Here is a 126,972-nt window from a genome sequence, read left to right on the forward strand (position 1 = left end):
AACCTAACTCTGATCCAAAATCTTAAGATATTAGGTCTCGAATCCTTACTTTAATATTAACTGCTCTTCCTCCATCTTCCGAATCAATATGGGACATAATTTTTTATTCATGAATCTAACAAATGTTGTTCTTGTTTCCAACAAGAAAGAAAAGATGTCCCCTATGATGTTCCTCACTTTGTGAGAAAAAAAGAAAAGATATACGACAATCTTCTTTTGCTTGGTTTCCTATTCCGACTAACTACTCTTTAAAAACAAAGTCCAAATCCTAATAATCCAACAAACTGTTTTCAAAGAGTCCTAAAAGATAGTCTAGACTAGTATTCTCACAAAAGTAGAAGTCTATTCATTCGGTGAAAAATCTGACTTTCATGACTTTAATTTAAGATTGGAGGTCACGTGCCAAATTTTGAACTTCCCGAATATGCAATCACACAAAAATCCAATTAAAAATCACATCTTTAATTCCTTTTTGTTCGAATTCCTACAACCAACACCAATTATAAAATATGAGTAGAATCTACAAATTAATGCAATATTTTGTCAAAATCAAGGGGAAAACAATCGTACATTTAATAACAAAAATGCAACCTATCAAATACATTGGAGATTCATAATGTAATATTTCTTATTTTTTCATATAATGTATAGCCATAGACCTTTCAAATCCTTTAGAACTATTGTTCACATGACATATCTAGTGATTTATTTTTTGCTATTAGTGCAGATCTCATAAGAATTGAAAACAAAAAAGTTCTCTGTAATATACCTAATATACAAAAAAGCTCCCTGTGGTGCAAAAAATTCTCCCGTGGTTTCAAAATATACAAAATGACACCTCATATTTTGAACTAAATTGTAAACTAACAGAATTCGTTAAACTTAACGAAATCCAGTAAATTTAATGGAAAATTTAACGAAAACATGAGGTCTCGGATTTTAAACTTAACGGATTTTGTTAAGTTCCGTTAAGTTTAATAGATTCCATTAAATTTAACAAATTTTATTAGTTTACAAGTTAATTCAAAACATGAGGTGTCATTTTGTATATTTTGAAACCACGGTGGCCTTTCGGTGTATAAGATATACCATATGGGGTTTTTTTTTAATTTTAACCCATCTCATAAATGTAATTATGATTTTTATTAAAAAAAAAGTGTGCTTAACTTCCCAAGTTTGGATTCTCGTAATTCAAACTAACTAGTTGACTTAATTGGTCCAAAATTTATTGTTGAAATTAATTGCTGACGGTGATCACATTTCTTTAGAATCCTCAACTTTTTCTATTTAAATGAAGAAGTCCAGACACTTTTCACTGCATTCTTGGTTCATCTTTTTTTTTTTAAAGGAATACCATCCCTTAATATATTAAAAATCGAGAAAAAAAATACATCAAATTAGAGGGGGGCCAAACCTGACCTCTGTTAAAGAAAAAGAAACATGTAATGATGGAAAATAAACACACATATAAAGGAATTGTAAAGACATAACAGATCAATCCAAAGAAATCATCCACACGAGGGTGCTCCACATTTGTGTGACTGCGAGTGAGCATTGGAATTTAGTTTGAGATCTTGACGTGTTTGCATTGTTTTACCTTTTTTTGAAAGCTGTTTCCTCGCTTTCTTTGAAAACACTTGGGTAAATTGCTGTTGTACTAGATTCTGGTCTTGATCTTTGTGTTTGTCGTGTTGTGAATCGACTTCTTCTTCTTCTTTTTTGTCGTTATTGCATGTTATACTTGAACGAAAAAAACTAATTTGATGTGGTCGGGGAAGTGTACCATGTAATTTTTCCCATTTAACCTCTTCGAACACATCTTTGAAAGCTGGCACTGGATTTTGAGACACCGTGGTTTTCGTTTCTGTTCTTGTACTTGTAATTGGAACCACAAGGAGTGGTAAGGCAATGACGGGGTCAGTGGTGTCGACCTTTTGATGATTATCGTCTCCCAAATTCTGCTTCTCAAAAGCTTGGGACCCATCACTTTTATTCCAATTAGAATTTTCAGCATTTTGATTTCTAATTGAAGTATTGTCGGCCATTTGCTGCTGACCATCTCCCAATATTTGCTCCACTAGAATATGGGACTCCTCACAATCATTTCCAGCAATGTGATCGCATGGTCCCTCCCTTTGGTCATGAACAACGAACTTTGCTTTTCCATGCTTGACAGCTTTTTCGTTGCAGCTTTGCCCTGGCACAGCAGCCCCCTCTATGGGCTCCATCATGCCTGGGCCTGCTACCACGTTCAGCTCCACCAGCGCCAATTCTCCCGTATTAGCAGTCCCTTCCAGCACTTCCTCTGGTTCGCCAATCACGCGGTCAGCCATAGCGTGAAGAATGGCATCAGCAGCAGCCTCTATCCCCTTCTCCACAAGCACAACCGTAGACCCTCCAAGCTGGTTCAGTAAGCACGATGCATCTTCCACAGCAGTAGTAGGGGTGTCAACGTGCAGTGACCCCTCGGAATGGCTCTTACCCGAATTCTGTGTCGCACCAGATTTCATCCCATCTCCTTCACTCACCCCCCTTCGCTCCTCATCCTCTGTACGCTGCGTGTTAACTGGTGAGGAGCGAACCTTTGCGCCCATCACCCCTGTGACCAGATCCTCCTGCGTCTTGTGCAAGCGTAAATCAGGGTGCTTCACACGGCAATGATTCTCGCCATGCCCTTGACGATAGCAGTGGCTGCAATAATTAGGGAGGTTCTCAGGGATAAGAACCTGCCAAAAACCATCCCCATCTCCCATATCGACCCACACCCTCGACGGAATCGATTTGAGCAGATCCACCTCAACACATACCCGTGCCACATTCGGTCGCGAAAACGAAGACGTAGCCGCATCCACGAATAGCTGCGTACCCAAGCAGGAGACAAGATGAAATAGACATGGCTTAGCAAATAAGTGAATTGGGAGTTTGGGCAATCTAAACCAGACGGGAACAAGGGAAGACTCTCTGTTCACATGGAACTTAGATGTCCACTTAAAAACCCTCATGGGGGATCCATTCACGTACCACAAACTTCGTCCCCAAACGCGAAGGAAATCCGCTTCACACTGAAATTTCAGCAACACATGCCTAGCATCTAACAATCCCACAGTCGCCGTATCCTTCAAATCAAGAGTCGACAAGAATTTCCTCAGGTCAGGCAGTAGCGGCCGCCCCTTAGAGAACTTCCCAACCAAAGTGTAGCGGAATGGAGCAGCAACCACTGCTATGTCAGCCGCACTGAAGACCACCGCAGGCTCTCCACGGTGTGTTGTCATCCTCGCTTGAACTTGCACTACCTCGGACGTCGGTTGTGGCTCAAACAACGCAGAGAAGGCCTTCTTCCTAAAAGGGGAGGAAGAGGCCGACAGCCCCCCACCCGGAGGAGGGGGGCAGTCTCGGCTGCCATGGTTAATTAGATTTGCCAATGGTTCATGAGCAAGAGAGAGAGAGATGTGGTTCTCATTCTTGGTTCATCAGCGTTTGGTTGGACAATTTTCTCTTCTACCTTGTACTGGTAAAGTACTCTCTTGTACACATCTTTTGCATAGATGACTAACGTTTGTCTAACGATTATCTAAATATTAAGTAGTAATGGCTTCCTTTAGTCGATTTTGCTTGTTTGCCTGGCTTTTGTGGGGAAACTTAGGAGTCCAAGGCGATGACTCGGCGATCGTTGGTGTATGCAAAAAGATGGACATTTATTATTATATGTGCTATGACTGCCTAAAGAGCAACCCACAAGAACCAGATTTTGGTGCCAAATCCATAATCTGCACTACGGATGCATATGTTATCCTCCGAAAATCAAGTTTCGATTTTTCGTTGAATTCTACTGGCCGCTTTCGGGAGATGGCCAAATTGTGCGTGGATCAATTTGACATAACTTTGGGTTACTGTAAAGCCGCGTTTAAAGCATGGAGATTGAAGCGAAAACCAGCCACCTTAGCATTTCTTCACAGCAGCTTGGATTATTACCTCAAGTGCGTTGATCACGTCTTCGAACCCGTTCCAGTTGAATATGTCGTACAATTAAATACTGCTAAAGCTTTCAATGAGGTGGCAATTGAAATTGTCTCTCTACCATGATCGTAGTTTTGATCCAAATATTGGGTAGCTAATGTAAAATATATCATCTTGATCTTCATGGACTGCAGTTGATGGGTATTTTTCTTAATATATACTTGCTTACCATTTTCATTCACTTTATGTTTATCCATGCTTCACAAAATAAATTATATATTGATTTTAATGTTATGAAGTTAATTTCATAGTCAGCCATCCTTTTGAAGCATAGATAATTTTTACGAGTAATACCTTGTCTTTTTTCATTTATCTTTGTGCGCTATGAGAAATGATGCCATTGTCAGACACAATGAACAGGCTTTTCTTTGGGGAAGATAAGGACTGCCAGATCCTTATGTTCCTAAGTTCGGATTCTAGTAATTCAAACTATTAATTGACTCAATTGCTTCAAAGTTTATCGTTGGCATTAATTGCTGACGGTGATCATATATCTCTAGATTCCTCAACTCTTTCCATTTAAATGAAGAAATGCATACATTTTTCGTTGCGATTCTGGGTCCATCAGCATTTGGTTAGACAGTATTTAATCTCTTCTACATTTTATTGTTAAATCACTCTCTTTACGCTGCTAGTTCATAGACCGTCAAAAGTATACTTCTTTCATCTAGTATGTGATTAAAAATTTTGCTCTTTTATTGTTCAATTGCTTTTTGGCATATGATGATCTTGTTTAAACAACTTATTAGCCTTGTGCAAATACTTTCATGATTCATACTATATTCTTCAAATCATTATCAATTTATCTTGTTGCACCAAATTTTAATGGAAGCACTTCAATAAAAATCTATCATGTAATATAGTTTCTAAGGTTCATATGCATAATAGCTAATGATCAAGTGGTCATTTTTTTCAATCACATTATACCAATATGTTTTATAAGATCCAAAATTTGACAATGGTTTGTCAATATAGTTCGACCTATCAAGCCCCTTGGAATAGCTTTTACTTAAGATCGATTACCTGTAAGCTTAAATTAGATAGTATCTCAATTAAAGAGTGATGCACCACTATTATAGTCAATTTTGTACAATCCCTTTTATTTTGGTACTTTCTGCATTCTACCTGTTTTAAAATTTTGGTAATCCTCCTCATGACTTGTTAACTGTTGTGGATTGCTGAAGAAGGGAATTGGTCCCTGATTCGAGTCTCGCTGCCAGCAAATTGCAGGGGTGGGGGAATTAGTCTGCGGGTCCACTCCCTACGGGACACCTAAAAAAAAAAAACTGTTGCGGGTATGGGATGAGAAATGAGTTGAATGATATAGAAAAAGGGAGTGTAAGTAAGAGATCTCAATTTCGAGATCTCCCACTTACACAAAAAATAAAGGAAAAAAAACTGTTGTGGATATTGCAACATCAAAATTGAGTTCAAGAAAATATATATTTGGTTGCGGAAATAAGGTTAAAAGATTTTACTAAACATATTACTCTACTCAATGTCTGTTTGAAAATTGCATTTATCATTTTTTTTATAGTACATGCCTAACATATGTCCAACGATCATCTTAATTTAATCAGGAATGTAGCAAAGCCACGTGGCTTCCTTTGGTCGATTTTTCTTGTTTGCCTGGCTCTTGTGGATCAATTTCGGAGTTGAAGGCGATGAATCGGCGATCATTGATGTATGCAAGAAGACAGGCCGTAATTTTGACTTTTGCTGTCATTGCCTGAAGGGGAAGCAACAAAGCGACGAACCAGACTTTGCTGCCAAATCCATAATCTGGACTACTGACGCATTTGCCATCGTCCGAAAATCATCTCTCGATTTTTCGTTAAATTCTCCTGGCAACTTTCAGAAAATGGCGAAGCGAAAGTTTTGTTTGGACTGAATCGAACTATCTTTGGGTTACTTTGAAGTCGCAGTTAAAGCATGGAGATTGAAGTGAAAATCAGGCGCCATAGAATTTCTCAACAACAGTTATGATTATTTGCGCAAGTGCATTGAACCGAGCGGGACAGATTAACCGTTCTTGAACAGTGTAAAAATTTTTTTAAACATATTGTAACTCTATGTAAACTTTCTGTACATCCTTACAACCGATGTATGATATTTTGTTACAATTCATATGGGTTCCATATATAATCCATGTAACCATTTGATTAATGCGCTAGAGTTCACTTTACATGTACCATAAGATAGATGAAAGCAAAATGTATCGTTTCATGACTCAGTACCCTGTGTACACCAAACGCTAGTAGCTGTGAATAAAACGACCCTGGCTATTGTGCTGCGTTCCTGACAATTTCTCCCCCTTAAACAAAGCTTGTCCTCAAGCTTGGAAGTCCGGAAATTGTTTGTCGATGAAGTCCTTGTCCTCCCATGATGATTCTGATTCGGGCAGCTGATCCCACTTGACTAGGTACTGGATGACTACTTGGGAGTTACGCATGGTAGCCCTGCTCTTCAATATCTTCTCAGGTTGAAGCAAGCATTGATCAGACGAGTCCCATGCAGGTAGCACGGGGTCAGTGCTCTGAGCGCTCCCAATCTTCTTCTTTAACAGAGAAACATGAAATACGGAATGGATCCTAGCTCCCACAGGCAACTGCAACTTGTAAGCCACTGCTCCCACCTTAGCAATAATCTGGAACGGACCATAATATTTTGCTGTGAGTTTTAAGCTCTTCCGAATAGCCACTGTTTGTTGCCTATAGGGTTGCAGTTTGAGAAACACCCAATCTCCCACTTGAAGTGTTCGTTCAGTCCTGTGCCTATCAGCAAAGCTCTTCATGCGACTTTGTGCCTTTGCCAAATTCTCCTTAATGAGAGATATGACCTTGAGCCTATCCTGTACCATGTTGACTGCTGCTGGTATAAAACTATCATGGAAGGGTCCCAAAGGGATGTGGCTGGGCTTATATCCATATAACGCCTCAAATGGAGAGATTTGCAGACTGGTGTGAAAATTGGTGTTGTACCAAAGCTCAGCTGTAGGTAGCCAGTTGCTCCAATGCGAGGGATGTTCACTGCACATGCATCTAAGGTAGTTTTCCAAACATTGATTTACTCGCTCACTTTGACCATCAGATTGAGGATGATATGATGAGCTGTAGTGTAAGCCAACCCCCAGCAGCTGGAACAACTCCTGCCAAAATTTGCTCACAAAAATCCTGTCTCTATCAGAAATGACAGATTCGGGTAAACCATGTAGCCTATACACCTGGTCTAAGAAGACTTGAGCTATCTGTTGTGCAGAGAAGGGATGTGTGAGACGTATGAAGTGACTGAACTTCGTCAAGCGATCAACCACTACCAAAATAGTATCAAAACCATGAGATACGGGCAGCTGTTCAATGAAGTCCATTGATATGTGTGACCAAGCCTGCTGTGGAACTGGAATAGGCTGTAGAAGTCCAGGATAGGGAACATTCTCATGTTTGCTCCTTTGGCACACATCACAAGACCTGACAAATGTGACAACATCCTGCTTGATTCCAGGCCAGTAAAACAGAGATTGTATCCTGCGCAGGCACCCCCTCTGGCCAGAATGTCCACCCACTGCTGAATCATGCAAGGCCTTGATCACCTTGCTGCGAATATTGTTGGTAGTTCCCACGTATAATTTGTCCTTAAATTTAAGCATCCCTTGATCAAGTTTAAAGTCTGTGACTGCATTGGGATCCAACAGGAGCTGAGTTATTTTCTGCTGAGCTTCATCATCTCCTTCATAGCTTCCCACCAACTCCTGCATCCACGCTGGCTGCATAGTGGAGATTGCACACACAGCTTGGCCTGCTGCAATGTCCTCATAGGGTCCTTCAAACCTCCTCCTTGATAGAGCATCTGCCACCCCATTGTCAGCTCCTTTCTTGTACTGAAGTTCATAGTCCAACCCCAATAACTTGGTGAGCCATTTGTGTTGTAGTGGATGGGTAAGCTTCTGCTCCAGCAAGTGCTTGAGGGCCTGGTGGTCCGTCTTGATGACAAAATGGTGACCTACCAAGTAATGCTTTCATTTGGTTACGGCTAGCACCAATGCAAATAACTCCTTCTCATACACTGATAACCCCAAGTTCTGGGTAGACAAAACTTTGCTGAGGAATGCTATAGGGTGACCCTGTTGCATCAGTACTGCTCCAATCCCCACTCCACAAGCATCCGTCTCTATTGTAAAAGGAATATCAAAATCTGGCATACTCAGTACTGGAGCCGTAGTCATGGCTCTCTTGAGGTCCTCAAAAGCCATCTGCGCATGGTGGTTCCACCCAAAGTTCTCCTTTTTCAACAGCTGAGTCAAAGGTTTGCAGATCACGCCATATCCCTTTATGAACCTTCTGTAGTATCCAGTCAGCCCCAAGAAGCCCCTAAGTTCCTTAACTGAGTTGGGGGTAGGCCACGACAGGATACACTCCACCTTGTCTGGATCCATGCTGACCCCAAACTCAGAAATCACATGTCTCAAGTACTCCATAGATGTCTGAGCAAAGGAACATTTGGACTTCTTGCAATACAACTGATTATCAGCTAGGACCTGGAGTACAATTTTCAGGTGCTGTGCATGTGACTCTAGGGTGGGACTGTAGACCAGTATATCGTCAAAAAAAACTAGCACAAACTTCCGCAGGAATGGCTGAAAGATGCGGTTCATCAAGGCTTGAAATGTGGCTGGGGCGTTCGTGAGGCCAAAAGGCATCACCAGAAACTCAAAGTGTCCATGGTGTGTTTGAAATGCAGTCTTATGGGTGTCTGCCAACTTGACCCTCAACTGATGGTACCCTGCTCTGAGGTCCAACTTAGACATAAACTTAGTGCCATGCAACTCATCTAATAACTCATCAATGTTGGGAATGGGAAACCTATCCTTAACAGTCACTTCATTTAGTTTTCTATAGTCCACACACAGTCTCCAAGTGTTATCTTTTTTTTTCACTAACAAGAAAGGGGAAGCAAAAGGACTGGTACTGTTTTTAACAATTCCATTCGTAAGCATTTCTGCCACCTGTTTTTCAATTTCTGCTTTATGTGAGTGAGGGTACCTGTAAGGTTTGAGTTTAAATGGCTCTGCTCCTGGTTTGAGGATGATTTGGTGATCCAGATTTCTTTCAGGAGGTAATCCTGTGGGGGTAGCAAAAATTTGAGGGAATTGCTGCAGGACCTGTTCTACCAACTCTGGAATGTCTCCTTTAAGGTCTTTAGTGGAGTTTGTCTGCAGGTGTGCACAACTCTTCTTCTTCTCCTGTATAAAAGATCGAAGGTCCCTTCCCCTTACAAGCTCCATTGTAGGCTGATTGATGAACCCTTGGAGGTGGAGTAGCTCCCCTCTGTTGCTGAGTGAAATGTTGAGGGCGTGGAAATCAAAAGTGATTGGGCTGAATTGACACATCCAGTCCACTCCCAAAATAATGTCCCAACTCCCCAGCTCCATTACTTTCATATCGAACTGGAATTGATATTCTTGTATTCTCCAACCCACTTTAGGACATGCTGCCCCACTGGTTATGTCTGTTCCATTAGCTAGGGTCACAGTGAAGGGGTTCACAGCTTGAAATGGTAACTGCAATAAGGTAACAATCCTGTGGTTGATGAAGCTGTCTGAACTCCCAGTGTGTACTAAAATTTTAACTGGCAAACCCCCTATACTGCCTATCAACATAATCGATTTCCTCTGGATGGCCCCAGACAGGGCATTTAACGTCACCTCTGCCATCTCTCCAACTCTGCCCGTGAATTCATCCTGCTCCCCTACTGCATCCTCAAAGTCAGTATCATCTCCCTCCTCCACACTTAGGCAATTCAAGCCTTTTGGTCTACACTGGTGTCCTAATCCAAACTTTTCTCCACATCTGTAACACAGGCCATTCTTGCGTCTGTACTGTAACTCCTCTGCTGACAGTCTTCCCACTTCCTTATGTGCAACTTCAGTTTTTTTGGCATTGGGAGTAATTGCAGGTAGCCTGTAGGAACTCGGCATGTTGTGTCCACCCGTTTGACCTTTGTACATCCCATACCTAGGTTCTAGAGCAATTTTGCCAGAAACTTTGGTCTGCTTACATTGTATCTCTAATGCATATTCTTGCAGCTCGGCCACTTCAAATGCTTTGGACAATGCTTGTGGTTTGAACATCTTCACCATAGGTTTAATCTCCTCTTTCAATCCACTGATAAAACTGGAAATGAAGTAGGATTCATCCAGTTTGGGGTTCCTAGTAAGCATTAAAGTTTTTAGTTCTTCAAATTTCTCCTCATACTCCTCCACCGTCCCTACTTGTTGTAGTTTGTTAAATTCCTCTACTATGTCAATAGACCCCTTCCCAGAGAACCTCTCGCATAGCAACTCACTAAATTTCTCCCAATTCAGTCCAGGATTCACTAATTTCACCCCCTGGAACCAGTTGTCAGCTTTGCCTTCTAAGAACATTTCTACTACATCCATCCTTTGGCAGGCAGGGATCTGATAATTCAAGAAGTAGCCATTCCCTAGGGTTCCCAGCTGAGTACATTGGCAATTCTAATCGAGGCAAATTAGGAGTGAACATTCTACCTCTGAACTCCTGCTGATGTCCGGCGGTGTCTGCCTGAGTGGATAGCCGGTGGTGCGATGGCGGCGTGGGCAGAAGAGGCTCACTAGACCCTCCTTCATTCTCTTGGACTCCCTTGTCCTTCAACATCACCTTCATCAGTGCGTTAAACTTCTGTTCCAGCTTGCCAAACTTCTGGTCCAAACTCCCCACTACTGCTTCCATGCGCGAGTTACTCTTCTCCAGCTCCTCCTGGAGCTTATGCTGTGTCTCATTCTGCCCTGCGGTATGCAGAGCGGCCATGGATTCGGCCAATTCTTGGAGTCTGATCTCCTGCTTCTTAAGCTGGTCTTCCATCACTCGGTACCGTGTGTTCTCCGCCATTACAGTCCTTCTTCTTCAGCAGCCAAGGATCGGCTGCTCTGATACCAACTGTCAGGCTCTGAACTAGCACCGCCACAGTGGTGCCCCAAGGGTGATCGGATAGTAGCAGAGGAAAGAGAGAGAAGAGGGAAAATTAGGGAGAGAGAGAAAGGATTAACAGAAAGAGAAAGAATTGGGATTTGGATTATTCAGACAAAAATGATCTTAACTACTCTGTTACAATCACGTGGGGTATTTATACAGTTATGCCCCCAACCAACTCAGTGAATGTTAACTAACTCTTAGTGAAACGGTATCGTTTCATGACTCAGTACCCTGTGTACACCAAATGCTAGTAGCTGTGAATAAAACGACCCTGGCTATTGTGCTGCGTTCCTGACAGATTGAAGTGAAAATCAGACGCCATAGAATTTCTCAACAACAGTTATGATTATTTGCGCAAGTGCATTGAACCGAGCGGGACAGATTAACCGTTCTTGAACAGTGTAAAATTTTTTTTAAACATATTGTAACTCTATGTAAACTTTCTGTACATCCTTACAACCGATGTATGATATTTTGTTACAATTCATATGGGTTCCATATATAATCCATGTAACCATTTGATTAATGCGCTAGAGTTCACTTTACATGTACCATAAGATAGATGAAAGCAAAATGTATATAAAATTGCTGTATGCACATTCTAAATTAACCTACAATTAATTGAATAAAATCGCAATGAAATTGGAATTGGCAGAGATCAGCATGACTTTGTGAACTGCATGGGATAGGATTTTGGTAGCAAAAAAAAAAAATTTTTTTTGGTATCTGGCCTTAAAATTGCCTATTGATCATCCTATTTTCTGTCCTTTGTAAATCTAGGCCAGCCAAATATGCACTACTCGGCATCAAACAAAAACAGCTGAAGAAACGTAGAGTTTCATATGGTATCTCAATTGACAAAGTGCCAATGAAGAGCCACCAACATTCATTACAAACTCTCTTTACATGAATCAATTCAAGGAATGAAAATGATGACAGGAACTGGATTTAGCGTTCTAGTTTGCAATGATAAATTCCAACCCACCCTTCAATTTAACACGAGTCAAATCATGTTTTATTCGCATACTCCTTCAGCAGATCTTGGTGTCGGCCCTCACTGCTATTACCAAAATTCACATAATAAGCTTAGAATAGACCTTCAAAATGGTCTGACTTTGATCCCCCCAAAAAAAATTTTTTTTTTGGTGGAAGGCAATTCCTCGGCCATCATCTAGAAAACAATGCGATAAGCTACTTTAATTCTTTCAAGAAAATTTTCATCTAGATTCGAAACTCTTTTTTTTAGATCACGGAATTGAACACTTAAAAATTTTATGCTGGTTGGACATTTGAGGTTCATGAGTCTCACAACTCTTCGAGATGATCATATATTCCAAATGAAGAATTCGGACGCAGAGCTGCTTGTTGAACCTGTCTAATGAATGCGGGCAAGTACATCTGAGTTAGAGAATAATTCTCCTGCTAAGAATATACTTGTTTTTAGAATCTGACAAAGAATACAACTATGTCATAAAAATTCTCTTTTGTTGTCAAGGATCTCATTATATTATCTATCCATTTTGGGAGAAAGTCTACATAACCGGCCTCACCACCAGCTCGAGGGAAGCTGTGCCCTTAGTTCTCATCTCTATATACATTTCATGGTTCTCAATTAAGCCTAGCAGCTGCTTCAATGGAATCTTTACATCACAATGAAAAAGAAATGTACAGAAGGAATGTTTATATAATTCGAGCATTGCTGCTGATTCTTGAACCGTAATGGTCGTCGCATCTACAGTAGATTGTAACCCCATACCATTTGTGCTAACACTTTTATTTTTTTGTTCCATGTTTGTGAAAAGAAGATATCAATAGTTACAATGACTCCAGGGCCATGAAAGGCCGATAATTAAGCAAAGAAAAAGAATTACAAAAAAGCACTAGCGTGGTGAAAGAATAAGTTTCTTTTCTAGGTGAAACATGTGTGCAAGAACTTAACCCTCTTTCCTTATTTCTTAATTATTTTTAATATCTTTAAATGATTTTGCCAATCCAGCTATGAAAATGATAATGCTTTTGAATTGATTATCATAAAAGTTAATTTCCCGTATTATTGATAGATAACTAACTATATAGGAATCACAAGCCAAAGAGACGTTGGTCTAAATGAATAAGGTGGGAGGGCCTTAGACCCCATAAATTAGAGGTTCTAAATTTAAATCACTCGAGGGGAAAGAAATTTGCTGTCTATTTGCTATCAAATCTTGATATATCACTAATTTATTTGGACCCCAACTTCATTTTTTTTTTTTTTGCAACAATTATGAGAAAACTACAAAAAAAAAAAAATAGTGTTCAGTCTTTTTCAATTAAATTACTCGAAATGAAACAAATAATTTGTTGCATGCGTATAAGGTGAACATTTTGCTTCATATATTCACGTGATTCATATGGAACTCTGTAGTTATAAAAACTAATGCATAATCCGACCATGTTTCACTTCATCTATCAATGCTGCTGGCAAGAAATATATTTGATATTGCATATTTTACTACCCCATTAACTATTGCTTGTGCTGAAGATTGCAGTCTCGTGAATAACACCCTACCACCACATATTATTGGATTGTGACAATTCATTCGCATTATACACAATTGGACAGAGTCAATGAAGGAGCTGGTCTTTGGTATATCCAAGTTTCTGCGTATAAGTAGATGCAATTATACAAACGGAAAATCATTGATATTCGTGATTGCATGTGTATTTGCTACAAATAATTACTGAATAGTAAGAATTAATGACGCTCTGAGTTATTTGTCCGGCCTGGTAAGTAGTAGTAATAGGATCCAATAAAATTGGAGACAGATCTCCTTCCACGAGCCAGAATCAGTTGCATCTTCAATCCCACAAAACATAAGGGGAGGTGAGATCCGATGACACGAAGGCTCGTATCAGAATAAAATATCACCACAGAATCAAACATTCATTTTTGTTCCTCATTTGATGTTACATAAGGTGCCAATTGCTCGATCGAAATGGCAAAAATGCTTCTTCTTTTTTTTTTTCCCTGGAACTGTCATCTAATGATCTAGACAACAGCCGAAGGTTGTTATCCAAAGGTTGGCCAAATTCTTTGATCTAGACATCAGCCACCTAACCCTACAACTGTTTCTTCTCGTCCTTTTTTTTTTAATCCCCCCCCCCCCCCCCAAAACACCCAAAAAAACCCACAAAATTGGCAACACCATCCAGTGAGGGTGCTAGCCCCAAATTTTATGCGCTCCCTTCCGATGTCTCAATATTAATTATCCTGTGTAGAGTTATACAAGACAGTGTAATAATTAATAAAAACAAATATAAATAAACCGCTAACATAACAAGTACTATATAAAACTAGGATTAATCTTTCCTACACTGACACTGACAGTGCATACACTATCAATGTGCATTGGATGAATGATAACTATGCAAAATTTAAATTTGAAATTCAACTTTTGCACACATGTCATGAATCAAGCGGTGATAGTATATACACTTTCAGTGTATACAAGATTTACTCTATAAACCAACGTGTATTATTTACCTGCAAAATCTAGCACAATTTCAACATTTTATCAAATTTTGTCTCAAACTTGACTCTCCACCGCACAAAATTGAAATGGAGAGATGTTGGCATTGAATTGTCCCCTACGGTTGTCTAGAAGAATCGTTGAAAAACGCATCCCACTTTTTAATGGTGAATTTTGGTATCTGCTTTTATTAAATTGACGGCCTAGAGTTAGAGTACAAGACATTTTTCTTGGTAAATCCACTTGAAAAACAATTTCTAGAGAATATTATTTCAAAGAAGTTCTTTCAGAAAATTACCACAACACCGCCTACGTGACCCTCCTACGTGGCTATAGTATATGTGCATTGTCCATTCCATATTCGCCCTTGCAGGAATAATGGAAAGGGCACTTACCTTCTCATGTTACTATCTTTCTGTCTTTCTTTTCTTTTTTTTTTTTTTGCTTTTTGTAATCTAGAAATAGAGTACAAAACTTTTGACTAAGCAACGATTCGCCTCTACACTCTCTACTGTAGATCTTTAATTAAAAGGGCAAATTTCACTTTACCCCCTTGTGGTTTAGCGTTTTTTTACATAACCCCTCTATGGTTTCAAAAGCTATACATAACCCCCTTATGGTTTGGATTAAAGTGTCAAAGTAACGAAAATAGTCACTCGTAACGGCGTCATCTAAAATGTCAAAAATACCCTTATGTGAGGATGAAATTTATGTATTAACCAAGGGGGGTTATGTGTATATTTTGAAAATCATAAGGGGGTTATATGGTAAAGTATTAAACCATAAGGGGGTTATATGGTAAAATATAAAAATCATAGGGGGTTAATGTGTCATGTATTTATAAGGGTAATTTCGACATTTTTAGAAGTTCCGTTACGAGGGACTATTTCCGTTACTTTGACACTTTAATCCAAACCATGAGGGGGTTATGTATAGCTTTTGAAACCATAGGGGGGTTATGTAAAAAAATGGTAAACCACAGGGGGGTAAAATATAATTTACCCTAATTAAAATCTTGTAGATCCCACATAAATAAAAAAATTAAGTTGGCTAAGTTGTATGCATATTCTTGTTATTGTATGGCAGCTGGCTATCTAGGATTGCACATTAAATGTTGACAAAATTGTCTTAACTTTTGAAACGAACAAAATTGATAGAATATTAACATAACAGTTACCATTCTTATCATCCATAATATTTTACTTTGCCCATATATTTGACTCCAACTCGTGCTTAAAATATAAGTAGATAGATTCAGAAGAAACCGTGTCACCCATCACCAGACCTGCACTCTTTCTTATTGCTCATCTTTCACATGTTATATACTATTACAAAAACGTTGTTATATGTTTTTTTCATATCATTTTACTGTGTGAATATTCACGTAGTACACTAGTCGGAACCCGATGCTTTATTCTTGCTCCTTCCTTTAAATGGATCACTGTCCGCTTCAGATTTCCCATAGTTCACACCAAAGCCATAAAAAGGCACACATACACAAACAGAAGAGTTCTGAGTTTTATACTGAAAGTGTTATGAGAATGCAGATGGAGGGAGGAAAAAGGTATGCTTTACTACTTGCAGCAACGGACTCAGACTATGTGAAGAAACTTTACGGAGGATATTTCAATGTTTTTGTTGATGCATTAGGCGATGAAGGGGAGAGATGGGACTTATTTCGCGTCGTCGAGGGGCATTTTCCAGAAATGGATGAGCTTGAAAATTATGAAGCATTTGTTGTCAGTGGAAGCCCTTATGATGCTTATGGCAATGAGCATTGGATTCTCAAGCTTTGCTTACTCTTGCAAACTCTTTTTGCCATGCAGAAGAAAGTTCTTGGTATATGCTTTGGCCACCAAGTAAGTAATTCTAAAATCGTTCATCGTTATGTTTTCATTACTTCAAGATCATTCTTCGTGTATATGTATCACGTATCATGCTTTGGAGCTTGGAGCATGATTTAACTCATTCTGTCGTTCGTGTTATAGGTCTTGTGCAGAGCACTGGGAGGAAAAGTTGGGAAAGCCTACACTGGATGGGATATTGGAGTTAGAAAAATTAGAATCCTAAAGGAATTCTTGCCTTGTAACTTCCTTGAGTTAGATGAAATCCCACCAACCCTTTCAATCATTGAGTGCCATCAAGATGAGGTCTCTCTCTCTCTCTCTGTATCCGTAGGTGCCTCTGTGTGTGGATTTGTGCGTGTTTTTTTGTCACATTTCATGAAATTGACAGGTGTGGGATGTCCCTGTTGGGGCTGAAGTAATTGCATGTTCCGATAAAACTCGAGTGGAGATGTTTGCATTTGGGAACCACATTCTGGGAATCCAAGGGCATCCAGAGTATACCAAAGATATTCTCAACAATTTAATCGATCGTCTGCTGTCTAATGACTGTATAGAGGTAGAAATCGATCACCCAAAGTTTTTTATTTCTCAGTCAGTGTAACATCATTTTTTGTACTTTGTTACACAAGTATTTAGCATTCTTATGAAAATTCTTCTTATCAAAATTTATACAGAGAGGGTTTGGTGAAGATGTGAAGACACAGTTATTGATGGCGGATCCAGATAGGAAGTACTGGGAAAAAATCTGCCAACGCTTTCTCAAAGGCAGATAGAATTTTTCGAGAGTGGAATGTAATTTTTATTCCTGGCACAACAAAATCTTGTATCACAGTACCTAATTGAAGAACGGTGGAACCAAGTCGAATGCATAGATAATGTGCTTCCTTTGATGTTATAAGCGCGTATTTTAACTCAGTTTCTCTAATCCTCTAAACTTCATCATTCATGATATTTTGCCGCAATTAAATTCAAGGCCGAGGAATGAAATTTAATTGGCTCGACAAATTGAATAACATGGATTGTTTTCAAGACTCAACGTAGTTAACAATAGAGACATCTCTTTTCTCTCCCTTTTCTGTAGAACTCTTTCAGACAAGATCTTCTTCATCTTTCCTATGGGAGAGAGACCAAATCTGATCTTTCTCCATGGGAGGAAGTACTCTTTATAGTTTTTAGTTTCTCTTATTTGAATAAATCCTCTCTTAGAATTCTAATGAGAGATTCTTCTCTTCTCAAAACTCCTAGTGAGAGTTCCTTTTCTCTAAGTTGTTCTAATGAGAGTTTTATTCTCTTTTAAGTTTTCCCTTATGAGAGTTTTTTAGGTTTTTATCTTCATGAAATTTGAGATTTTGTAAATTTAGAATCTAGTTTCTCAAATATACAATTTCTCAATTATTGTCAAATCTAAATTTCTCTTTGGCCTTGAATCAGTTTTAATTAGATTTGATTATTAGCAGACATGCACTGATGTATAGGAGTACAGTGATTCATTCAGATGGAAGATATATAGAACAATCAATGTTATCTTTCTTTGTATTATTTTCTTAGATCTGTTATATCTATTGATTTCAAATCTATATGTATCTATGTCATATTTGTTTGATATATTTTCTGCCAGTAGTGCAGATTTGTTTTAATGAAATTATCTTTTCTATATACTCGATATTAAACAGAATAGTCACTCAACCTATGATTCTCTGGACTATGCAATAAGATTATAGGCAACTTCACTCACTACTAATTGATTTTGAAATTAAAGTCCAAGCTATTAAATACTTGATTCTGTGAACTGACAATTGAAATTTAGCCCTGTGGATTGTTGCAAAAGATTTTTGTGCCTCTGATATCTAATGGAACATTTTCTTAGGGGTAGAAGTGATTGAATCTTAGCCACCACCTAGTGGCGCAAACAGGGAATGGGCAGCTCCATGGCAGGGAGAACAACCTGCATTTGTGGATCTTGATTCCCAGCATGTCCAGCTTTAGCCACTAGTTAAGTTTATCCTAATTCCCATCGATATGGCCGACGAAATGCAACGTTTGTACCTTGCATGAGAAGAGAGGAATCATATTCTTTGACAAGCACAATATCTCGGGCAAAAGAACTTTGTCTTATTAATTAAACATCAAATTCTGTACAGAAAAGGAAAGCCGTTTTGGTTCTCAATATTTGGTGTCTATATGGTTTTAGTCCCTAAAGTATCAACAAAAACAAATCTTATTCTCAATATTTAGCACTTAGTACAATTTTAGTCCTTAGAGTTTTGACAAAAACAAATCTGATCCCCAAATTTTCTAATTTGAAAAAGATTAAGACAATTGGCAAATGTTTTTCAATTACTAACGCAATCAGTCACGTGTTTGTTAAATTAATTTTTTTTTTTTAAATAATGGCTAAGTTTGAAGAATAACAATAACACACGTAATGGCACGTGAGTAACTAATTAATCAAGAAATAGAATTTTTTTTTTTTTTTGTAGAACTATATACAAAAATTGAATGTTAGGTTTTTTGGCTTGGGGTGGTAGGGATAGACAAAGATAGTGGGTTCTTGATCATGAATTGATTGCTTGATTTCAATTTTGTAATTTAACAAATTTTTCTTAACTAATTAATTAGTTAGCACCTGAGATCTTATTGTTTGAAGTTAGCTATTATTTTGCTTCTTTATTTTTAAATTCATTTCAATCGATACATGACTGCATGTGACTGAATTATGTCTGTGAAAAAAATTCATGCGATGTCTTAAATCTGCTTCAAATTGGATATATATATATTTCTTGCCAATAGTTTAGGAACCAAAATTTTACTAGAGAAAATTATTACGGGCCATTACTGGTTAAGCACCAACTGCTGTTTGGATAACATTAACCAAGCCAAATGAACTAAGAAATCCACTAACAATATTATAGAGGCAGAGAAAGAATTGACACGTTATTACCTAGAAAACTAAAATGAGTAAAGACTTAGAAAATAAAATTTTTTTGGCGTCAATAGCTTTGGCATGTTGCAAATTTCATTGGTTGTGGATTTTGATTCGGAAGAGATGATTTGCATTTTCTTGCTTAAAAGAAAATTTTCTACCGTGATAACTACAGATGTAATCGAGCCGAGTAGAGCTCGAGTACTCGAGCTCGACTCGACTCACATATCCCTAGGCTCGAGCTCGATCGAGTCGAAAAAATTGATACTCGAAACTCGACTCGATGTACTCGCTCTAAGCTCGAAACTCGACTCGATAAGGCTCGATAACAAAGGGTATTTTGTAAATTCCATATAACTTATACCTATAATGGTCATTTTATAATTATAATACATATATTATTTAAATTATAAATATATTATTTAAATAACCCCGGCTCGACGAGTAGCTCGACGAGCCTCGAATCGGGGATTTTTGACTCGAAACTCGACTCGATTTTCATTCGAGCTACTCGAAACTCGGCTCGAACTCGGTCAACCCAAGTTCGAGCCAAGTCGTTGACCAAGCTACTCGCGAGTAGCTCGCGAGTAGCTTGGCTCGCGTACACCCCTAGTGACAACATTTGCTGGAAAGAGAACTAATTAATTAATTAGCTAGCTAGCCTAATTAAATATCACGTGCTAACTTGGATTTACTACAAATTAACTTGATGATAAGTAAATTAATACTTAACATCAGAAAGACAACAACAACTGAACAAATTAACATTCTTCAACTACATATATAGTCACTGTTGGAAACAGGAAGAAATTAATTATGAATCTCTCCATGGGAATTCATCCTTTTTGTGCTTTGGATACGGTACTGGCTAGGATGTTGAATCATTCTCTCCTTGATTTTTGATTGAAATACACCACAGAAAGCACCAGTTCTTGTTCATTATCATCTGCCTGCAAGATGACAAGAACATGGTATTAGCAAAATTTTCCCTATTCACCCAAAAAAAAAAATTTCTTACTATATATGACTCTCTTAGTAATAGGATATAAATTTCTCAAATTTGACATAATCCATCTTTACATTATTCATATATACGAGAAAATACAATTTTCAATATCACTATGTCTCTTGGAAATGTTGCAATTCTATGAGATTATAGTTTTCAAAATTCAATTATGAGCTAGCAAAAGTTTATGGTTAATTTTTGGGGAAGAAAAAATATAATTCAATTCAGAGTGACATCAGAGCCTGATATATATATATATATATATATATATATATATATATATATATATATATATATATATATATATGTATGTATGTATGTATAGACACACACACACACACACTCAACACACATAATTCAAGTAAGTAGGAAAAATATGGAATAAAAACTATCAATTAACAGAGCAACTAAGAATTAATGTACCGTGGGGGCAAGTTCTTCGGGATGATGTGCAGAAAAGTCTGCTTCACCAATGATACCAGCTGGATAAATTTCATGGCCAGAATGTCTAACAGCAAGATAATAACGTATGAGTTCTCGAGGATTTGGTCGGAACGTTATTCCCACAGGAAGGTTTCGCTTCCATGCATGGCCATCTTGTTCGTGATGGTCGTTGTCATGGAAAACTATAGGCAGTGATGGTTGACTTGAAGTTGAAGAAGCTGCCATGCTGAGCTCAATTTGCTGGTATTATTAGTAATCTAATTGTAATGAATAAGTTAGTCTGGTAAACGGTCAATTATGCTTGAGGGTAAAAAGGGCTTTAAATAATACTGTAGTTAATTTGTATCCTAATTGCAATCCGGATTTGGTAAGTTAAATTGTTTAAGGACTGGAATTAGATGTTCAAGAGGAAAGGAACAAAAATTTAGGATTAACGTTGTCCAGCTGTCAAGTGGAAATTGACTGGGGCCTCAAGCAGTTGATTGTAATGGTTAATTGGGCCGTGCCCGATGCTGACTTTTTGACCGCGGTTTTAGATACGTGTGCATGTATAGATTTTTGAATATTTTGAAGTATATAATTTAAAATTTTTGATAAAATTTTTAAAGTTACTGTAGATAAAGTTTTTAAAAAACTTGTAGCTGACAAACTTGCCAAAAACTTGGATCCCAAACAAGGGGTGCTGAAATACACTTCAGGACTTAATTTTTGGAAAAGTAAATTAGAAAATATATATATATATATATATATAAATGCAAAGGAAAACAATAATTGTTTGTGTTTGTATAAACATCATAGAATTTAGATATGTTAACAAGTACCAATTGTTCATTAAAAAAACTCTCTCACACACACCCATTACTTGTTAGAATTTAGGTATGTGCAATCTATATATGTATATGTATATGTATAGTTTCCATCTCATAGGTTGTTAGATTTTTGAATAAACGATTATGTTTCACATTAGTTCGAGAGATGGAGAAAAAGCACTTAATATGTAAACAAGGGTTCAAAACATAATAGTTTAAGTTTTTTGGTCAGAGTTGAGTTCTTGATTTATATATTGAATTCTTTGATGAGTTCTCTAATAAAAGTGTTTCTCCCTAACAAGTGGTGTCAGAATTTGGTTGCAAGTGGATTGTTCACAAGTATTTGGATCCCAACAAGTAGTATTAGAGTTTCAAGTTGCGAGACTGGATTATTCATGGGCAAGTAAATTATTTTTAGAGTTGGACGGGTGAAAATTTTCTTCTTTGTGGTGAATCGAAATGCTAAGGAATTTGGTTAGTATTGGATTAGGTGCGCCATGGATTTGATAAAGAGTTAGGAGTTTCATATTGCGAAACTAGGCTACTGATGGGCAAGCGAATTTTTTTTTAGAGTTGAACAAGAGAAAATTCTCTTTTTGACGGTGAATCGAAATGCTAAGGAGTTTGGTTGGTATTAGACCAAGTGCACTGCAGGTTTGACAGGGAGTCTAATTGGTGTTAGATCAAAGAGGCAAGAGTTGACAGGGGTCTAGAATTCAATTTGGATGTTGAAGAAAAGTAAGTCTATGATTAGAAGAAAATGTGATCTTAAGTATTAAAGTGGGTTTGCATTGAATTTTAAAGTGGATTCGGAGAAAAACTTATAAATTTGGGTTTTAATGTGAGGGATAAACGGGATATTTGTTAGATTCATAAGTAAAGAATTATGTCTCACATTGGTTTGATTCGAGAGATGGAGAAAGAGCGCTTATATAAGTAAGGGTTCGAAACTTAATATGTTAAGTTTTTTTTATTAAAGTTGAATTCCTGATTTATATATTGGATTTTTTGATGGACTCTCTAAAAATCTTTAATGATTCACAAGTACTTGAATCCCAACATAGGTAGGGGGCACCATTAAAATGTACTTTAGGAGTTAATTTTTGGAAAGTTAAAATTAATTAGAAAAATGTGTAAATGCAAGGAAAAATAATAATCACTAGTGTATATACACGTAATAGAATTTAGATGTGTTAACACAAGTGTCCAATGTCTATTGCCCACCCATTAGAAAAACTCACACACACATACACGTACAACCGAACGGTGCTAGACATCTATACTTATCCTTGTGAATTTTGATAACCGAGCGAACGGTGTGTGCATATTTTTCATGCGAGACACAGACCTCGAGAGCGCAGATGTGGTGACTCCAGTGTTTATTTTTAGCCACTTTGTAAAACTGGCAACTTGAAGATTTTAGTCAGAAAAGTATCGTATAAGTTGTTTTGTTCCCAGGCTGGTCTAAAAGAAACCACTGGTTAAAAAGTTGTCCACTCGATGGATTTGATTTTGATCATGTATTGGAAAAAAGATAGAACATATCAAAGATCCTCTTGATTCAAAGAAAAAAAAAAAGTTTAACTGCACGTAATGTTGCTATCAGAGAGCGTCAAAGGCTTTTCAAAGAATTTCTAAAAGAACAAAGCTTCACTATTTTATGTATCGTCTGTGAATCTTTCTAAAGTGGGACTAGCAAATAAATCACTGTTACAATGAGCAGATCCACCAGGGGCGTTGCGTTGAAAAAGCAAAAGAAAATGGCGCATCCCACAACATAAATAAGGTTGTGGAATGTTGAGATTTAGTGGAAAAGAATTGTATTTTCTTCGTTTAACTGAACAATATGATGACAAAGATATACATACACCAATAGTGGCCCTATAGGGAAATGGGCAGTGTTAATCATACTTTACGATGGCTAAACAAGACGTGGCTGTTCTCTTGCGTTTGGAACCCCAGCAAAAGTCCACTTTGCAAATCTTTTTTTTGGTCCCCAGATAGCCTTGGCAGTTTGAAGCTCCACAGTGGCACCTAACCTCTGGCCCGAATTGTATGAATCTGAGAAGCATATGCATAAGTTTTTACAATGCTAAGCAGCAGAGCATAAGTGGTTAGCTGATTCTCCAAGATAAAATCATTCCTACCAAAGAATGGCTACAGGGAATTAGCCCTGACACTTGCACCAACTAGCAAAACCTTTTCTTGAAGATGCTTTATTTGAGATGGTGTAGAGCACTAGACTAGAGTGTAAATTAAATTGAAAGGAGAACTAGTAATTGCAGAAGAAAGTCTCACTGCAAATTGAGTAACACAAAATGAAAGGACTTTTTAAGTAAATGAAATTCCCTGCAAATTGGGTAAAGAAACTGCATTAAGACTCATCCCCAAACTGAGTTAAACAGCAAGGAGAAGTCCCTGGTAAACGGAAAACTCCAGATTCCAGCTATATCCAATATCTGTCTCATTGAGGCATACCCTCCATATCAATTTTCTCTATGTTAGGAGCAGTAGTAGCAATTTTTGCATCAGCCAATTTTATTAATAGCCAAATCAGCGGCCTTTGAAGATTTTCCTTAACAGACAAAATCAAAAATATAATCATACCAACGAAGTCATACCGATAATCATAGGTAAGCGGTTCTCCAACTTCAATAGTTCGAGAAGCAAAGACACCAACACGAGTCTCCCCTTCAACCTGCCTTCAGCAAATGCATCAATTTTAAAGTCAGCACACACACATCATAATAAGACAATTTCCGTATAAAGACCAAAAAGAGTTCTTCACTGCACTTTTAGTGATGAGAATCAGGTTAATCAACAAAATGTCCATAGGATCATCGGGTCCAGCACCATATGACTTAATTCCCAAAAAGGGTGCTGTCATTTCATCGAAGCACTTGATTTAATACTTGACACAGAAAATGGTTAATAAATGTTAGATCCCAAGCATTTCAGCCATTGTTTCAACGGAGAGTATAATGGACACAAAAGGTTCCAACTGTGTTCATCTTTTTGCTTCAAGCTTGGTTCCTCGCAATTATAAGACTATCAAATTTTCCAGCATATGTCCAACTAAACAAGCTAAAAATTGTGAGAGGCAAGTAAACTGACTACAAGGATAAGCAAGCCGTTAGATTCCCATTGTCAGACAACCTAAAAAGGCTCATTGTGTTTTCTTAGAAAGAGTAAAATTAATACAAAATAATTAGGTGATTTAGATCAACTTACAAACTCGTAGCATCTGAAAACGATCAATATGAATAATCTGAAAAGTATAACCAAAAAAATTAGAAGTTCATTTCACTTACCATTTTTCTAATTTACAATTTGGATTGCAGCTATGGTTCAGAAAACGAGAAGAATTTCCCTTAAATGTTGCATCAATTGTAAAGTCCTTCCGAATTTCACACATGTAGAAGTTCTTGACTTCTTTGAACTTCATCTCCCATAGTCTTTGCTCGCATAAAGCATCATTTATAACTGTAACATGTTAAATGTGTATCAATTTTAGAAATGATATGCGAATCTTCCTGATAGTCTAGATGAGGATTCAAAGTTCTGTGGACAGTCATAGAAAAATAAAATACCAACTGTTCTGCACTTTCAAAAGCATAAGTATGTTTGCAATATGATAAACCATTAGTAGCTACATTACAACTCAAATACCATTAAAAAGAGGAAGGCTAGTACTGCTTGCTATTGTATTATGTAGAATGCTGCAGTTCTTTTGTCTGGAGTTATATTACAGAGAAACAAATGGAATTCCCTGTGAAGAATGTTAAACTCATTTAGTGAGGACCCTTGGAAAGCTACACCTACCTCCTTTTTGCCTGAATGTTCGAGGGCCAATTCTCTGAAATATTTGCCTGAAGATAAAGGGCCAATTTCAGCCCAGTGTGGAATTTCAAAAGTTAAGGGTGAGAGTTGCCAGTGTGCATTTGACACTCTAGTTAGGGTACAAAATAGGGTTCCTAGAAACTGTTTCTGTATGGTTAGCCAGGATCAACATCTGGCAACTAAGTCTATACAAGTACTGGGGGATCTCGCACCACTCATCTTTCTTATTTCACCAATGGGAGGGACCTTAGGATCTTTACACCAAGTATTCTTCATCTGGGCTTCTTCTGTTCATCTCCTCATAAACAGTCAAGCCACCATGGTTTTTATCTAGACAAATATCTTTTGTAGATAGAGTTCAATAGATATTGATACTTTGCAACCATTCCAATTTTGGAGGACTAGTGAGAATGTTCAGCTGCTAGCACATAGCTTCTGCGGCTTGACTAGTTAAAATGTTCATGCCTTCTCAAATTCTATCAATGCTCAAATGTTAACAGGCCAATGACTACCAAGTTCTGAGGTAGGATCATTATGTCTTTTTCTTCTGGGAAGTCAACATTATTCGGAAACAGCCAGATGCACTAAGCGAAACAAATTATCCTCGGAAAATGAGGCAGCAGATAAGATGATAGACATTTTAATAGCACTACTTTCAGAACTATAAAGGATTATGGTACAAAAGAATATGCTTAGCTACAAAATTCTACAGCTTTAAGATGCACAAGTCTAAGAAGCCTTAAGAAGGACAGCAGAAGTCTACCTTAAGGTATAATGAAGATGACATAGACACCGAAGGAGAGATTGGTACCATAATTACTCTAAAAACTTACAACATTATTTGTCAGTCAACTAGCCTTTTTCCTAGAAAGAGATAGAAGAATCGTGATGAAGATAGCAGTTTAGAAAGCTTCGGTACTCAAAAAACCAAGCAAATTACCTTCCCCAACATATTCAATTATAAAGTCATCTTTGTTAATTGCTTCAGCAGCTACAACACCCCAACCACAAAGTGCAGTCTAACATGGAACAACAAATATTGTATTAATTGGAGAAGAGTTGAAACAAGAAAACACAATTGAGCTGTTAAGGAAGTAATATAAGTGCATCAAGAGTCAAAAGATAAATTTCACCTTGACAATACTGATCTTTTTCTCTTTTCTGAATGGCCTGTTGGTGCACATATCAGAACAACGACAAGCCTTTGAGCAGCTGATGGACTGAACCCTGTTGCGTTGCAAGTTTATGGAATTAACATATCAGGCACATGCCAGAATGTAGAAACTAAAACAGATACGTTATTTAAAAGTGTGTCTATTAAGTAAGACAACTGCTCATGAGGAGCATTGGTATGATCAGTAGTTCACACACTACATCGATAAATCCAGAAAAGGTCAACTAGACCAATTGAAATGAACTTCTGTTGCCATTTTATAAATGATCATAATTTGATCCATCAGTTCTATTTTAAGGAGTTCATGCTATATAAATTAGGCAAACTACTACCCTCATTCATGTGTTTCTAAGAAGTTTTGGGTAATCCAACATTTTATGGCAGCAAATTATTGCATTTTGAAATTGGAAAAGGATTTGACCTCCTGAAGTTGCCCTTTAATTAATTTTTTCTTCTAAGATGACCCTCAGGTCTTTCTGGTACATAATCTTCATGCAATTTGTTTCCAAAAATTACTCACCGGTAATAGGTATTATGTATTTAGGGGCTCATAATCTAACAAAATCAGGCACACAACAAAATATTGAGGATTTTCAAAAACATGATTTCTGTCCTAGACACAATACACTAATGCTTTCAGAGATATCTATTGCTGACAATGAATTTCAAAGCATATTTCACTTGAAGACCTGCTAGTATTTCTCTAAGATGATCAAGCCAGATCGAAATTTTCACCAGATAAATGAAATTTTAAAATACCAAAGTCATATTATAGCATCACTGCTGGCTTTATAAAGCATCTGAAACCATATAAGTTAAGTCCAAGATAAGCACAATGAAGTACATTTTCTTATCAATTTTCCTTTTTCTGCTTTCCTAGTCATCTTTGCTATGAACATATCCTTCACATATTCTGTGCTAGATCCTTTCTTGCCAAAAGAGAGTCAAATCGTATGTGCAATTGGAAAACAGTCTCCTACTCTGCATGAAACTTATACAAATATATCGTTGTGCCTTAAGAACCTGCCAAAGTATGTTTCAAATGATACACCAATAATGTTAAAGCTCAATTTGCTTGACTAGTTGGTCTTAAGTGAGGCTTAGCCCTGAGAACATTGATGCTAGTTATGTTTTAAATTCACTTCAATTTCAAATAGGTTGCCAAGTCTAGTAATTTTTCAGTTAAGATGTCTAGTTCAGCTTAACCTAGCCAACTCGAGATGATCTCCAAGAAATCCAGTTGACTTTGTTGATCATATTCTATCCTAGATTTTGCCAGCAAGTAGACACAGACACACAGGAGCATTGTAGTTATATCATAGAACACAAAGTTGCTTTTGACTGAAGACAAGGTAGCATTTTACAGCTCATACTATCAATTCATAACTACTTTATGATGCTAGATAACTCATATTTGGAGTCAAATTGAAACCAAATGCAATCAGCTGAGAAAATACAGTACCTACAGACACAATCCTCGGCACACTCAGTAGAACAGCAATTCGTGCATCCGATGTCAACATCAGCATTGTCTCTCTTTTTCTTAACAAGGTACATATCTACTTAGTTAAGTTCATACAACCAGGATTAGTACAAAAGAGAAACACAAATCTCTTTCATCAACAGCACAGCCAAAATGGCCAAAACACTCAACTGTAAAAAGTTCATTAGCCAAGCAACAACAAAATCTTTGCATGCATAGGATACTTCGCCTGATGTGGACATAAGAGGGTGGCTCCAATTTATGCTCTATCGTATCTTTCCAACTTATGTCAATCTTGAACTCCTCTTCACGGTATGGTATAGGTAATTGACAGAATACCTCCTGACATGTTTAAAGGCAAAATAACGTATTAGATGATCTATATTATTAAAACATTCCCTGAAGTTGTTCTCATTTGATGAACAACAAAGAAAGATAATCTAAAAGTCTAACCTCCATGTTATTCGCTGGAACTCTTTGCTGTTTATAAAAAAGATACGTAAGTCCAGTCAGCCAGCCTAATCCATCAAAAATAAGAATCAAGCTATAACAGAAACATAAATTCTGCAAAAGTTAGCAAAAAAGGATAAATAATTTTGATGGCATAGTCCATTTCAATGTGAAAACCAGAAATTTGCTTGTTAAATGGTAAAAAGAAGTTGTAATGAATAGGAAACTGTACAAAGGAAGCAACATCTCAACATACATCCAGTTAGATGCAGAAGTGCCTCACCCAGAAAGTATGATAAATTGTTCTGGCAAAATTTTGAAAGAAATTGCTAAAAGGGGGAAAATCATTAAAAAAAAAAAAGTAGAGAAAAGAAAGATGACTAAAAGATCAACCTGTCTGTTAAAATACAGGAAGACCGAGAATCGATTTTTTTTCCTTGAGTCAAGGGGCAAAAATGTTGTCCAAGACATGAGCCTCAAAATCTTACAAGCAACAGCTTGCAATGAGTGCACTGTCTAGTTCCTATGAAAAAGGAAAAAATTCCTTTTCACCGTCCAAGAAACAAATGAATACAAAAGTGAGCATGCAGTATTAGTAAAGAAATGTAAATGAAGTGAATTTTCTCATCGTCACTCAAACATCTGTACATGAACAAACATCAAAAAAGTACCTTTATGACAATTAAGTTTAACCAAGAATCATTTCTTTCTCTCCTCATCCAGATAGGAAATTTTCCATTGATATACCTACATAGCTGCCACATTCTTGGAAATGACTGGACCCAGGTTCCAACAAATTTTTTGGTTTTCCAGCTAACTTCCAACATGGGCATGCCAAGAGGACATTTATTCGGTTTAAACCTTCTTCAGATGATGATATGCCCTTTACAACAACCTCTCTTTTTATTTACGACCATCTTTCCCATCAGTAATGAAAGCAAGAATACTTTTATCTTGTCAAATTTTAGATTGGACACCTAGATGCATGTTCTATATATTTCTGTCATATAAATAACACCCAAGGGTAATCACACAGAAGGAAAGATCCATTTTGGCTCCCTCATGGTTATTTTAGAGCTTCCACGGTGTTAAATATAAATGCTTTCAAAATTACAGCCATTACTGCTGAAGATCAAAGACAGTGACTCAAAAGAAATTTCTGAAGGTCTTCAATTTTTTCCTGCGAATCAGAGATTTACATAATGACTTCATGTTACATAGAAGGTGGCACCTTGCAAGTTGCATTTCACTCTAGTAAATAGACCACAACAGACTAAGAAATGACACCAGGCAACAGATGGAGAATACAAGAAAAGGGAAACCATATTGAAGAAGGAAGAATTGACCTCGCTGTCACTGTGCCAATCATTAGGATGTCTCCAACAAATCATTTGACCCTCTTGACTAGGATGATAGATTATATCCTTTGGAAATGCCGCACACTTCAGGTGTGAAGCCATATGACATCTTGTACAGCGTAACAAGTGGATTTTATCTTTGCATAGGAAACAAGCCTATTCCAGCGAAGAATGGCAAAAATATAACCAATGCTGCAGCATCAATAACTTAAACAAAGAGAAAGAAAACTTATCTTCTCAAAGAGGGAGTTCATTGCTGTAAAAGCAGACATGACAATTATATGAAACTATAACAAGATACCAATCCTGTTTGAAACTACAGAAAAAGTTAACAGGGAGATTTCAGCAAAGAACTCCATGAAGTACTAAAACATGGAAACATCTTATGTCAATTCATAATCAATGTCCATCCTTTCTCAGGACTCTATGCAATTACTACTAAAATCCAATCACTCTACACACTGCAAAAGTTTATGACCATGCTTATAGCATCTTTCATCCCACAAAAGATGCAACATTGGGAAATGACATCAAAGATCCAGAGCAAAACTAGCTAAAGCTTGAATTCCATGACTAGGTTTTTGTCAAACAAGAATAAGAAACTGGAGCATGAAGATGCTTTATATGAAGTCCAGTGGAATGGAAGAGATCAATTTAACTGAGAAAAACATATCAATGAGCAACTTCAAATATTGGGGAAATAGGAATGAGTAATCAGCAATAGACAACGAGCATAAACAGGACTGGTAACAGTCACAAAAGCATTCCAATTATAGAAGCTTCAGCTGAAGGAGAAACTTACATGCTGAGGGCACTTGAATGGTTTTAAGGATGAGAACCGAAGCCTTTCTATGGCACACTTTAAATGATATACCTCCTGACAACTACGAACAGAGCATAATATCTCCTCCTCCGGGAACACACAGCTTTTGCAAACACGACATTCAACCTGAGACGAATGATCAGGAAAATACTAAATTTATCCAGAACAATAAATTGTTTACTGGAAAAAAAATACAAATAATAGCCATCTATGGTATTGCCAAACTAGGAAATGATCACAGAAACCGAGATTCTTGATTGCAGTTTATACAATACTGAATCTAATGCTAGTGACAGGATGAGAATTTCAAGACAAATGAAAGTAATCTTAGTTCCTCTATGCTGCTTGATGAGACTTAAATCTGCCTGTATACCATATGTTATGCAACCTTCTTGAAAAAACATTCAGATCAGAGTAGGTTAATTGTTATGCTACCGTATTCCACATCAGCATAAAGTCACCATTCCAAGTTGAAGCCTTGAGTTTATATTCTCTCTCGACAACGGCAATCTAGATACCTGTAATTTTTTCTAGGAAGTGCTTGAGCATGGTTGGGATATTTTATGAAGTGGAAAAAAATGTGAGAGAGAGAAAAAATACCATCAAAGTTTCCCTTACATTTCTTTTTTCCAGAATAGTCATCCTCAATAATTGTCAAAATTGAGTTAATGTTTTGTGGAACTTCCACGATGGAAACTTCATCAGCAAAGAGCCAAGATAACTACTTTCACTGCAGCAATCAATCAATAGAAGTTTATTCTTGTAATCTCAACCAAAAAGCGTTGAGGCAAATCAAAGGTGCTCAGTACATAAGGTGGGGAAAGAAACTGATTCATCCAATTCGGATAAAGGCAAGGAACAATTATACACCACAAACAAGAAACTCTTTTAAAAGGGAAGACCATGCAGCTAAAAAAATTTATGTTGTCAACCTCTATTTGCAATTCATCCCTCGACAAGCATGAACTTATGGAGCTAGCATGTCAGTTACAAAACATGGAAGACAGAATTTCCATGTGTTTTATCTGAATTCCAACTCAGGACCAGGCACCATGAAGCCAGATTCAAGACTTAGCTGTCACTGTACATCACCGCAATCTGGTTTATAAAGTCAGTTACATATGACGACATTGCTCATAATTTCAACTTAACACTTCAAACAAGTAACCAGAATATGCCACACCCACTCTCCCAGATAACAAAACCCTTTTATTTCGAGAACCAAAAAAGTGAGAAACAAACTCACTGACAATATAACCCTTCAACTCAGCTCACATAGAACAATAACGTCAAAAGTCTCGAGATTTAGCAACTATTTAACTAACATTTCGAAAAGCGTTGCGCAAACAATTAATAAAGTCATCCCTTTCGATCAATACCACAAAGTACCACCAAGAATACTTCCAAACTAAAAACTGCTACAAAAATTAACCAAATTTAAAGAGCAATTACCATTCTTGGAGCATGAACAAGAAAGGGCAAGTAGCATCTATGCTCAGAAGCCCCAGAATCAATCCTCCTCTGAACCCAATCTTTCACATGCTCTATCAAGCTCTTATTCCCACCCATTTCAGCACCTGAGCAGATCCTCATAGCACTAATCCCATCGCTGCCACTTCCATTGCTAGGATTTTCCAACTCTCCCTGCTCTCTTACCTCGCCCTTCTTCTTGCTGACTTCCCACAGGGAATTGGGGTTCAGGATTTTCAAATTGAGGAGATTCTCAGCTCCATTCGTGATGGATTTAATGGGATTGGAGCTGGGAACAATGGGTAGTAAAGCTGGTGAGGAAAATATGGATGGTGGGTCTAAATCAGGCATTGTTTCCGGGTAGAAAAAAATGGGTTATCTTGGCAGTGGAGAGAGATTTCGGAATTTAGCTTAGGCGGTAAGGTGGGATGGGTGGGGTGGGTAGGGCGGAGGGGGGCGGGGGGTAGGGGTTTTGGTAGAGGAGACACTGTTGTGGGAGTTTTGGGCGGGAAAGATGAATTTTTGTTACTTCCTTTTTGGGGGGAAAAGGAATTGTACAGAACTTCCAGAAGGAATACTACTTTTATTTGTACTTTTATTTATACTACAAAACTAGTGCATATTATTTCGGATTCTTGAATGTATATGCATGAAACCAGCAGCCTTTGACAACCACTACTACTGACTTAAAGTTATAAAGTTGGATGGAAAGTCAAAAATCTAAATTTTACTTTTCATTATTTTACTATTATAAATGACTTTTTCTAATTTTATATCGGTGCGTAGTATACTCGTCTGATTGAATAATACTGTTTTACTATTATAAATGACTTTTTCTAATTTTATATCGGTGCGTAGTGTACTCGTCTGATTGGATAATACTGTAGTTCCGTCACCGTCAATTTTCAATTGATCAAACTGCACTTTTTTTTTTCCTGCATAAAATTGTTTGTCTTTTTACTTCTTCAAGGAATCCTTCAAACAATCACAACCAATTATGAGATTTAAAGTACAACTAAAAGAGATTAAATTCGCACAAAGAGATCAAATCACTTGCTAAAATCGATCGTTTCATGCATGAATAGACGACAAATACTCTGCCAAACAAACTAGTGAAACTCGACAAGCAAACAAACTTCAACTAGATAATATATCCATTGTTAAATGTAAACTTAATATTTTTAAAAAAAAAAAAAAAAAAAACCTATTTCCTAACCCTAATTCTATAACAGATAGAAAATCCCTCCCAGGAGGTCAGTCGACGACTAAACTGAAAGAATTGTGCATTCTGCCGGAGATTGTGATACCATTGAGGCTGTATCAGCACTCCAAAACCGAAGCCTTATATCTTCACAAGACAAGTTGATGGTCTTTGTCCATTGCTTCTTGTTTTCCCCTTTAGATGATTTATCCTCAACGCTAAGAGAACCCCATATACCTACGTTGATTACAAAGGTTTGTTTCGACCCTCTATCATCCATTATGGAATCGGCTACCCATCCATCAACAGAAAACGTTGGAAAAGCCACCTCCAGCATCCTCTCCCTCCCGGGCGCTTCGCGAAAAGGCTTCACCATTGTCGATGAAAAAATTCTTCCATTGTGTGCAAGATAAACCTGCATGAACCCGTAGTTGAATGCCAGGTTTCTCGAGGGGTTTGCGGCAAGGAGAGAAACGTTCCAATTGGCATTGATTTGAGCATTGGTGACAATAAAATTAGACATGGAGGCAGAGTGAATTTCAAAACTAGGAACTTCAAGATTGTTAACATAATTATCTTTACCGTCTTCAACGTAAAGAACTGTTAGACAGATGATTACACAATAAAAAACGAGGAGGAGCCAGCAACCACAAACTGCAACGACTAGCTCAGGAGTTTGCGGTGAATATTGGTTCACTTTACCGTTATCGTCAGCTGGGATGTCTTGGCTGTCACAACCCAGGACGTCGATAGTAATCATACTATGCTCCCATCTCCTGTCGCTGTCTGAATTTTGATGATCATCGGACTCGCGGGGCAATCTTCTATTTGCTATTTTAGCCATATTTAATGTAAGCAAAATAAATGGTACGGAAAAGAAGAACAAAGAATGATTTCTGCTACGTAGAAACGGAAATCATATGGTAACACCTATTTATACAGTGGCGTTTCCAAAATCCAAAGCAGACGTAGGCTTGGATGCCAACTCTATTTTAATAGGAATTTGAGGTTCTATAGGTATCCGGTTGTGGGTTGCTTCCAGGAAAAAGAAACATCCTCACTTTTTGCTCAATTTCCCATCAATTTTCAAGTATTTGTGTCGTACGTCATGGCTAAAAGTTCCGTTTATTTGTATCGAATTATGTAGCTCAAACTCCAAATATTGATGACCAAATCAAACAAAATCAAATTGTTGTTTTGACAAAAAAAGAATAATAAAATCAAATTATTGATAGAAAAATGTTGCTACTACTAAATCCCATCTGTCTGATAAAGAATTTTATTTCCCTCAAAAAAAAAATTAGAGTATAGACATTGTCCACAACTCTCATCAGTGAAAATATGTTTGGCACCATGACATGCATTGTCTATAGTATGTGCACAGTTTTCCAAAACAGATAAATACCATATGCTAAAGCTTGATTTGTGAGTTGCAATTGCAAATATCATAGCTGCTTTATTCATCCCTATCTATCTTAAATCACTGCTAGATTTCCTGAGTAGAGTTAAGGTACTTCTCCGATAGTAGTTCTTTAGATTCAAGCAAATAAACAGTTTCAACATTAAATTTAGAATAAAGGGATATTTCTTAAAAGTTAAACTGTAAAGTAATTAAAAACACACCTGACATTGTATTAGAGAAATTTGTCTTATAAAAAGGCCAAAAAAATAAATAAACCATTAAAATGAGAAAAGGAAAATTTTTGAGGGGTGGACCGCCTAGTGAGATCATTGGATTGGATCGCATCAATTACGTTGTACATTTTAAGGCCCTGGATTGGCTGAGCTGGATTCAGGATCACCATCATATTTGATATCACATCTTCCCATCAACAATGGACATGCTAAGCTGATCAGATCAAGTCCATCTGTGGCGTCATTTGTCGAAGGAGGCCGGTATCCCTGATCCGGAGTAGGGATGACAATGGGGGCGGCACCCGCCCCGCGGGGGTACAAATGAGGCGGGAGATGGGGCGGGCTGGGGGCAAAATATTTACCCCCGCCTTAAAACGGGGTGGGGGATGGGGCAACATACACCCACCCCATCCCTCACCTCGTCCTCCGCATAAAAAAAATATATATATATATATATAAATATATAAAAGTAACAAAATCCCTAACTGTTCAAGGTATTTTTAATTAGTGTTTGGGAATTCTTCTTCTCTCCTGTTAGTTCTAAAAAATGCTTGGACATACGAGGAGAGTTTTGCTTTTCGTATAGGCTTGCTTCTAATTTTTTTTGCTTCATGTACTAGGCTTTTGTGTGCATAAATGTCTAAGTTGTTCAATCCTTTTAGATAGCCATGAATATAACTTATTATGGTGGGGGGCATCTTTAGCTAATTAGTTTAAGAGACCTGTGAATGCTATTACTTAATGGGAAAAGTTCTATGTTATTGTAAAGCTATGCTGTGGTTTTGGATATGAATATCTGGCATCTTATGTACTAATACTCGTTTTACGGCAATTAAATGGTTTAAGATTTTAGTATTATATATATAAAAAAAAAGATAGCCATGGATTTATGTATAATGCTGAAATAACTCTAAATGATATATTTCGGTCAGGAGATGGGTTGGTAATTGAAAAGTCAAATATACATAGAGGGCCAATCAAGCGCAACCTAATAAAAAATTCAGTAAATTATTGTAAATGAACATTTTATGATAAATTAATTTCGTTTCTCGCGGAGAACCGCGAGGGACCACAGGGGAAATGGGGCGGGGGCGGGGACGGGGCGGGGGACGGGGGGCAAGGGATGGGGAATGGGGCGGGGGACGGGAGGAGTTATTTGACAATGGGACGGGGGATGGGGGAAGGAACCCCCGCCCCACCCCCGCCCCATTGCCATCCCTAATCCGGAGCCCTCCCATGAGACTTATTAACTTACGTTATGTGTCTCTAAGGATGACAACATGGTTTGGCGTAGGAAATTTCATAATGAAAATTAGATTTATTCCAATAGTTATTAAACCCGACCTGGCAGAAAGACGGTCGATGGGTCATTGGTTGAATCATTAAGTATTAATTTAATGTTTGTAAATATAAATAGTAATCTTAATACACATAAAACATCTAATAAAGTACTTTTAGATATTAATTATTGTACTTAAAAAGATATATAATGAATATATATAGATATTAATAGAACATTTAATTTCAATTTATCATGGTTTTACATAAATAAATAATATAGTCAAATATAAAACAAAAACGTGTCACTTATTTTAAAAAATATAGCATTATTTTTATTATTTTATTTTTGTTTTAAAACAAAATAGTTTTCTAACAACTAAAAAATTGTCAATTTGAAAGTTAAAATGATGAATTGCATAATAAAAAAGTAAACAAGTTTATTAAAAAAATTTTAGTTATCAAACAAAAACTAAGAAAGTGATAAAATCCTATGTATATTTAAATGAAGATCCAATATGCAAATCTTATCAAAAGCATATATATACTTTGTCTAAAAAACAAAGACCCATAATTGGACAAAAAAATGGATGAATTGAAAAACTAGTGCAAGTTCCTGGTTGAACCACCGAGTCAAATGAGTTTTATTGGGTTTAACTAAATCAATTCTTCATCTAGTCAAATTAAAGACTCAGCTCGGCTTGATGTTCGAGCCACCCAACTGATCGATTTTACTATCGGTCGGGTCGAGTTTAAAAAGTATGTTCCAAACTACTTTTAGAAGGAGCCTCGTGACCATTTTGAAAGAGACCAAAGTGGGAAACTTGGCTGCTTCCCTAATTTTTTCTGTTTACCAACTAATCTGTGAAAAAAATTCTTCCCACAATAAAACCAATGCCACTTCAACAAAAATATTAAGGTCTTGTTTGGATTGCAATTTTTCATTCCAAAATTTTTAAGTTTTTCGTAAATATATTTTTCAATCAATTAATTATTTCACATATATCAAATCACTAAACTCCGAAAAAATAGCATTCCACATGAGTTCTTAATGTCTTAGGATTTACAATTGTATTGGGCCAGTTTACATCATTGTAGCAATTTTAGTCCACTAGAATGCAAGCTTTCAAACTTATAGACCTGTCAACGAGTTGAGTTGGGCCAAAATTGAAAATTTCAGACCTGAACCTGTTATAATGTACTAGTTCCTAACCCAACCTGTTTACCAAACGGGTCTTGTGCTTAGGGTCCTGGAACAGGGTCTAACGGGTCCTGGATCGGATCTGGATCTACAGAAAAAATAAGGCCCAACAAAAATAAGGTCTGAGAGAGATGTGCGGGTGGAGCAAGAGAGAAGAGAGAGAGAGATGTGTAGGTGGGTGGATTGTAAGTTTAGGGTTTGTTAATTTGGTAATTAAAAGAATTCTTATTATATTTAGAAATATTTATATTTAATAAATATTTATGTATTGTCCGGGTCTGAATCGAATATGAGTCAGAATCCTATATTTCATGTCTGGCCCGCTTTTTATTAGAGTAAACAGGTACGGGTTTAGATTCGGGTAATATAATTATTTTTAACCTATACTTGGAAAAAACTTTCGGGTCCGGGTTCAAATCCGGACCATTGACAGCCTACAAACTTAGTCCAAGAGGCTAAGTAAAGTAAATGAGTTAGACTTTCAATCTGTAATACCATGTTTTGCAGCAAGTTCACATAATAAGACGGCCAAAAATATGCCTACCGCCCTTATGATCATTTGGATGAGTTATCTACAGCACTCATCCTTTCACAAATCAAGAACTTTGCATTGATAAAGGGGTTTCAACAGTGAACTCTGTGCAATATTAACTAAGGCTGTGAACTTTGCATTGATAGAGGGGTTTCAACAGTGAACTCTGTGCAATATTAACTAAGGCTGAAAATGAGGCTTAACGAGTCGGATAAAAGTATGTTTAGAATTGGTTTGGATATTAGAAGGAATGTTTGAACTTGACTTGTGTTTATAATTTTTTGCAAGAAATTGATGGAGGTTGGTGAAATTTCGAACGTATGTTCACCAAAAGCTTGGCTTGACTTGTTAAAGTATCGAGCTCAAGCATATACAATCAAAACTTGGCTTAACTTGAAATTTTATGTCGTATTATATAGTGATTTTCACCCAAATTTATTACTTTTTTTCCCTTAATTTTTGCTATATGATATTCAAGAAATCTATTACAAAGAATTACGGATGTGATTAAAGTCAAATATACCTATTGAAGAAATCTATTATAATGAATTAGGGATGTGATTAAAATCAATTATGTCTAGGATTAATCTTTCTTACATTGAAAATGTATATACTGTCAGTGTTAGATGAATGATAGCTATGCAAAATTTGAATTTGAAATTCAACTTTTGTATACATGTTATGAATCCAACGATGATAGTGTATACATTGTCAGTGTATATAAGATTTACTTTTATTTCTATTCAAGAGACAAGAGGATTATATGTTTGTTATTTTATAAGATAAGTAATATACATACTGGAAGAAAAGAAACTATGTATATTTTTGTGAAATTTACTTACCTTATATGTTTCTGAACATATCGAAGTGGACAACGTAAAAATCGTGATTAGTTCATTAATATTTTCAAGTTTGAAATCATGTTCAGGTTTGGATTGATATCTAAACAAACAAACTTGAACGAGTCTGAATCGAGGTAAGTTCAAGTCAAGTAACAAGTTGTTTGCTTCGATTTACAGTCCTAATATTAACTTATTTACTACTACCATGAATTTTAGCTGTACCATACTTATCTACCATTGGTGTTAAAAAAAAAAAGTGATTGATGCTGTGGATTGAGTTTCTCTTCAATTCCAATGTTTTAGTTGTATCTGCGACAGATTTTGGGAAACATATATTTGTTGCAGAAAAAAAGTAGAGATTGAATAGGGCATGCTGCAAAACATATAGCCAAACAATAGATTTTTACCTACTTCATTTACCTCTTCCACAAATTAATTACTCTAATTATCATTTGTCTACAGAATCCTGCCCCCCCCCCCCCTCTCTTTGGCTGTTCATACCTGCAGGGTGATTCTTGAATCCTGATATAACAAGAAGAGAAGTTAATACAAGGAATTATTCAAAGCATATGGCAAAGAACTGGACACAAGCCTTGGTGGATTGGATACTGAAAGGGCTTTTTGAGTGGAAATTGGAGGAGAATGGCAAAGATCCCAGCGGCACCCCAGAGGCAGTCAAAGAGAATAGCGGCACTTCAACTGTTGAAGTGCGAACGCCAATTGCGAACGTCAAATGTTGTTGGTGGGAATCTGAATCTTAGCTTATTTGAACATCAATTGCATAATTATACTCCCTATTTCTTCTTTTTTTTTTTTTCATCAACAGGAATCAATTCGTGCTGCATGGCACTATTATTCTGCAGTCTCGATGAGTCTTCATGCTCTAAAATCAAATAAAAAAAAATTTGTCACTCTATTGTATTGATTCAAATGGTCACTTCTCTGAAGACATGGTTCTCATCCCCATTTTCTTTGAGTATATTTTCCTACAAAAATTATGAAAAATAAAAATCTAAATGGGCGAATTTTAGTATAATTATATATCTATAATCATAATTCTAATAAAAGATGCTATTGAATATTGGTTTTTAGAATATGCATACTTGTAGGGTTGATATTCATTTTTTAATTTACAATGCGTGCAATATTGAAATGCAGATACTGCATGATTCTTCTTGACTATTTCTTTGCATATCATGAGATGAAATACAGTATCTCTAATTATGCTGCAGCTTTTGAAAAAGGGAATATAGGGCTGCCGAAATGAAAGTAGCACGTCACGTAGCAATGGTAGGCATCTTTCAAAACAAGTACAAAATAACTGATTCATTTGGCAGTTAAGGATGCCCCCGGTGTAGAGCGGCTGGCCAAGGGATGTCCTCTTTAGGGCCTTTGGTCGTGCGTCGACTCTCACCTTGTTAACAATCTCTAGTTTTTTGGTGGTACAGGATCCATCGCCCAGTGGAGGACTAGTCGATTGCCAATGCAGTCAGATACCCTATTTTTTTGGTGGTGCAGGATCCACCGCCCAGTGGAGGACGAGTCGATTGCCAGTGCAGTCAGATACCCTATTGAAGGAAAAAAAATAAAATTAAAGCATCGAAAAAGAAATTTATGTATTATTCTTGATTATTTGATATCTCTACCCTCCTTGTTCCTAGATTCAAAACCAAAAAACAAAAAGAAGAAAAAAGAACAAATTTACCAGCTTCCACAAAATTAGGCATGGATGTTCATTTTTGAACATGAAAAAAAATTGAGATCCTCTCCTGCTAAATCATCAATGATTTCAATTCATTTTTCTTGCTAGATTTTATTTACAGAGTACAGATTAACACAGTCGCATATGGCAATCAATCTTTTCGATATTTGTGATAAAACATTTACGGCCTGCAAATCGACATGCAGTAGATTACCAATTGAGGGATGGCAAAAACAAATTTTCTTGAACACCTCCTTTTCTTCGTCATTCTCTCTGTGTTCTTTCTAATATATTTTCCCAGTTTATGTCTCTTTATGTGAGGATTTCTAGATTGAGAGCTGATCCCCTCATGACAGCCTTTTTACCTAAACTTGACAGCAGAGAGAAATCTAAAAACTTCCCTTGATATATGTGTATGCGAGCGTGTGATTTTTTTTCCTTCTTCACGTGACCACATACCTGTTTATAAAATCCCACCAGCAGCAGACAAAAGTAAAAACGGTAGATAAGACAAGCATCAACCAATGTTTCACATTCAAAAAGTTAATCTATTGCAGCTATTCTTTCACCTATATACACAGATATTTCGAAGATAACGTGATCACATTAGCATAAATCCTTCGATGTCATTGCAAATGTAAATATCACATACAGTTTGATTCTCTACTCCATGACGAGCTAGTGGAAGTATAAAAGACCAATTGAGCAAGACAAAATTCTCTACTCCACGACGAGCTAGTGGAAGCATAAAAGACCAATTGAGCAAGACAAAAAACATTGTATAAGATCTTAATGAAGTTCGAACATAAACGAAGAACTACTGGATTAAAAGAAGACGAAAGGGCAATGAAGTCCAAATGTGTATAGGGGTCAGTCCAAATTGTTAGGATAAAACATCATTGCAAAATATCATAAACCGATCGATGTTGTACTTATAGGACAGAGAGAAGTAGGGGTCAATGTAGGTTCCCAGGAATTTTTCAATCTTGCGTCTTTGTTTACTGTATATAGCGTACAACTTCAAAATGTTTCACGCGGATAATTTGATGAATTTACTGGCAAATTTATAGCAGGCATGAGATCAAGACCATCAGGATCTTATGAGAGCGATTTATATGAATCCTGCTAATCTTTCTTTTCGGGACAGCAAAGAAGCGTCTAATCAATAAAGGATGCTATCAAAAGGCAGCTTAGAGGCCAACATTAAATCCTCAATATCCAGCCTTTTCGAAATCATTAATAGCTAACAAGCTACTTCCTCTAATACTGCTGGACGAGGTAAAAGTTTACTATATAACATTCTTCTACAGTACTACCAAGTTGTCTACATTTCTTATCTTGCAGTATATATAGAATCAACCAAAAAATGACGCAAATGAAATGGAGAAATATTTTATTGATGGATATTATAACAAATAACAAAAATGCACCATACATTTATTCCCATATATATCTACAAAAATGCAATTTGATTTAATAGTGACATTTTTACTCCAACAAATTACTGCACGTACTGCCTTCTAATCTTTTAAAAAAAAATTAGAAAAGAAGCTGGAAACTTAACACTATGAAAGAACTACATAGAAGTGAACCTTCTTCCCCTTAAACATCAAAGTCGAATTGTAACATTGGTTGCATGAAAGGGTTAATTAGCTCGCTAAAAATGTCCTCTTGACTTTGATCAATGTAGCTGCCCATGTCAGGTGTAGTGAAGAATGATTGTGCATCATCAGGAATGCTACATTGCGTTGGTTCAGACTCCGGCGTGGTTAAGGCCACCGGACACTCAGCTGCCAAAGTCATCTCCATCATTTCCTTAAATTTTGATGACTGAAGTAACAAACCAAGGGCTGATGTTGCTGAGGCAGGGCGCGATTGGTTTAGGGTTATGTCGGTGGTAATATCCAATGGTTGCGGCTGTTGTTCGGTCTGAGGGTGGTAGATGGAGCTTGATGCCAACATTTGATCTGGGGTTGGCATAAAATTGGTGTCTACATTAGGGTTAGGCTCGGCGATCGCAGCGGAGGTGGTGGTGCTGTTGGTGGCATTAGGTCTTAACCATTTTATGTAACGACTGAGGTCGAAATTTGTTACAGCATTAAGTCCTCGATATTCAATGGCAGCCATGTCGTATGCAATTGCAGCCTCTTCCTGAGTTGCTGCAAGAATTGATGAGATAATTCAGGGAAATTTACTTCCTACATTTGTTTATTTTAATAATGACAGTTAATATCCGGGTATCTTCAAGGGGTATGGAAGGTTAGAGTTGGTGGACTCATCCAACTAAGTGATGGTGACTGACAAAAAGAAAATATATTATCTCTAATGTATTTTAGGTTGCCAAACAACCACTTTAACCATATACTAATTTGTTTTTATTAGGTAGAAGACAGATAAGTGAATAGAGAACAAACATACGCTTGAAGTCGCAATCAAAATCAATTAGTAAAATTTCGCATACTATTTGCAGATATCCAGATGAATTATATTGCATGCATGCACCATTTTATTTTTTATTGGAAAAATTGTAATGGATGGCTCAACGTGTTGTTGCTTAAAGGAAATGAAAGGCTTACCATATGTTCCAAGATAAAGATATTTGTTGCCAAAAACTCTGCCAATTCGAGCTTCCCACCTTCCATTGTGATGATGCCTGTTGAATAATAGGGAATTTGATTGATCAGTCATAAAAAAGGGTTCAACTTACTTCACCTTTGCTGGAGCGTTTTGGATATGTAATTCTACTCTGACATTAACCTAGGATCAAAATGAATTATGCAAAAGAAGCATTTTGACATAAATTTCCAGAAGTTTACTTTTCGTTTTCCATTTTAACGTAAGAGACTCAATTGATAATTGTCTAGCATTTCAAACTTTTCATTCCCAACTCCCCTTTTTCTATAAAATCAAATCAGTACCCAACTTTTTGTGTCCATATACCTCTTAATGCATTACAGGGGCAAAAGCAAAAAAGTAAAGTACACGACTCATCAAATTCATGGAAAAAGAAGAACATAATTATCCTATGTCCTACCTTGCAACTCCTCTATACTTGGACACTCCTCGTGAGAAACCACTGCTCTTCCTTCTCAATGATCCAATATATTCTTCTCTGGACTGACCCTCCATTTCTTTCAGTTCTTTCTGATAAGTTGCCAACTAAAAGTATAAATGCAAGTAAGTCCCACTATCAAGATTGAAAGAGAATGAACACAAACATGTTCGAAAGAGTAATTATGATTAGCAACTAGCTTCGTACTGGAAAGTTAAGGGTCGTATCTTGACCCCAGTACTTAAGTGCAGCCAAGTCATAAGCATGTGCAGCTGCTTCTTCATCATCATAGGCGCCTGAAGAAAGATACATGTACCATATACATTATCGACAGAACAATGTTAATTCATCAATTTTGGATAATAATTAACGTCTGTAAAAAGTTGGAAAATATCTTCTTCTTCATTTTTTTTTTTGCACAAAAGTCGGAAAACATCTTCTGTTTTAGATATTTATTTCCCCAACTATAAGACATTTGTACATCATTGAAGATTGTTTTTTAATTTTTTTTTACCGTTTTAAGAGTTAGGATGGATATTATCACTCTTATTGATGTGTAATGTGGAAGAAAGAAACAGAAAAAAAATAAAAAAGAAGAAAATGCATGGCCACAGTTGATAGAAAGTGATAATGGTTATGGGATGGGAAAATTTTTTTTTTTAAATCGAGGTTAACGAAAATTGCTTGCTTACCAAGGTAGACTGCGCTTCCATAAATTCCACACGTTCAGCAGCAGCAGACCAAAAAAAAAAAAAAAGGGATCAGTTACCATTGACAACACTACCAGAATCCAGAAGAAACAAATCAAAAATAAAATTTCACAGAGAAGAGGACCATGATCGATACGAACCTTGTCTTCCTTTCTTGTTCTGAGACTCATTCCAGCAATTCTTGTCCCACAAATGAGCTTCATATCTTCCAGTCCATCGATGCCTAAACCCATCAAAACTTTACCAAGTCAGACTCGACTCTCGAGGGAAAAGAATGTTTAAAGAACAAAAAAGAAAATAAATCCAAACTGTAGACAAAATTCGAAGTGCAAATATTCAACCTTGTGACACCTCGATAAATCGAGCTACGCTGAGGAGGAGAGTCCCTAGGGACAGTTTTCCTAGTTCTTTTCACTTTGATAGCAGAATTATTGATCCCATTCCCAAGGTTTGAATTGTTCCTTTGGTTTTGCTGTGAAATCTTCGTCATGGAACTAGCGCTGGGTTTGAAGCCAACAAGTAAGTGCTACGTCAAAGTAAGAACGAGGATAGTAAGATACAAACTGGAATGATATGACTGAGTCTCCCAATGAAGGGGTTTTAAAGGGATCACGAGGAAGAAAGAAGAAATTATCGGCTTGGAAGAATGCTAATAATGGGCTGGAACATGAGAGGGAGATAGCCGGCAAAAAGGATGATTTAATTGCCGTCTCAAACCGGCTTGGAGTGATTTTTTCTCATTTGTCCTAACATGAATTTTGTTACTTGTGCTCTTCAATTTTATTGTATAATTTAATGGAAACAACTCAAACTTTTATCCATATTAAATTTGTACTATAAACCCTGTTGTCGATCTTTCCCTAGACTAACAATGTTTTTGGTCTATATGATATCTTCTAGTGAAGGGATTTTTTTTGGTTGATTGGGAGTAAATGTTGATATCAATGATCAGGCTCCAGACTTTTGGTTCATAGGTTACATACAATTGATGTGGGGTAAGAGGAAAGATAGAAGTTCCAGGCACACGAGTGCATATGGGTTAGAGTTAATTAGAATAATTGCTGTAGTATTTTTGTTTTTTTTTTATGGCTGACCATCTACTTTGGTTAACAAAAGAAATTGATTATTGACAAAACTATACTTATAGACCAACCGGGAACCCAAAATTTTAAAGCAAGGTTTAGGGAATATTATCACCAGAGATCTGAAGTACTTCAATTCAGCTATTTTATATTTTCTATTTTCCAAATCATTTGCTTTGGACACTAAACTGCATGTACGTGTCTAATTATATATATCTTTCTCTTTTCTAAATTGATTTTTCATAATAGATTCATGCATGGAAGCCAACCTAAAATATGGTATTGTTGTAGGGACTTAGCTTTTCTATGGAATGTTTAGTGGAATAACTATTCTTGACAATGATCGCGTGAATTAGTTTTTTTTCCATAGCTGTTTGTAGCTAGTCCTCAACACCCCCCCCCCCCCCCCCCAACACACACAAAAAAAAGAAAAAAAGAAAAATCATAGCTCAGTTGATGGTGACTAAAATTTTGATCAGATCAACTAGTCAGAAGTAAATGGTTTTTATTATCTACTTCTTGTAAATTGCCAAGCAATAGGAATACACTTTTCCTTCAGTTGACTTACCATTCTGATATTTGGGAGGACAAACTATCGTGCGCTTTTTCCAAGTCTTTTTCTAAGGTAGGTACAAAGCTGTAATATGCCAAATCGCCCCTAAATAAAGAAACTGGTAACCATTTCATCTGTATTTCAGAAACAGTCAAGAAGTTTAACAGCTTTCCAATGTAACTCAGAAGGTAAGCGGTCATTAAAGATAATGCTATTTGAGATAGACAAAGCAGCCTCTTGGGATCTTATACGTTTCGTCAAGATAATACGTCAAACACACATGGAGCTGTAATTTCAAAGATTGTCTACAAGCTTTTATTGGTGGAACTCAATTAGTAAAAAGAAAAAAAAAATTGATCCACACTTAGATCAGCTTACTTATCTTTATTACGAATTAATCCTTCATTAATTGGCATAAAAATGTGTTGTAAATCTGCTATTTACATTATACTAATACTGGTATTCGCATGTATATGTTTGTGTTTAGGAGGTTTGGTTTGACATTGAATGGCTTTCTGATGTACGTAAAACCTAATAGGAGGTTTGGTTTGGTTTGGTTTGGCTCACCTCTGTGTGTAGACCTGCTTTTTTTTTTTTTTTTTTTATCCATAAAAGTGTTAAATTTGCCCAAACAATAAATCATAAATCCCTATTGCAATTTTCTTTTATACGAACAAGGTAAATGATATTCACACTACACCTTTCTTTACATAATAAATTATTAGAATGAGTGTCGAAAACTATTTTTAGGGTGCAAATATCACTTGTCATCGACGAGTCGATCGTTTGCAAAACTAGACTTGACTTTGGTTTAAGGTGTAAAATTTGCATTATACATTTGCATACCATCTCATGAAATATAATTTAATCAATAAATCTTATCCAAATCACAAGTGGATTTCGCCAAGTTAACGTGCTCAAACCTGATTGAAACTTACAATTTTCAGAAATTTGGATTTAGGGTGGGTAACATATGAATTTAAAAAAAAAAAAAAAAGAGTGTAAGCATGAGTGCAGCAATAAGGTTTCTGAACATCAATCATTTATCTTTCAAAAGATACTGCAGGTTTTTCACATACTATTACAAGGTTGCTCAAACTAATGAACTTAATAGGTGCAGTAACCATTGATTAATGGATGAGATATACTGTTTTCTAGCAGTATATGCATGGACTATTTGAGATTTAAGGCACAAGAGGGACCATTAATTTTTGCAGGCAATGTTTCGTTAATCATCCAATCAAAAACACTATCTTGTGCAAGTAAATTTGGTAAGCAGAGCACTGGACCCCTTAATATCAAGACTAAATATATAGTTATAGATACGTGTAGATTACCTAATCAGAATCTGAAAAAGAAATATTAAACAAAACTATGATCAACCCGTAACCATCGACTTCCTCTGGCGTACAAGTATTTAGATTGCAGGTCAACAAATCAAACGAAATTAAATATAGCAACTGGTTTATGTGTTGAAAAGGAGACAATTGTTTTAGAATCTCCATTATGATATAACCTCAGGATTCTAGATAGATGCTGGCATGCCTCTTTTTTGTAGGACATGTTCAATTTTTAATTTAGGGTAAATTAATACTAAGTTTGGATCCAAACTAACTGAGGTGTAAGTCACCCTAATTGAAGCATTTTGAACTTTCTTTCGAAATGCTTTTAAGTACTCACACTATGAGAAGATTCTATAAAATTCTCACAATTTTTTTATATGATGATTTTCCTTCTATACGTACTATTGCAACATAAAATCATTTTTTTTTTCAACACAGTGGGTATCTGGACCCATGGACTGATTACCGTACAGCCCAACTAATCCCACTGCGAGCTGGGAGCGGCTCGTCCCAAGCATCATCAGCCACGGTAGAACGGGGACTCGATCTCGGGACGTGGCTCTCCCCCAACTGGGACTACAACCACTGAACCGAACCCCGAGGGGCTATTGCAACATAAAATCATGCTACGTACTTATGTAACCAGTACTGCATGCATTAGTTTTGAAAATTCTGTTAATTATAATTTACTTCAGTGGAATGCCTTTTATAATTTAGGGACAATTTGTGGTTTAGGGACAAGCAAGAGTTGAGGTACAGTTGGTGGGCTAAACTGAAACTAACCCTAATCTTATACCCAGCGATTGTGGCGAATAGGCAGCTAATTAAAACGCATCTTCCAAGCCGATCGATGAGATATCTTATCTAGACATGATTTCCCGATCCAATTATATATTCCTGATTGAAAAAATTATAATTGCGCTGCAGGTGAATTGGTTGAATTAACCCTTATTTATAGTAATGAGCCCTAAAATTGCATGCATGCTTTTTCCTTCCAATTCTTGTGTGATGCTCAACCATGCGTAATCAGTCAACATATATTATCTCAATCAAGAAGCTAGTAATGATCATTTCATGTGCTCAGCCTTTTTCCACTCAATTAGACAAAATGACAAGAAGAAAAGAAATATGAAAGACACTTCATTTATTTCTTTCCGCCCATCCCATGACCGGCAGTTTTTTTTTCTCTACAATGGGAAGAATGCCCAGAAAAAATAATCTTACTAGTTATTGAAATGTTAATCTATTCTAATCATTTTACGAATGATCAGCTCAGCTGATATTTTCATTACATGGCCCTGCGAAGTTATTAAATAAAGAATTTACCGTGGACATTGGATGGAGTAGAGAGTCATCAAGCTAAAAATTAATCATGAATACGACCTAAACGTATTTTTAACTGCTTCGATGGGAACTAATAAGATAAACTCGTGTTCATATGAAAGATAAGTAAATGACATTGAAAGCAAATGTTTTTTTTTTCCCTCAACTTGCTGAATAGCAACTCTGAACTGATCATGTTACAGCTGAAGAGATGAAAACATCAAGAAAAGTTTAACGAAGAAAACTTTATATATGCATGCACCAAGGTCAAGAAAGTAGCTTTTCTTTATGAAGCAATTTCTTGTATGGTATACATGAAGAAAATTTAATTACGACAAGATTAATTATGTACTAAACAGCTACAAATTCTGAATCGAATATCGACTTCTGTTCATCGTTTCCTCTTTAAACAGATATATACAATTAGTTACTTCACGTTTTATGCACTACTCCACTCTTCAACAAAAAAAAAAAAAAAAAAAACTTTCGAGCAACTTTTACTCTGCTGAAACAAAACTAAGAACTTTATTCTTCTTGAAAATTGATAAAATGGGATTTCTATCAGAAGCTCCAATCTCTATGCCTATAAAGAAATCTAACTGAAATGAAATACACTAGAAAAATAAAATCCTAGAAGACCTGAACTTGAACCTTTTAATTTTGTGACACATTAGTACTCCCTCCGTACACCACACTTCTGTCGACAACATTTTGCAGCCCATTGTCGATGCGAAATGGGAGGTCCAGCCTGAGAAGCTCAAATGAACCTTTCAAGTCTAATAAGAGGTCCCAAGATAGGCCCAATATTATGGAAAACTGTTTGCTTATTCATGTTGCCTAAGAAAAAAAAATTTAGCTGATTTTTGTTTCTTGAGGAATATGTAGCGAATTACTGAAGACCCGTTTATTGTGAAGGAAGACTAAGGTCCTGTTTGATAATTTAATTCAGGATTTAGATCTTAACATATTCAAAGCGTTTGATAATCAAAAATTAAATATCCGAATTAATTAAGTGGTACTGAATTTTCTAAATAAAACGTGCTCCCAAAATTAACTGATAAACTATTCACTTATCACTGAATTTGATATGCGCTCAAATGTATTAGATTTAATATTTAACAGTTTAATAATTTGATAGATTTACAGTTCAGATTTCAATTTTATCAATCGTACCCTGAGAATCCATTCATATCAAGGTGGTATAATCCAAACAAAATATTTGCTTTCTTGTATGTGTAACTCTCTCATATGATAAGTTTTAGCACCGAAAATTGAAGTGTATAGAAGCAAATCGTACATGGAATGCTTTTTATACCATCCAAATTTTTCTCTCGAGATATGTCGTCCATGTCAATTTCAGGGCTCCAGTCTAACAAATCAACTGCCGATTAGAAAATCTTTGAAATACTAGCTTGAACATAGAAGATTCTACGGTCAGTGCAAAATTCGAGTTTGGTGATTTGGTGATCTACTTGTAAATTTTATTAATTTTTTGCTAGAGAAACAAGCAGGCCTAGATCACTGGCAAACGTAGATGCCAAACTTTCTCTGGGCAAAACATAACAGTAGCTGATAGGATCAAAAAGAATTTCTTGATCACCAACACAAATTTTCAGAGGCGAATCTAAGCTTAGCAGTTTACTATGGCCTTGTTCTCGTCTGCTTTAAATTTTATAAAAATTTAATTATAAAAAGTGATTATAGAGAATAATCAAAATCAGCAAAAGATACTTTTTGAATAATTTAGGATTTTAATTAATTTTATTCATTATTAACAATATCAATAATCTGAATATGGAAGCAATTGAGAACATCACAAAAAACTGATTATATAAAATCAAAAAAATAATCAATCAAGAATAAGCCCTATGAGCTCTTTATTATCCTAAAAAATCCTAATTATCATTGGCTAAACTATCATTAATAACAAGTGCATCCCCTCGAAAAAAATAAAAAATAAAAAATAAAAAAGTAACGCTTACTGAAATAGTAAATAGTAGAGTTGTTACCTCGAGAAAAAAAGGTACGACTTCTTATCGCATGGCTAACTGTTGAATTTCCAACGTAAGCTGCGGCTATCCACCCACCGGCCACCGTCCATTAAATTAAGGATGCTTTCTGCTTTCAGATCTTTTTTGTTTTGTGCCAAAATCCACCGGCCCCGCCACACAAATCCACACCAATGAAAAATCACCAAGTGCTGAAATGAAGATTGCTTATTTCGCAATCAACCAAAGATTCTCAGCCCTGAGACTAAAGAAAATGCATAATCATCTTGTGATAGTAGGTGTGGATTAATAGTCTTCAACTTCATGGGACTATTTAAAATGAAATCTTGATAATATTTTAATGGCCAAATTAATTGTACTATCATCTTGAAAATGTAACTCCATTCGTTCAATCTGCTTCTGAAGTTATGAACCAAGAGGAAAAATCGACAAACCTGCAAAGTAAATTTAATGAAAAAACAACGAGAGGAGGCTAAATATAAATTCTCGATCATAAATTCATAGCTGATTCATGTATAATGCCCTTGATCACTTTGAAGATCTACAACCTTTTTATCTTTAAAATGATATGCAATTGTCATCCTGTGAGCAAGTAGAAAAGTAGAAAGGTTTAGACAGTGTAGAGAGGAGCCAATTCCCTACGGATACACGTCGGTTCGATCGCCTGTTCAGTCGAGCTAACGAGTCTGTTCGGCCCTCAACCACGAGTCTTCCGGAGGTGAAATGATTAAGGACTCCTGATCCATCGGGATAAGGCCCAAAGTAGGGTTCAAGAGGGACTCCATCCCCTCGTGACCTAGTAGGATTCATATTCAAGAATGGGATACCTACTAAGGATAGAGGGATAACTTTGGACTCTCTCGTGACTATCTCAAAAAGACTCTATAAATAATGAATAAAAAGACCAGAAAAGGTACGCTATACAATACTATTACTTTCTCTATTCTCTAGCTAGTCCGACTGTTCGGCTCATTGCAGTTCAGCTCGGAACCTTAACCGGTGCTATGTTCGGATCGTGATTTCGACGTACTTTTCAAACAGCATTACTGGTAATTTCTGGATTCTGCTTTGTAGAAAAGGAACCGCACCAAATAATATAAAACGCAAAGAATAGTGCTCAATTTTGACTCGAGGAGAGGGCCTTTTTTGTTCTTTTGTTTTCATTATTTCTCTTTTTTTTTTTCCCCCAAAACCCGCCACGTTTATTCTTTGAAATTCACAACTTTTTGACGCTTTCATGCTTTTGGTGCACTATCATTTGCATTCATTCATTTGTAAGAAAGTGAATGGTGTCAATCTCAGAAAAGGCATTCATAGAGTTGGTTGCAGGGAAAAAAAATCCTTACCAAAATCATCTCCTTTGACTGCAAGATTCTTTTTTAAGTTTTTGTTATTCAATAAATAATAGTTTTTCTTATGCTACTAATTAATTTTAATTTAAATTTGCACTTCAAATTTAACACATATGAGATGCAGCTAGTGTTAGTTTATGTACAAGACAATGAAAGGTTAATCCTTGTCGAATGTGCTTAAGTTGATTGGCGACGACATCTTTCATGATCGCGTACATGAGATTCTTTTAGCATATAAGGTTACGGTTGTCTGAATAGTGAAATGAGTGTGGATTTAACTCCTAAAATAATTATTATGGACTTTGGAATGAAATACTATGAGTAGTAGCATGATATTCTAAATTTGCAGCTTATTTGATTATCCAATTCAATATTTAAAATTAATAAATTCAGATCTTAATATGTTTAGACGTGTTTGATAACAAAAAAATAGAACATTTGAATGAATTAACTAAGTGACACTGAAATTTTTAGACAAAAATTGCTCTAAAAAATAATTTAATATGATATACACTCAAATGTACGAGATTCGACACTTAACAATTCAATAAATAGATTTCATATTTTAATTTTTAAACTTCAATTTTATCAAAAACACTCTTAGATTTTATACCTAGACACAGTCTCCCATGACCCTTCTTTTCTTCTCATCACTCAAACAAATGAAAGAAGTACTTAAATAAAAAAAAAAAAAGTGATTTTAAGCATTAGCAAGATTTCAAGTCCACTCAAAATATAGCAAGGGAGTACCAAGAGCATGCATATAAAATGAATGTCAATTAAACTCATTTAACTCTTACGCAGACAAGAACACGCAACTTTTGTTTGTCAAAGACGACCAAAATAGTTTATCATAATGAATATTATTAGGAATATTTTTAAAGAATAAGATTCGCCAACCAGGTTGCGTCATTTTTCGCCTGCTTGAAGCCAGTAGCAGAAGCAACATTAATATTCCCCCAAAGCACGAGCATTTATACCAACCAGAATATGAATACATACATACATACATATATATATATGTGTGTGTGTGTGTGTGTGTACGTATATATTACTACAATTTACATCATTTGAAAATTCGTCCCACCGGAAAGCAATATGGGAGTACTTTTTCCAGATGAGTCAAGCCAAAGAAAGTATGCATTCATCAGGCGAGTGAATACCTTTTAAGAAGATATTTGCGTGAAACTTCAGCTTTTGTCTTCTCAAAGTTTTCTAGTTAAAATATACCTTAATTATGCGTGAAGCACGCACCATCCAAGAAACCGCATGCAGGATATTATGAATATAATCAGATAGAGATTAGGGAACCAGTAAATTTATAATTAGGTCCAAAGTAGGATAAGAAAGACAAGATTGACCTGATGTTTAATTGTGTGTAAACGTTCGTTTAAAATTCGTAAGTAAAGATTTGCACGATTCATTGAGCGACTAATAGTTTTCGAATTTTATAATCGATCCACCGTTCTTTTTTGCGTGCTTATCATGTGCAAGTAAGGGGCATGTAATAGACAAACATGTATTTTGGATCGATCATTTTTTTGTAAAACAAGTTTTTTCATGTATAATGGTACAATAATACACAAATAAAAATAATTTTAAAAATATAAAAAATAATTCTAAAAACACAAAAATTAACCTCTAAAACACAAAAAATAACGTCAAAAAAAATATCAAAAACACCAAAAATAGCCTTAAAAAACAATCTCATCTACAATAAAAGTTTTTCACCTGCATTGCTACAGTAAAATATTTAAAAAAAACAATCCCAAAAGCAGCTAATCCAAGCTTTGAAACCATTAAATTGGATTTAAATGGTAACGTCTGATAATCTATTTATCCTTTGACACTTGTTTCTTTTAGGGATACCACGAGTATCGATTCTCTTCGCGTCATCCTTGTTAAGCAAATAGAAAGAAGATAAACTAAAATCAGTCAATAGAGGAAGAGCACTAACGACTAACCTAGAATGCTGTAACTAGTTTCACAAATATTACTTGCATAATTCGAAAGATACCGTTTGCCTCAATAACGATCGAACTCCTCTTATTGAACACCAACAAAATACCCTCTTTCCCTTCTAAGGGAGACCATGGCGATCAATTTTCTTCGCGTCCTTCCTCTTAAGCAAGTACAAAGTCAATTAAAATCAATCAATAAAAGGAAGAGTCTTCAACCAAAAAGGTATAATTCATCTCACAAATATCACTTCCATATGTCGCCGTTTGGATTAGCTGTTTTTTGGGGTGTTTTTAAAAAATTTTACTGTAACTAGGGGTGTATTCGAGCCAAGTCGAGTTCGAGTACCGCTATACTCGAGCTCGACTCGGCTATAATATAATTATACTCGAACTCGAGCTCGAGCTCGATCGAGTCGGAGAATCACAGCTCGAGCTCGAGCTCGATTAAGTCCTTAAAAAGCTCGAGCTCGACTCGATAAGGGTACTCACCGGTAATTTTTCAGAATTTATTTACCTATATTAGTAATTTTATAGATAATTTTTTTTAATTTTTTATGTGATACTCGATAGAGCTCGTCGAGCTCTCGAGTATCAAATTTCTGAGCTCGAGCTCGACTCGATAGCTCTAACGAGCAGCTCGAGATCGAGCTCGATGAAGCGAGTTCGAGCTCGAGCTTCTGATCGAGTACACATCGAGCTCGAGTCGAGTAGCTTGAATCAGCTCCACCCCTAACTGTAGCAGAGTTTTTTATAGTATATTTTAGGATATTTAAGAGTAAAAGAGTTTTTACAATATATTTTGGGATATTTTTTAAACATAAAAAAAATTTAGACTACTTTTAAAAGTATTTTTTAAAGTACGTTTTAAAAATTTTAATAGTATTTTAAAAAGTAGTTTCTGAAAAACTCTTGAATCCAAACAGATAATTTTAAAGTTTCTTGACAGCAGTGTAAACGAGTCTAAGCACACCAAACGTCCCAATGTTTGATCAAATTTGTTTGATTATTCTATCTAGTTCGAAATTTTGTTCAAATTTGATTTGTTTATCCATTAAACTGAATTTAACAAACTCTTATCGAGTCAAATTCAAGTAACTTAAATTTTTTACCTATAAATTTTAATTATGTGATAATCGAGCCAAGCATTAATTGAGTTCAAATATTTATCGAACACAAAATGCTCTAAAGTTTAGTTTGACAAACCAAGTTGGAATCAATTCTTATCGAATTAAACACAATTCAAATATTGAGCAGTTTGAATTGAGCAGCTTGATTTCTCTTTTCAAAACTACACGACTACACCTTGATTACGTCTTCTACAAAAGTGAGCGTGGAAGAAAGCGATGTTGTGCCTTGCCTTGACTTATCATTCTCAAGTAAATCCATCCGACACCAAACCCATCGGGCCTACAATAAATTTGGTAAAGATATATCAAATCCGCTAAACGACGTAACTCAGTTCTTGGTCTTGGCTTGTACATTTGGTCAGCGGAATCTATGCCTCACGCAAACTAACAAATTAGGCTGGTTGCAAATTCGACGATGATAAATTACATTCTTCACCTAAATCCATTGAAGATTAAACGATAAACAAAAAAAATAATAATAAAAAAAAGAGAAGAAGCACAACACCTACAGAAGTAGAGAGAAGAATAGACCTCCAAAAAATAAAAAATAAAAAATAAAAAGAATATCCACCAGGCATGCACCATTAGCTTCAGAATTTACAAATAACAGAAAATAAAAATCAATTTATTTCATCGCTCAAATGGCATTCTTCACCTAAAACAATTGAAAATTCCATGCAGACCAGCAAGATAAAAATGATACTTGCACTCACAAAAAGAAAGAACATGCATTATCATCTGCCACGCAAACTTCGCATTTTACCAACAATGAAAACAAATTATGTTGCACATGAAAATTACTTTTTTTTTTTTTTGAAATTTTCTTAGCTTTATAAAGGTAACTTGATTATTAATATATTGGGTTTTTTACCTCCCTAAAAAATCTTTTTCTTTGTCAACCGAGTCGTTTATTTACTAGTGTAAAACTTTTGAAAACCAAATAGATATTATTAAAAAAAATCTAGACTATGATGATTGTAAATTTAAATAACTAATTAGACACTTAGAAAATTGTTATTTAAATTTGTTAAATTTCGGATTAATTTGAGCTTGTCTGAGATAGTGCATTAAATATTCACAAGACAATTATTGCATTAGATCCCATAATCCTTCAGGTGGGACTTTAAATTAGTTCCCACAAAAAAATTATTCAATTTTGAATTCAAACTCTAAAACGTCCGATCATTAATAATATTCCCCTTTGACATTTTCAATACCCAAAATAATATAAATATTTATATAGCAAAGAGAAAGTCACAACAGATAGATTTTGAATTTTGTATCAATTTTGACTAGGGGTGGGCAAAATTATCCGCTAACCCGAAAACCCGTCACATCTGATCCAATCCGATCTGATTTGAAAATTAGGATATCCGATTTTTATTATTTGATCGGGTCAAAAGAGAGTCGAGTACCCGCTAAGATGCAGGGCGGGTTAGGGTCACATAATTAAAAACTCACGGGTACCCGATCCGCCACGCATATATATTTTTTATTTTTATTTTTATACACACACTATAAAATAATAATTTAGAACTAAATAAGTAATTTTATTGAACAAATTGTATTACAAATATGAGAGATTATAGTTTATTTTTTTTTTTGACAAACGATACCAATTGTATATATATTAACACTTGAAATTACAAGAGTTAATTACAAAACGGGGTAACTAAATATCTAGTCACCGTATTATGAGTGACCAACTAGTATTTATAGGAGTACAAACCTAACCAACTATTTACAAGAATACCCTTACTAACTTATTATCTACAAGACTACTGATATTCTCCTAACACTCTCCCTCAAGTTGGAGCATATATATCATAAGCATCCAACTTGTCACAAATGTATTTTACCTTAGAGCCCCCTAAACTCTTGGTAAACAAATCAGCCAATTGATCTACAGACGGTACATGAGATGTCTTGATGACTCCGTCAAGCAATTTCTCTCGAATGAAGTGACAATCAACTTCAATATGTTTTGTCCTTTCATGAAACACTGGGTTAGACGCAATATGGACAGCCGCCTGATTATCACACACTAAATTCATAGGCTGTTTATGCTCAAACCCAAGTTCAAGTAACATGCTCTTCAACCAAACCAATTCACACACAGTGTGAGCCATAGCGCGGTATTCAGATTCTACACTTGATCTGGATACAACTGTTTGCTTCTTACTCTTCCACGACACTAAATTACCACCAACAAACAAACAATATCCTATGGTCGATCTTCGATCTGAGACAGAACCAACCCAATCTGCATCACTATATCCTTCAATATCAGTGTGTCCATGATTTTGATACAACAACCATTTTCCAGGATTATTCTTAAGATACCTGAGAATCCGTACAACAGCATCCCAATGACTGGTACGAGGGATATCAAGAAATTGACTCACAACACTCACTGCAAACGAAATGTCAGGTCTCGTTACAGTGAGATAATTTAATTTACCCACAAGTCTTCGATATTGCTTAGGATCATCGTTTTAATTAATTTTTTTTTGGGAGAGAAATTCTAGTATTCTATTCTCCCCCGTTGTTCCGGGCCACTTAAAACCTTTGGCCTTGTTGGCTAATCAATCCTCTATCTCAAAATAAATAAATAAATAAATAAATAAAAATCCCTATATCTCTATGTCAAGTATAATAATTCTAACCTAATTCACCAGACCAAAATTAATAAGTAAATAAATTAAAAGATATTTTCCCGTAAGGTCAACGACATATTTTCCCCATTTGATCAACCAAAAAAAATTAGTACTTCGATTGTACTGAGTGAGTAATATCCCTCTTTGAATGAGTAATTATTGAATTTTGATTTAATAACCGCATAAGAGAGTAAATTTCTCTTTGAACGGTAGGTCAGGGATTTGAACCCCCACTGCAATGCAAATCAAGTTTCAAAGCAAGACTATAAAGATGTTGATGGGGGAATTCGCGCACCATAAGCCCTAATTCATGAAGTGATCAAGGAGCAGATACTTTTCTGATTTGGCGTCGTCTAATTCTTTTAGGGTGCGTCTAATAAAATTAAAATATAAAAATTAGAATTATAGAGATGTTATGGTTACCTAAAAAAAAAGTAATTTTCCACTTTTTTATCAACGCACAAATAAAATAAGATAAAATAAAATAGGCAACACGAAGATAAAAAATCTATGGCAACACGTTGTTTGCTGCACTCGTAAAAATTCGCCGCCCATCATATAAATACTCCTATGTCCATTTCTCTCCACTTCTCTTTATACAGAGAGAGAAAAGTATAGCCACCTGAGATTTCCGGCGACCACCTCGCCGGAAAAAGCAAAAGAAGGCAATCAGTATTCGGGCGAAGATGAAGCAGAGGACCAGGACAACCGGAAATGCTGATGCTAGTGCTCATGGAGTTGAATCGGTCCATTCGGACCGGAACAACAAAAGAGCAACAAAGAAGATGAAATTCCAGCAAAAATTGTTGAAATTCGAGTCCTTACCTGATTACATGCAGGATAATGAATTCATCAGAGACCATTACCGCTGCGAGTGGCCGTTAAAATACGTCGTTTTGAGCGTCTTCTCCGTCCACAATGAAACTCTGAATATCTGGACGTGAGTTTTCGTTTTTCTAATTTTTTTTCCCAATGTAACTGATCGCCCATTTTCATTGAAAAAATTCAAGTTTTGCAGCTCAGGTTTAAGCTAGTTGAATTTGGTGCTTCTTTTTTTTTTTTTTCTTAGCTAGCAGAGCATTTGGTAATGTGGTTTTTTTTTCTCAGGCATTTGGTTGGTTTCGCGATATTCTTGTGCTTGACGGCGGTGAGCTTGACGGAAAAAGCGACGGTGGAGAATTTGGTCGGAAGATTCTTCAGGTGAGGACATTTTCGTCATTTTGTTGTTTCTTTTAAGCTATTCATCCTTTCCCGTACTAGAATTTTCTCCTGGAATATGAACTATTTTGATAAGGTTATTAAACTGAATTAGTAGGCCGGGGACTGATGGACCGTTGATGATGAAGATGAACAAGAAAACCAACGGCTCTGATGCTTTTTTCCTAGTAAGTCTCCTCTTATAAATTTTGCAAAGTCACTAAAATTCAACGGACAGCACGGTACTACGGTAGTGGGGAATGGGACCCAACAAATTACAGGACATTTGGCCCATAATTTGGGGAATCTTGTGACCGAGTCCCGCGCCCATGTGATCTTGTGATTTGCTATGTCGATTTTTTGTTTTTTTTTTTGAAACATAGAGTCGATTTTTTCAATCATGGTGTCTTATTACGCAAACTGGTTGCAACTAATAAGAGGGTTCGTAAGGTTCTAATTGATTGAAAAAAATGGTGATAGTAGAAAAGAAAACGAAATAAAGTAGATGAGTTTGTTGCTAAAAGAGCATGACAAAATTGCAATCTACTACGAGTATAGTAGAAGTAGCTTTTTCCTGTTCTAGAGGACCCGATTCTGCTTATCTACATTTTGATTTTGTTGCTAGTTTGACTTGCACATGTTGGTTTCCTAGCAAAGGGCTGTCGAGCAAGTAGGCTGGAAATCACGTAGACTCGTAGATCTAATAAAATTAATGGCAAAATTAGATGAAATGGTCTAAAATTTATATTTTTGATAATTTAATGGATAAAAACATATTACTAATGGTCAAGTGGCCAAATCTTGACTATTGAAGAAGTCTAGTGATTACCTGGATAATTTGCTGGTCTAATATGGATGTTAAAGAGGAGAAAATGACTTCGTAGACTTGTAGGTCATTTTTTTTTTGAAAAAAGACTTGTAGGTCATGAAGATTGGAGGAAAAAACATTAGAGTCAAATAACTTGCTCTGGTGGATGGCACACTAATACATCTGACCTAATTTACTTGATATATTTGATTGCAGGAATCATATCTAAGGCACATTCCTAAACCATCAATCTTACATGTGAATGGAGATTCTGATGTTATCCCCAAATGGCCTTGGTTTGTGTTCTTAGGAGGGGCTATGTGCTGCATGGTATGTAGCTCTCTTGCCCATCTATTTGCTTGCCACTCCAGACGTTTCTATCTCTTCTTCTGGCGCCTTGATTATGCTGGCATTTCCTTGATGATAATCTGCTCCTTCTTTGCCCCTATATACTATGCTTTCTCATGTCACCCGTATTGGCGTCTTTTTTACCTGGCCTCAATTACTGGCTTTGGTAGCCTTGCCGTGGTCACCCTCTTTGCCCCTGCTCTATCCTCTGGTCGTTTCCGTTCCTTCAGGGCAAACATTTTCCTCGCCATGGGTTTCTCAGGAGTAATACCAGCAGCACATGCCGTCATTCTTTATTGGCATAACAGCCCACACATACTAGTAGCTCTTGGATACGAGATTGTAATGGGCTTTCTATATGCTGCTGGAGCAGGATTTTACACGAGTAGGATACCGGAGAGATGGAGACCAGGTGCATTTGATATTGTGGGGCAGAGCCACCAAATCTTCCATGTGTTGGTTGTTGTTGCTGCTCTTGCCCATAGCGCTGCCACTCTTGTAATAATGGATTTGCGCGGAGGGTTACCAGCCTGTGATGGTTGAAGCGTATGGTTAGCTAGATGCAGCAGGGCTGTGATCTTCGAATGGATTTTATATATGCATTCTTTTCACGGTTCACGCCTTCATGAAAGATACGATGAGGTGAATGCTGTTGCAGCTTTTGTTTTAAGGTGGTGGTCGTGGGTGTAAGAGTAAGATTAGAACCATATATTCTATTGGATTGTACCATTGATCCTTGTTGAAGAGGATTCACATCTGGTCTGGAGGAGGCTTCTTGTAAGTGTAAGACCTTCATTTCTTTTTTCCCCTTTCCTTTGAAGGGGACATAGGTCAGTCAATATAGGATTTTAATGACAATTGTCTTACAATAAGGTGGACCATATTGGAAATCAACCCGAATCAAAAGGTGCCATCATTCAATTATACGACTCCAGCCATCAAAAGGTGGTGCAAAAGGATGGAAATTATGACAAGCTATACAAAAATATGAGCCAGCAGTACAATGTTTTAAATGTGGGCTCTCATTAATTTATCACTACTGAAATCATCTAGTGCCAATCTCCCAATTCCTTCTCATTACTGCGCTCTCAAAAAATTTTCCATCTCTTCTTTAACAGTTGAACTTACTACTATCCTCTGTGAACTCGTAAAGCAGAGGTACAACAGATTTGGATCTATTAATTGCCAGAAGATAAACTTTCCAAACGGAATCGCAGATGAATTAAACCTATTGTCGACTTCAAAAGATTCCCGTTACTAACAATCCACTCCGCTTCATTTTGCCATGCAAGTAGTTATGGATAAAGAGAAGCCAAGTTCACTTGCTACAATGAAGACGAGAAGGAAAGAATTAAGTAGGAAACAATTGCAGACAGCAAACCTGCCTTTTATTTATGCAAATTTTCAATAAAGATCACAACAAATCTTTTGAACATCCCCGTTAGATATTCTATGTGGTTCGAGCAAGGAGGAAACTGGCGGAGTTGAACTGTCTTCTTGTCTGCAAACACAACGAGAAATAAAGGCCTGCCTAGGGGTTTTGTAGCCTCGGGATGACTTCGATGCTTGAGTTAGTGATTAGGAGTTTATATGGACGAGAAAGCAGATGAGACTACTGTGTTACCTTTGATTATGGATAATGGGAGGTGTTTATAATTCCAAGTATTAGTACAGATTTTGAGAAATCACGGTGAATTGATTGATAGCCATAGGGGAATATTAGGTCGGCTCCTAAGCACGCGATTGTTGACCACCATAGCCTACATTTGGCATTTCTAAGAAGGTTATGCTGCCTATCGCATATATTTCTTACCCTTCCATTTGGTCCTCTTCCCAAAATTATGCTCACAGGAATGTCTCAATTCCGACAGCAATCGTAAACGAAAATACGAGCCTGCATCAATTGTTCGTTTTTCAAACCTTCGAATTTTACTTTTCAGTATTCCGTGGCTAGGGCTGACAGCCAAGAACTGATCAGTTTCTAATTTTTCATTTTAAATTAGATGAGAGATTTTATAATCCTGTTTACGAAGGGTAGGATGTCGAGTGATTTTGTTTCAGTTTAACTGGTACAGAGGAAAGAAACAAGCATACTTCCGGAGGACAGAGACCCTCTTACCCAAAGTCCAGGATTTCCAACTGTGCAGGTGTGTTGTTGCCCTTTCTTGAAATTTAAGCATGAAACGAAAAGAAAACCGTGCAAGCCCCCAAAGTGAAATTTGTTACACCACTTTCCAGCAGATCACTATAACAAAATCTTGAAATTTTCTGAAATGGCTCCTTTTGGTTGCACTTTTCCCAGGTATTGCTGTCGACCTACATCATTACTATAAAAGGTGTACACAATGTATGATGCTTTTAAAAGTTAGCCATCAGGAAGAACAGTTATTAGACAGCTGCAGATATCAATTACAAGCTGCACCTCTACCTAATCGACCTTAATCAAACCGCTGAGATATCTATCAATTCAGATAATAGCGTTTCACAATTCACGTAAGATGATATTTAGCGAAGTAATATTATCGTTGTCTAAGAATACAGAACATAATGATATTGATCCTGTTGCATCTCTACTTTGGAACATACAAACTTCAGATCCATTTTGATCTTCTGATCGACAACATGAATAAATTAGTGGGTTTGTTACTTTAGCGATCATTATGTTACCTACCATATTGTTCATACTCAATAGCAAATTTAACGAAGCATATTTGCATACCAATGAATAGCAGAGCTCAACCTCGCCCCGAAAAGAGAATGGTGTATATAAAAGCCCAGACTGCAAAAAAAAACTTATTCATGATCCTTTAAGTTTCAAGATGCCATACAGACTTAGCAGCCTAATATGTTGAGCCTTTCAAGTCTGTGACTGCTGATATCTTCGGCTAGCCTAATTATCAAGTAATTGGAACCAAAGCCAAAAATCCTTAAATTACAACAAAGCGCAACTGGGATGAGAAACTATGACACCCTGGCAGATCTACATTGCACTTCACGGTCATCATTTGTAGAACGCCTGAAGATGCAAAACTCCTACAAGGTCTTGCTTGGTTAGTAAAGAACCAACAAAATTGAATTCCAGAAGAGAACGAAACAAGTTAAACCCAAAAGTGCCGTCCTCCATCAAAATCTGTTGCTCCCTCGGTTAATTGGCAATACAACTTACTGATTTCAAGGTAGATAATGCTGATTTGTACAACATATCAATCTGTTCTCAAAGTGCATCATCAGCCAACTCATATTTGGTACCTTAGCAGCTATAATGGTCCTTCCCAAAGGATAGAATCTCAGCTATAAAACTTCATGACTTTCTCACATATACCAAGTCTCACTAGTTGCTCTTGGCGCTGTGGCATTTCCGACGACTTGGCTCTAAGACTGTTCAGTTCTATCAAAAGTTAATAGACTTTCTCAACTTTGGACCTCAACAATCTCAGTTTCGCCATCACTATAATCTCCCCAACGTTTGATTTTAGTGTTCTCCACCACAATGCAACCACAGCTTTCTTTTGCAGCAACAATCTCAGGAATTGGAGTGGCCGTACCTGTGGGCTTTTCTTCAGGATCTGTACATGATTTTGCAGCAACTCCAGACTCATCATCACATGGTTTTTCACCAATGTCAGATTGATCCTGCTCACCTTGCTCGACTATTGAGCTTTCAACTGTCAAGTTCCCGGAGGACTCCTCACTACTCCCATCTGATGCTACTTCATTCTGATCTTCAGCATGTTCTGTAGCACTTGCAACTGAATAAGGTTCTACAGATACTATTGGTACTGGTAACCCATCTTGAGTCACTGGAAAAACATGCAAGGGTGCTGGAGAACCATTTGGTGAAACTAGTACACCATTTTGAGATATAGTATAAACATTTGGTGATACAGCAGTACCATTTGAATAGGCTATATAACCATTTGGAACCCATGGCTGGCCAGGTACAAACTCAGCCGCATGTGGGTTCATTGCTCTTGGCAGGCTGAAGTGACTTCCATCCCCATTATGTTCAGCAGTCTGGTAAACAGTTTTATTACGTGGAACCCGATTCCCTGATCGAGTATAACCACCTGAGAGTCGGGGACCATATGGAACTCTTGCAGTTGCTGACTGATGTGGTGATCTACGAACTGGACAAACTGGAGCCAGTGGTGGAATATTTACAGGAGGCGGCAATATTCCTCCAAGCTCTTTAAAGCTTTGCACTGGAACTGAGCCAGAAACTGGAACTGTTGATGGATTAAATGGAGGTGCAGTTGCAGAAAGCTTCTTGCTTGTTCCTTTTCCAGCCTTAGTATCCCCTTGTTTTTCTCCTTTGGTTGGCAAAGAGCTTGCAATTTCTTTATCTTCATTTGCTTCATTCTCAGCAGAAAGCTTCTCCTGTTTAGCTTCTACTTCATTTTTTTGGTGAAATGTATGTTTTTCTGACAACAGGGTGGTATTTTCTACCGAAGTAGAAATAGGTTCATTCTCAGATGAAGCTCCCTTACATTTGTCATCTTGTCTTTCAAACACTTCAACTTCGGAAGTGCCAAGTTCTGACTTTTCAGAAGTAACAGAATTCTCAGCTTCCAAAACAGAACCTTGTGCTGTTTCCCCTTCCTTGCTTTCAACAGTACTCTTTTCTTGTTTACCCTCAATAACTTCAGATCCTTTTACATTAGAACCTCCAGTTTCATCTCCTTCTAAAGATTTGACTAAGGTAGTCGCTCCCTCTTCTATTTGTACCATTCTGTTGGCATTTTCATTCATTTGCTCATCAGGATCCACTGGTGATTTCTCTTCAGTGGGACTCTTAACTTGTCTTTCCTCCCCATTATTCCTTTCTACCACTTCACTTGCAAATGTCACACCTGTCTCCTTGCTTGATGGCAGACTTGTTTCTGCAGAACTTTCATTTGGAAACTTTTCAGTCACTGCCTTCACAATTGTACCAGGTGGAGCTAAAGCAACTTCTTTGTAGGAAAAAAGCTTTCCAGCCGTCTGAGCACTGACCGAACTTATGGTTTGACCAGCCTTACTAACTGGATCAGTATGAGCGGGGCTAGCTGAGGCTGACTTTGGGTTAGCTGATTTTTCTGCACCAGTACTTGAAATTGCAGGATTAATTGACTTAGGACTGAAGCTAGCACTCTTTCCAAACTTCTTTAGAGCAGGAGTAGGTGTGGAAGCAGCAGCAGACTCATCAGGTGATGTCCTTGGAGATGAGAAATTGGTACTTTTACCATGGAATTTGGATACCTGAGAAGTGTTCATGAAGTTGGTGTTCAGCTTTGCGAGGCTGGGCCTCCTTGAACCAGGAGGCTTGCGGCCTATAGCTGAGCGACCCTTAGGTAAAGCTTCTTGCCAACCTTCTTCAGATATATTATCCTGTGCAAGATCATCATGATCATTTAATATGGCTTGCTCTGCTGAAAATAAATCATGTTTTTGGTCACTGTTTTCCACATATAGCAGCTCAGATTTGTTCTCAAGATCAGATTTATTCTCTTTATCACTGGAATTCTCCACCACAGAATGAGCTGGTGACAGCAATTCATCCTTGTTATATTTGTCTTCAACAGTCTCCCCATTTTGTCCTACTTTGGCTTTTACCTGCGTCATAATTATGATATTCATCAGAATGTAGCAGCATACATTGAAAGTACACGTAAGAACCTCAGAATTATTAAAGATTTTGACCTTTGCACGAACTTGTTTCTTTTGGGCATCCCGTACTTCGTCCGGTATTATGTAATCCAGCAAATCTGACACACTAGTACAACAAAAAAGTGGAACTATGCAATCAAGAACCATAGAATCCATAATGCCGTCACAGCAATTTTCAAAATTTAATTCTTCTATATTTGTGATGAAAAAGATGGTACCAGAATGGGATTATTTGGTTTTAGAGCCTGGCTGGGAGTGCAGTGCTTTCGCCAAAAAGGTAATTTTAGGTGATAAAAGTACATTTGAGGTTTCTGGTGAAAATCATTCCATAAATTCAGGAGTAGTTCTTTTGGAGCTAAAAGAACTATTAGCAAAAGCTCAAATTTGGTGCTTTTAGAATAGTTTGTGTTACAAAAATAAAACATAAAATTTAATCAATTTATCCTCTATTATGAACTCAATAAAGAGATAAATACATTTTAAAAATTTAAAATTACACATTATCTAACCCAATAAACACTTATCGAAGTATGCATCCAAGTAACATGCTTAACCACTTAATAAGTGCTCTTATTAAAAGCTCTATTAAGTGAAATATTTTGTATAAGCCACCGCAACCCCAAACCGCCACTTAAAACGAGTTTTAAGTCAGCTCCTTTATGTTTTTGCCAATATAAGTGGATGCACTGAAGGTTTACCAAATACTATGTAGAACTTGAGCACACCAAACACGTTATGTAGAACTTGAGCACACCAAACAGGTTTTTGATTTCGCTAATGGAAATCCATGCCTGTTAATTATACGAATTTGAGGCACTCAAGAGATTCAAGCATTTCCATTAACCCCCATAAGGTATTAAATTTAAGAGATTACTCCAATTTAAGTATTTTCTCACAGGATAGAAAATGCAAAATGGGAATGAAAATAATAAACAGAATACCACCTTAAATGTCCTTTGCTGGAGATAGAAGCATCTGGTTTTGGGGTACCATTACGCACTGCTTCTTGCTGCTCCAGGGCCTTAGACTCAAAATATTCAAGCCATGCAGCCGCATCCTGAAGAAACATCTGATAAGATTGAAATATTTATCAACTGAAAACTATTCAGGCTTTGTTGCAAGATAATTTGTATCACCTGTGTACGAAGATCATCTGGTCCAAGTTTTGCTTGCAGTATTTGAAGAGTGGTTTGTTCATGCTGAACGCTCAATGAATATGCTTCCATCAAAGAGAGAGCAATTGCTATAGCATGATAGCTGGCTGCAGTCTGAAATAGCCACAAATGTCAGTTTTAACATGCTAAAGGAAAGCTAGAATCCATTATGCTCAATGCACAAGGCAGAGAAAAGAAGAAATATATAGAAACAGTGATCTTTTGTTTGAGGAAAGCCCTTGTTTAAATTTTTGCAAAGATCTGCTTACTTTTGTAAATCAGATACACAGAAAATTAGTTTTGAGTAGATTTGCACAAACAACATATCCACAACCAACCAACATTTACAACTACATTTGGTCAGACCAAATGACACCAAAACAACAACAATAATAATAACAGATGATGATGCAAAATAACTGACAGATTGACAGCACTGAACCAAACCCACATAGTTTGATCAACTTTTTCATGAGGTTAGGTGTTTTCGTGGACATGTGCATATGTCCACAAGAGCAGTCATTCAAGAGGGAGAGAAGTTTAAGATTCCATTATAATTTTTGCCAAACATAATTTGAATCTCTGGTAATTTTCCCAAAAACCATGACTATGCACTAAGAATGGTTCTACTAGATAATAGCAAGACATCTGCTGGAATATACAGTGGAGTTTACATATACATATACACACACACACACATATGTATATATGTATTTGTGTGTGTATGTATGTAAGGGTCTTGTATTCTTTGCAGCTAAAATTCAGTATTTTATGTTATCTCCCCTTCTTTATGCCTCCCTCTGAGAGAGAGAGAGAGAGAGAGAGAGAGACCTGGATATGATCAGCTCCAAGAAGTCTTTGGTTGCACTTAAGAGCCTCATGGAGGTATCTAAGAGCAACGTGGACATTGCCCAAACCTTCTTCCATCATTGCAACATTAATGTAGGTGGCAGCCGTATTTGGATGAGATGGTCCACAAGTTAGATGCAAGAGATACAATGCACGATTGACATACCTATGGGAAACAGACAAATATTATTCAATGAAAAACAACCAAGATCATATAAACATCTGTGCCTCAACATCTCAAGACTCAAGAGATAGTCCTTTAGCACCATGGGGATTTGCCTTGTACATGACTTGGTGTTTGTCCGTCTTAATACTCAAAGAACTCTTTCACTCCTATTTTTAATAAAAGTAAGTAGATGTCATGTTCGATTTAGCAAGTTTAAGTCTTCCACTCAACCAGATTATCAACATAAATATGTCAGAATTTTGTTAAGCATATTTTATATAGTCAAGAACTTGTTACAAATCAACAGCTCATGCACAATTCTTTTACTGCACATTATTTTTTTGAACTTACCAGTCAAAGGCCAAAAGATTAGCAAAAGTTGGAATTTTTTCCAGGCCCAAAAGGTTGCAGCTTATTTAGATTATAGTTAGTGCCAACTAGATAAGATTCTAAAGCCAAATGGATGATAGTGTACAAAAAATATGATTATGACTATGACCTGTTTTCCTTGACTGTAACCAGCTCACTGCAAAGATTTTGCATTGATGGCAATCAACTACAGCATCTTACAGAAAGAATATTGAACCATAAGTAAAGCAAATAAACTGCCAGAGCCACCTCTTAATAACATTTCAAAGTAGTTAAGTTTCCAGGACCTTTAAGTAGAATCACAAACAATGGGAAACTGGACTACAGTTCAAGAGCAGATCAGAATATAATACATACATATAACATGCTATGCAGAACTGTCAGCCTGGAGCAATGACAAAAAATAGTTTGGCACAGATCACCTAGAAATTAAACCCATGAAAGCAGTAACAAGGAATTAAATGGTCAGATAAAAGCAAGTAAAAGGAACTATGGGAATAAGAGATGCAACTATTGTTGCAATATGATGTTCATGCTACCAAACAACTAAAATTGTTCTATGTTCTCCACAGCAGGACCAAAAACATACATATTCTTTGAGCCGTCAAGACAAATTTGTGCTTGGTCCTCTAGAAACAAGTGGTGGCCATGCAGGCTACCTGATAGAATTTTCAGTAATATAGTAATTTTCACGTTGTTGATACATTTAAAAATTTTTTCCATGTATTAGAACAAGTAAAGATGTTTAGCTTAAAATAACATATGTAAGTTCATTGAGAAAGTCAACTGATTCCTTAACCAATTCTCATCACTTGTACCGTTTTTGTCATTAATACATTCCTATCCTCTACTCTGAAAAAATCCAGAAAAAATTACTTTACTTTCCAGCAAAACTAAAGCGAAAGGATTTCTGAATTTCCTCTTTAAGGGACAAGTTAGGTGAAATAGCTGCAGATTAAGCAATGTACCTTATCGGTAATTTTGTAGTAAAGGTGACTGTTTTCTAAGTAGGCAACAAAAGCAACAAGAACAATCAACATTTCAATAAGAATCTATCTAGGTGAAAATTCTTTCAAATTTAAATGTATTTGACCTACTTTAAGGCTAACTCAGTATGCTGGAGCCGATAGTAAAAGACAGCCAAGTCTCCGTAACTTTTCATTGTGTCTGGATGATCAAGTCCAAGCTCCCTCTCATTTATATCCAAAGCTTTTTGCTGGTAAATTGTAGCCTGAATGGTAGAAAAATGGTAAAAGATGACAACAGAGTTAAAAAGTTAGTATGTGTTTAATAGCATGATAAGTAGAGAAAAGTATTTTGACAGTATCATGAGTTCTCACGTCATACTAGGTAAATCAGAAGTATATTTGGTAAAAACCATGTATTTACATTTTAAGATGTCAAAGTACGGGTTGAAAATAGAAATATGTCATTGAAACTTTACATCAATACCAGCAATGCTGGCCCTAACCGTGCAACTCCATTGGTTCTTCTACAAATATTTACTTAGACATGGATTTATGCATCACTGCATTTTCTACTTTCTTTCAAATGCTCAAGAAATTAAAATATCATATAACAATTAAAGGTCCCAAAGATCTCCAAGAACCGAAAGAAAAGAAGAACCAATATTTTACACCCTTCTAAGTGAGAAGCAACATATAAAGCATAAGCATGGTATGTGTTTCCTCCAATTTATCTTTACTACATTGAGTGAATGACTACAGAAAGTCACAAACTAATAGACATTCCTCTAAAATGTGTAATAGTTTCTAAAGGTTTGGGATCTGATAACCTGAGAATTGTTGAAGAAGAAATGCATGAAGGAGCTAGGGCAGTAACCTTCACATCGTCTAAAGATTTACCATTTTTTTTAATGACCAAATTAAGATATTCTACCATAAAAGTTATTTGCAGTGGAGAACACTGGCTCACCTTCTCTTGCGATAAGGCTACATGATCAATTTCTCGTTTAATCTAATACAAGCAAAACTGTATCTCATTGTGTTTATTATAAACAAGTATTTATATAAACCAGTCCAATTTACTCTTTGTTGACCAGCTCAACAAACCAATTAATTCAATTTCGAATACTCACAGCAAGGAATGATATGCTCCATTTTTTCTGTGAATAGTTTCTTCTTGATGTTTCAGTGTAAGCTGCACTCTATATCCATCCAAAGGATTTGCCAATTGATCATGGGTTCCAGTATTACATTCATACCTGATTAAAATCTCCAGTATGGTAGAGAACCACAGCAAGAAGACTATATGCTCCGGCTGTCATTCTATGGTAAGGTCCACAAACTGATACAAGTTTGGAGAGTGCCTGCAGAGTACAGAATGGAGATTAGCATCGTCAACAATTCAATCTAGTCAAAATAGATCCTTGAGTTGCCACGGAGATGGAAGTTTGTGTTACCTTAGTTCCATAATTGACAGCATCCTCCAATTTACCCTTGTCCAAGGACGTTTTTGACGATTCCAACAAAGTACGCCCATCAGCAGACGAACACACAACATGCTGTAGGGAAATTTAAATGTCGTAATTAAAAATTATTCAAAATCAACTTTCACTTGAATTGTAGAGTTTTATACCTTATATACAGGTATCATGCTTATAATGTCCGTCTTCTTAAAAGGGCAAGATGAATCCATATCATAGTCCCTGGGAACAAGCTCTAGTCCAACCTGAGAAAAGATGACATCTTTTTATATAACTGTGGAAGATTATGACATCTTTTCTTAGTTTGAGAAGTAACATACTTTATGGCAAAGCCCACGAAGAATCAAAAACTTTCTGAGATCATGGCTGTTTTCGTCCTTCCATTTCCACCCAAATCTATTTAAAAGAAAAGTTTTCACCCACTTCCACTTCAATGTATCATCATCAGTAATTTCTGAATCAGCATTTCCTCTAGATGCTGTTCCTAACAATACATTTAAACATGATGCAATTGATGAGGCCAAGTCACCAGCATTATCTACTGCTGCTACAACAGCATGCAATACATGTTTGTAAGCTCGAACAACCATCTCATGTATACAGAGTGATTGTACATGAGGAAGCTTGTCTGCAAGTTCAACCTGGCATGACAGCACAAAAAATAAATTTTCAAGATTTATTGTTTCTTTGGTTGTTAATAAAGAATATAGAATCTTAAGTTGGACATATTCATGTTTGATTACTCATTGAAGTGTGAAAATGGTGTTCATCCATATAATTTAAGATATAAAGGTAGTAAAAGAAATTCATCTAACAAAAATAAACTCATAGAATTTTTCATCAATGACAGTGAACTTTTATCAAAGTCAATCATCTAACAGTTACAGGATTTAAACTTACTTCTGCTGATATATTTATGAATCAGAACAAATCATCTTAAAATCAACTCATATTTTTCATAAAGATAGTTCAGCTACCTGAGTGTAAAAATTCTAGAAATACCATATGAAAACAGCATTTCGCATTTCAAAATGCCTGAATAATGCAGAATAGCCCTCCCATGAGTAGATATAAATTATTACAGAATTTTAATGATCATTCCAAAATTTACACCTCGAACTTTTGTAAAAATTTAGCATCACTAATTTTGGTGTTTCGGTTTCAAGAATGCTAGATGCGGATGTTTCCAAAGTACAAGCTTCTGCAAGATCACAGCTAGTTGTCATTTACAATAATATTACTATCTTAATGATGTGCTCTAACTTTCTGGCTTATTGCCTTGATAAAAGCCTGCTCACTTTATCACAGATTCACTAGTCATAAGATTCATCAATGATTTTCATATATTCAGTGATGCAATAGGTGTCAGAAGATGGAAAAGCATAAATGAATTGAACTATTACCACGCATCCTAAGGAGAACATTTGCAAACCCCTTGTATGCATGAAATCAGTTAATGTCCTTCCGTCAACTGGTGAAAGTTCAAGGGAGCCAAAATCAGCCACCTGTCAGTTTGGTAAAATCAATACTTGATGCTCTTTATCATTTCAATGAAACCAATAGTTGCTGGTCTTAAACTCCATTAATTGAGATTTCAAAGCATTAATAAGCTCCTATATAAAGAACGTAGCAAGATGTATAACACACCAGTTTTGGAAGTGCAGTATCAGCATAGTATTTGTGTGCCATCTCAATCAACTCGCTGGGCGACTGCCAACATGAATGAAACCAAAGCAATCAAGTTTTAAGAAGACTAAACCTCTTGGAGCACATACATCATTTTCCCGATGGTTAGACCATTAAAATTTCTGAAGAGTTGTCTATCACATATCACAGACAAAGCTAAACGCAATGCAAAAATACTCTTGCAGGTGTTAGTTAGTACATGAATCACAGAAAATAATACAAAATCAATGCAACTATGTCTTCCTTTATAGAGCAGTTAGCCAACCTTTAGGTGAAGACCAGTCTCTGACTCTTTAAGGCGCAAATATGATGCTTCAGAAAGCAATTCTTTCCACATCGTTTCTTTTGCCTCATCTAACGTTGCTAGCTCTTTCTTTCCCGCACCAAAACCATCATTTGCAACCTCTTTTCTTTGCTCAGATTTTGAGGCTCGGTCATCCGATTTTTTCTTAATATCCGTGAGCAGTCCACCACTTTTTCCAAGCCCCTTTACAGCTGGCTCAGCTTTAGCTTTTTCACCTTTTTTAGAGTCAGTTTTACCTGAATCTTGATTTTGTAAATGTTGCACCCAACAGGCTCCCAGCTCCCATCTAACTGGTTTTGGTTTTGCTTGTTTAGTATCCTCTCCTTGCAACCTCAACAAACTTTCACCTAACACCTTTCTTACCAATGACCTAGAAGTGCGCAGATCTTCAAGATCTGTAATATTTGATCTTTGAACTGGGCTGGATGTCTGGGATGTCGATGTCTTGTGCAATAGCATTCTCAAGCTGAGATGAGATGACCAGACACTGGTTACTGACAGTATCATTACTATGAAAGAAAAATGTAATATTAGCTACAGAAGTTGCAATGAAGCAGTGGTAGATCCACAATTTTGCAACTTGGCTGGGGGAAAGAGCTGGCAAATTTGGAGATAGAAATGTTGTATATAAGTTTATCTTACAACAATGGTTGCAAGAGGGAAATGACTGAATCAAATGAAGTAATTTTTTCCCTCAAGGGACAGAAATAAAAATGTATAAAAATTGCAACAATGGTATAATGCTACATAGGGTTTAAAACAAGAAAATAATCCTTTAAGGACAAGGTAATAACGCCAAAAAAAAGTATATTTGAAGACTTTTTTTTTAAGGCCTCAAATGTTTCTGAGAAAAAGTCAGGGGACCGGGAGTGAAAAACTTAAACAAAATTTCAAGATCTTGTATAAAAAGGATCTATATAAAGACCACCCTGCTGCTTTCCCCCTGCCTATATCAATCCATTGTGAAATATACATACAACATATGCAACTAGAAAGTGGCATGCTTGATGCATGTAGTCGTGCCATGAAATCTCATAGTTAAGCAAGTGCCCAATATCTCCTAAGTTTTCCGTATGCTAACTATTAAGAAGGAAGGTTGTTGCTCTCATTAGGAGTAGAATTGATATTTTACAACAATTTTTGCATTGTGAGAGTTATGCAAAAGTTTGGTATATATCCATTTTCAAGTGAGGATTCAATGACAGCATTATGAATGGCCATTTTGAACCAAGAAAGCATACGATTTCAAACATCATAGGAACCATATACTAATGTAAAGGCAGGAAAATTCTCAAATCTTGAAGCCAAATGAGAACTGACCTATTCACGTTCAAGGCATTTGCGCCTCCCTCAGGCTGGTCGTCAATTTCAATTTCCTGGGAAACTAAACTATCATTCTGATTTGTTTCAGCTACTACTTTGACAATGGCTGTATAGCCACAGTGTTTAACAACCACAACACCCAGGGTAGAAGTATCCTGCAAGAAAACAATATGTGTGAATAATGAAAATATATTTTTTTTCCTCAGAAAATGTCAAGAACAGGAATGACATCTGGAAAAATTTAAGAAAATGAAGAACAGAACGTATTGCTAAACTGACATGGACAGTTGCACTTTCATCTGCAGTTATGCCTTTAAGTAAATTTCGCTTAGTAATTTCCTCTTGTGACATTCCAAGAACTCGACTGCCATCAGTCTTGCAATCCAACTTCATACTTGCATCAGCCACATCCTTTGTCACCCCAATGAATAAATCTCCAAGTTTCTCTTCATATTTGATGGAACTAGAACCAGTTGTTGAGTGCTTGTTATTTTCCACTAAATTCTTTATTGCTGCAACAGCTTTAAAGACTGAAACGTCGATGAATAAACTGTGAAGTAGAAAGGCTTTCCTATCTCGAGTTTGCCTTTCCTCTGTCGTCTTACATGGCATTGCTGCCAAAATTGCAAATTCTTTTGCCCACTGCCTATTATCATGCTTCCCATCTCTTCCTTGTCCACCTCCATTTCCTCCCCAATTTTCATCTTCAACAGGCAATGGTGGAAATGCCAATGGCTGCTCAGCAACAAAAGGTGGTACAACCCATGTATTCGCTCGAAAACCATAAGGAAGATTCCCAAACTGAAAAGAACAACTGAAGTTTACAACAAATTGTTGTTCTATATGTTTTCCATCCCAAATATATGGATCAAGACAGAATGACGTACAAGAAATACTTACTTTATTGTGCTCAGTGAAAGCTTTCAGCAGAGCTTTATATGCCTGATAACCACAAGATAAAGTTGAAAAAATAAGTGATCAAGCTTACTGAAAGCATGAAAGGAAATAACAGTTAGGGACTCAAAGCAAGTAACATGGATCATGGCCAAGACAAATCCAAAGTTATGAGCTTGTGCCTCAAGATTGTTTACACAAAACATCTTGTCTTTACGAAGGTGATAGACATTAAACAGTACTACTAAATTTGCTCTTTTTCTCCGTTTTTTCATAATTTTTCTCTTTTTAAAAGTTGCGAAGTTAGTAACTATAAAGTTTAAGCATAAAAGAATCTAATCTCTTTTTATTTCCTTTTTCTTTTAACCTCATATGTTGGTATTAGTAAAGTGTAACCTGTAAACAAAACTAATTTACTGGTGAAATGCCTAGCTCATCGCGCAAAGTATAATGTAAACATAGTGGATCTATTTTTAGCAAAAATAGCCCATTGGTCAAAAAATCAATAAGGTAAAATGGTATCGGAAATCCTGATACTTACAGCATCAAAAGCTCTGCTTAATTGCTGGAGTAATCCAACCAAAGAGTGGCTCAGAAGAATTCTTCTTCCAGCTGGATAAAACCCTTTCTCACAAACAACAATTGTTGTTGGCTTTCCACTGCAAACCCTAACCTGTAACAAATTTAAAGGTACAATTCAATCAAATACCTATAAATAATTACATAAAGAAAAAACAAAAAAGAAGAATTTATCATAGTTACATCAATTTGGAAGAAATCATCTTCCAATTTATCCTCCAGAAATGGTCGATTTGATCTCCTAATATCTGCAAAAATATATTTGTTCAAAAGATGACAATTAATACGAGATAACATACAAATTTTGGACAAAAAATAGCAATAAATGATTTTAAAATAAAAAACTTACATTGGATGGGAGGAGTCAGATGAGAGAAGGAGAAAAAGTCGTAGAACTGCCCGAGCCGCGGCGGAGGACACATCATAGCTGCTGCAGCAGCGCCATTATTCTCCGCCGAGCCTCCGTCGGCGGGGATAATCTCAGGCTTCGGTTTCTGGGAATGAGCAGCGGTGCCGGGCTTCTTGTCGGAGAGTTTGGGCCTAGAAGTCGGGTCGGAAACGACATTTTCCGGGCCGGGTTCGGACTCTGAAGAGCCGGAATCCTTATGACCTGTATCCCTTGAACCGGGTTTACTGTTCGGTTTCGGCGAAGAAGATGAACCGCCAAACGATGTCGTGCAAGCGACAATGTCGAGTAGTCGTCGAATATGGCCCACGGCTTGGCTTTCAGTATAGTCCTCTGCAAAATTTATTAGACAATGGCCCCTATATTTTGTGATAATCGACCATAGCCACAATACTCTTGATGAAAAATAATTTATGTCCTACCATTCAAATGTTTTTCAGTATTTTCAAGGATCACTAAATTATAGGTCTAATAATTATCCACGAGATAAGTTTTATAAAGCGTTCTAGACCTCCCAAATCATAAAAATCAAATGTTTTTCTACAAGTGTCGTATTGTTTGTGAGAAATAATTACTCGATTTGAACAATACAATATTGTGTTTTGTTAAAGAAAAGAAACGTTTTGGAAATGTAAAAAGTATTATTATACCTTCAACAATGGTGAGATGGCACGGTTTGAGAGAGGTGATTTCGACGGAATCCTTCAGCCGTGGGCCTTTTACCTGCTTGGAGGTGCCCAAAAAAAAAAAAACTATTAATTAGTTAACTAATTAACCAACAATAGAATATTTTATCCTGGAAATTTTTTTTATTATTACTTCTAAAAAACTTGAAGAAGTTTTTGGAAAATATTAGCTTCAAAATATTTCTCATATTTTACAAATTAAAGTAAGACGTTCAATTATTACTTGAAGAGCACAAAACATTATCCATTCTCTTAACACGATTCTTTTTTATTTTTTTTGGTCAATTTCTGCAAGAGTACTATGCATTCAAAAAGACAAAATGCGATTTTCCCGGATGATGCATCCTCCTCATACTTGGGCTGTTGGTGAGGATTCAAATCTCACCAGCAGCGAAAAAAATCTAAGAATTGTGTCATAGCACTCCCTTGGTCTAGTTAGTTGGATCTGTATACCCACTAACCCCTACAACAGCCTCCTTAGGTTCCCTTCCCTCTAGATTAGGATAGAATAGGTTATACAAATATATCGTTGCTGACAAAAAAAAAATAATAATAATCATGGTCCTAAGTTCCTCGTCCTAGCGGGTCGGACACAACTTCCTTTTGGTAAGTTTGGCAAATGATTTTGCACAGCTAGAGTTTTAATATCACAACAATAATATATTTATATTAATTGTCAAAGCTAGCTAGCATTTCGGATCAATCTTTTTAGCGTTTTCTTTTTCTTGTAAAAGTGGGAGGGGAATGGGTTAGATTGTACAAAAGAAAAGAAAGAATGTAAGGTAGAAATTTCGCATTCTCGCACGAAGAATGAAGAATGCTGTACGAAGGTGAGAGCACTGACCTCGTGAGACATGGAGTAATTGGTTAGATGGCATGTCTGAACATGGACAGCTAAAAGCTTTCTCACATCCAAAATCTTGTCCGTCGATATTCCCTGCAGTAAAATGTCCTCCAATTGGTGCACTTTGGTGGTGTTAGCAGAATTGGCAGAAGGCCAGAACATGCACTTACCTTAAGTGTCACCTGTGAATCCTCAGGTGTAGCTACTGTTAATTCTATAACTGTAGGCATTACTGCAAGAAACCCCAAAACAGCTGTAATTAATCAAGACTGAACTAACTAATTGGAAGACCAAAAAACTGAGGGTTGTTTAACACACACGCACGTATGAAGAGCTTTCGACCAATAACATGACAATAGGTAATAGCGCCACAAAACAGAAGAGTAAAAGGGAACTAAACTTGATGTGAAATCTGTGCAATGTTGCGGGAAATTGAGAAGTTTTGGCTCAAAAAAATGTTTTGTACTTGATGCAATTGTTATGATAATATGAATACTGTTCTGTCATCATGGTAATGTGAAAGCTGAAATGTTAAACCAATGCTTCTCGCCTAAAAGACAAACACTAGTGGGACAAAACAAAAGCATAGTTGGAGAAGGAAATTAGTGAAGGAAATGATAATATAAGATGAGCAGAATGGCAAACCTTTCTCTTCTTTCTTCTTCTTGTCTCCTTTAGCTTTGTGGGGTTTAGCTTTTCCAGTTTTAGGAGCCATTTTCTTCTTGAAACGATTGGGTTGTAGATAACTCTTGCTAGTTTACAACAATACTATAACCAGCTTCACTTAACTAAACAGTCGATTGTTCTTGTATTACAATTCAAAATGCACTGTAACCCCTTCTGCTGTTATTAGATGATGACTCCTACCAGTGCTAAATGCACATAAAACAGACTATCTAATGCTCAACTTTTCTGGGCTAAGCTAAATAGTTGAATTCAAGTGAAGAACAATAAGAAACGGAGTAAAACGCAAACTTTGAATAGTGAAGAAAAATGCTTCAGAAGTTTCAAGTTCAGCTAGTTTAACTGGTGCAAAGTGCAGGTTGGAATTGCTATTGTATACATTTTTTTGAAGTGGAAGCACACTTTGTTCGAGAAAAGGGGCATAGTAAAGGAAGATACAGAGGGGATGATAAATGTAGCGAAGTAAGGGGGTCCAAGAAGAGAGGAAGGTAAAGAGGGAAAACTAGCTCTCCTACTTGTGTTTTTTTTTTTTTTTTGAGTTTTGAGAGGAGCACAAGATAAAAGAAATGAGAAATAGAAAGAGATCGAGGAGAGTTAGAGGTGGATAGGATAAGGTGACCCAAAACCATGGCACTCGTGTTTGTACACAAGCAGTGGAATGTAAGGTTGGCAATTTAAGGCCTCTCATTTCACTAGCTGATCATCCGCACGTCTCTCTCTGCAATTTTTTGTGCCTTTGTCATTGGAAGATTGGGTGCTAGAAGCAGCTGAAGAAATTCAAGAGACTTATCTTCGTTTCATTTGACCGTTTTCTCTCATTGAGAGGTTTTCATTTTTGGCCTGATTTGACCGGCAATAGTTCGATTAATTTGGCCGATTGATTTTATGCGCTTAAGTTAGTGCCACGTTCACATCTATGTTTGTTAGTAGATGTTTGGCGAAAGTCCAAATTATAGACGATCTCCTCCTCGTAGTTATACGAAAATTTGAAGCTGTTCCTCAGACAAATGGCATGGAGACTATTGGATTTTTGTATTCTAACAATATGTCTTCTTGTGGCTAATTAAACTCAAAGAGGATCTAGACCTTGCATTTGTTGAACTGTTTCAAGAATCAATCCTGAGTTCATGCTTGAAATTGCAGGAGCAAATTCTATGTCAACACCGAGAAAAGTCTAGAAATTGAACTGTTTACTATAATTTCCTTTTTGATATCTTGTTGGGCATTGAAAAAAAAATCGATTGGACCAGTCGAACGGCAAACTAGTGAGTTTGTCTTTGTTCCTCCAGCACTGCACTTGTCTCTATGTGAATTCTGAAGACAGATTTCATGCACTTTACTTGTCTCTCCAGCAAGCTTCAGAATAGAGTGACTATTAATCAAAACTTCGTGTGAGAGACCGATCATCAATCTTCTGATTTCTTGGAAAGCAAACATATGAGGAAGAAGCAAAATGGGAACACAACAAAAGCAGCAGCCTTCAGCAAATCCTCGTTAAATTCTCTTTTGAGATAACTCCAATTCTTGACCAATCTCCACTAATGAAGATTAGCTGAAAAGACCAGCAGACATGATTTTCTATTAATAGGTATGATCATGCATATTCAGCTATATAATATACCCAGCATCGATGAATCCCAATGAAAAAACTGCAACGGCAGACTGTGCAAGAAATTCGGTTGTTTCAAGTTCTTGAATTCTCAGACAAATCTGTTTTCTTGGCCAATGGGACTGTGGCAGGTTTTGTGAGAGTTAGATTTAGCAGGGACAAAGAAAACCTTGCCACTACAGGAAGTGGCGCCTTGCAGCGTCAGCATTTTGTTTTCATTTAGAACCTGAGAGTTCTAAACGCTCATTATCTACTACAATATCAAAATGAGTGGCTGGCATTGAATCTTGAAATTCATGTCATCGTACCGAAAGATAAAGAAGTTAGCAAAACCATGGCCAGAAGTCAATTTATCCAACTACGACTGTTGTAGCTCTAACCACAGGTTTTAGCCTTTTTTTTTTTTTTTTTTTTTTCCGAAACGATATTAGAACTATATTGATCATCAACTAAACTTTACATTTGGAGCAAAGGCCCCTCATTTCTTTACAAAAGTGCTCAACAGCACAGAGGATTAAACCATTCCTCATCATGAATAATGCCTAATGCATAGTCTCCAACTTTAATGCTAATATGATTATCAACTTTAGCCTATAGGGGGAAGTAAAAAACAACAACACGGCACTGGTCAAGTTGTTTTAGCTAATCTTTAAAATTAAATTGGATTTTATCTCCTATTACTGTTTAGCTTGTGTTTGACCATTGAGTAGGATTTTGACTTGCAAGTGGATATAACTACAGTTTATACAAAGTATTAAATGATGTTCGAAATTAGAGGAAGAGAAAAAAAAGAGAGAGAGAGAGAGGAAGTGAAGGGGGATATGCTTTCGGTAGATTCAATTATATAGCTATGAGAATATTAAAAAAAAAAAGCACACATTTTGAGTTAATATCAAAAATAGGGTTGAAAAATGAATAAACTTTCTCGATACTCGAATCGAGTTCAAATTAATAAAAATTTGTTTGAGTTTGATTTATCAACTAAACAAAAAAATTTGAATAGCATTTTATGTTTTTTAGAACTTAATAAAAACTTTTTTGAATTCGATTTATCAACTAGTTAAACAAAACTTGAATAGTATTTTATGTTTTATAATAAAAAAAACTCATTCAAAATCGATTCCATAAATAAATAAGACAAGTTTGAACAAAATTTCAATTTCGCTAAATTAATCAAACAAGCTTGAAAAATAGGGTGTTTGGCTTGATTAGATTCGTTTACACCTCTAATTAAAGGATATGTCCTATTGCAATTATACTCTAATAACTCTTTTATTTTTTTTAAATTCAACAAGTGAAGTCGAGATTAATGTTCTTACCGTTTGATTTGAGTTTTAGAGAAATGTGTGGTCACTTTACTACTAGCATATAACTTACAATAGAATGTAACTCTTATATGGTGGATCAAAGAAAGAAATTGAAGATAATCAAATATGTTTCTTTAATTTAACGAAAAATGACCTGTTTCATCCCTCATATTTCATAAAAAATTCTTTTCATCCCTCACATTTAAAATGAAACACATTGGTCATTCACATTTAAAAATCCAAACTTTTACATCCAAGAAATCAACTCAGCTGTAAATCAAACCATCTAACAACCCCGTTACAAATTTTAGTGATAGAATTGGTAGATCACTCGCAAAAATATAGAACATATAGACAATTTGCTTACTTTAATAAACATCTTTATTATTGTGGGAGGATCCCCTTTAAAGGTTGATTGAGCTCCCTTCCAGTCAGTAATTGCTTGTACAGCGAAATTTAGTGGGTACCGCCTTTAGATGGTTGATTTTCATAGGATTGTTGAAAAAAAATAAACATCTTTATGATGATGTATTTGCCTTTTATTTTTATACTAATTTGAAGTTTGAACACACGAGTCACGACGATGCTAAATGTGTTAGTACCACTACGAAGAAAAACAAGTGGTGAAATGCAGATACAAACTGTCATCCCGCCCGCTACTCAAACTGCCATTAATTCTCTAAACCCTCCCAAAACCCTAACGTCTCCATCCAAAAACAATGGCCCTCACCATTCCATCCCCCCAACCCACCTCCCACTCTCCGCCTTTCCAAGTCCATAGATTCCCTCAGGACCAGTACATAGACGCCCTCCGGTGGCTCCCCCAGCTCTCCGCCTTCCACCGCCACGTTCTCCTAGCCACTTTCAATTCCGACACCTCCATTTCGTCCCTCCAGACCCTCACCTACACCCCCAATTCACCTCCCAATCTATCCCTTCAATCTTCTTACCCGACCCCATCCAGAATCACATCTCTCAAGACCCTTTTAATTCCCCAATCACCAAAACCCCTGATTGTAGCCTCGACCCTTTCCGGGTCTTTGCTGTTTTTGTCTGCTGATTTAGTTAATGGGTCTCTGGATTTTGAGTTTTCAGTACCCGAAAAAGGGTTCCATCGCGGACCCGTTTCGGGGATTGATGTGGATGGAAATGGGTCTGGTAGTGTTGTGAGTGTTGGTGAGGATGGGAAGATTAATCTGATTGGAATTGGGAGTGAGGGGAGAGGGAGCAATCAGAGGTTCTTTGATAGTAATGGGTTGGTTTCTTATAGCACTGTTAAGTGGGCTTCGCCGTTCGAGTTTGTGACTGGTGGATTGGGATATAGCCTTCAATGGTGGGATCAGAGACGGCCCGGCGGACCGGTGTCTCAATTCAAAGGCAATTGGTAACTCATTGTACCTTGAATTTTCTCAAAGTTTGGATCTTTTCATGTTTCATAATGTATTCATCTATGCTTTTTCATATTTCCTTTTTCTGTGTAGTATAAGGTCTATTGCTCCTTTTGGTTTTATCTCATATGATGCTCTTTTTTCTTCTTTGGGGTTGGTTTTGAACTTAATTGAGTGAAGCCAAATCATTTGTTTCATGTAATTATTTACCTAGCCTAATAGTTTTACTTGTTAATGTTGTGAATTAAAAAAATCTGGCATGTAACAGATCGTATGTTTGAAATGCTGCTGGTTTGCAGGATTGCCTGATGAGAAAAAATATAAGCACACAATTAGAGCAAGGAGTGAATAACAAATTGTTGGATTTGTGCAGGGAAACTCTTAGAAAGGAAAATTTTTTAAGGGAATGAATTTGTGCAGGGAAGCTGTTTGGTCTTTTAGAATTTGTTATTTCGTGAACTGAAGTTTGTCAGAGAAAGTTTTCTGAGAAGAGCATTCATTAATAGCAGTATAATAAGCTTTGTCTTATTTAACCAAACAAATTTGATGAAAGAAATGCTTCATTTGGTTGAGACTATCAGCCAACTTCGGTTGTTGTTATGCAATGCTAAACACTTAATCCTTGTTTCTTGCTTTTAAACTTCATAGGTCTAAATCTGATGATTAATGAGGCCCATTTTAACCTGTTATGTCACATGGTAGTCTAATGTATAACTATAGTATGTCTATGTATCATTTTCTTCCTTTTGATAAATGAGAAGCTTTTCAAAAGGTACAGAAGCTTTAATGAATATCTCATGCTATGAACTTAATGATGCTAAAAGTTGCAGCACTGGATGTTGAACACTTTTCTTTCTTTATATTTAGTTGTGTGGCGTCTCATGATGTAGTTGTTCAGAATCCTTAACTAGATCAGGATTGTTGTTATGAAACTGCCAAACAAAGTTCCATAAGTTAATGGCCTAAACTGCTTTGCTAATTCATGATAGTTAAACATCTGCTTTGGTTTCATACTTGGGTGTTGAAACTGATAATCTTTTGCTGGGAGTTGTAGAATTGGTTTATTTGACTTGTTTATGGAGTACTTTGGCTGCAAAACACTTTATATTCTTAGGTGTGACCAGAATTAAAAGTTAATACCATTTTCGTTGATCTCTTCTATTGGTAAGTTATCTAAAATTAGTTAGTTTGTTGATTCTACAGGAGTTCTGGAACTACTTCTGGTATTGTGCACTCAGTCGATATTCATCCATCAAGAAAGCACACTTGTCTTGTAAGCTTTCTTCTGTATCAATCTTCACAAGTCTTGTTATGAGCTGTTGTTAGTTAACATAATTTGCTTGGGTCTAATAAGCACAAAGAAATCAGCAGTCTCAAGGAGGTTAGTTTAGCGGCACTGATTAATCATTTGTCATACTCTGTTTCACAGCCAAAATTTCTTGAAGTGTGAATTTCTTTGGTATCAGAACTCAAAAGGGATATATACTAGTCCAATAATTTTTTGAACAGTTAATGAAATTGAAAGGTTCCTATTTAAGGTGCATGAAATAGCATACCTGGATTATGCTATGGCTTTTAAGGTGCATGAAATAGCATACCTGGATTATGCTATGGCTTTTAACAGACTAATTATTGTCTAGCATGACAGGAATTTGAAGTGACAGTTCCTGCTGCTTCTCTTGTTAGCTATGATCATGGAATAGATCTACATAATATGAATGCCTAGCACTAGTTACTGTATAAAGAACATGTCGTTGTTGGGGATGGCTGTAAATGAAATATTGTTACATGCTATTTGATAGGAATGTTTTGCAGCTCCATACCATTGTGTAAAGAAGTTTCACAGCTTTCCATTGTTATTTTATGACTTAGAGACAAAAACTCTTTCATGGTTTACAACTCTTAAATTGTTTCATTAACAGCTTTATCGTGGTAGAATTTGAATTTTGTGTTATTATCATGTGTCTGAAGGCAGGAGGCTCTTCTGGGACTGTGTTTGCATGGGATCTTCGGTGGCAGCACCAGCCTGTAATTCTTTCTGGGGCTGGGACCCCTGAAACTTATTCTCCATCCGAGAGTGAGATTTGGGAGGTCCAATATGACAACTACACTCATTCTTCTAATATCCGCAATGTCTCATCATCACGTGTTCTTCCTGCAATGATATGCTCAGAAGATGGCATTCTTGCTGTGATTGAGCAAGGTAAGCATCTTAATTTCTGGTTAACTGTTTAATGAATTCCTCCTTGAATTTCCATTCCTTAATTGTTGAAAGAGTTCCACTTTATGGTTATGGCTGGAACTGATTCTGTTTGTTTTTCTACCGGATAGGTGAAGTACCGATGGAGCTTCTGGCTGAACCCTGTGCCATCAATAGCTTTGACATTGACAAAGAAAATCCTTCAGTAAGTGGAAGTTGTGTTACTTCTGCTTTTCGTTGAACTAGTTTACTCTAATTTTGATAGATTTGGAGTTATTATTTAATACATTGCACCAATTGATACTTCCATGTTTCTGTACAGGATGTTATATGTAGCTTGGAGTGGGAGTCTATAGCCATCCTGACAAGGTCATGATTTTCAGCATTTGATCCTAAAGAAAGATTGTTGTATATTGATCCTGTGTCGATAATTTTTCATTTTCCCCCCTGAATGCGGCTGGTCTCAGCCAAGGGAGTTCTCTTTCGAGTGGAATGCAGCTGGGTATTTTGCTTGGTCCATGGTGATTTTGCCAACCCCGTGTCTTTGTTCTTAATTAGTGGACCGATGAAACCTGAAAGCAATTGAAGTGAAAAGATTGTACTGTTAAAAGAACAAAGTGCTCCCTTTTGTATCCAATGAATAGTGCTCCTCATCCGGGGCATAAGAACATGGATGGAAATGAGAGATGGATGCTAGCAGGGATCTATATCCAGCCCCTTCCTGGCAAAGGGGAAAGCATTTATATTATTCATTTAGATGTCAGCTGACTTGTAAAGAATCCAGTACTGCTATTGTTACAATTTCAGGCATCATCTGAGTAAAAAGAACAGACAATTTTCAAAGTAGCCTTTCTTGCTTTTGTTTTCTTTTTCCCCTTGCTATTTTATAGCGTTTAATCTTTGTTTTCTTTCATATTTGTGAGGGGAAGAGTTGCGAATTACCACCATATATATATATATATATATATTTGTCTACACAGGGGTATCCGGGTTTTCGGACTAGTAATACCTAATGATCCGATTAATTCCTGTGACCCGGGAGAGGATGCCCCACTCCACACCGAGCATTTGCACACAGGACTCGAACCCTGGTTGGCCAGGACCTTTTGATCGCCATACCCTAGCTAGGAGGAGCGGATCGCTCGAGCTAGCCCGCGGGTCGAATTACCACCATATACAAATGCAGAAAGTTGATAGCCTGATAGTTCTTGGTGGATAAAAGACCTTAGAGAAATAATCTGAATGGTGTCCCTGTATCACAATTGCCATCTAAGTAAACACGGACAGACAAATTCAGAACTGAGACGAAGTATGTACCATGCATACGTGAACAATCGAGTAAAAAGCAAACAATAAACAAAGAACGAACTTTGGTGCCCTCAAAAGAGGTTTCGAAATAATTTACAGATACAAGCAATTTAACTATAGCTACTTCATGGGTTAAGATTATCTCAATTGGATTTCTGTCCACTGATCTTCATTTATTTATATCTAAATTACTACAAAATTTTTAAATCATTTGATTATGTTATTACTTTTCTTTCGATCCCTAGATCAACATACAGAAAAACAATATTCTTTTGAGAATATTTTGACATTCAATTTATGTGAAACATTTGAATGGTGGAAAAGTGGACCAAAATTGAAACAAATTTTGCAATGATTAATCAGACTATAAAACTTAGTCAAATTCATACAAAATTTCATATATAACTAATACGTGTAATGAAATATATTATGAACAATGTTAATTTTTAAATAAATTTTATTAGGATGTAATGGAGGGAAATTCTCTTCAATGCAATGGAGAAAAGTCTTGTCTCTGCTTCATACGTGCATCTCAATGATTACACCAAAAAAAAAAAAAAGAAAATAAAAATCTCAACATCCCTTGCCTCAAAAAATTTCATCAACATCGAGATTATTAAACTTACCAAATTTCTAATACATGTTTGTGACTAATTATAAATCTAGGAATTAATATGGTCTAATTATTCAATTTAAAGGTCTCATAGAAGCACCACCAAGAAAAAAGAAATAAAATACAAAATGGTTCCTTTTTTTTAAATATATAATGTACAAACAAAATGGTCTTAATATAGTCCGAAGTCTTTATTAAGAATTAAGAATTTTGCTTTCAAAGAAAGAAGTAAGAATTTTGCTTTTCAAAAAAAGAAGTAAGAATTTTGGATGAAAATTTTGCTGGCCGTTGTTGATGCCCCAAAATCCCAAAAAAAAAAGTCACCACACATCATTCTCCACATCATCTCTCCGGTCTCCCCTCCACCCTCCCAGAGATCCTCCCCACCCAAGCCCTCTCTCCCGGCGGAGCTGCACTACAGTGGCCTAAACCATGGCATCATCCCCAATTTCAAGAACAACAACAATGGTATTCTCCTTAGGCATAAAGGGTCCCCAACAACATCACCCAGTCAGGACAGTTCACCTCTCTCCCTTCGCCAAGAAAACTTCACTTAGCCTCAGCTCTACTTGCAGCATTTCTGGGTTCACCCCAGTTGTGCTTAACAGGCTCTCCACTGTTGCTTCCCCCTCCCAGATCAGTAATCCACAGTTCCTCACTATCGTCTGTGCTAAAGGCTATAAAATGAAAACCCACAAGGTATTTTTTTTCTTTCCTTTTTTCTTGTTGAGCTTTAATTTTGTTGAATTGGTTTTTGTGAGCTGTATGAAAGGGTGTTTATATTCTCTGGGATTTTTAGGCTTCCGCGAAGCGGTTTCGGGTGTCTGGAAGTGGGAAGATTATGAGGAGGAGAGCTGGGAAGCAGCATTTGTTGGCAAAGAAGAATACTAAGAGAAAATTGAGACTCTCCAAGATGGTTTGCCTTCTTTTCTCAAGTTCCTCATGATGCAATTTGAGATCATTTCTAGTTCTTGTTTTATGTTTTACGGTTCTGTCTACTGTTTTGATCAATTAACTTGTGTAGAAGTGAATTCTAATTGGTTTATCTGATCACCTGTTGGAAACTTTAATCTTTAAATAATATAATTTTGGTGTACAGTGTATGTTTTTTTCCTTTGACCTCGTCCCAACTCTGTTGTATCAAGTTTTCAAATCATACATATCTTCATAGGAGAAATGCCGTGATTTAGATACAGTAAGAAAGACAATGAAATCAAGTGTTTTTAATATTTTGTTGTAGCTCTTTTTTTATCACTGCCAAAACGATCAATGTTGTCCAAGTGTAAACTTAGCCTTGAACACCTATGGGGGCCAGCTAAGGGGCTCAATACTGGCCTTCGGATATTGATTTCTTCTTTTGGACTAGTTAGAATCAGCGATGTGCAAGTTTGAGCTTGTGTTTTGGTGATTTGGAAGGGATAGAAGAATTCTAAAGGTGCAGAGTGCCAAAACCAGGGGGAAACTTTATAGTAGAATGGTGAGCTTTTTCTTTGAGGAAGAGCTAAGTTTGCTTGGTTGATTGTGTAAACTGTCTAAGAGAGCAAAAGAAAGAGGTTTGTCCCTTCACACTATCCTGAGGTTAATATTAGAGTATGTCCTTTGAAAGCAATAGGTTGGTGGAAGGAGGAAAGTATATTGGCTAGTCATTACATGAGGTTGGGGCTTTACAAGGAGTCAGTGCTAATCTGTTTGGTTCCTGAAAGAGAACACTTTAAGAAAGTTCACTGAATCAAATGGATCCAAGAGAAGTAGTGAAAAAGGAAGAATAGCATAAAGAAACAAGGCATGGTATCCCTGTATGCAAATGGGTTTTGATTTGATTGGGTTAAAGTTTGTTTGCTAATCCAGTTCACAGTTTCCTTCTGCCAATCTTAGCAATCAGAGTGACCAGGTAGCCTTCAGAACTTGCAAAAATATTGGAGGTCATGTTCTACTAGGAGACTAGCAATGATTGGATAAATATCGTGGAGAGCTCCTTTTAAGATTTCAGATCTAAAAAGATGCTTAGCCACACTTAATTCCAATCTAAGTCCATGTAAGGTACAATAACATTACATCTTGGAGAAGTGACTGAAAGAAAGATGAAATTGTTGGATGGTGTAAAACAATTTTTTTTCCCCTAAAGTAAGTGATTTATGCTATGGGAAATTCTAAGAGTGCTGACTAAGGTTGTGCCCAATTAAGCCTGCTCCATGGTCACTCAAATTTTCTAGTCTCAAGCTACTTGAGTTTTGTTCACGGGCACAGTAATGCATGCTGTAAAAGCTAACTTCATCTTTACTGAGGCTTGACTTGCTAAGACCTTTTTTTGCTTTCCCTTCCTGTGGCAAGTGGGTTACTTGCTCAAAAAGTGTGATGGAAATTTTTGAACGTGTTTTTTCTGAAACTTAATTAACACTAGAGATTAGCTAATTTGAGCTTAAGGTACTATCTAGAGTTATATTTGGTGGGTGGGAACGTGCATAAGTGCTGCCTGAGATCTTATATTAAGGTCAGGCTTGTGCTGGCAAGTAAAGGACTTATTTGTCTTAATTAAACCTACTTAATCTATTTGCTATACGTTAGAAAGGAAAAAATGCCATTGCTTAAGATCAATAAAAGAAAATTTGAACCATCACTGGTCATGGAAACACACAAAGAACGAAAGAAAGAAATGGCTGATGAAAACAAGAATTGAAGAAAGAAAATTGTTGTCTGTTTGTTATTCCCAATGCTTTGCACAATTAAGAGTACTGGAATTGGTCCATTGTCTTCTTTGGGGAACTCACTGCTATAGGAATTGGAGAAATCTTCCCTGATAAATGGACTTTAAGCTTTCTTACAGATTGTAATGTCCTTTTTGAAAGATTAAGTTTAAATTTGTGCAGAATGTGTCTTTGTGATGGTTAATCAAAAGCACAATGCAAACTGCTTGAGCACTGTACCTAGAATTTTAAGTCTAACAAAAGGAACATTTAGACCAAGTTTAGGGTGTCATTTGGCTATTGAGGGACAAGTAAGAAGTATACCTTCATATACTTCACGTTGTTGCATGTTATTTTAACCCTATGGAGATTCATAAGTTGCTAAATGCTAATGTAATGAGGACAATCTTGTACGGAAATCAAGAAATGGAACAAGACTTTACAGATAAATAACAAATAAAAAAATCGAGTGAAATGCTTAAGCATTTTTGGTAAGATTCAGAGTCTAATCAGATGTAGCACTTTGATTGAGTTCAGGGCTTCAACATCATATAGGTTTTAGAGGACAGATAGGTTTTAGAGTTCAAGGCTTCTTCGATATTTTATGCTGTGCAGCCTGTAGTTGCTTTTGAAAAGAGGAAAGAAGCCTCTCATTAAGCAAACTCTAGTTAGCAAAATCAGAAACATGGAGATATATTAATGAAACATGACAAATCAGAAGTCCCTTCATCTACTAAACTGTTAGTCTCGAATCAACTCATTGGGCTTCTTCATCATACGCTTTTCATGCTTTATGCAGGTGCAAGTTGACCAGAGCGACTACAACAATGTAATTGGTGCTTTGCCTTATTTGAAAGTAAATCGCAAAGCGAACTAGAGCTGATGCAGATGGGCACTGCAGCAGATGCTGTGTTATTTTTTTTTGTACTGAAGCACGTCTTTTCTACGTAGAGGAAGTAAGCAATCCATTGTTTGCCCTTCCCTTCCATCTTAGTTTGTATTTTATGGTCTAACCATCTACCTTATAAAAGAACTTCTGCTCGCTATTACTTTTGCAATGACTTTACACCATGAACTCACGTCTAGCAAAGTTTTTTCTTTTTTTTTTTTATTTATTAAAAAAAGACAAAAAAAATTTAGAAGCCACCTTGTGATGGTAAGTTTACCATTCCTGGTAACGACATTGACAAGAAGTATTAATCCGTTGGTAAATAGCTGCTGAATAGACAAAGTGGATCTTTTTCTTCTTCTTCTTTTTTTTTTTTTTTTTTTTTTTTCTGTTTCTTTGTTGAACTGTTTAAATGCTATTTTCTGCTTTAGCAACGCTAAAACTCTGCTGATCCTGTTGCAGAGAACTCGTACAATCGCACTTACAATCCTATTAAGAGATTTAACATTCCTTTCGAGTTGATAAATCTTAAGGCCCTGATAATTGCAGATAGGATTAAGCTCCTTTTTCCGGGTCCTTATTTTGGTGGGAGTTACTGTACTTTCTCTTGTCCACTAGAAAGCTTGCTTTCTGTCTCGAGTATATCTGGCAATTGGACGGGTTGTATTGGGTTTTTCATTTAAATGAGTTATACCTAATCCGTTCAACTTTAGATTGGGTTAATTTTGAGTCAGGTCATATTGGATTATCTCAAACCCATGACCAAAATATGACTCAATATATTAATTAATAGATTTTGTTACATAGACTCTCTCAAATACATTTTTACATACAAAAAAAATTTCACACGCATAAACACATTTTCACATAAATAGACATATTTTCATACACTAAAACACTCACAAATACAAACACACATCCTCTTCTTAAGCTCTTTTGAAATTACACATACAAGCACACTAAAATACACACTATTACTTGGATGAACTCATTATTTTTTATACAAGCAAGGATTTTCAAATTGGGTATAGCTTTGGTCCAAACTATGAGACCGAAGCAACAATTTTTGGTCCAAATTGAATACAGCAACAATTTGCAGGGATTTTTAACTGGTCAGATCTGGCTTCAGTATAGTCTAGGATGCATATTTGGGTGTCACCATGATGATTAAAGCAGTATGCCTGAAAGAATGTAAACAAAAAAAAAAAAAAAAAATCCAATTTCTAATATGATATGATATGATGTCTGCAATTATTACTTCGCAACAATTCACAATTTGCAAATACTACTGTGCTAATATGCATATATTATAAAAAAGCTCAAGCCACAGAATAGGATGCAACTATAGATAAGACTTGGACTAGTCTGCCGAATAAAACTTTGGCCAGGGGATGTTTTGCTTGATCCAACATTTGGCTTCATTACATAGTTGCTGGTCTTTTCTTATTTCTTGATTTTAATTTATTTATTTGTTTTTTTAACTTAAGTTGGGTAATGAGTGCCCAACACAAATACTCAAACCGTCCAAAATACACGTGAATTTTTATTACCCAACCCAAAATTGACCCAATACCCAACTTACCCAACCCAACCTCTCAAATTAGTGGGTGGTTTGGATGGATTGCTGGGTGTTGGGCGAAATTGCCAGCTCTAGTCTTGAGGTCAAGAAGCCTATGCTGTGTCCTTAACACTAACGCCTGATCCTGGTTTGTTTGGATTGTGTTTTATTTGGAATATTTTTACTGTAGCACTTTTTGTGATGTGATGTGTGTAAGATAAAAAGATAATTGAGAAGATAAAAAGGTGTATTGGAAATTGTAATGATGATGTAAGCAGATAAAATTAGGGAAATAAAACACAATCCAAACAAACCAGAAGATGCTTTTTGAGACCAGGTTTATGATCCAGAGATAATGAGGTAAGCGGCATACTGTCATTGCACTTGGTAGAAATTTTTGTTCAACAATTACTACAATAGAAGATCACAGGTGCTTTCCCAATCTTCTACCAATAATGGTTGTGATGTTCTTGTCATTAAATTCAGCCATTGAGCATCATTTCAAAATGATTCTGCCAAATACTAGAGCCAAAGGGATGGATCTACCTAATCAGTTGTACGACCGAATCATTGATGTTGTTCTAGATGGCAACGTCAAACAATAATGTTTGTTTTCTGCAAACAGGATGATAGCTCATTTAATTCTTCTTATGTGGGTTTTGGAGCATGGTGTAAAGAACTAGACGGGGGCACAAAAGGATGGTACATGAACCTGTGAAGAAAATTTTGGAAATATCCTACCATATTTGAGATTCATCCGACAAGGGAAATAGTTGAATTTTGCACCCAAAAAAAACTCTTTGATCAAGTTTTTAAGCTCTATGTTACGAGTTAAGATGTTAAACTTACCCTTCCTAGTTACTGCGTTGACTGCAGCTACTTTCCCTGATTTTATTCAACTACTGAATAATCAGGATTTGAATTCAATATCAAAAGAGATCTAAAATCCCTTTATCTATAGATCATGAATTCAACCCTACCACCTTGCTGTTTTAAAAAAAAAAAATTTAATTGTGAGTTAGTGCACCTTTTTTAATTGTGTTAGTTTCTTATACAATCCAGCTGATTCTTCCTTCTTTTTAGGATAAAATAGTATAGGTCTTGGTAATTGTTTTAAAAAAAAATCAATATTGGTTTTTCCTTCTAGTTTGGATGGTGTGTTCAGTTCAATTAATTTGATTCTTGTGGTCGAAAATATCAAGAAAGGAAGACGTCAAAAAAAAAAAAAAAAAAAAAAAACAACCTCTGGTGACGATGTAGCAGAATTTCCAACTTCCTGAACTTGCAACCCTAGAGATGTCTATTTGGATTAGAGGTGGCAAATCAACCCATTTAACTAGATTTACCCATACCCGCCTATGAATATATGGGTATGGGTATCTTAAATTTTTGTATATGGGTATAAATGGGTTACCCAATAATACCCATTTAATAAATGGGTATTATTGGGTAACCCATCAAACCCAATTAACCCATTTAAAATTCTCTTCTCCCCAAGTCTCTTCTTTTCCCCTACCTTTTTTTTTTTTTCAAAATTTTCATTTTGTCATGATGTTAACATTATTATTATTATTATTATTTGTTGGTTTTATCTTATTATTTTATTTTTTCTTAGTTTGTTAACTTGCACATTTTTTAGCATTACCAATTTATGATAAATTTTAGCCTATTTTCTTATCTTTATAAAATGAAAATTTAAATTTATATATGAAAAAAATGTTAGGGGTTCAAAATTTTTGGATTAAGTTTTTATATTAATTTTTATAGTACTTAATTCAAATTTTGGATTGCTGCTTTCTGGAGTTTTGCTAAAAAAATCTATTATAACGATTTGATATATACAATATAAAAAATAATTAAGAGCTACGTAAAATTTTTTTTAAAGAAAAATGGTAATCCAAACAAACAAGGCAACCAACTTAAATTGGCAAACATTAATCCCCCTAATGACTGCATGTTTCGCCCTTGGTACAACAATTTAATGTCTTCTGTATATGTCATAACTGAGATGGATTATCTCATGTATTAATTTATAGGATTAGATCATTAGCATATTCTAGATGGCTCATGACACATATAATTCTTCTCACGTACATCAAACAAAATGTTCCCTGTACAGGCCATGACTCATTTTGCTCTTCTTATTTAATTAGAATTTATTTTCTCACTCTTTGGCTATCCCCCAACGGTTACTCCAAAAGGATAATACAACGAATCTGTGAAGAATTTTTGGAAATATCCATTCATGGAGATCCTATACCTTTTCAGCTTCATCCGACAAGGGAAAGAGTTAAATTTTCTTTTTTTCGGCTTCCTTCTTTTTTTCTTTTTTTTTTTTTTTATTTTAAATTTGGGCATATATGGGAATTTGGATTTAGCAAAACACCACCGACTCCCAAATCCCAATCACCTCCTTGTTTGTTGCAAGGAATCTGGGACCACAATTTATCCACTTCTACAATAGCTATATTCGCTGTCGTTTGGCAGGCGGCTATAACTTTGTTGGACCCGATTTTAGTAGATGGGCCGAATACCTGAACTGAATCCAAACCCGACAGAAGAGTCAATTTTTTTTTTTTGTTTTATATCATGAGATTCTTTTTGTTTTATTATACAATTCTAATTACACCGCAACCTCAGTTTTTGTCAAGAATAAAAAGAGTGATATGAAATAAATTGAGAAAATTTAATAAATTTACATTATGAGGATGCAGATTCTCGATAAAAAAATTAAAACCTCTTATTCCAGTCATTTTTTTAGTAATTTAAATTGAATGTATTTTGACAAATATTAAGGAGTTTTTTTTATTCAATTTCGTTTCAGTTCAACTATTAGAACAAGTAATAATGATAGCAAGAAATAGTAGTGCAACTCATCAGTTTTCACAGTATTTGTGAACACCTTCGATAGAGCAATAATAAATACAAAATCTAGATGAATTTTGTTAAAATTATTTATAATTTCAGCTCTTAATTGAAAAAAAAAATGCAGTTCAAGAAATTTCAAAAGAAAAAGGATAAAAGAATGGTTGAGTTGGCAATAAATACTACTTTCACTTTTAGTAATTTTCTTGATCATGAGCATTTTGTGAATAATTTTTTATTTTCAATTTTTGCGAAATAATAATCAACTATTTTTTTCTTTTTCAATTTCTACAAAACATCGTAAATTCGGATTTGTAAACCATTAATTCGGATCTAACCCAGAAACCCGAGTACTCGAATCTGGTCGTCAACAACCTCGAAAAGTACCCATCCAATAATTTAAGGCACGTGTACCCTTTTTACCAAAATTTAAAAAATTCCTTTTTCTGTCATTGTCTGCCCAAACCAAGGATCCAAAAGCAGCACAGGAAAAGGAAGAGAAAAGAAAGAAAGGAAAGAAAGGAAGGGAAAGAAAAATCTCCAAAAATATTTCTTCCCCTTCAAGTTCTAGGGTTTATGCCCTAATTATCCTTCACTTTTCTTTTCCTTTTCAGCTCAGTTCTAAAATCTCCAACTTCTTCGGCACTATCGTGATTTCTCCTTTATCCAATTCAACCAATATCCCTTTATGTTTTTTACCTGAATTCTTCAGTACCTGATAAATTTCCCTTTTCATCTTTTGAATGTATTTTTTTTTTCTTCTTTTTGGTTAGTTTCCTTTGTTTTGATGGTTGAGTCGAAAATGAGGTCACGAACGATGTCGTTTGGTGCCGGGAATGATACGTCGGTGAAGTTGGAGATCGCGGCGGCGGAGGAGGTTGAGGCCGAGGAAGGTCACGGACGTCTAAGTAAACGATCTAGGTTGTCTCCGTCTACCTCATCATCGCCGCCATTCATTCAGGTAGTTCCTCTTTTTTTTTTTTTTTCAATTCATAAGTATTAGTTCTAAGTTTTAAGTAATTATTCTGAATTAAATGAGAATATTTTTGGTGGCTTTAGGTCCAATTTCTTTTTAGAATTATATTTTATTTGAATTGTTATTTTATCAGAGAATAGTTTAGAAAATCGGAAGGGAGGCTGAAAGAACTAGTGGTTTGTGCTGGATAAGCAAATAGATTGGGCTTGTGTAAACTTTTCTTTTTTATTAAATTTATCTTTGTTACATGCCGTAAGTTCAAATGTTACAGCTACCGAATAGTGAAACCCGCATATAAAGTAAAGCTGAGGAAAATGGATATTTAGTAGTGTACAAGGATTAAGGATGACTTGATTAACTTTTTTTTTTTTGTATTGAATGTGAGCAATCTTATTTTGAAATTACCTGAATAAATTTGATTCATAAAAGTATTAATGGAGGAGGTGTTCTTAAACTAGGTTCCAAAGGCAATTTTCCACTATTGTAGGAGAGATATTGGTGTTCATCTTTTAGGCATGAAAGGATGATTCTTTTCATTAAGATTCTTGGTTGGTCTGCGCTTGCAAGGCTGTGGTTTTCTGCATACATGGTAATCTACATGCTTGTTGTTTAATTTTTGTCATATGCAATTTAATACAACGTGTCAGTCTTCATAAGGCTTTTCGTAAGGATGCCCATCTTGTTTGGACCCAGTTTTAAGTGATACCAGAAGTCAATCATTGCAATTATGGAACTTTCCTCGAGTAGTTGATTGCATGCATCCAATCTGGCAATTTTATAGTTGAGTTGAGGGACCAACTTGGATTTTGAATTTGGAGTATAGGTTAATAGAATTTTATGGCCAGCTACCTAGTTGTGTTGGAAGCCTGATGGGTTTGACTTGTTTTTTGTTTCAAGTTCTTCTGTGCCAACTTTGGTATTTTATTCATTTTTTATATAATTATTTTTTTTTGGTTTTTTGCAACAGTGGAGCACAGCGAACAATGATTTTACTGCTACACCTTTGCAGTACAATCCGCTCAATGAACCTAGCCCTTTGGGTTTGCGGTTAAGGAAGAGTCCGTCTTTGCTGGATTTAATTCAAATGAGGCTATCCCAGAACAATGCTTCTCCTGTAGTGGCTCAATCTGGCAGTAGCACCAGTACAGCAAACAAGGACGCAAAAAACACAGCTGCTTCAATTGCAACTGATAAGATGAAGGCTTCGAATTTCGCTGCTTCTGTTATAAGGATTGGACGTTGGGAGGTATGTATCATGGTTTTTTTTTTTTTTTTTTTTAAAATATTTTTAATGCATGTCTTAAATGTTTGAACCATATTTTTACCTTGTATCTGTTATGTGGTGGCAGTTTGTCGCTAGGCATGAAGGTGACTTGGTGGCAAAATGTTACTTTGCTAAGCACAAGCTTGTTTGGGAAGTTCTTGAAGCTGGGTTGAAGAGTAAAATAGAGATACAGTGGTCTGATATTATGGCTCTTAAAGCAAGTTTTCCTGATAATGGGCCTAGCACTTTGACTTTAGTGGTAAGATTTAATTCGAGTATGATGCCATATCTAAGCTTTCTATTTCATCTGGCTTAGTTTACCATTTATTTTTAGGTTATTTAACAGTATTTATGGTGTTTCAGCTTGCCCGGCAACCTCTGTTTTTCAGGGAGACCAACCCACAGCCCCGAAAGCACACTTTGTGGCAGGCAGCATCTGATTTTACTGATGGACAGGCTAGTATACATAGGTAAATCATTAGACATCATCTTAGTACTGGGGTTATCTTTTTAAAGCAAAAATTGACATAACCATTTAGAGATGACTGTATGCATAGTCATTATTACTGATTGAGTCTTGTGTTCAGATAAACCTCTACAAGTGTCTGATTTACTATTGTGTGTCTACAGCTTTTTGCGTTAGACTAATGTGACTACTTTGGCTTAGCATATATAAGATTGGGAGTCTTGTTATTGTTCATTAGTTTCTTTTCTGTTGGCATCAGAGGGCATTTAGATCATAAGATGCGTTGCATAATTCCATGGAAATTATTGCAGTTGTACACCATTTTGTCTGTTCTTTGATGAAGTTTTTTGAATTGTTACACCTTTCGAAGTTTATGCTTTTTGTTTGTAAAATTGTTCTTTCATAACAATTGAAGACTTGAACCAGTTAAAGGAGATGATTGTTTTTTACTTGATTGATTTTACTGAAACTGGAAAAGAGACCACTATTTCAAGCTTATACTCTTGAATGGATATGCCCTTGGTGCACAACAATGTTTATCACTAGGCTTACAACTGGATACTTATCTGTTGCTGACTTTTGTTATATTCGTGTGCATGGAAAGATTTTCTGTTGAGTTTTCTTTTCCATTTGCAACCATATTTGTCAAAAGCTGAATGGCTGTCAATATTGAAGGCCTTTACATGATTTGAACAGGCAACATATTCTGCAATGCCCTCCAGGTGTGTTAAACAAGCATTTTGAAAAGCTGATTCAGTGTGATACACGACTTAACATGTTGAGCCAACAGCCTGAGATAGTTATGGACGAACCCTACTTTGATACGCAAGCTTCTGCTGTAGAAAATCCAGATGAATTTAAATCTAGTCAACTCCGGACTGGTGAAGGATCCTCTGTTTCAAGCTTTCCTGATGTAGCATCACCATCCATCTCAGATTTGTCATCATTGAATTTCGATACCTGGGATTCAGCCACTACGGGCTCAGCCAAAGAAGCCCCTTCGCCAAGCTCAGGTATCTCTTCTTCATGTTTGTGTGAATTTGTTAAGTGGAAATCAGTTACTGATTGAGATGGTCACATTTGAATCTTTTGGCAAAAGAAGTTCCTGTTCCTCACATATTTGTTTTTTTGTTTATATTAAGTACTGGACATCTTGTTTTGGGAATGATTAAAGAGTATATTGAGACTTATGACTTGAAGCTTATAGAGTTACTCGGCTGCTATCATTTTTCTTTGTTCATTTTTTACTTGAAGTTCATATGCGGAACTGTTGAAGAGTTGTAGGATCCTCCTATGTTAGCAGCCATGGGGTCTGTTAGTTGGGATGGTCTTTTCTCTTGCTTTTTGTTTTCATCCTTGATGCAGCTTCTTTTTTAGTGGTTGGTTGTGATTTTCTTCTTTTAGCTCGAAGATCTCGGTTGCTCAAGCCTTTGTACTTGCACCATGTATAGGATTTTACTGATTGCTGAATTTCATTGCCCTAGTAGTTGATCTCTCTCTCTCTCTCTCTCTCTCTCTCTCTCTCTCTCTCTCTCTCATGATTGATTAGAGTATTGTAGACGTACTTTGAAATGTTTCGTATCTATTTAGAGTTGCTGTTCTCGAGTTTCATTCAATTGTACCGTTAGATTTCCTTAACTTCCCCAGTACAGAGCTTCACTTCTATAAAATTACAAGTATATCCTTTGCCTTATTGTCATTATTGTCAACTACCTTGATAGAAGCCAGCACTGAGTGAAGTTCCTGCATATGTAAATATAAGTATCTGTAAAAATTTTAGAGTAAGGTATGGTGAATTGCAGAGATGACCAGAAAAAAAAAAATTTCTCCTGCTTCTGCATCTTCCTTCTCAAACCTCTTTACTGGCTAGTTAGCTAAGTTCCAATCTTTTTTCTGGAGATTTTGTTGATATTAGATAAATCTGAATTATACTGTATTTTTTGGTTTTTTTGATCTGTCACTCACCGTCTTGTGCTTATTGATAGTTATGGATGCAAATGCAATTGAAGGGAATGGTAACTATTATCTATCTGATTCCCAAGGGCTGAAAAACTTGAAAGTGCCGGGGCTTCATCCTTCTATGTCTATGACTGATCTTGTGAGTCACATTGGACAACATATTTCAGAACAAGTGACCTCTGGAAGTATTCCTTCGGAAAAGGCATCAGAGTGTCAGAACATTTTTGAGAACATTGCACAGATTATGCTTAGTGACACCCAGAATGTAGCAGCTTCAGATGAGAAACTCATGAAAAAGGTCAATTCGCTTTGCTGTCTTCTGCAGGATCCAACAGTAGCTTCCAGTGCACATGTTGAGGGAGAAAATCACTCCGAAGGACCCTTCGCTGGGAGAGATGCTGAATTGAACTACCCTAGTGACTTTATGTTTGAGATGAAGGCTCACGATAACGTAGTGAGCTCAGTGGATCCCAAGCAGACTCCAGGTATCCCAAGAAGAGACTCACTTGGAGACCTTCTACTTAATCTGCCTCGTATTGCATCTTTTCCGAATTTTTTGTTCAACATTGCAGAAGCTGATGAAAGCAAATATAGATGATGGTTCATAGTGCCGTATATGCAGGTCATATGTAATCCATTTAGATGGTGAACTGGTTGCTTTGCAGTGTCTATTGTTACTGGTGTTTAATGATTAGCTGGAAATTGGAAATTGTTTTGGATTCAGAAATTTGTTTTGATGAAGAATCCTGATAATTTTCTGAACGGTGTACTACTGGTCTGTAAATAGATCAGATTTATCAAATAGTTAATTTCGAGGGTCATTGATACAATTATTCAGCTTTCTTTGTTTGCAATTTGTTTGCTGCATTCCCAGAATTCCTAGCAATTAATCCAATTTTGCACTTGGCTCCACGTTCTTTACTTGTTTATAGACCAAGTGAAGTTGCAGCTGCTATTCTGTTATTTCTTCGCATGTTGGTCCTCTCCTCTTTCTGCATGGTTGAAAACCATGAGATTTCCTTCATATTGTGAAGATTTCATTGATAAATGTTGGTTCCCCAAAAATTACTACTCCTTTTGGGAAATGGCAGGCCATGGTTGCTAAATACTTTGTGATTGAATTAAACATGACTAGAGCCGCACGCATGATACGGACCATATAAAGAAGAATTGATGCTCCTTATTGTTTTGGATTACCATTTTTCTCCTAAAAATAGCAATCCAAACGGAATGTTGAGTTCATAAAGTAGATCCATAAGTGCACTAAAGAACCATTTCCATAACAAACGCAAAAGCAATAGCATGTCAAAGACTGAAGAGTATGAAAGTACAAAATGCAGAAGATAAACTAAACTAAGGCCGAAATAAATCGAAACAAACAATTGTGGAAGGAGTGACGACCTTTAGTTTGAACTGGAGATGGGGCTTTTTCTAAATTCAGTCATCCGTCAAATAGACACCATAAAAGAGATGTGTGGCTCTCTTACCAAAGAAGTTAAAGAAAAAGGAAAAGAAAATGAAATAGGTCGAGCAACAAAATTTAGTTCATTTACTCAACTAGGAAAGTTTACTAGACTAAGGATTGTCCACAGAATAAATTTCCCGGGTGAGACGTATATATATACATGTTAGAAAGGTCTTTCCTTTAGCAATACTTTTTCCGGCATGGTTGTAACTTGTAAGGCTAAACTTATGCTGTATGAAAAAATTGCAAGAAAAAAGCAACTCATTTGGGAAACGAAAGTCATCTAAGTTGCAGAAATCATTTGTCTACGTGCTTTTGATCTCCGATTTCCTGTTAGTAGCTATATATTGTTCGCTTTTTGAAAGAAAAAAAATTAGTTAGAGCATCCGCAATGATTTACATTTTTTAGAGTGCAATCCACATGCCACGTCAGTATTCCGCTTTCTCTTCTTTCATGATACTTCCACTCCACAAGGTGTAATAGTACGGGTCCACAATTAAATTAAATATTTATTTTAATAATACATAACTCATATCCCATAAATAAATAAAGTAATTTTTTAAAAATAATTTTGTTATTTTTTTAAAAAAAAGTATTAACTTTCATTAATTTTTGGACATTTGTAGGAATACCAGAAAATGGGTAATTTGGAAAATTTTGGGGGTTTTGATTTTGTGAGGAGGATGAATTTTCTATATTTGGAGCATTTAACATGTTTGTAAAACTACAATAATTCTCATCCATAATCACAAAATATTGAAAGTTTAAAAAATTGTGCAAAGAGGTTGAGGAAAATGAGTGAGAGAGTAAAAGAAATAATAGAGTAGAATAGTAGGATATTAAAAAAAAAAAGAGTGTGTTGTGTGTTTATATAGAGAATTAAAATATAACCGTTGGAAAAAAAGTGAACGTTACTAACTTTAACATTGTTGGTATAAATTTTGTCGTTACTAGATTTTGACACTGGCGCACCCATTACACGTATCATCAAAATGATGCGTGTAATGAGTATTATACGGCCACAATGGGTGGTGGTGTAATGGACCCAGTGTTATGGCAAGCATTACACGCATCATTAGACTTCGTTGCAGATGCCCATCTAGCAAAGTATAGCTCCCAAAAATTTGAATGTTAAAAGGAACACAGTATTGTGTAATTGATGCCTCTATACAAAGCCGACCAAATTGCATGTATAATTAGCATACAACAAGCAACTATAATGAGTCAACCGTGCCAAAACCCATAAAATATTACATGAAAAAAGTATAATGAATTAGGACATGATTTGCTTGGAGATCTTCGATTTGTATAGTATAATATCTTCAATCAACTATAATGTATCTCAACAAGTAAAACTTAATAATCACATTCTGGTCAGGAATATCACCCAATTCAAGCCCATTTGAAGTTTTTGTAAAAAATTATATTGTAATGATTTGGCGTGTTCACGGAAAGCGTAAACGATTTTTGAAAAAAAATGGCAATCCAAACCTGCACATGACTGGGAAAAAACAAAAGCATTGTTACCACCCATTTCTTAAAAAAAAAAATTCTCATTCAATGGATGAATGTTTACACTGTAGATTTTCTTTTCCACAAATCGGTCTAATATCATGACACGTATGCAAAAATGGGATTTCAAATATGAACAATGATGACATATTATGAATCTATATCAGTTCGTATAAACATCTTTTTAGAGTAACAATGGAGGGAACATGAATCCTTTATGCTTGTAGTATGATGATGTATCTTTAACCTTTGGTCGTGATAATGTCACAATAATCAGACTTGCACGTCCAAATGCAATTTTGTTCATACTTAAGGTATCTAAAACACAAAAATGTTTAAGAAAAAGGACCGCCCAATAATTAGCACTAAGAGTGAACATGCTTGTATGCATCAGTGGCTTGCAACAAGAATGATCAACTAATTCAGTTTAACCATGCATGCAGACATCTGAAAGATACATCCCTGAGAAACATGTAAAAAAATTTCAACAAGAAAGCAAACAAGTCGAAAACTCAAAGTGAAAAGTAACTTGCTCAAGAGCACGACAAAGATGATGCAAAGCAATTTGTTTGTAAGACGTCTAGTGCGTGCGTGTGTGTGTGTAATTTTTGACAGAAAGCCTATATGGTTAAATGCATGATTTGTACATAAGCTAAAAGAAATTACAATGATGAATGAGTGGCAAAGAAAGAACTGTTGGGCAGATGTGGTGGTTCTTCAGGAGGCATTTTGAGTTTTATGCTAATGTTCGAATTTGTATATAGTTAACTGATAACTCAATACAAAGATATTAATTCTGTCAGCAGGGAAAAAAAAAAGAAACAACAACAACAACAAAGCTGAAAAGTCTTCTCTAATAAGTTTGTGTATTGTGAAATAATCCAGGGTGCTGCATGGATGTAGAATAGTGATGTAAGGGCAAATTCACTGAATAGATTACTTTCAAGGATATGAACCTGTTGGGATAAATAACTTACTTGAATCAGGGGAATGGTTATCTGCTGCAAATTAATGTTAACTGCCATCTATTTTCTTGGATGACAAAAGCTTGTTGCTATTTGCTTTTTTTTTTTTTTAAATTTTTTTGCAGCAATCGAACATTGCATGAATTTATGACCAATTGAAATCTCCAATATGATTCTTTATTTGCGCAATTCTCCAACATTAGCGTACAAGAACATTATACAAGTTTTTTCCGTTATTTAATATTTTTTCCTTCTTAAGCATATTTCTGTTTCCTCTGAGCTATAAATGGAATTTTTACCTCTCCCAAAGGAAATACTATTAACTTGATAAAGTTTAATTCATTAACTAAACACCAAAATTTTCTGAAGTATCTGCTCTCAATTGTATCTGCATTCAAGTAGTTTTCCCAATGTGTTAGTTAAGAATAATAATAACTCCAAGATTTTTAAAAGAAGTAAACTTTTGCTTTAACTGTCGTATGAAAAAATCAGCAAATTCATTAGACCACATTTGCCTTGACCATTTGTTCAATGGATCCTTCAATCTACACTGTCAATTTCATACCAGGGGAAGTTACATCTGTACTCTAATTCTCAGAAAGAAGAAACATCAGAGTTGGAACAGTTTTATGTGACGCAACTCAAACAGAAAATGCATGGAGGATCAGTTCGCTGATCCGGAGGTGTGATGCTTTCCAAGCATTCACTATGGAAAGCATGGCCACATGCCAAAATAGCAACACAGGGAAGTGTCACCTGCTCAACGCCAAAAACCTCATATTCATCCTCCACCTCCAACACAGTTGAAGACAAATCATTTTCACATAGAGGGCAGATCTGGTCAACTGATGCAGATGTTTCATCAAAAAAATCCCAGGTTATGTGATGGTCACGGGTAGGAGTAGGAGGAGTAGGGGAAGCAGGAGGAGCAGGAGATTGGGCTTTGATTTTCTTCTTTGATGTTGAAGCTTTCTTAGCTGATGACAAAGTTGTATTACTTGGGCTGGCCTCAGCTTTTCGACCTGCCAGCAGAACTAACAAACGTGAGCATTATACTTTTCAGTATCATCAAAACTTCTTAAAAGAAACATCGAGAAACAATAAATCAATATTCCTGATACATTGCTACCTCTTCGTCTTTTGGGATTGGTATTTGATGAAGGTTCTGAAATAGTTACGGGTTCGCAAAATTCATCAGGCAGATCTTTTTCTGTCTGGTCTTCACCTGGTTGATCAACTACCTGTGGAACCTTCTTCTTCTGCTGCTTCTTTATTAGCAGCGGTCCAGAGTTTCGAATGTAATCAATTTGGGATTCACTTAGCACCTTCCCATAATATTCACTTTCGATATGAAAATTATCGTGATTGTCAGAGGTATTATTACTATCGTCTCCCTTCTGCTGCTTATCTGTTAGCAGGGGTCCAGAGTTTCTAATGCAATCAGTTTGCAATCCACTAAGCAGTTTCCCATAATGCTCACAGTCCACAGGTTCGCTAGAATTATTACTCTTGTCCTGCCGGCTGCGGCGACGACTCCTGGTAGATGGACCTAAATTCGGGTATCAAAAGCTATTACGTACTTACCAAGAAATCCCTTTTAATTTCTTGCTAATCCAACAATGAATTATTCCAAAACGGGATGACGAGGGACGATTAGGATCAAATCATTGTTCTAAGACAATGAACAAGGAGTTGCAGACAATCAAAAAAAAAAAAATCGTGCCAAAACTTAAAACAAAGAGGTTTTACTTTTTTTTCTCGAGCAAAACTATTAAGTGATCATCATATTACACTTTTCAAAAAAACAATCAATCGTTGTCATTGTTTTTTTATTAGGAAATTCATAAAAGCAGCCAACATAAGACAAGTTTTGACTAATAAAAGCATTGATTGATAACCACTTCACTACATCAAGACAGAAAGAAGGAAAAACGTAATTAAACTGCATATATGAGGAAAACTCAGTAGAAAGTTCAGAGCAGAAAATAAAAATAGCGTACGATTACCAGCAGGTTTTTCCGAGAACTTCATATATATCTTGGAAGATGGCTTTCAGATTTTTGAGGGTTTTGCTTTGTCCCAAGAGCTTAACGGAGACCAAGTAATTACTATATATGAACCCTTTATCAGTTTCGTTTTATATCTTGGTCTGGTAGGACGGTCCAACAATTTTTCGAAAACCTATGTCAATATGGAATGGTTCACTTGCATATGCAATCTCCTAATATTTCTGCATTCTAACTGTAACCTACCCTTTTTTTTCTCTCTTGGAATGTGACAGAATAAACATGGCTATTTATGTAGTATAAAAATATAATTACTCACTTGAATTATTATCATTAGTACCTAGTAATCATATAAAAAGATGTTAAGACAAAAAAAAAAAAAAAACATAGCTATTATAATTTTAATTTGAGTTGCACGATCTTATAGGGTTCCTCAAATCTGCAATTGACAAAGACTGCAAAAGTTCTCGAGATTATGAAAACCTCCTAACAACAGCAATGGATCACCAACAAATCTAAGACTAGGATGACAGACGATGCATGTTCATATTTCATCAAAACCCAGCCGTGAGTTGTACCTATATAGATTGAAGTCTAAGGAACTTTCATCCTGGTCCACTAAATCATTTTTTAGGTATTTAAAATTATTTATACTAAGCAAAAATCCATTGCTTAATTTTCATTTCATCGTGCCCTTGAAAATTGTTCAAAAGTTAAGCATGGAGGCTTGTTAGGGAGAAATGACAACTTGTTCAATGTTCTGTTGTTTTTTTTTTTTTTTTTGGCTTATCTTGAATTAGGACTAGATTCAGATGCTTGTGCGTTTCTTGCCACCATGTGAATTGTGAAGTTGTGTTCTATCAACTGAATTTTTGTATGTTATTGAACAGCTAAATTATACAGTATATTTATTGCCTTTTCCCTAGCTAAACGTGTACATGTGCAAATTAAGTTTATAACTTTGTGAATTTGGGTTGAATTGTTGCAGTGTTTTTGTAATGTTCGGAGGTAGATATATCTTTTTACGTTTGATAGTGATTTGGTTAATTTACTTTTTCTGGGTACTAGTTCTTGCTGAATGCTGATACTGTCAAATTTAGATACATTTGTTTGGAGGTAATGGATCCCTCCACATATGTACTATTTCCTTGATATTTAATGAAAGGCTTTTTTTTTTGGTTTGGTTATTTGGTAAACTAAAATAAATGATTCTTGGGCATTCCACGAGCAATATGCTACTTAATGTAGTTATCAAAATGAAAGCGAGTTAATTTTACAGAACTTATCATATCTCATTAATACGTTGATATATCATTCGTACCTAATAACTACATAAAACATTCTTAACATAGAAACACACAAATAGTACTTGTAGCAGTATTAATATGAGCCCGATCATGAAATCTTAGTATAAACTCAACACAAATTGAATCCAGGATCCTCAGAGAATTCAATAAACGTTTCATAAGATTTTTCAACCATGGCCTTGAGTTGAAAATGCGTAGGATTTTTTTGTTACGAGAGCTAAGAAAGATTTCATTTTAGAGTGTAGAAACTTGAAATGAACGTAGTCGTGTTATGGTGCATGGACAGTATAGTCGTTGATTCTTGTCTTCGTTCCCTAATTTGGAAGTAATTAAGCTGTATTGTTACCTCAATGGCTGTTTTACTTATCATAGGATTTTGCAAAATGTCTCAGTATTGCTATCTGTATCTAAAATGGGAGTGCAAGCAAAATCCAGAAATAGGAATGGCTATATCGCTCTTCCATCATCTCATCAAGCTAGTTATAAATAGTGGTGGCAGTAAAAGAAATTAAGTAATCTGCCACAAAGTTTTCTAAGAGATTCATCTTGGAAAAGTTTTAGTTACAACCTAACAGTTACTGCCCTTTCTCGGATGGATTCCTAATCAGGCCTTCATAATCTTACTTACACAGAGAGTAATTTATGCGTTGATTGTAATTCAAGAAGAAAAGATCGCTAATCATTCATCCTCTGCACACTAGAAGTGTCATTTTAAACTCCTATGATGGGAAATGAAAGAAACTAGAGAATTATAAGTCACAAACAATCAAAGTTTAAATTCTTTCACACACATATGTACGGACGTACATACGTACGTATGTATGTGTGTAATAACTAATAAACAAAGACCAATAACAGTTGCAGCAAGTAGTTGTCAAGTAACCATAGGTAGGTAATAAAAGTGTTGATATGTGTTTGTGTTTGCAGTAGAAAATATGATGATTGTTAACATAAACACAATAGCAGTTATTTACTATGGGACACGAGGAGAAGAGGAAAGAGTGCTGAATAGTAAAAGCAGTAAAAAGCAAAAAATGTTACAGGTTAAAATAGATAACTTTGGTTTGTTGGCACTTTTGAGATGTTAGAAAAAAAATCAAAGCACTCGACGCCCCCAAGTAATTTTTGGATTGGAAGGATCAATCCCTTTTCATCTTGATGCAAATCGAAATCACTGCAAAAAGAGCAAACTTATTAAAGACAGAACACGTCCGTATGATCTTTCACTTTCAGAACTGAAGAGGGAATGCAGTTCTGAATGAACTCACCTTCGACGCTATATATCACCACTTCACGGGACATTCCAAACAGCCGTTTACATGACAAGCAATGAAAATGGGCATTTTTATTTTATTTTTTTTAAAAGTTCCCCTAGAGGAGTATTTACCCAACATATCCGAGCTTCAGCAGACTGGCATCCGACAGAAAGACCCTAGTAAAGAACATGCATATAAAAGCTTGCATCTTTAGAGTCAGTCATCTTATTTACAAGGTGATTGGATGAATTTTGATCAATTGCTGTACAAAAGTAAAACCAAGTTAGAATCACTAAGAAGTGATTCAAATGTCAAGTTATATATTTACACTTAGTGTCTTCCATCATGTCAAATTTTTGCCATTCGCAAGATCAGGAAGAAGAGGGCGAATGAATGGTTGTATCAGGTAACATAGCTACTGTCACTACGAAGTATTCACAGCCAACAGGAAGACCATTAGGGTTTAAAGTTGATCCTGCATTCAAGGTCAAAAGATTGGATCCTGCGTCAGAGGTCAGTACATCCAGCCGATCTCTATTTTGATCACCGGCCGGAGGTGGAGATCTTACGGACTGCCTTTCAATATGCACAATCTGTCCTACAATATAGGTAGGGCGATTTGGAAGGTGGTCAGCAAACAAGGCCACAGATTCTGCAGAAAGGTAATAATGGGAGGAGTTTCGGTTTATCGCCTCATAATGCCCAGCAGAGTTGAGAACAAAAGCAGCAATCTCATGTACTTCCAATCGACCAAAAGATATCTTCTCTTTGTTTGCCTGCTACGAACAGTTACACGTCAAGCAAAAGAAGAAAATTTACAGAAAATAGGTCTCTCTCAGGTAGCGCGTGTTCTAACTAGGTGTAAAGTCGAGAGATCCAAAACCGCACAGTTCCTCTGGCTGCCAAAACCAGGTTGAGCTGCAGGCTCAATTGGATGCCTTGGACTTGAGACAAACTAACAATAAAAGTATCCAGCTTCATAAACATTCCAAACTAACAAGGCTTTTCTTTTAGTTTTAAAATGCAAAGGTCAAGGGACTTCACAATTAGGTGACATTGCATGGACAGTTAAATTGTAAAATGATTCAATCGTCATTCGCAGCACACGAGTAATTTATCAAAACCTTTATCTGTGAGATACCTTAAAAAACAGTCATAAGCTCGCCATAAAAGATCAACCATCATTACCTGCTTCTCCATCTGATGCTTTACATAGAGTGTTTTAACCAATTCTTTCTTCTCGTCCAACTCTTTAGTAAGCTGCTCAGTATTGGCTTCAGCTTTTGAATGTCTATCAAGCAGATCCAAACGTTGTCTTGATAAGACACCAACTCTATCAGCAAGTACACGGATACATTCACGGAAGGCCACAGTACCATCATCTTCATTTTCACTAATGGAACTGAAATTCAAAATTACAATGCAACTCAGTGAAGCACCATACTTAATCAACAGCCTAGATAGATAAAAGCACAAAGCTTCCTCACAACTGATAAAAGCAGTTACATTTTATACTCAAAGAAGGTATCAAACACACATCAATGGTAATCAGCTTACAAGGATCTTGTAGTTAAAATGACATAAATCAAAAATAGGACAGAAAGATCAACAATGGGAATGAAAGGCCTGACTGGCAGATGGCAAAGGCAGTCAGACTTGGTTAAAACTCTATTCGCAATGTATACTGATATTATCACCATGCAGTGTTTCTTGTAATTTAGACAACCTTAATAATCTATGGAAGCTCTGAAGGGGCAAGGGTCTATGGTCAACTGGTATAAGCAAAGGATGGGTAATCTGTAAGCATAGATTTAGTACCAGACACAGAATGAAATAGGGAAGTGTTCCAATTGTTAGTTCACTTTCTGTTTTGACTGGTTCTGAAGAGGAAACTATGCAGCACTCATTTTATGGGAGCTCTGTATCTACTATTGTGTTTGGGAAGATCCAACATATATGAATCAAGGCATGAAGAACAAAATTGGTTCAGCAGGCAATCCTGCTTGAATACTTTTGCACATCAGATAAGGCGGCTAGCCCATTCAGTCACAATATTTGCACTTCGGAGATGTAGGAATGATCCAGTCTATATTTCTGCTGTAACAACATTTAGTGAATTCTATTGTTTATCATGTTGGATATATTATTCAAAAGCTGGGGAATTGTGTCTTACCAAGTAAAACTGTGACATAGTGATGAAGTGGGGCATTTCTCATGCCTGTTGTATTTACCACTTGGTAGGTTTTTTTCTGTTTCAGTATAGCCATATATACGCCATGCTCTATGGATTTGTATAATGTGTTTTTGCTCACTTGAAAAGCTCATTTTATGCATTTACACTTCTGCCTTGAAGAAAAAAACTTTCAACACCTCAGAATGAATGTTTCTTTAATTGCTTACCAAATAATTTGATCAAGTTATAAAGCACAGAAATCCTGTGGAGTCACAAAAGAAGTAGACAATTGAAATGTCCAATCATTTGAAATATTTCCATGCAGAGAACATTATTCATGTATCTTTGCATAGACTGGCTGATCCTAATCCCATGTTCTGTCTATATTGTCAAATGTAAAAGCATGCTGATTCCTGTTTTTAAGGTTTCCAGTCCTGGCCCTCAAAATGTATCTTGTTAACACCTTAACAACATGGGGGACACACTGCAAACTGATTCCAGAGACAAATAGCCCCACTTGTCACATAAAAGAGTGTTGAAAAGCAAATTATGATTTCCTTGGAATTTTCAGAGAATAGCATTCCTTAATTCCAAATTAAATGTCATCCTATATCTTGCCTTCTATCACGGAAGGCCATGCTTGCATTCCACTCGCTGGAATTACCTTTAATCATGTTTCTTCAAAAGAAAATGGTGCAGCACCCACAAAAAGGAAAAAAGGCAAGATCCTTGTTCTCCAACACAACATCAGGAAGAAAAAGTGCAAAGACACAAAGATGGTACAACTAAGTGAAAGATCGCTTGCACAATTACATTATTTATCTCCCCATTTCCAGAACCATAGTATTAGGCTTCTATCCTGAAATTATCGTGAAATTCACTTTATCAAGTTTTCATATATCCCCAACAAGGATAAACAATAACTATGCAGCCAGTCTGAACTTCATAAAATCCCCAAAAAACTAAAATTCTATTCCAATACACATGGAAAACAATGTGCATGTTTAAAGCATATAATGACTTACCTAGTCTAACCATACTTCAGATGCATAGAAAGCTAATACAATATTAAGATAAGTACCAATAGGAAAAGTACAAATTAGAATACGTACTTGCCCAAAGAGAGAGCTAGACCACGTAATGATTCAGCCAAACCAACTATTCCACTAGATGAAACACACGTTTTCAGCCTCTCAAATAGACTATGCATCTTAACAGCAGAAGCACGTAAAGCGCTGTACTCAGAGGCCCTTCGATCAGCTGCACAACGATGGGTTTGTGCTTCCTCCCTTGCTTGATGCAGACAATTCTCCAGATGAGCACAATTCATCTGCAAAAGCACATGTATTATATAATGGCAACATTATTTTAGCAAGAATTATTAAAAAGATGAGGAAAATACCAAGAGTTGTAGGCACATACTTCCATGAGCAATTTATTTCTATTCCACTTCATTGAACTTTTTTCTTTCCATTCTCTTTTGAGGATTTTTTTTTCCCTTTTGTGTTGGTGTCTTTTTGGGGGTAGATAAGACTAAACCAACTGTAAAGTATTGCTACACCCAAAATATTCCTTGAAGGGAAGCCTGTAAATTATTACTTACTTGTACCTAAGATAAATAACCTAAAGTTCCAATTCAATCAATTTCAAAATTCTGTACAAAGCAAAAAGCTTCTCAAACTTCCAAGCTTGGATATAGAAAACCGTGTCAAGACTCATCACCTCGAAATCATTTTTGCCAGACAGGTATGCTTCCAACCATCTTATACTTTGTGAACTGACATTGATCAAACATTTCTGTTTCCTTCTAGTTTCATTAAACAAGTCTTTTGATTGCCCTCATTCCTTTACGTTTTCCTTGCCTAGGTTAGCATGGCACAGGAAGAAAGGTCCATCTCCACTACAGTAATATGTATTCCAAGTTTGGAAAAAAAAGTGTTGGTCCTAAAAAACTTACCAGACAGCAGGTAAGTTGAGAAAGAGAAAAAAAGATTATTGGGAGAGCTGAACCTTCTACAAATGCCATGAAACATTCTAAAATACATTTGAATGAAAAATCAAAACACAAGCAAGAAAAGACAACAATCAGGGACATGATTCAGCATATTTCGTGGAGTCACCGTATTGACTCTGAAATTTCAAGGCAATCTACTTTACAAACATAATACCTGAGATTCATCAAGGAGCTTCCGACTAATCTCCAACTCCCTTCCAAGTTTTGCCACTTCCTCTATCAGAGCTTTGAGCTTGTTTTCAGCTTCACCAAGTTGAATGGCCTTTTCTTCAAGTGCCCCCTGCAACTCCTGTACAAGATCAGCACCTTTCTTGCAATCCAAACCCTGTTCAGTAGCTATTTCAGGAGGCAAGGCATTTGAAGGCTGAGACATGCTCACAGCCATGCTAGTTGCAAGTGATAATCCTGCATATGAATCATTTCCTTCTTTGTCACAAAGATGCCCTTCATCACGGTGCGGATCTATCATTGATGAGTCCAACTGAGGGTTCAGCATACCAGATGAATCCGTCATATTATCATCCAACCCTTCTTGTGCTTTACCTTGTTTAAAGAGCAGCCCTGTTTTATTAGTTGAACTAGATGCACATGAAAACTCATCCATGGTTTCAGCCGGTGCATGTTCCACATGAGTTTCTCCAACACCTGTTATCTCTGATTTGTTATCATCAGTCCTCACAGCCGAGTGTGTAAGTTTGGATGTATCCTCATCAGCTGGAAGCTCACGTGCTTGGAGATACTGATCAGATAGCCTTTGCTCTAGTTCTTTAATCCTTTTCTCATAGGATTCACACTGGATTTGCTTGGTTTTTAGCATAGTCTGTAGGTGTTTCTGATACTGATCTTTCAAATTTAGAGCTTCAGTTGTCTTCTCAGCAGCACTTTTCAGTAAACTATCTAGTCTACTGTCATCCAGCGACTCATAATCAAATTCAGGGCTCATTGAACAAATCATAGCTATTTTAGAAGCGAGTTCAGCTTTTAGTTTTGCATTTTCAACTTCCATCTTGCTGGTTCCGGCAATCTCTGCCAACTCTGAACCTTCAAGTAAATCCATAGAATCAAATTTCTCAGGGGAGTCCACGACACTTTCTTCAATCTCAGCTGTGTGTGAACTATCATTTGACATGGAAAATGAACCTCTGGAAGTCCCCTGTTTCTCAGTCTTAGAAAGTAATCCAACTAAATGTTCTGGAGCATAGCGGTCAACATCTGAAATGTCAATGTCAAGCAAATTCGTGTCAAAAGGAGTTATATTGACATCACACTGGTTAGGTGTATCATACAATCCCATTGATGTCAGTATATCCCTTGGTATATACAAACTATGTACTCTAAGAAATTCTTCTCGTCTCCTTACTTCAGCCTCTCTCTTGGTTGCAAGCCTTTCAGCCAATTGTCCAGCCATGCCCATGTAAAGCTTCATTGTAGCCTTTCTTCTCACCACCTCAGCAAGGCATGCCCTGTATGCAGGACCAATTCCATGCACCACCCTTAAATGCTCAAATTGGTCACTTTGGCGCTTGAAAAGCTCCTGGAAGACAGAAAACTCGAAGCGCACACCTTTGATTGTGTATTGTATATATGCTATCTGTTGCATGTACTTGTGCACAAAGACATTCATTTCATTCTTTTTATCCTGACAAAAATTAAGCAATTTGGATATTGCACGCTCACAATCCTGCATCTTAGGAAGACAACTCTTCTCATGGCTATCATACATAGGACCTAAGGCTGAAACTGCATCATGGGGACGAAGTGAAGAGGACAGCTTGCTGCTAAGAGAGTCATCAACAAGCTTCTTTACAGTGTTCACGTCTTTCCTGCACAAACATGATAATTAATTTAGCGGAGACATATAAACAAATCATGTACCAGAAAAGGGAAGGTACAGGCATTAGACCACTCAACATAAAAAACCAATCTAAAGAACCACAGAAAATAATACGACATAAGAAAAAGATTATCCAGGACAAGTGTAACATCAATTCCAGCCTGGTCAACATTGGTATAAAAGACACCCAAGTCAATCTCCAAATGCATGTGCCAATATGTACGTCAAAATAGAGCATGCTTATATACAACAATCAACAGGCCTTGGCACATTGAAAGATACAAAAAATAATAATAATAATAATAATTTTTCCTTTGTCTAGAGTTGGATAAGAAAAATTAATGATGTGGCTTAAGCCAAAAAATAGTACTGCCTACCAAAGTATTTAGCAAATATAAAAGAAGAGCAACAACAACTTCAGCTTTGTTCTTTCTTTCAATTAAAGACCAAAGCTTACACTGTTGAAACTGCCAAAATACCATTCTTAACATTTTAAAATTTTCCAAATTTGAGTTGTCTTGGTTTTCTTAAATTCTGGTTACAGTAGACTAAGAAAAACTGGAACACCAAAAAGAGCTTTTTTAAGCACTTTTAAATAATCCCCACTTCAGGAGCTTGTGTTAAGGAGCACCATTGAGGAGGGCCACCAACCCCAACTTTCTCTTTCTGAGCATCCAAGGATTTAATCAAGAAAATTACCACTGAAAAGAGACAAACATATCCCATCCATAGAAAAAAGATATTCCTATGCAATTAATTCCAAAGACATTCCCGAGAATCTAAATAAAACCTCTGTCTAATTGACTTCTTCAAGAGAGAACTATTACAGAAACTGATGTCCTTGTCCACATCAATGTTCACCTAATAACACACTGAACTTGTGACATGAGGCTCCTACTGAAAAGATAGCACAGAACTATAGCCTTTGTTTTATATAAACCTCCCTACCTTCAGATTCTAATTCATTAAAGTACCAACAGAACGCTAACTCCTTTTTCCAATTATTGACAAAGCATGTATAAATATCTTCAATTTAAATACCTGATCTTCCAAATTCTTTTACTGACTAGATTACATAAGCATTGTCGAGATGTTTGACCTTCTAATGTCTTTTACTGAAAATTATGTTTGCCATGCTATTTAATTGCAACAGTTACACATTTCTCTGAAGCTGCAACACCTAACAAAAAAGTTATTTATCAAAAAAGTTATTTATATGAGAAAAACCAGCTTAATCAAGTGATTCATGGCCACAGGGCCTCAGATGTTCAAAACTGCACCATAGGCAAGTTTACATTACCTAAAAGCGGTGAAAGAATAGGACAGGAAAGTGATGTTTTAGAAATTCCAAGGGAACTGCTGTTTAAGAGGAAAAAACAATGCAAAAGATTAATATGCCAAAATCAGAACTAAACATGCATAAAATTTTCATGCGACCGTACTCATAAGTTTAAAATCAAACAAAAGTAAGGTCAAAGACATCAATAGTCATGGTGAAATTTTAAGAAATTTCTAGAGAACTGCTGTTTCAGCAGGGAAAATCAACGCAAGGCATTCATGTGCCAAAATCAGAACCAGATATAATAAGTTTTCATGCAAACATCCTCACATATAAGTTTAAATCCATCAAAATAAAGTCAAACACATTACCAGTCATCGTGACATTTCACTATAATAACAAAAAGTCAATTTCAAATTCATGGAATCAGTAAGACAGTTTATTATGCAACACATTTACAAATTATAGACCAGTACTAAATTGGGGAACAAAACACATAGAAATCCAACAAATTCACTGAGAGAGAACAGGACAGTGAGAGTACCTTAAGGTCTGCATTATGCTTTTTTGCTCATTAATATACCGCTGGTGCTCTTTTAGAGTGGTTTCGATTTCTCCCACATGGAAAGAAGCTTTACTGGAAAACAACTGTTCAGCATTGCGCTTTAGCTGTCCAAACTCCTGCTTAAAGTCTAAAACTTTATTCTCAAATTGCTTGTGGGAATTGCTACAGTCCTCCACAGCCTTTTGCAAGTTCTCTTCCTTCACAAAATCCAGTAAGCACCTGCGGCTAGCACCTTGTAATGCAGGCAAAATCTTGCAAGCTTTCAATTTCTCTATATCTCTTCCAAAATTTGCCAGAAGATTAGCATGCCTTCTATGCTGCTGCGAATAAAACTTCTCAAAATCCCTATAGTTTTGGAGAATCATCCTATAAAAATGATCCAAATTATGACCAGCAATCTCCAATGCTCTCTCTTGAACCTTTTGCTCTCTGAAAAGCCGCTCACAGATATCCAATTTTGCTCGCGTACGGGAATAAATAGCATCTCCAAACTGAAAATGATATCTGAATTGCCTCTCATACGATGGCAAGGCCTTCAGAGCAGGGTCAGGAGCGTCATCCAAGGGGTGACGGTTGTGGGAGGAGGACGGGACTTGGGGATCAGGAATATCAATTATATCAACTTGCTCATCTGCAGGAGGCTCTGAATTGCTCCTCATTCTTGCTCTATTAAACAAGAATACTTCCCGATCACCAGACGGAAGTCTATAGGTAGAAAGGGGCCGCTGAGATTCCAACTTCATGTCTAAGCATAAAAGAAGCTGATCATTAAACTGAATCCCTGTAACTGATTCTAGGAATCTCTGGACAGCCTCAACGATATAATATTCATCGCACTCGAGCTCGAACGAGTGCCCATTCTCAGCAATATGAACCAAAAGCTTGCCCGTCTGAACAACACCTTCTGTGACATTTGAACTCATTGTAAAACTGCCCCTCCACCGCAACAATCAGAATCAGCTAAGAAATAAGAACAACCACAGCAACAACGCGAATTGAATAGTTCAGCTAAGGTCAGGGCTAAAACACTAGTTACAGCTTCTCCAACTGATTAGCCCCAGACAGATGAACAGTTCCCCCAATTTTAGACCTTTAAAGCTTATGTTATCAAAAGCTCTCCAGCAATTATGTACAATCCACCATAAAATCAACAAAAACATGTCAAATCCCACCAAATCCTCCAATTGGTTTACAAGAGGAAATAGCAATTTCTATAGTTAATTTTCCAGAAAATCCTGATTAGAAACAATCAACCACCTGTGATGTCAGCAAAATGAGCAAAATCCCAGCAAACCCACCAAAGATTGTACCAATTAAACCTCAAATATTATTCAACCACTTCCAAAAACCCCGTGTAAAACCCAAATTTTTAGCAATTGAAACCGCAATTTCTTAGAAAAGCCCCAACTTTTACTAACCGACGAAAGTTCACTTCTTTTTTCCGAAACCCACAAATCGAAACCAATCAATTCCTGCAATCAAGCAATAAAAAAGTCAATATTTAATCCCAGAAAAACAGAAACCACACCCAAAATTCGAAGCCAAGGCTAAAAACGTACGAATTCAGTAACAAAGAAGCAAACTTTTCTCGACCCAAGAAAGGAAAGAACGAAAAGCCCAATTACGTGAAGAAAGAGAATGTTACTTAGGATTTGCATAGAAAGAGTTTTAACACGAAAAGCTATCTCCTTTTCCTAGTAAGTTCTGTAGATGGGCTTGCTTGTGTTTCCTTGATGGAACAATATATTTGATCCAAAAAAAAATAATTTAAAAAAAGATTTCTTTTCTCTTTTTCTTTTATAATTAATACACTAGTATCGGGAAGAGAGAACCTTCTGAAGGAAGTAACGACCGACCAACCAACCAGCCAATTAACCAACAGGTAACAGAGCCACCAGCAGAAGCACCGGAAGATGTTGCTTGGTAGTATCTTGGTATTAATTAAGTGCGTGTTGTGTGTGTGTGTTTTGTTTCTTCTCCTTCCCTAGTATCCTTCTCACATCGGAATTATAAGGGCCGGGGGTGGACTTGGATAGCAGTAGTCTAGGAAGAATAGGAAAAGGATTTCAGATGGCAATCCAATGTTGGAAATGTCATGTACCCTCTTACTCTTCTTCTACAATCATTGCAATATATTTTTTATAAGAGTAATAAGGAGTTTAGTAACACTAACGATGATGTGTGTGTGTGTAAATGTCTGCACGTTTCCTGATGATCAACTCTTTTTCCTTTTCCTTTTCCTTTTCCTTTTCTTTCATGGAAGAAGAAGAAGGTAAATTATTTGCTCCAGCCTCCAAGCATAATTTTTTTTTTTTAAATTTTGGTAAAAAGTATAATGCTTTATACTCTAAGGTAATTTCTATTTGCCCCATGAAGTTGTGCAATGTTTGATTTCATCCCCACAAATTAAGTTTTGTTCCCTTTTACCTGCATCAACTTTTCGCGTATGTTTTAGGCGGACTTGTCACCTAGTACTAATTTGTAAGCCATAGTACTTCCTTTTTTTTTTTTTTTTTTTGGTTGGATGTACTTAAGTTTGAGGTTAAGTGATACTAAGAAGGAAAAAGGGCAAGGAAAGATGGTTAATAATTCTGCTTAGGACTTTAGTTGAGTCAAAAATTTAAAAAACGTGTGTTTTCTAACGGTCATCTTAGCGCATAATTTATTTAGGAATGTGCTATAATAATTTTGTCTTCTAAGAAAGACAACGGGGATGGAGTCTTACTTGTCTCTTTGTACTTTTGATTTGGGTAAGATTCATTTATGCTCTTTTGAAGAGTTTTCAATAAAAAAAAAAAAGAGTTATTATAACACATTTTTGAATAAATTAGAGGACAAAAAGATAGTTAGATGCTTTAAAATTTCTAATTTGAATAAACTATTATGCTCTTTTAAAGATTATTGTACGTTTCTCATCTCTTAAGCTAAATACTTTTGCTTTTTGCGGCTTCTAATCTTTTTAACCATGCTTTTAATGAACTTATGTTTTGAATAAGAAAAACACAACATGCCATTAAAATGTTGAGAGAGAAAGCAAAAAAGCAATTACATGAAAATGCGGAATGTTTAATACGGATGTGCTTTACAGTAAATAATCAAGGTAATTATTATGACCTTTGGATAATAAAGTAGTATGCTTTATTTTCTAGTATTTAGTTTTCTGTTTAATAAGTTCAATAAGATGTTTTACTTGTAACCCATAACTCACGAGGTCGAATTATCAAGAGAGTATCAAGTATTTATTTTTTACCTTTCCATTTAATTTTTATGATATGCCAGCATCAAGTGTTCCAAACATCCCTAGTTTGGATTGTTATTTTTTTTGAAGTTTTTATAAAAAATGTACTGTAACAATTTGATATATATGTAAGATAAAAAAGGTGATTGAAAAATTGATTTAGAAAAAACTAAAATTTTTTGGTAAAAAAATGACAATCCAAACATAAAATTTTTTATACATCAATATGGCAAGAAAATCAACCACATCAGTTGATCTTGCTTTTCTTTGCCTCGTTGCTTTGCAACCCAATCTACCCTTAGCAAATCTGTCCTAAAGATGAGGGGCATTGGCAAGGAACTCTCGCGATGGGAGTCTTTGGTCATGGGGAATATTTAAATCATTTGTTAACCTCTGCACCTTCCTAATTGACCCACAACATGGGGAATTTCTTGGATCATTTGCTAACCTCTGCACCTTCCTAATTGACCCAACACGACTGCCATCACAGTCTTTTGTCAGACGGACAAAGGCTTTGCTTCCTAAAGCCACATTGCCATTCCAACAACAACCTTACTCCAGTACCTTTGTGCCCTTTAAGGTAGATAGGAAGATTCCTGAATCTTTCCCTGTTGGCTCCACATTGAGAATGCCCCTTCTCTTGTCAAAACTCTCTGTGACGGTAAAGTTAATTTCTAGCAGCAACGTCAAGATAATGGATTGGGAAATCTACAATCATATGGTTGTTCACGGAGTTGACGGCTATTTCAATATGGCATTCGCCATCTATAGTTGCAAAGAACGATTCTGCTGATCATGATGAAAGTCCCAAACGTCCAATAGCAGATCATTTCTTATATTGACGGATGATGTTCTTTGATTTTTTCAAGTTCCTCTGGTGGCTTTAATTTTCTTGCTTTATTGGCTGTTGTAGCTGTAATAGTAACTAGTTTGACCTGCCAATCTGCCATCGTTACTTCTACAAGAAGGCTTGGGATGATTATCTTCCGGTGATACAATTTAAACATGCATGATCACAAGCATGTATTGGACTAAAATAATTAATCAATTCTTTATACATATATACACACACATATGTATGTAGGCATGAATATATGAAGCTTAGGACGTATGTTATCTTTCTGTTTTTCCCTGTTTCTAGAAAATTAAATATTAGAAGGGAATACAGACGATGAAAATTATAATTGGATATTGAGAAAAGTAGGACTATGAGGTTGTCAACATCTATTGAACCATTACTTTCTTCTTTTTCTTTTTCCTTTTTTTTTTTTTTGTTTTTTGAAACCAATAAACACAGAAAACGTTTATTTGGGATTGATGAAGGCACCAAAATCGATTACCTTCACTAATAAAAATAACTCAATACATGAAAAATGCACTACTGCTATACACTAGAGTACTAACTATGCTGAACACAGCGTGTTGTTATGAAAAGTAAATAAACCATATTTCTTCTTAATTTAGAAAATTGGGTTCCACGTTCCATAAAAAGAAAACTTTTCACGCATGTTTTTCTGTAATCAAATGATTCCAAAACTGGTATTTTTACACAAAATTCCAAAACTAGTACACCTGCAGAATAAAGAGCTATATATATACAAGAACATTTCACGGATTATTACATGAAAAAGATAGAAGAAGATGCCATGGGAAACGTCAACATGGAAGGAAACAACAATTTGCTTTGTCTGATATGAACATTTTTGCAACGTTTCGCTATCTCATCGCCTTATGCATCGCAGAATCACTTGGGACTTTTTTTGGTGTTTGGTTAAAAACTTGGAACTGTACGAACTTGTTTCAGCCAGAGGCCTTCGTGCGAGTGGGATGGGGCATTTAGTAATTTGCTCAATTTCGTCTCGACAAGGAGTTTCTCCACAAAACAAACAAAAGGTTTTAGTGGGTAAGAAGGGTTAAATTGATCGGAATGAATCATGCAGCATTTACTAAGTACTCAAAGAAAGTAAGGCATAGTTTTAGGACACATTGAACAATATATATGGGAGAAAATTGCAAACTAGTCTTCACACCTTTACTTTGTAGTTCTTAGGCACCTTACACCTAAAAGAAATTATTTTAGATCCTTACCCTTTTAAAATGTAGCATTGTTAACAGTCCCCATTTCAAACTTATTTTTCTCTAAAAGGTATGCACGCAGGTTAATTAGATTAGTAGTATTTCACAAACTAATTAGAGCCCAAATATATGGCATCGAGTGTTACTAATTGTGTTTTATTTTTTTTTTAGTTAACCCTTATATCTTTTCTTAATTATATCCTCCCAATTTTTAATTGTCAGACCCAAAATTTGAATCACAAACCTAATAATGATTACATCTAATAAACTTCTCTCCTGTCCAATTACAAATGGCATTTCAATGATAATTAATGACACTTTACCTCCTTTCTATTTTTGCAAAGTATATAAAGAAAAAAAAATGTCACAAACACTAGCCATAATTGTGAAGACCCGAAAATTCCTTTAGAATTTCCTCCCTTTTTTTAAAAAAATTAATTTATATTTTCTTCTATATTTCTTTACTTGATTATTTAACTACTTACTAGTCCTAAATTTCATGGTGATTTCATTAGCTGAGTCAAGTGTTTTACTTTTACTTTTCAAGTTAGAGTAAATTAAAGTTTTGGTGTATTTTAGTAGCGTGATTAATTACTGAGGTGTGTGTATTAAATTTTGGTGGTTAAGAGTGAGTTTTATATATGAGGAAGTGTGTGATTAGAAGTGCTATTAATAAGTTAGTGAATCATAAGTTAAAACACTAGTACGCACGAGTTAAGGAAAATCGGATTGCACTAACGTGTACCGTTTGCTACCGATTGAGTACACCACTTGACTAATACTTTCTTACCCTAATCTAGTTGTTTTTATTTCATTTAATTTCCCCTAAATTAACCCTTAAGTCAGCCACCATTTTTTACCAAAGAAAAGGAAGGAAAGAAAAAAAAATAAGAAACTATCTTGTGGTGCCAAGTATCAGAAATCCAAAAAACTTTGACCAAGTTCATTTTTTTCCTTCTTATCTTGCATTTTGGCCATTTTTGCTTCATTTCTTGTTAGCTTGGCCGAAATTTTGGAGAGGGAAGAAAGAGGAGAGAAACCTTCCATTTCCAACCTTGAATTGTTTGAGCAAAATCAATAAAACTAAACCGATTAAAGTTTCATTTTGGTGTTTAGGAAGTTTGGTGTGGTGAAATTTTTGAAAGATAGTGATTTGTTTTTCACTTGCAAGAAGCTTTTGGAAGGTATAAGACTTGAACTTCCTTTTCTCTTGTTTAATCTTGTTAAACTTGGTATAGAAGCTTTTAATCTTGGCTTGCAATGGTTGATTTCTTAGTTTTTTATGGTGTAGTAGAATTTTCAATCAGGGTTTTATATTTTCCAGCCATGATTATGTTGTTTAACTAGCCAATGTTGGTATTGAGCATGGAAATGGAACTTCTGAAGTGATTAGTGGCATGTTTATTACTTTTTATAGTGGAAAGTTGCATTTCTAGCACTTGGGGGTGAAATTTCAGTTCTGCCTTATTTTTGGACTTAACTTGGGCTGCGAATTTCTCCATATTTTTGATTGAATCAGTTCTTATTCAAAACATGAAAGTTGTAGGGAGTTGAATTAGCTTTCTATCCAGAAAATTTCAACTCAATCAAAGTACTGTATCTTGTAAAATGACTAAAATACCCTTGATTGCCCAAATGCCCTGTTTCACCGACAGCTTTCTGTTTTCTCTAAGATTTCAATTTTTGACCATGAAAATGCATGATTTGGCTTTGGAGGTCTTCATAATAAATGTAGACCTATGTATTAGTTTCGAAACGCCATAATATTCATTTTAATCCGATACGTGTAGTTTCAGTTGTGATCAAAATACCAAAGGATGGCAAAGGTGCCATCTTCATTGTTTGTCGTTGCCTTTCTCTTGTTTTCGGTTTCCTTGGTCCGACTTAACATGTACTTCTCAAGTATTACAACCTGATTTCTAACATTCTAAACAAGTATTCAAAACATGATTTTTAGTTGCATATATTGGCTTTGAACTTAACCGTTTTTTATCATTTTCTTTACAAATTATGCGTACACCTTGCCTATATGATTTACTATACTTTTCATACCTTTTACCTTTGATATAGAAATATAAGTTATGCTGCTTGCATTCGTGTATGATTGGTGCTTGTGGAACAATATTTGCCTGCAGATTTCGAGAATGGCCAAGGTGTCGGCCCTGAACTATATTTTGATAAAACGTGACTTGTTTAGAGTGAGTGTTTCTTGCATGTTTATGTATTAAATGACTGTGTACTTATTGTGATTATTCACTTGAGTGTTAAATGCTTTCCAATGATTGCTAAATGGATTTTTGACAGGCGAGTGTGTACTTTATCGCACTCGACCCAAGCAAAAGTTAATTTTCAATGATTGAATACTACTTGTGCATAAATGTAAGTCTTTTTGCTGAACTAAGCCCTTGCCTTTCGTTGATAGTCGACTTGAGCCAGAAGCAAACTCGATCGGACGGCTGGTGACCTTGGGATAATGTTTGATATACTCGAGTATGACCACAAAAGTTGGTGGAGAACTAGCCAGTGAATTGGCTAGTGGCGGGAAATGAAAACAATGAATGAATGTCAAGAACACTGAAGATGTTTTCACTTACAAAAAAAATGTTTTTCTAATATTGGAGGGATAAGAAAAATGGTTGGCGAATAAATGAACGAATGACTCAACGTGAGCATGTATCATTTTAATGAGTGTTTTCTTATTGCTTTTATACTGTAAATATTTTCTCGATTTATTGTTATTAAATGACTAATGCCCTTGTTTCAATTGCTTGATTATGTGTATGGGAACCTCACTGAGTATTAGTTCATCTCTCTATTCCATTACATTTATTTTCCTTACAGGGTTTGAGAGCAAGGACGAGTGATTAGAGGAAGACTAAACTTTTGACTAGAACTTTTATTGTGTAATAGTGATAGTATTAGTAGTTGGTTGGATCCTAAACTTTTGTATTTAACCTAGATGATTACATATATGTTAAGTTTGATTGGTCCATCTTTACTTGGTCTTGAAGTAATATGTGAGTGAGCTCCAGTGAGAGTTGGGCAGGCGGTCCGCAGAACCCTTTGGTTCGCCTTAGGGGGAGGTGGAGTCGTCACAATAACATAATCTAAACTGTTTAATTGTTTATTGCATTGCATCCACACAAGCTCTCAATACGATGAAGAATCCAAAATATTTGGAGAAATGAACTACAAATAAAAATAGAGGACAGAATGAAAAATGTTACCATCATAAAAATACAAGGCAAATAACAAGTGCCCGGGATGGATACCTTGGAAGCAGGAAATAAGGAGCGACAAACAAATTTTTTTCCCCGTGATTGTTGAGTGGAGAGAGATTTCTGTTGAAAAGAGCGTTGTCACTATGTAAATGGAGCCACTTGTTTCTAGGGCCCTCTTGAAATTGAATATCTCATAATTGGGATTTAAGTAGCTGATATATGAATTTTTTCTTTTAATTTTTTGAATAAGTAAAACACCCAAATTGAGAACCATGAGGTTTGGAGTGCCACTTTAATATCAAAAGTTTATGCTAGGTCAGCAATTTGTATTGATCTAACCAGTTGGATTGGATTGGATATTTTAGATATATTAAAAAAAGTACTTTAATTCTTCTTTGAAATGTGATGTATGTTTTTTTTTAAAAAAAAAATATGTATTTGATAACAAAAAAAATAGAACATCTCAATTTATTAAATAGATCTGAATTATATAGACAAAATTAACTTGAAATAATAAGTAATAAACCATTCACTTATCGGTTAAATATTGAAAGTGCTTTCTTTTTTTTAAAAAAAAAATAGAGTGCACTTAAATGTTATGATCTTAGTATTAACATTTAGATATCAAAATTCAAAATTCAAATTTTAGTTTATCAAATACACCCTAAGTTAAAGTTTTCCCTCTCTCTGGTGTGCTGAAGTTAAAGTAATTCTTTAGCCGAGTGACAAATTCAAAAATGTATTCTCTAACTGTCTTTTTTTTCCTATAATTTATTCAAGAATGTGCTATAATAATTTTTATGCAAACTCTTCTTCTCTTTGTACTTTCAATTTGGGCAAGATTCATTCATGCACTTTTAAGGTTTATGGTATTTTCACCTCCAAAGCTATCTATTTTCCCTTTGGGGAGATTTTAACTTTTTTTTTTACTGTGTTTCAATGTACTGATTTTTGAAAAAAATAAAAAAGAATAAGAATGACATAAGATGGCATTAAAATATCGAGAAAAAGAAAAAAAAAAAGCAATGAAAATGAATTGTTTAATACCACCAGCTCTGCCTACCATTAAATAAGCAAGACAATTACTATCACCTTTGGGTAACAAAGCAATATACTTCATTTTCAAGTATTTAATTTTCTTCTTAATGAGTTATCAATCACTCGTCTTTCACCTTTTCATTTAATTTTTATGAAATGCCAAGATCAAGTCCCCTCTTCATTGTTTGTGCCTTTCAAGTTTAGTTGCATCACAATGCACAGAACAAATAGAAAGTTTGTTTGTTTCTCCACTGATTGACAAATTATTTTTCAACTCTGGCATATCCTTAGAGGTGGCTGTGGCTGCCTGGAATTTCCATCCTATTGTAAAATAGACATTCATAAGCAGATCCTTGGAAAATTATAACTTTAGTTTCACTTCCATAAAGATTTTGAAATTAAATTTGTTCCTTAAAGGTTTATATATGTGGCACACAACAAATTAGTTTCCATATAAGCCACTTTTTCTAGTGTTATTCGTGACATTATTGTTAACATCAGCACATCAGTGTAAAGACTCTATTTATATACTTTGAATTTGGCCTGCTATAATTTTGGAAGTTAAAAAAAAAAAAGAAAAAAAAGAAAGGGCATCACATCCAGGTCAAAATTAGTCGTAATTACATGCTTAAATGCATGTCCTTCTGTTTCCTCTTTTTTTTTCTTTCTTTCTTTCTAAAATTAATCCGAATAACTAATTAATCCCAAATTGAATCCTATAAAATTAATGACTGATGGGACCTCTATTTCCGCTTCTCCAAATCTCCTACAAGAGAAAGAGGTTTGTTTGGATTTGCCTAATTGCAATATCCCAAAAAAGGATCCTTTTACCATCGGAATCCAATTAGAGTTAAACCTTTTACCATCAGAGAATTAGAGTAGAATCAGGACTAGTATCCTTTAACTAAGCTCTCGTACCTATAAAAACCACTTCATCCTTCACAAAAGAAATTGTCATCCACTATCTCCAGATCTCTCCTTAATTTGTTAGAGTGATTATTTCTGATTCTTTGATTCTTAATTAATTTTTTTTACCGGTTGATCATGGCAAGAAAATCAACGATGTCAATTGTTGTTGCTCTTCTCTGTCTCCTTGCGTTGTCAATCCAGTCTACCCTTTGCCAACCCGACCTAAAGTTGAGGGACATTGATAAACAGCTTTCGGATAAACTCTTGAACAAGGGCTACGGAGCCATGGCAGTTTTTGGTCTGGGAGAATATTTGGATGATCTGTTAATCTCTGCCCCGTCGGAATTGACCAAGAACATCACCGCCATCACTGTTTTCTGTCCAACAGACGAAGGTTTTATTTCACAAAACCACATCGGCATTCCGACGACCTTACTCAAGTACCACGTTATACCCTTTAAGGTTGATAAGAAGACTCTTCAATCTTCCCCTCTTGGCTCCACCTTTCCTACCCTCCTCGCGAACGCCCCTCCTCTGGTCAGGACTCGCCATAACAATGAATCTTGCATCAACGATGTCAAGATTATGAACTGGGAAATCTACAATGATGGCAAGTTGATTGTTCATGGAGTTGATGCATATTTCAATCCGGCATTCGCTGTTGTTTATCCTGGAAGAGTTGCAAAGCACGATTGTGCCGAATGCAAGAAGATTAATTTGGATGATCATCATAATGATCACGAAATTCCCAAAGGTCTGAGCAGCTGCAGCAGCAACTCGCTTCTTGTATTGGCTGTAATAGTATTGGCCGTAACAGTGATTGGTTTGTCCTGCCATCGTTACTTCTACGAGGGTCGGCATGATGATCATCTTCCAGTGAAGACTAGTGGTCTTGTTTGAAGTATTATTTCGGATCATTCCATGTTTTTATATTTC

The 126,972-nt window shown here is 36.1% G+C and overlaps 11 protein-coding genes across 14 annotated transcripts; 6 read left to right on the forward strand and 5 right to left on the reverse strand.

Moving 5' to 3' along the window:
* Positions 1–3,588: 3,588 nt before the first annotated feature.
* Positions 3,589–4,083, forward strand: LOC113693610 (uncharacterized). The gene has a single exon (XM_027212164.1). The coding sequence runs from the start codon at positions 3,589–3,591 to the stop codon at positions 4,081–4,083; it is 495 nt and encodes a 164-aa protein (XP_027067965.1).
* An 11,919-nt stretch (positions 4,084–16,002) lies between these two features.
* Positions 16,003–17,260, forward strand: LOC113691471 (gamma-glutamyl peptidase 5-like). Its single transcript, XM_027209613.2, has 4 exons — positions 16,003–16,374; positions 16,504–16,665; positions 16,751–16,918; positions 17,037–17,260. The coding sequence occupies exons 1-4, from the start codon at positions 16,051–16,053 to the stop codon at positions 17,133–17,135; spliced, it is 753 nt and encodes a 250-aa protein (XP_027065414.1). The 5' UTR covers positions 16,003–16,050; the 3' UTR covers positions 17,136–17,260.
* Positions 17,261–23,164: 5,904 nt separating this feature from the next.
* On the reverse strand, positions 23,165–32,568 carry LOC113692124 (histone-lysine N-methyltransferase ASHR3-like). The gene is made up of 11 exons (XM_027210487.2): positions 32,125–32,568; positions 30,652–30,798; positions 29,838–30,005; positions 28,495–28,521; positions 28,266–28,383; positions 28,021–28,117; positions 26,518–26,611; positions 26,325–26,403; positions 24,856–25,027; positions 24,166–24,246; positions 23,165–23,605 (listed from the first exon to the last, which is right to left on the reverse strand). Exons 1-11 carry the CDS (start codon positions 32,491–32,493, stop codon positions 23,446–23,448), a joined length of 1,512 nt encoding a protein of 503 aa, XP_027066288.2. The 5' UTR covers positions 32,494–32,568; the 3' UTR covers positions 23,165–23,445.
* Positions 32,569–41,892: 9,324 nt separating this feature from the next.
* On the reverse strand, positions 41,893–45,016 carry LOC113691318 (AP2-like ethylene-responsive transcription factor At1g79700). The gene is made up of 7 exons (XM_027209419.2): positions 44,637–45,016; positions 44,436–44,518; positions 44,278–44,286; positions 43,793–43,881; positions 43,568–43,692; positions 43,110–43,186; positions 41,893–42,692 (listed from the first exon to the last, which is right to left on the reverse strand). The coding sequence occupies exons 1-7, from the start codon at positions 44,783–44,785 to the stop codon at positions 42,136–42,138; spliced, it is 1,089 nt and encodes a 362-aa protein (XP_027065220.1). The 5' UTR covers positions 44,786–45,016; the 3' UTR covers positions 41,893–42,135.
* A 13,195-nt stretch (positions 45,017–58,211) lies between these two features.
* LOC113691514 (heptahelical transmembrane protein 2-like) lies at positions 58,212–60,979 on the forward strand. 2 transcript variants are annotated; one of them, XM_027209672.2, is made up of 4 exons: positions 58,212–58,642; positions 58,810–58,902; positions 59,015–59,087; positions 59,924–60,979. In XM_027209672.2, the coding sequence occupies exons 1-4, from the start codon at positions 58,389–58,391 to the stop codon at positions 60,596–60,598; spliced, it is 1,095 nt and encodes a 364-aa protein (XP_027065473.1). In that variant the 5' UTR covers positions 58,212–58,388; the 3' UTR covers positions 60,599–60,979. The 2 variants fall into 2 exon arrangements, with proteins under 2 accessions (XP_027065473.1, XP_027065474.1); XM_027209673.2 differs by having other exon boundaries at positions 58,215–58,642; positions 59,018–59,087.
* Positions 60,980–62,835: 1,856 nt separating this feature from the next.
* On the reverse strand, positions 62,836–78,641 carry LOC113692972 (protein REDUCED CHLOROPLAST COVERAGE 2). Of its 2 annotated transcripts, none has more exons than XM_027211567.2 (23): positions 78,053–78,641; positions 77,578–77,639; positions 77,408–77,500; positions 76,528–76,600; positions 75,821–76,210; positions 75,655–75,719; positions 75,434–75,565; positions 74,899–74,940; positions 74,278–74,799; positions 73,996–74,153; positions 72,637–73,141; positions 72,333–72,395; positions 72,089–72,190; positions 71,006–71,326; positions 70,838–70,930; positions 70,662–70,763; positions 70,464–70,568; positions 69,337–69,470; positions 67,687–67,870; positions 66,838–66,969; positions 66,646–66,758; positions 65,735–65,807; positions 62,836–65,647 (listed from the first exon to the last, which is right to left on the reverse strand). In XM_027211567.2, exons 1-23 carry the CDS (start codon positions 78,120–78,122, stop codon positions 63,467–63,469), a joined length of 5,715 nt encoding a protein of 1,904 aa, XP_027067368.1. In that variant the 5' UTR covers positions 78,123–78,641; the 3' UTR covers positions 62,836–63,466. The 2 variants fall into 2 exon arrangements, with proteins under 2 accessions (XP_027067368.1, XP_071909084.1); XM_072052983.1 differs by having other exon boundaries at positions 66,646–66,770.
* A 2,948-nt stretch (positions 78,642–81,589) lies between these two features.
* Positions 81,590–85,441, forward strand: LOC113691807 (nuclear pore complex protein NUP43). Its single transcript, XM_027210106.2, has 5 exons — positions 81,590–82,391; positions 83,599–83,668; positions 84,367–84,598; positions 84,727–84,800; positions 84,918–85,441. Exons 1-5 carry the CDS (start codon positions 81,727–81,729, stop codon positions 84,969–84,971), a joined length of 1,095 nt encoding a protein of 364 aa, XP_027065907.1. The 5' UTR covers positions 81,590–81,726; the 3' UTR covers positions 84,972–85,441.
* A 1,380-nt stretch (positions 85,442–86,821) lies between these two features.
* On the forward strand, positions 86,822–90,246 carry LOC113691830 (large ribosomal subunit protein bL35c-like). The gene is made up of 3 exons (XM_027210128.2): positions 86,822–87,215; positions 87,316–87,432; positions 90,000–90,246. The coding sequence occupies exons 1-3, from the start codon at positions 86,949–86,951 to the stop codon at positions 90,075–90,077; spliced, it is 462 nt and encodes a 153-aa protein (XP_027065929.1). The 5' UTR covers positions 86,822–86,948; the 3' UTR covers positions 90,078–90,246.
* A 4,763-nt stretch (positions 90,247–95,009) lies between these two features.
* LOC113694230 (uncharacterized) lies at positions 95,010–100,007 on the forward strand. The gene is made up of 6 exons (XM_027213115.2): positions 95,010–95,473; positions 96,456–96,734; positions 96,838–97,011; positions 97,116–97,222; positions 97,915–98,231; positions 99,204–100,007. Exons 1-6 carry the CDS (start codon positions 95,300–95,302, stop codon positions 99,773–99,775), a joined length of 1,623 nt encoding a protein of 540 aa, XP_027068916.1. The 5' UTR covers positions 95,010–95,299; the 3' UTR covers positions 99,776–100,007.
* A 3,636-nt stretch (positions 100,008–103,643) lies between these two features.
* On the reverse strand, positions 103,644–105,151 carry LOC140008634 (uncharacterized). The gene is made up of 3 exons (XM_072053466.1): positions 105,127–105,151; positions 104,250–104,669; positions 103,644–104,142 (listed from the first exon to the last, which is right to left on the reverse strand). The coding sequence occupies exons 1-3, from the start codon at positions 105,149–105,151 to the stop codon at positions 103,748–103,750; spliced, it is 840 nt and encodes a 279-aa protein (XP_071909567.1). The 3' UTR covers positions 103,644–103,747.
* A 2,733-nt stretch (positions 105,152–107,884) lies between these two features.
* On the reverse strand, positions 107,885–117,761 carry LOC140004050 (autophagy-related protein 11-like). 2 transcript variants are annotated; one of them, XM_072052984.1, is made up of 6 exons: positions 117,387–117,761; positions 115,534–117,026; positions 112,031–113,699; positions 110,975–111,192; positions 108,878–109,091; positions 107,885–108,465 (listed from the first exon to the last, which is right to left on the reverse strand). In XM_072052984.1, the coding sequence occupies exons 2-6, from the start codon at positions 116,475–116,477 to the stop codon at positions 108,061–108,063; spliced, it is 3,450 nt and encodes a 1,149-aa protein (XP_071909085.1). In that variant the 5' UTR covers positions 116,478–117,026; positions 117,387–117,761; the 3' UTR covers positions 107,885–108,060. The 2 variants fall into 2 exon arrangements, with proteins under 2 accessions (XP_071909085.1, XP_071909086.1); XM_072052985.1 differs by lacking the exon at positions 117,387–117,761 and adding an exon at positions 117,114–117,294.
* Positions 117,762–126,972: the final 9,211 nt, after the last annotated feature.

This window comes from Coffea arabica, chromosome 6c (genome assembly GCF_036785885.1).
Source record: "Coffea arabica cultivar ET-39 chromosome 6c, Coffea Arabica ET-39 HiFi, whole genome shotgun sequence".
Lineage (NCBI taxonomy): Eukaryota > Viridiplantae > Streptophyta > Magnoliopsida > Gentianales > Rubiaceae > Coffea > Coffea arabica.

Excerpts from the sequence above, each read along its gene's own strand:
- LOC113693610 (XM_027212164.1), top strand. The coding sequence starts at position 3,589 with ATGGCTTCCTTTAGTCGATTTTGCTTGTTTGCCTGGCTTTTGTGGGGA.
- LOC113691471 (XM_027209613.2), top strand. The coding sequence starts at position 16,051 with ATGAGAATGCAGATGGAGGGAGGAAAAAGGTATGCTTTACTACTTGCA. Across the intron at positions 16,375-16,503 it reads GTATATGCTTTGGCCACCAA|GTCTTGTGCAGAGCACTGGG; the intron begins GTAAGTAATTCT and ends TTCGTGTTATAG. Across the intron at positions 16,666-16,750 it reads TTGAGTGCCATCAAGATGAG|GTGTGGGATGTCCCTGTTGG; the intron begins GTCTCTCTCTCT and ends TGAAATTGACAG.
- LOC113692124 (XM_027210487.2), bottom strand. The coding sequence starts at position 32,493 with ATGCCTGATTTAGACCCACCATCCATATTTTCCTCACCAGCTTTACTA. Across the intron at positions 26,612-28,020 it reads GCCGAGGATTGTGTCTGTAG|GGTTCAGTCCATCAGCTGCT; the intron begins GTACTGTATTTT and ends GCAACGCAACAG. Across the intron at positions 26,404-26,517 it reads AAAAGATCAGTATTGTCAAG|ACTGCACTTTGTGGTTGGGG; the intron begins GTGAAATTTATC and ends GTTCCATGTTAG.
- LOC113691318 (XM_027209419.2), bottom strand. The coding sequence starts at position 44,785 with ATGACGAAGATTTCACAGCAAAACCAAAGGAACAATTCAAACCTTGGG. Across the intron at positions 43,693-43,792 it reads ATACGACCCTTAACTTTCCA|TTGGCAACTTATCAGAAAGA; the intron begins GTACGAAGCTAG and ends TTATACTTTTAG. Across the intron at positions 42,693-43,109 it reads TCTTTATCTTGGAACATATG|CAACTCAGGAAGAGGCTGCA; the intron begins GTAAGCCTTTCA and ends CAATTCTTGCAG.
- LOC113691514 (XM_027209672.2), top strand. The coding sequence starts at position 58,389 with ATGAAGCAGAGGACCAGGACAACCGGAAATGCTGATGCTAGTGCTCAT. Across the intron at positions 58,643-58,809 it reads GAAACTCTGAATATCTGGAC|GCATTTGGTTGGTTTCGCGA; the intron begins GTGAGTTTTCGT and ends TTTTTTTCTCAG. Across the intron at positions 58,903-59,014 it reads TTGGTCGGAAGATTCTTCAG|TAGGCCGGGGACTGATGGAC; the intron begins GTGAGGACATTT and ends AAACTGAATTAG.
- LOC113692972 (XM_072052983.1), bottom strand. The coding sequence starts at position 78,122 with ATGGCTCCTAAAACTGGAAAAGCTAAACCCCACAAAGCTAAAGGAGAC. Across the intron at positions 67,871-69,336 it reads CATACTGAGTTAGCCTTAAA|GTATGTCAATCGTGCATTGT; the intron begins GTAGGTCAAATA and ends TGTTTCCCATAG. Across the intron at positions 65,648-65,734 it reads AGAAACAAGTTCGTGCAAAG|GTAAAAGCCAAAGTAGGACA; the intron begins GTCAAAATCTTT and ends ATTATGACGCAG.
- LOC113691807 (XM_027210106.2), top strand. The coding sequence starts at position 81,727 with ATGGCCCTCACCATTCCATCCCCCCAACCCACCTCCCACTCTCCGCCT. Across the intron at positions 83,669-84,366 it reads CAAGAAAGCACACTTGTCTT|GCAGGAGGCTCTTCTGGGAC; the intron begins GTAAGCTTTCTT and ends ATGTGTCTGAAG. Across the intron at positions 84,599-84,726 it reads TCTTGCTGTGATTGAGCAAG|GTGAAGTACCGATGGAGCTT; the intron begins GTAAGCATCTTA and ends TCTACCGGATAG.
- LOC113691830 (XM_027210128.2), top strand. The coding sequence starts at position 86,949 with ATGGCATCATCCCCAATTTCAAGAACAACAACAATGGTATTCTCCTTA. Across the intron at positions 87,216-87,315 it reads ATAAAATGAAAACCCACAAG|GCTTCCGCGAAGCGGTTTCG; the intron begins GTATTTTTTTTC and ends TGGGATTTTTAG. Across the intron at positions 87,433-89,999 it reads AATTGAGACTCTCCAAGATG|GTGCAAGTTGACCAGAGCGA; the intron begins GTTTGCCTTCTT and ends TGCTTTATGCAG.
- LOC113694230 (XM_027213115.2), top strand. The coding sequence starts at position 95,300 with ATGGTTGAGTCGAAAATGAGGTCACGAACGATGTCGTTTGGTGCCGGG. Across the intron at positions 95,474-96,455 it reads CATCGCCGCCATTCATTCAG|TGGAGCACAGCGAACAATGA; the intron begins GTAGTTCCTCTT and ends TTTTTGCAACAG. Across the intron at positions 97,223-97,914 it reads GGACAGGCTAGTATACATAG|GCAACATATTCTGCAATGCC; the intron begins GTAAATCATTAG and ends TGATTTGAACAG.
- LOC140008634 (XM_072053466.1), bottom strand. The coding sequence starts at position 105,151 with ATGAAGTTCTCGGAAAAACCTGCTG. Across the intron at positions 104,670-105,126 it reads GTTCTCGGAAAAACCTGCTG|GTCCATCTACCAGGAGTCGT; the intron begins GTAATCGTACGC and ends ACCCGAATTTAG. Across the intron at positions 104,143-104,249 it reads CAATCCCAAAAGACGAAGAG|GTCGAAAAGCTGAGGCCAGC; the intron begins GTAGCAATGTAT and ends TTCTGCTGGCAG.
- LOC140004050 (XM_072052984.1), bottom strand. The coding sequence starts at position 116,477 with ATGAGTTCAAATGTCACAGAAGGTGTTGTTCAGACGGGCAAGCTTTTG. Across the intron at positions 111,193-112,030 it reads AGCTCCTTGATGAATCTCAG|ATGAATTGTGCTCATCTGGA; the intron begins GTATTATGTTTG and ends GTGCTTTTGCAG. Across the intron at positions 108,466-108,877 it reads AGCATCAGATGGAGAAGCAG|GCAAACAAAGAGAAGATATC; the intron begins GTAATGATGGTT and ends TGTTCGTAGCAG.